Genomic DNA, 144,179 nt, shown 5'->3' with positions numbered 1-144,179 from the left:
ATTGGAATAGTAAATTGGTTGCTACCCATTTGGAGTTTTCTGGGAAGAAAACATTAGAATGGTTAACTGATGGCTACCCTTTTGGGGTTTTTTTGGCAAAGATACTTGAATTGTTAATTGTTTGCTACCCTTTTGTTGGAAAAGGCACTGGAATGGTTAACTGTTTGCTACCGCTTTGGGTTTTGTTTTTTTTTTTTTTTTCAAAAGGCACTGGAATGGTTAACTGCTACCTATGTGAGGTTTTCTTGGAAAGGGAACTGGAATGGTTAATGTTTGCTACCCATTTGGGGTTTTCTTGGCAAAGACACTGGAATACTTAACTGATGGCTACCCTTTTGGGGTTTTATTAGAAAAGGCACTGGAATGGTTAACTGTTTGCTATGGCTTTGTTTTTTTTTTGTTTTTTTTTTTTTTGAAAAGGCACTAGAATGGTTAACTGTTTGCTACCCATTTGGGGTTTTCTTGGAAAAGACACTGGAATAGTTACCTTTTTGGGGTTTTCTTGGGAAAGACACTGCAATGGTTAACTGTTTGCTACCCTTTTGGGGTTTTCTTGGCAAAGACACTGAGATGGTTAACTGTTTGCTACCCATTTGGGGTATTCTTGGAAAAGTGAATGGAATGGTTAACTGCTACCTCAGGGAATTGGAATGGTTAGTGTTTACTACCCTTTTGGGGTTTTCTTGGCAAAGACACTATAATGCTTAATTGATGGCTACCCTTTTGGGGTTTTATTGGAAAAGGCACTGGAATGGTTGGTTAACTGTTTACTACCCTTTTTGCTTTTTGTTGGAAAAGGCACTAGAATGGTTTACTGCTACCTATTTGGTATTTTCTTGGAAAGGGTACAGAATGGTTTATGTTTGCTACCCTTCTTGGGAAAGACACTGGAATGGTTAACTCTTTTCTAAAATTTTGGGGTTTTCTTGGCAAAAATACTGGAAGAGTTAACTGTTTGCTACCCTTTTGGGGTTTTCTTGGCAAAGACATTGGAATAGTTACCCTTTTGGGGTTTTCTTGGGAAAGACACTGCAATGGTTAACTGTTTGCTACCCTTTTGGGCTTTTCTTGGAAAAGACACTGAAATAGCTACTCTTTTGGGATTTTCCTGGAAAATGCACTAGAATGGTTATCTGTTTTCTGTCCATTTGGGGTTTTCTTGGAAAAGACACTGGAATGGTTAGCTACTACCCATTTGGGTTTTTTTTTTTTTTTTTTTTTTTTTTTGGAAAAGTCACTGGCATGGTTAACTTTTTGCTCTCCTATTGGGGTTTTCTTGTGAAAGACACTGGAATGGTTAAATCTTTTCTAACCTTTTGGTGTTTTCTGGGAAAAGACACTGGAATGGTTAACTGTTTGCTACCCATTTGGGGTTTTCTTGGCAAAGACACTGGAATGGTTAACTCTTTGCTACCCTTTTGGGGTCTTCTTGGAAAAGAGATTGGAATGGTTAACTGTTTGCTATCCATTTAGGGCTTTCTTGGAAAAAAAAAAACATTGAAATAGTTCACTCTTTGCTACCCTTTTAGGCTTTTCTTGGCAAAGACACCAGAATGGTTAATTTTCTTGGAAAAAAGACTGGAATGGTTAACTCTTTGCTACCCTTTTGGGGTTTTCTTAGAAAAGACACTGGAAAGATTAATTGTTTGCTACCCATTTGGGGTTTTCTTGGAAAAAAAGACTAGAATGGTTAACTATTTCCTACACTTTTGGTGTTTTCTTGGCAAAGATACTGGAATAGTTAATTGTGTTTATTACTCATCTGGGGTTTTCTTGGCAAAAACACTGGAATGGTAAACTGCTACCTTTTTGTTGTTTTCTTGGAGGAGACACTGGAATGGTTAACTGTTTGCTACCCTTTTGGGTTTTCTTGGCAAAGACACTGGAATGATTAACTCGTTGTTATTCATTTGAGGTTTTCTTGGTAAAGACATTGGAACGATTAACTGTTTGCTACCCTTTTGGGGTTTTCTTGGGAAAGACACTGGAATGGTTAAATCTTTTCTAACCTTTTGGGGTTTTCTTGGAAAAGACACTGGAATGGTTAGCTGCTACCCATTTGGGTTTTTTTTTTTTTTTTTTTTTTTTTTTTGGAAAAGTCACTGGCATGGTTAACTTTTTGCTCCCCTTTTGGGGTTTTCTTGTCAAAGACACTGGAATGGTTAAATCTTTTCTAACCTTTTGGCATTTTCTGGGAAAAGACACTGGAATGGTTAACTGTTTGCTACCCATTTGGGGTCTTCTTGGAAAAGAGATTGGAATGGTTAACTGTTTGCTATCCATTTAGGGCTTTCTTGGGAAAAAAAAAAAAACATTGAAATAGTTCACTCTTTGCTACCCTTTTAGGCTTTTCTTGGCAAAGACACCAGAATGGTTAATTTTCTTGGAAAAAAGACTGGAATGGTTAACTCTTTGCTACCCTTTTGGGGTTTTCTTAGAAAAGACACTGGAAAGATTAATTGTTTGCTACCCATTTGGGGTTTTCTTGGAAAAAAAGACTAGAATGGTTAACTATTTCCTACACTTTTGGTGTTTTCTTGGCAAAGATACTGGAATAGTTAATTGTGTTTGTTACTCATCTGGGGTTTTCTTGGCAAAAACACTGGAATGGTTAACTGCTACCTTTTTGTTGTTTTCTTGGAGGAGACACTGGAATGGTTAACTGTTTGCTACCCTTTTGGGTTTTCTTGGCAAAGACACTGGAATGATTAACTCGTTGTTATCCATTTGAGGTTTTCTTGGTAAAGACATTGGAACAATTAACTGTTTGCTACCCTTTTGGGTTTTCTTGGAAAAGATATGGAATGTGTAAGTCTTTAGTACCCTTTTGGGGTTTTCTTGGAAAAGACACTGAAATAGCTACTCTTTTGGGATTTTCCTGGAAAATGCACTAGAATGGTTATCTGTTTTCTATCCATTTGGGGTTTTCTTGGAAAAGACACTGGAAGGTTAACTATTTGCTACCCTTTTGAGGTTTTCTTGGAAAAGGCACTGGAATGGTTAATTGCTACTCATTTTGGGTTTTCCTAGAAAAGACACTGGAGTGGTTAATTGTTTGATACCCTTTTGGGGTTTTCTTGAGAAAGACACTAGAATGGCTAATTGTTTTCTACCTATTTGTGGTTTTCTTGGAAAAGATACTGGAATAGTTAAATGTTTACTAGACATTTGGGGTTTTCTTGGAAAAGAAACTGGAATGGTTAACTTTTTGCTACCCATTTGGTGTTTTCTAGGAAAAGATACTGGAATGGTTAAATGTTTACTACACATTTGGGGTTTTCTTGGAAAAGAGACTGGAATGGTTAACTGTTTGCTACCCTTTTGGGGTTTTCTTGGAAAAGACACTCGAATGATTAAGTGGTTGCTACCCTTCTGTGGTTTTCTTGGAAAAGACATTGAAATGGTTAATTGTTTGCTCCACATTTGGGGTTTCCTTGGCAAAGACGCTGGCATGTTTAACTCTTTTCTAACCTTTTGGGGTGAAAATACACTGGAAGGGTTAACTTTTTGCTACCCATTTGGGGTTTTCTTGGAAAAGATACTGGAATGGTTAACTCTTTGCTATCTTTTGGGGGTTTTCTTCAAAAAGAGATTGGAATGGTTAACTGTTTGCTATCCATTTAGGGCTTTCTTGGGAAAAAACATTGGAATGGTTGACTCTTTGCTACCCTTTTAGGCTTTTCTTGGCAAAGACACCAGAATGGTTAATTGTTTGTTACCCTTTTGGGCTTTTCTTGACAAAGATACTAGAAAGGTTTATTGTTTGCTTACCCTTTTGTGGTTTTTTTGGAAAAGACAATAGAATAATTAACTGTTTGCTACCCTTTTGGTGTTTTCTTGGAAAAGATACTGGAATGGTTAACTCTCTGCTCCCCTTTTGGTGTTTTCTTGGAAAAAATACTGTAAAGATTTATTGTTTGCTACCCATTTGCGATTTTCTTGGAATAGACACTGGAATGGTTAACTGTTTGCTATCGTTTTGGGTTTTTTTTGGCAAAGACACTGTAATTGTTAATTGTTTGCTACCCTTTTGGTTTTTTCTTTGCAAATACATTGGAATGGTTAACTCTTTCCTCCCTTTTTGGTGTTTTCCTTCAAAAGATACTGGAAAGATTTATTGTTTGCTATCCATTTGCGATTTTCTTGGAATAGACACTGGAATTACTACAATTTTGGGGTTTTCTTGGCAAAGACACTGTAATCATTAATTGTTTGCTACTCTTTTGGGGTTTTCTTGGTAAAGAAACTAGAATGTTTAACTATCCATTTGGGTTTGCTCCCCATTTGGAGCTTTCTTGGAAAAGACACTGGAATGGCTACCCTTTCTTGGTAAAGACACCAGAATGGCTTGCCATTTTTTTTCTCCAGCTCATTTTATAGATGAGAATATTGAGCAAACATGATTAAGTGACTTACCTAGAGTCACCCAGCTAGAAAATGTCTGTGGTTGGATTTGAACTCCCAACTTCTCACTCTAAGCCTGATGCTTTACCCACTGTGCCATCTCATTGTCATATTGTACCCACACACATATTACAGTGGAATGCAGAAGAAAAAAATAAATGAATAATAAAATGTATACAATTGAAGCAAATAATTTAAGTTAACAAATGAACTGTTTAGTTGAAGAAAGGAAAAAACTACTGGATTTTGAATAAGAGAGTCTGAGTTGCATCCTGTGTAATATCAGGAAAATCACCGGGTTTCTCTTTCTTCATGTATAAAGAGAAGGGAAAACTGTGGTCTCTGAGGTTTTTTCTAGTCTAAAAAAACTATGAAATTAAGTATTTTCTTTCACATTGAAACTACATTTTTAATCAGACCAATCAAATGATAAAAATGCTGAGTAATTGCATTTATATAGCTTTTTAAGGTTCAGAAAGCACATTACTAATGCTATTTCACAATATATGCTGTTATCATCTCTATTTTATGATTAGGAAATTGAGATTGCTAGATTAGGTGAATTGTCCAGAGCTAAATAGCCAGCAAGTATCTAAGTCAGGATTCAAACTCCGGAGTTCCCAACCTCAATTTCAGATTTATATTCACTGAACCATCATGCTGCCTGGGTTAAATAGGATAAAGCAAGGCAAGAAAGCTCATTTAGCATTCATTTTCTAACCTATACTCTCCATGGTGGTGATAATCTCAAATTTTATAAAGTAGTACCATGATTACTTGTTTAGAATGAAAACTGGTTTTAAAAATCTCATGGAAGATGAACTGAAGCAAAGTGAAATGTACTGTATACAAAGTAATAGCAATGTTGTGGGATAACCAGCTGGAAATGACTTTGCTATTCCCAGCAGTATAATGATCCATGATGACTCTGAAGGACAGAAAGATGAAGGATGAAAAATCCTATCTATACCTAGAGAAGGAACTGATTGTGTACGAATATAGATGGAAGGACACTCTCTTTTTAAACTTCATTTTTCTTTTTTAAACAATAGCTTTTTATTTTCAAAATATATACAAAGATAGTTTTCAACATTCACCCTTGTAATACTTTTTGTTTCAAATTTTTCTCCCTTTCTTCATTCCCTTAGACAACAAAGTAATCCAATATTTGCTAAAAATGTACAATTCTTCTCCATGTATTTCCATATTTATCATACTGCAGAAGAAAAATAGATCAAAAAGAAAAAAAATGAGAAAGAAAAAAAAGCAAATAAACAATAAAAAAGTGAAAATGTTATGTTGTGATCCCCACTCAGTTCCCAGGGTTCTCTCTCTGAGTGTAGATGGCTCTCTCCATCTTAAGACCATTGGAACTGGCCTAGGTCATCTGATTGTTAAAAAGAGCCACGTCCATCAGAATTGATCATCAAATAATATTGATGTTGCCATGTACAATGATCTCCTGGTCCTGCTCAATTCACTCAGCACCAGTTCCTGTCAGTCTCTCCAGACCTTTCTGAAATCACCTTGCCGGTCATTTCTTACAGAACAATAATGTTCCATCACATTCATATACCACAACTTATTCATCCGTTCTCCAACTGATGGGCATCCACTCAGTTTCCAGTTTCTGGCCGCTACAAAGAGGGCTGCCACGAACATTTTTTCACATGTGGGTCCCTTTCCCTCCTTTAAGATCTCTTTGGAATACAGGCCCAGTAGTAACACTGCTGGATCAAAAGATATGCACATAAACTTCATTTTTCTTGAGGGTTTCTTTTCATTAGGGGGAGATTTATGTTTTCTTTTACAACAACTTTTATGGAAATATTTTGCATAACTTCACACATGGTTCCTTAATTGGGAATGGGAATAAAAGTGAAAACCTAGAACTCAAAAGTTTTTTTTTTTTTTTTAATTTTTTTTTTATTATATATATATATATATATTTTATAATATTATCCCTTGTATTCATTTTTCCAAATTACCCCCCCTCCCTTATTCCCTCCCCCCGACGACAGGCAATACCATACATTTTACATGTGTTACAATATAGTCTAAGTACAATACATGTGTGTGAATATCATTTTCTTGTTGCACAATAAACATTAGAATCCGAAGGTACATGCAACCTGGGCAGACAGATATTAGTGCTAACAATTTACATTCCCCTCCCAGTGTTTCTTCTCTGGGTGTATCTACCTCTGTCCATCATTGATCAACTGGAAGTGAGTTGGATCTTCTTTATGTTGAAGATTTCCACTTCCATCAGAATACATCCTCATACAGTATTGTTGTTGAAGTGTACAGTGATCTTCTGGTTCTGCTCATTTCACTCAGCATCAGTTGATTTAAGTCTCTCCAACCCTCTCTGTATTCCTCCTGCTGGTCATTTCTTACTGAGCAATAATATTCCATAACTTTCATATACCACAATTTACCCAACCATTCTCCAACTGATGGACATCCATTCATCTTCCAGTTTCTAGCTACAACAAAAAGGGCTGCCACAAACATTTTGGCACATATATGTCTCTTTCCGCTCTTTAGTATTTCTTTGGGATATAATCCCAGTAGTAGCGCTGCTGGGTCAAAGGGTATGCACAGTTTGATAACTTTTTGGGCATAATTCCAGATTGCTCTCCAGAATGGCTGGATTCTTTCACAACTCCACCAGCAATGTATTAGTGTCCCAGTTTTCCCACATCCCCTCCAACATTTGTCATTATTTGTTCCTGTCATCTTAGCCAATCTGACAGGTGTGTAGTGGTATCTCAGAGTGGTCTTAATTTGCATTTCTCTGATCAGTAGTGATTTGGAACACTCTTTCATGTGAGTGGATATAGTTTCAATTTCTTCCTCTGAGAATTGTCTGTTCATATCCTTTGACCATTTATCAATTGGAGAATGGTTTGGTTTCTTATAAATTATGGTCAGTTCTCTATATATTTTGGAAATGAGACCTTTGTCAGAACCTTTGTTTTTAAAAATATTTTCCCAATTTGTTACTTCCCTTCTAATCTTGTTTGCATTAGTATTATTTGTACAGAAACTTTTTAGTTTGATGTAATCAAAATCTTCTATTTTGTGATCAATAATGATCTCTAGTTCTCCTCTGGTCATAAATTCCTTCCTCCTCCACAAGTCTGGAACTCAAAAGTTTTAAAAAGAAACGGGAGAAAAACTGTTTGAAATGTCACTGGGAAAATATTTATTTAATCAACTGATTTTTTTTTTAAAGTCATGGAAGAGAATGAAGAAAGGTCATGAGTAGCACAGAAACCCCAAAGAGGGTAGAAGAATCTATAGAGACTTTGTCAACCTTTGTCAAGGAGTCCAAGCAGAATTTGAAGGCAGATCATTCCAAGATCAGTGCTTTGATAAATTAACATTTGAGATCACTTAAAAGACAAACCTGGAAGGAGGACAACCTAAAGATGACAAGTGGAACATGTCTGCCAAGCCCCCAAGGCAGAGGCCATTGATAGGGGTTTTTTTCTTCTTGATGGACATCAATTTCCCTTCCTTGGATGGGCTGGAGTTGACCAGAGCAGGACAGAGACACTCAGATCTCTTCAGATGCTGTTGTCATTCTCATTTCCCTTTGGATTCTGCAACTGACTTGGGTGCTTCTGACCTCCAGCTTCGAGAGAAGATCAAGCCAACTCAATCCAGCCAAGGAAAGGAGCCAGCAGCCTCCGTCACATCCCTGAGCTCAGCACTTTGGGGGAACTTTCCCCTTGAGTGAAATCTGGGATTCTCTCTCTTGGTTGAGATGAGTTACCTTGCTCTATGGGAGAGCTCCCCCAGTCTGTTTTGTCTGGTATATTCAGTTAAGTTCAATAACTGCCTGCTATGTGTAAGACACTGTGCTAAATACCTAAAAAAGGCAAAAGACAGTGGTCCTTACTCTCAAGGAATTTACAATTGTGTGTGTGCGTGTGTGTGTGTGATATACAAATTTATACAAAGCAACCTATGTACAACAACAACAACATAGCTAGTTATAGGATAACCAGGAAATAATGAACGAGTGGAAGGCTCTGTAATTGCGAGGAGCTGGGGAAGACTTCCTGAGGAGGTGGGATTTGCAAAAGAAGCCAAAGACATCAGTAGTTGGAGTAGAAGCCATGGAGGACATGTATTCTCTCCCATATTCATATTTTCTCTGGCTTCTGTTTTGTTATTGACTTGGAGAAATGGGTGTCTTTGCTATTTGCCATGTGTGTTCCTTGTGAAACTACTATTTGGTGCAAAGGAAGCTTTGGGTGTAAGGCTCTGGTCCTCCTTTTCCTATTATTGAATGGAAACCAGAAGCTTAGGTTAACCTGAAAACTGCATCTCTCTAGACTAATGATATTTAAGTGTCCCCAGTGCAGGTCAGTGCTGGGGAAGTCACAGTGGAGAGGGCATTGGGGGAATGATTCTCAAGAGAACTGGAAGTAATGGAGAAGCCAGAGATGTCATCACTGCTGAATCAATGATAACTATCAACCCGTGTGCCCCCAAATTTCTACAAGAATGGTAAGTGCCAACATAGTGAAACTGAAGTAAAAATGAAATCTGCTAAGCCATAACATTAGATCTCTGGGGCACTTGTTGACTTAGTTTTAAAATATAATGTTATATAACTTTTATTGTATTTTTATTTATTTTGCTAAATATTTCCCAATTCTTATACTGATACATTATTGGTGGAGTTGCGAATGGATCCAGCCATTCTGGAGAGCAGTTTGGAACTATGCTCAAAAAGTTATCAAACTGTGCACATCCTTTGACCCAGCAGCGTTACTACTGGGCTTATATCCCAAAGAGATATTAAAGAGGGAAAGGGACCTGTCTGTGCAGAAATGTTTGTGGCAGCCCTTTTTGTGGTGGCCAGAAACTGGAAACTGAGTGGATGCCCATCAGTTTGGGGAATGGCTGAATAAATTGTGGTATATGAATGTTATTATTATTGTTCCGTAACAAACAACCAGCAGGATGATTTCAGAAGGGTCTGGAGAGACTGACAGGAACTGACACTGAGTGAAATGAGCAGGACCAGGAGATCATTGTATACTTCAACAACAATACTGTATGAGGACGGATTCTGATGGAAGTGGATCTTCAAGAATTAGATTATTTAAATCAGTTCCAATTGTTCAGCGAGGAAGAGAGCCATTTACACCCAGAGAGAGAACTGTGGGAACTGAGTGTGGACCACAACATAGCATTCTCACTCTCTCTGTTGTTATTTGTTTTCTTTCTCAGGTTTTTTTTTTTTCTTCCTTCTTGATCTGATTTTTCTTGTGCAGCAAGATAACTGTATGGATATGTATACATATATTGGATTTAACATGTATTTCAACATATGTAACATGTAATGGACTACCTGCCAACTAGGGGAAGGGGTGGAGGGAGGGAGAGGAAAAGTTGGAACAGAATTTTTTGCAAGGGTCAATGTTGGAAAAATTACCTATGCAGATGTTCTGTCAATAAAAAGCTTTAATAATAATAAAAAAATATTTCCCAATTCTTAACTGGTTTAGACTCCTTCTGGAGTGCTGACTATGTGTTTGACACCTCTGGCCTACACATACATCTTTGATATCCTTGATGAAAATATGAGGAGAAAATGGGCAGATTTTTCAAATTATGTTTTGCAGAAGATGACTTTTTTTTTTTTTTTTAGATGACTAACCCTAAATGCGTGCTGTTGTTGTTCAGCCTTATAATTTCATTAGTGCAGGGAATTCCCAGTGAGGAAACTCCCTCTACTAATAATGCAGATAGCCAACTATTCACTAAGCAAATACAGCTTCGGGGTGGAGGTAGCAATGTTACACAAGGATGTGTCAGAAGTGGGTCTGGAACCCAAGTTTTCTTGACTACAAATTGGCTGGGTATCCACTACCCTGCAAGGTCATATATGTAGTAAGTAACAATGCTGGGATTTGAACCCAGAAACTCTGGCTTCAAGTATAATTGGGACAGCAGGTTATCTTCTTAGAAGGAGAATAGTGGACTTCCAGAAGTCCTCAGAAACATGTTTTGGACTTTGGATGTGGGACCCTGGACAAGTCCCTTAACTCAATTCCCTCAGTTTCCTCATCTGTAAAACGATCTAGAGAAGGAAATGACAAATCACTCTAGTCTATTTGCCAAGAAAATCCCAAATTGGGTTACAAAGAGTGGGACACAACTAAAAAAAATTGACTATATAACAATAACAACAAGGAAATTTCATCCTACCAATAGACCTTCTTAGTTCTCCAGATAGGTTTTATGGGCAATTTAAAAAAGGGAGGACCAAGAACTCCCAATCTAGTTCCTTAGTTTCCCTTCTTGCTCTTTCCTCCATATTCATTATTGTAATGATTCATTAAGGGCATCAATCCTTGATCAATCATCCTTAATAACTTAGAGCAGCTCCTTTTCCTTAATCCTGGTTCACTTACTCTCCAAACGGGATCATTGACTAAATGTGGCCATCTTTCCAGTGCAATACAGTCTGATGTAATTTAAATTTTATGAGCAGCGATGTATCCCAATGAAAGTCATGAGCTTGGGAGTGAATGGCCATTGGGAAGTGACTGCAGTGCTTAAAGAAAAAAGGCCATTTTTAAAAATGCATTTTATTTAATATTTAAATATTTAATATTTAAAATATATTTATATTTTTTAATTTATGGAATAAAATAAGCATTTCATAACATATGAAACTGCAAATCCACTATGCACAATTTGCTATTCAAAAAAAGCCATTCTTAACCACCTGCAGATCTATGGGGAGATGTGAGCAGAGAACCTAGCATGTTCTGGGGGGAAAAGTCTCTCTCTCCAGCACACCAGAGTCTCTCCTTATTGTTTGTCATTGCCCCATAGAGAACTCAAACCTGCCAGGGGCGGGTATCTGGGGTGTTGTTGAGAGACTTCATAATGTAAACCTGCCCATTGGGAAGCAGGGACACAGTCAAGTCGGCCTGCAGAACCACAGCTTCTTTTAATCTTGACTCTTGTATAACTTGTCTGGGTTTGAGCAAGTCTGTGTTAATAATAATGATTTTATTTGTTTTTTATTTTTTTATTATTTATTATTTTTTTGCTTTTTATTTTTAAATTATTTATTATTTAATATTTATTATATTATTTATACTAAACATTTTAGTAGCACTTCCTATGTGCCAGGTAGTGTGCTAAGTGCTTTACAATGATTGGTCCTCACAACAACTATAGGAGGTAGAGATTATCATCATTCCCATTGTACAGATGAGGAAACTGAGACAAGCCAGTGCATGGCCTGCCAAGGGTCACATGTCTCATAAGCATCTGAGGCTGGATTTAAACTTAGGTTCCCCTTACTATTGTTTAGTGAATCAGCTGTTGTTATTTTCAGGAAAATTCCAGGTCTGCTGAACCCATGTGATCTGTACCTTAATGCCAGTACCATGGCTCTGGGAGAACGTGAAATGATTTGTAAGATAGATTTTTGTTATTTTTCCATCAGCTGCATTTGCCCTTATAGTTCCATGCTCTCCCAGAGGGCCATCCCTTACACAACGATGAGAACATGATTGGGCTTGGAGTTTCTTAAAGCCAGGGACCTCTTTTGCTTCTTTTTGTATACTCGGTGGCTGGTGACAAAAAGTTCTTGGGGGAGAATGGAAGGGAAAGGACAGTTTTTATCTTAACAACTTCTAGCAGCAGCAACAGCAGTCCTGAAGATTGGGAACAAGGTTCTTCCTTGGAATCCATCAACCGATCAATCAACAAGCACTTATTAAGGATAAATTTTGTCCCAGACAGGGGCTAAAAATGGAATTCAGCATCTAGGGGATTGTGGGGCAATTGAAGATGGGCAGTTTGCCTGGGAATACATTGCAAAGCTCTCTTTTGCCTATCTTCAATTTGCCCTGTTTATATCCTATCACTACTTAGTTATTGGGGCAGCAGGTGATATAATGGATGGGCTGCTGGGCCTGGAGTTTAAATCCAGCCTCAGACACTTACTAGTTATGCACATCCCTTCACCATGCTTGCCTCAGTTTCCTCAACTGTAAAATGAGCTGGAGAAGGAAAAGGCAAAGCACTCCAGTATTTTTGCCAAGAAAAACCCAATGGGGTCAGAAAGAAACATGACTGAGATGATTGAGCAACAATTTAAAAAACCCCTAGTTATTTACATGTTATCTCCACAGTACCTGTGCTTAATAGTAGTGCTTAATAAATGCTTATTAACTAGTTGAGTGGACATCATCTTGTGGACAGGGCTCAGATTTTCTCAGATGCAGCTTCTACCAAGTCAGCAAACAGAGGGCTAGGGTCCAGGCCCTGCCAGCCTCTCTAAAACTGTGGCTCTGACAACATCTCTTGGCATTTACTAAGTCTTTCCCGTTGCAGTTGAGTGAAAGATGATAAAGTTAAATTTAGAGTCTTACTCTTGATGAATAGAATGTATAAACTTTCCCCATGAATCTTCGGTGATCTCCTCCCCACTAAAAAAGGTTTCTCCCTATTATAATATTTTGCATTTCTCCAGAAAGGTGTTTTGCAAATAGGGTTCCCGTCCCTTCTCTCTGCCTCTATAACTAATTAATGGAGGAAGGCTGTGTCTTCAAGCCACTACCCAAGCTCAGTGTGTGTATTTGTGGGGTTCAGTTACTGCCATAGGACATTATTATATTGTGGGCTTCAAGGAGGCCTGAACTATAATTCACCAACAGTGGGAATTGCTGATGGGAAGCCCCTTCCCCACCCAGTGTAAATCAGTGGTAATTCTGCAATTTATAGTTGGAGTCCCCTAGGATGCTGAGAGGTTGGTGATAGACTTTCCCAGCCTCAGAACTTCCTGTCACAGGCTCTCCCTCTGCCCACTGATGAACACCGTGGTCACCATTAAGGTACTGTCACAATTAACTTTGCTCTGAAGTAAGGACCTGGGAGGAGAGTTTCATCTACCAATACCTTCCCTCCTCCACCATGGTCTGAAGCTCAGTTTGTTGAGGTCCTGAGGAACGAGGTGGGGTAGAAGTACTGACAAGATTCCTCCCTGAGACAAGCAGGGAAGGGCACTGGTGGGCATCCCTTCAGCCCAGTTTCTCCCTCTGGGGAGGTCAAGGGCAGCTCCAGCCTGCTATATCTAGCCTGAAATCTGAGTTGTCAGTCTCCTCAGGTTAAATTTCCCCTACAAACTTGCCCACGGCCTGTGCCATCTTAGCCGAAGCCCTTTTGGCTCAGTCTGTCATCATGGCACTCTGCCTCATGCCTTCCCTGCATATGCTGTCTGTGCTCTCATTTCCCCACCATATCCCATGATGACTTTCTCCTCCTTCTAGCTAACTAACTTTTTTTTTTTTTTTAATTAAAGCTTTTTATTTTCAAAACATTCACATGGGTAATTTTTTAGCATTGATCCTTGCAAAACCTTGTGTTCCAAATTTACCCCCCTTGTCCCCACCCATTCCTCTAAATGGCAAGTAATCTATGCTAAACATGCTATGTTAAATCCAATACAATTATCTTGCTGCATAAGAAAAATCAGATCAAAAAGAAAAAAATGAGAAAGAAAATAAAACGCAAGCAAACAACAACAGAAAGAGTGAAAATGCCATGTTGTGGCCCAGTCGTTCCCCCAGTGCCCTCTCTGGGGGTAGATGGCTCTCTCCATCACAAGATCCCGTAGATTGCTAACGCTTTTAGGGTGCTAATCCCTTTCAGGGTTTGGCCTGCCAGTCAGCGGTATACTTTCCTTTCTCCTGCTTACTTGTGAGTTCCACTAGAGAGCTTGCCTTTTCCATCAGTAATCGTTAAAACCCCTTTCTTGCTAACTGTATGCTCTCCCAACTCTTATTTCATTTACCATTCCTGGTCTATTGCATCTCTTCCTCATGTCTGTAATCTCTTCTCCTTTTGCCAAAGAGAAAGGCCATTGTGAGTTCTTCACAGGGCCAAAGCCCAGTACTCGGAGTCTCCCCCAAACATGTCATTTGGGACTAGGAATTGCTCTCCCTGGTGCTCGGGGATGCCCCGGTGATTCTGATGGACAGAGTCTCAGTGTAACTAGTAGCTCTTCAGGGAGTGCCCTGGACTCTGGCCCTCATTCTTCATCCTCTTGGGGGTCTCATGTTAGGACTCCTGTCTTTCCTTGATGAAGTGAACAACCGCTCAGAGTAAGGCCTACCTAACATGACAGCCACTTCTTCCAGGGAAGCCCCCTGCAGCTGCCCCGGGCTGCCATGATGATTGAATTTACATCCATCTTCCCTGAGCACAAAGTGGAGAGGCAGTGTGGTGTGGTGGGTAGGGAGCCAGCCTGGGCTCAAGCCTCGCTCTGGCACAGTCAGGGATCCATTTTCATCACTAGGATTACAGAGCCAACCTGTGGGCTCAGTTCTTGCCTCTCCTACCTACTGGGTGGGTGGCTGGGGAAAATATGACCTCTCAGGGCTCCGGGCCATTCTCTGAGGCTGGGAAGCAGAAAAAGGGCCAACCTGTACCTTAGCAAGACTTTTCTCAGAGGGAGTTCTCCATGTCAATGAAATTACAGGTTGGGTCCCTCTCTCCACATAGCTGGACTTATTCTCTCCCCCTCCTCATGCTTTTGTTTTGGCCTGGCACAGGGTTGGTACTTAATGCCTTTAATGACTGATTGATGGATGGTGGATGTTGGCCAAATGGGGCTAAGTGTAAAGTTGGAGGCTTGGAACACAGAGATTTTACCTTTGAATGCCTTCTTGCTTTGGGGCACTAATGGTTCTCTAATGGATGAAGGGAGCCATTTTCTCTCCCCAAGAGCCCAATTAGGGAGCAATCAGGGCCAGCAACCCAAGGCCAGCTGGGAAGAAGCCAAATTGCTCTTTGGCACCTTCTCCCTCCCTTTTTAGTGGCTCGGTCCCGGCCTGGTCCATCAGAGCTTAATTCAGATTTCTCCAAAAAGCTGCTCAGGGCTGAATTTGTGTCTGACTCTCCACTTTAAATTGTTGTTCCTCCTTCATCCTCAGAGAGGACCAGGGCATCGGGAAGGTCAGTCATGACTTGCAAGAGAATTGGAGGGAGTGGGGGGGGGGACAAGGTCACACTCTCTGTTCCTTCTCCAGAGACATCTGGGTCCAAGGGGCAAGATATAGATCAGGGGAGATGGCCCAGGATGAGCTGAGACTTTTTATTCCAAGGTCTCCCAGCTCTCAGTTTGTATGAGGCAAAGTTCATTCAGTGATTGAGGCTAATTAAGCCTTTGACCCAGAAGTGTCTCTACTGGGCTTATATCTCAAAGAGATCCTAAAGGAGGGAAAGGGATCCACATGTGCAAAATATTTGTGGCAGCCCTTTGTAGTGGTGAGGAACTGGAAACTGAGTGGATGCCCATCAGTTGGAGAATGGCTGAATGAGTTACAGAATATTATTGTTCTGTAAGAAATGACCAGCAGGATGATTTCAGAGAGGCCTGGAGAGACTGACAGGAACTGATGCTGAGGGAAGTGAGCAGAACCAGGAGATCATTGTACACGGCAACAAGATTATTTGATGATCAACTCTGATGGATCCATATCCATCTTTTCACAATGAGGTGATTCAGGCCAGTTCCAATGTTCTTGTGACAAAGAGAACCATCTACACCCAGAGAGAAAAGTATGGGGACTGAGTGTGGATCACAGCAGAACATTCTCACTCTAGTTGTTGTTTGTTTTTCATTTCCTTACTCTTTTTTTTTTCTTTTTGATCTGATTTTTCTTATCCAGCATTATAACTGTACAAATATATGTGCCTAAAAAAAAGTTAAGTGAAGATGGCGGCGAGGAGGCAGACAGCTGCTTGAGCTCCGTGTTTTCTCTTAGGACTCATGACAAAACTCTGAATTAATGCTTGACCGGAAAAGAAACCCACAAATAATCACCAACAGAAGACATCCCTGAAATTCGCCAGAGAAGGTCTGTGTTTGCTTGGGGGAGGGGACGAACAGACTGGGCAGTAAGGTAGAAATAATAAATGCATCTTTTTCACACCACAATGCAATTAAAATTACATTTAATAAAAAGCCAGGGCAAAATAGAACAAAAAATAATTGGAAACTAAATAATCTTATACTAAAGAATGATTGGGTAAAACAGCAAATCATAGACATAATTAATAACTTCATCCAAGAAAATGACAATAATGAGACATCATATCAAAATGTGTGGGATACAGCCAAAGCAGTTATAAGGGGAAGTTTTATATCTCTACAGGCCTACTTGCATAAAATAGAGAAAGAGAGGGCCAACAAATTGGTCTTCCAGCTAAAAGTGCTAGAAAAGGAACAAATTAAAAACCCCCAGACAAACATGAAACTTGAAATTCTAAAAATAAAAGGTGAGATTAATAAAATTGAAAGTTTAAAAAAAAACTATTGAATTAATAAAACTAAGAGTTGGTTCTATGAAAAAACCAACAAAATAGACAACTCCTTAGTAACTCTGATTAAAAAAAGGAAAGAGGAAAAGCAAATTGATAGTCTTGAAAATGAAAAGGGAGAACTCACCCCTAATGAAGAGGAAATTAGAACAATAGTTAGGAGCTACTTTGCTCAACTCTATGCCAATAAATTCGATAACTTAAATGAAATGGAAGAATATCTTCAAAAATATAGCTTGCCCAGATTAACAGAGGAAGAAGTAAGTAGTCTAAATAGTCCCATCTCAGAAAAAGAAATAGACCAAGCTATTAACCAACTTCCTAAGAAAAAGTCCCCAGGACCAGATGGATTTACATGTGAATTCTACCAAACATTTAAAGAACAACTAACTCCAATGCTATGTAAACTATTTGAAAAAATAGGGATTGAAGGAGTCCTACCAAATTCCTTCTATGACACAGACATGGTACTGATACCTAAACCAGGTAGATCGAAAACTGAGAAAGAAAACTATAGACCAATTTCCTTAATGAATATTAATGCTAAAATCTTAAATATTAGCACAAAGACTTCAGAAAATCATCCCCAGGATATTGACAAGGTCTGGGCTAGCTCCTCTTTAGGGCTCAGAATCAGTCCTTGTCAGGATAAGCAAAAGTCCTTGCCCCACGTTGTGGGCCCTAATATGTAATGTTCTGTTGTCTCCAGAAACTGCTGATTGCTCTCTGGGAGGAGATCTGCTGTTTCAACAGCGGCCACCTCTGACCTAGGGTAGAGACTCTTTCCTCTCCAGAGTGTGCCCTCTTTTATCCTCCCAGAGAATGGGCGTGGGATAACGCAAGGGCTTGTGGGAAGATTACTTCTACCAATGAACTTGCTCCTTTTAAACATTAAGCTCCTCCCCAGAAGTTCAAAGGGGTAAAACTTCCCTTAAGGGCGGAACTAGAGAATTGTTAAGTACCGACTTAGCACTTAGTAAGAACCTAACATCTCCCTCTTGTAATCATTTTTCCAAATTTTCCCCTCCCTCCTCTACTCCCTCCCCTAGATGACAGGCAATCCCATACACATTAAATGTGTTACAGTATAACCTAGATATATAACCTAGATACAATATATGTGTGTAAATCCAATTTTCTTGTTGTACTTTATTATTAGATTCCAAAGGTATAAGTAACCTGAGTAGAAAGACGGTAGTGCTAACATTTTACATTCAATTCCCAGTGTTCCTTCTCTGTAGCTGTTTGCACTGGACACAGCCCTGTTGGTTTAAAAGGCCTGTATTCTCCCCAAGTGTAATCCATTTCTGCTAATATCTCATTATCTCATTAGCACTTAGTAAGAACCTAACAAACTATGACCAAGTGGGATTTATACCAGGAATGCAGGGCTGGTTCAATATCAGGAAAACTATTAACATAATCGACTATATCAATAACCAAATTAACAAAAACCATATGATCATCTCAATAGATGCAGAAAAAACATTTGATAAAATCCAACATCCATTCCTACTAAAAACATTTGAGAGTATAGGAATAAATGGACTATTCCTTAAAATAATAAGGAGCATATATTTAAAACCATCAGTAAACATCATATGTAATTGCAATAAACTGGAACCTTTCCCAGTAAGATCAGGAGTGAAACAAAGTTGCCCCCTATCACCATTACTATTCAATATTGTACTAAAAACGCTAGCCTCGGCAATAAGAGCCGAGAAAGAGATTCAAGGAATTAGAGTAGGAAATGAGGAAATCAAACTATCACTCTTTGCAGATGACATGATGGTATACTTAGAGAACCCCAAAGACTCTGCTAAAAAGCTATTAGAAATAATTCAGAACTTTAGTAAAGTTGCAGGATACAAAATAAATCCACATAAATCACCAGCATTTTTATACATTACCAACACAATCCAACAGCAACAGATACAAAGAGAAATTCCATTCAAAATAACGGTCAATAGTATAAAATATTTGGGAATATATCTACCAAAGAATAGTCAGGAATTATATGAGAAAAATTACAAAACACTTGACACAAAAATAAAGTCAGATTTAAACAATTGGAAAGACATTCAGTGCTTTTGGATAGGCCAAGCAAATATAATAAAGATGACAAAATCCCTAAACTAATCGATTTATTTAGTGCTATACCAATCAGAATCCCAAGAAACTATTTTAATGACCTAGAAAAAATAACAACAAAATTCATATGGAAGAACAAAAGAATTTCAAGGGAAGTAATGAAAAAAAAATTAAGTGAAGGTGGTCTAGCTGTATCTGATCTAGAACTGTATTATAAAGCAACAGTCACCAAAACCATTTGGTATTGGCTAAGAAATAGACTAGTTGATCAGTGGAATAGGTTAGGTTCACAAGGCAATATAGTGAATAAAAATAGCAATCTAGTGTTTGACAAACCCAAAGATCCCAACTTTGGGGATAAGAATTCATTATTTGACAAAAACTGCTGGGAAAACTGGAAATTAGTATGGCAGAAACTAGGCATGGACCCACATTTAACACCACATACTAAGATAAGATCAAAATGGGTCCAAGATTTAGGCATAAAGAACGAGATCATAAATTAATTAGAGGAACATAGGATAGTTTACCTCTCAGACCTGTGGAGGAGGAAAGAATTTGTGTCCAAAGGAGAACTAGAGACCATTATTGATCACAAAATAGAAAATTTTGATTACATCAAATTAAAAAGCTTTTGCACAAACAAAACTAATGCAAACAAGATTAGAAGGGAAGTAACAAAGTGGGAAAACATTTTTACAGTTAAAGGTTCTGATAAAGGCCTCATCTCCAAAATATACAGAGAATTGACACAGAATACAAATAATGATGAATGTTGGAGGGGATGTGGAAAAACTGGGACACTGATGCATTGTTGGTGGAGTTGTGAAAGAATCTGGCCATTCTGGAGAGCAATCTGGAACTATGCCCCAAAAGTTATCAAACTGTGCATACCCTTTGATCCAGCAGTGCTACTACTGGGCTTATATCCCAAGGAAATACTAAAGAAGGGAAAGGGACCTGTATGTGCCAGAATGTTTGTGGCAGCCCTCTTTGTAGTGGCTAGAAACTGGAAAATGAATGGATGTCCATCAATGGGAAAATGTTTGGGTAAATTGTGGTATATGAATGTTATGGAATATTATTGTTCTGTAAGAAATGACCAGCAGGAGGAATACAGAGAGGTTTGGAGAGACACACCAACTGATGCTGAGTGAAATGAGATCATTTCACTAGGAGATCATTATATACTTCAACAATGATACAGTATGAGGATGTATTCTGATGGAAGTGGATATCTTCAACATAGAGAAGAGCTAATCCAATTCCAATTGATCAATGATGGACAGAATCAGCTACACCCAGAAAAGGAACACTGGGAAATGAGTGTAAACTGTTAGCATTTTTTGTTTTTCTTCCCAGGTTATTTTTACCTTCCGAATCCAATTCTTCCTTTGCAACAACAACAACAACAACAAAATTCGGTTCTGCACATATATATTGTACCTAGGATATATCATAACATATTTATTATGTATGGGAATGCCTTCTATCTAGGGGAGGGGGTGGAGGGAAGTAGGGGAAAATTCAGAACAGAAGGGAGTACAAGGGATAATGTTGTAAAAATTGTTATAATTATAAAATTATAAAAAAAAGTTAATTAAGAAATGAAACAGAGAATGACCTCTTTTACCTAGTCAAAAAAAAAAAAAAAAAAAAGGTGGGAAAGATGCTCAGGGTTTCTGGCCAAAACAGAAACCATCCATATTTATACTCTGAGCTACCCAAACCCAAACAATGACTAATTTAGGCTTGGCCTGGGACATTTTGTTGGCCAATCTGTGAGAGCCAGAGTAATGTGGGTTCAAGGCATGGTCCTTAAAAAAGAAATGTAGTCCCTGAATCCCAAGATATCTCTGAAGTTTTGAAGTGGCAAAATTGGTTATCAGGAATGATAATAAGAAATAGATTTGGGAGAACATAAATGTAAAAGATTATATAAAAATGGTAACCCAGAGATTTGGTTACGGTTCAGTCGACCTGAAGAAATCAGAGCAGACATCCATTATAGGTCACAAAAGTTTGCTATTTTATTAAGTATAGAGTACACGGGCTCAAACATATAAGAGGAGGCAAATAGTTGGGATCCTGAGTCACTAGGTGGGGCTGGCAGAGAAACCCCAAGGACTGATAAGATGACTCCCCGAAGCAAACAGGGAAGGGAACTTGCTGATGGGAATCAGTTCAGCCTCATGGTCTCACCTTCTGGGGGGGGATCTTGGGTAGCCCCACCTCACTATGTCCAGTTAGAAACCCCTGAAGTCAAATTTCCCCTAGAAATTATGCCTTCTTTGCTGAATTCCACTGTGTTCTCTCTCACAGGGCCTTTCTCTTCCTTCCTTCCCCTAGCCTCATGGTGTCCCCCTCACCCTACATTCTCCTTAACTCTCTTAGGGGGCCGGTGGGTCCCCACTGGGGCTGCCACTATGCTCCTGGCCCTTGCTCTCTTCCTTCTCTTTTGTCCACTTCGAATTTCACTTTTCCTGGGGGAGCACTGAGTCACAGACCAGAGATCTGGAGATATCTGCAGCAGAGGATGCTCTGTGCTTGTGCCTGGGAGAGAATTGAAATCCTAAATAGGGGGCAGAGAGGCCCCTGTAAAGGGCCCCACAGTGCACAGAATTAGGAAACCTCTTCTTCCTGAGTTCAAATTCAACCTCACACCCTTACTAGTTGTGTGATCCTGGGTCAATAAGTTTACCCTGTGTGCCTCAGTTTCCTCATCTGTAAAATGAGCTGGAGAAGGAAATGGCAAAACACTGTAGGATCTCCACCAAGGAAACCCCAAATGGGGTCCCAAACACGACTGAATAACAACATCCCAAATAAGATCTAAAACTCCCCTAGACTTTATTCCTCTCCTGACTTCTCATCCCAAATCCAGGACTAGGGTTCATAGCTTCCTACTGCGAATGGTATAATATGGAATGGGCTTGTTCCCAGCCAATAAACAATTCAAACCCAGCTCTTTCCCTTTCTAGGATCTCTCTGTCTCTGTCTCTTTCTCTGTCTCTCTCTGTCTCTTTCTCTGTCTCTCTCTCTGTCTCTTCCCAATCAAGGGCTTGGGAAAGCAAACAGGTTTATTCACCTTCCAGGAGGCCCTGTTCTGTCAACCTGAGCTCCACCTTCCTGGAGGTGTAATCTTTCCCTATTAGAAGGTGAAGGGGAAGTAGGCTCTAATTAGCCTACTAGTATCCTCCTAATAAGTGCTTTTTATTATTATTTTTAAAATTAAACTTATCATTAAATAAATGATTTAAAAAGCAAATTATTAAATTTGTCATTAAGTAAATGATTAAAAAAGCAAATCATTCAACTTGTCATTAAATAAATGATTTAAAAAGCAAATTATTCAATTTGTCATTAAATAAATGATTTAAAAAGCAAATTATTCAATTTGTCATTAAATAAATGATTTAAAAAACAAATTATTAAATTGTCATTAAATAAATGATTTAAAAAACAAATTATTAAATTTGTCATTAAATAAATGATTTAAAAAGCAAATTATTAAATTTGTCATTAAGTAAATGATTAAAAAAGCAAATTATTGAACTTGTCATTAAATGATTTCAAAAACAAATTATTAAATTTGTCATTAAATAAATGATTAAAAAAGCAATAAATGCTTTTTCATTCATTTATTCATACCCTTTCTTTACATATATAAAACCACACAGAAATAGGTAGAATTTAAGAGAAGGAGCAGTAGGCCTTAGCTCACCTTTCCCATTGTACTTTACCTGCATTTAAGCCTCCTTTTACTTCCCTGTCTTGGGATGGAAGTTACTGTTAGCTGTACAGGGCTGGGAAGGGGCCCCACAAACCCTCCGGGCTTCGAGGTTGGGTTGGTGATTGCCAGCTCCAAGATGAGCTGGCCTGCATTCAGAGAGGCCCATTGCCAAAGAGCCACGGGATGATTCATTTTCCAGACAGGAATTCTGAAATATCCTGTGCTCACTTACAAAGAGGTGCGCAATTCTTGGGCTTGCCCCACCTCCCCATCTTCCCCCCTCTCCCTACAAGGCCGATGGTTTATGGCTTCCAAACAAACTTTTGTAGGCCACTGCAAGCCTCTCCTCTGGCCATCTGGTGCCAGTTAAGCTTTTCTAGGTGATTATTCCTCTTGCCCCCTCCCTCAGACACTCTAGGAAAGCCCCCAGCTCCATTTCCTATCTCTGACTCTGGTGGCCTCCATGCTTGTTTCCCCTCCCTCCAGGCTTCAGAGCTCAGCTCAAGTGCCACTTCCTAAAGGGAGGGAGACATTCCTGAGCCCCCAGTTGGGGTTCCTCCAGGTCCAAGTACGGGGCATTGTTTCCTTTTGTACCTTCCGGGTACACGTTGGTTTTCCCAAGTTCAAAGTGAGCTTCCTGAGGCAGAGACTGTTTCATTCCTAACTTTAGATCCTTGGCTCTTGGCACAGTGCTGGGCACAAACTGGGTCCTTCAAAAATGCTTATTCATTGAATGATTATTCTCTAGAATATATGGTTGGAAGGAGCCATAGGAATCATGAGTTAAAACTGCGATTTTTACTGAGAAAGAAGCTGGGGCCTAGAGATAGTAAAAAGTAGGCTTAGATCCTTATAAACCTCATACATCCTTATAGAGCTAATTTTTTAAAATAAAGCTTTTTATTTTCAAAACATATGCCTGGATAATTTGACAACATTGAGCCTTGCAGAGCCTTGTGGGCTCAGATTTTCCCCTCCTTCTCCCCACCCCTGCCCTCGTTGGCAAGCAATTCAATATATGTTCAACATGGTAAAATATATGTTAAATCTAATATGTGTAAACAGATTTAGATAATTCTCTTGCTGCACAAGAAAAATCAGATCAAAAAAAAGAAAGGAAATGAGTAAGAAAATAAAATGGAAGCGAAGAATAAAAACGTGTGAAAATTCTGCGCTGTGATTCACCCTCAATTCCCAGGGTCTTCTCTCTGGGTGCAGATGGCTTTATTCACCACACGATCATTGGAACTGGCCTGAGTCACTTCACTGTTGAGAAGAGCCACGTGCATCAGAATAAGTCCTCAGTCAGTATTGTTGTTGTCCCGTACAACGGTCTCCTGGTCCTGCTCATTTCACTCAGCATCAGTTCATGTGAGTCTCCCCAGATCTCTCTGAAAATACCAGTTAATTGTTTCTTACAGAACAATAATATTCCATAATCTTCATATTTATTCAGCCATTCTCCAATGTATGGGCATCCGCTCCAGTTTCTGGCCACCACAGAGGGCTGCCACAAACATTCTTGTACATACGGGTCCCCTGCCCTCCTTTAAGATCTCTCTGGGATACAGGTCCAGTAGAAATACTGCTGGGTCAAAGGGTATGCACAGTTTGATAACTTTATGGGCATAATTCCAGATTGCTCTCCAGAATGGCTGGATTCTTTCACAACTCCACCAACAATGCATCAGTGTCCCAGTTTCCCCACATCCCCTCCAACATTCATCATTATTTGTTGCTGTCATCTTAGCCAATCTGACAGGTGTGTAATGATACCTCAGAGTTGTCTTAATTCGAATTTCTCTGATCAGTAGTGATTTGGAACTCTTTCATATGACTAGAAAGTTTTAATTTCTTCATCTGAGAATTGTCCTTTGAATATTACATCTAAATCTTATAAGATTCTTTTAGACAAATAAATCTTCGATCATTTAAAGGGAGGAAATAAAAGGATGACTAAGGGGGAATGGGGGACCAGAAGGAAGAGAAAGGAGGCTCCGAAAACTACAGCACATGCTCCCCCTTCCCAATAGCTCCCTCCGGCCTCAGGGGGACGGAGAAAGGACATGACGTCCAGCCCTCCTGGTGATCAGTCAAAGGACCAGGACATCCAGCGTTTCCAATACTTCCACCCGCCGTCCGTGCGCTCCTTCCAGGGGCCGGAGCTCCCGGGGGCCTTTAGAATAAAAGCCTCAGGCCCTTTCCTGAACCTCTTTTCCCGGCCAGACTGGGAGAAGGAAAGTCCACTTTGGCCATTCCCAGCTTCCAGCAGCGGGGAAGGCTGAGGTGGCTGGAGGCCCCGGCTCCCGCCCGGCTCCGGTCTGGCAGGCCCCGAGCTGGGGCCCGGAATGTCCGGCCCGGAGACCCAGGCAATGCTGGGGGAAAAAGGTTTATGTTCCCAAGCCGAGCCTCACCCAGGGGAGAATGGCCCCTCTCCCCCGCCTAGACTCGGATTTCCCGGCAGGAGGGAGGGAACGCGCCCTCCCTCGCAAATGGAAAACCTCCCCAACTTAAGGGTTTGGGAGAATTGCCTCCAGGCGCCACCCACCGCGCCTCCCCGCCTCTCCGGGGGGCCTAGCCTTACATGCGGTCCCACACGCGGCTCCGTCTCTGAGGAAGCTGAGGCTGGGGGAGAAGGAGAGCCACGAAGGGCGGCCCCGGGCCGGCCACCCACATCCTAACCCTGGAAAGGGGCGGGCTCAGCGGGGCCCGGGCCCGGAGCCCGGCCACCCGAGGGAGGGAAATGGGAGGGAGCCGGCCCCCGGGGGAGCCGCGGCGCAGACTTCGGCACGTGGTCAGTGACCCGAGGAGACGGATCTTCCCGTGGGGCTGCGGCTCCCGCCCCAGGTGTGCCACCCCGCCCCCCCTGCGGGCATCAGTCATTAGTGAATGACCCGCCCGGGCTTGGGGGAGAGAAGCCGATCCGGGCGGCCCTGCCCTCGGGCAGCTTACGGCGGAGCAAAGAAAATGCGGCGATAGGAGAGGAAAAAATCCGTGTACTTGTATCCATTTCCGTGGGTCTCTCCATCTCCTTCCCTCTCTCCTTCTCTCTTTCCCTCCCTCTCTCTCTCTCTCTCCATATCCTTCCCTCTCTCCTTCTCTCTTTCCCTCCCTCTCTCTTTCTCTTTCATTCTCGGTCTCTCCCCTCCCTGTCGGTGTCTCTTTCTGTCTCAGTCTCTCTCCATCTCTCTCTTCCTGTCTCTCTGTTTCTCTTTGTCTCACTGTCTCTGTCTGTCTCTCGGTCTCTCTTTGTCTCTCTGTCTCTCTCTCTCTCTGTCTCTCTTTCTCTGTGTCTCTGTCTCTGTCTCTGTCTCTCTCTCTCTCTGTCTCTGTCTCTCTCTCTGTCTCTGTCTCTCTCTCTCTCTCTGTCTCTGTCTCTCTCTCTCTCTGTCTCTCTCTCTCTGTCTCTGTCTCTGTCTCTCTGTCTGTCTCTCTGTCTCTCTCTCTCTCTCTGTCTGTCTCTGTCTCTCTCTCTCTCTCTGTCTCTGTCTCTGTCTCTCTCTCTCTCTGTCTCTGTCTCTCTGTCTTTGTCTCACTGTCTCTGTCTTTGTCTCTCTGTCTTTGTCTCACTGTCTCTCTGTCTCTCTCTGTCTCTGTCTCTCTCTGTCTGTCTCTGTCTCTCTGTCTGTCTCTGTCTCTGTCTCTGTCTCTCTGTCTCTCTCTCTCTCTCTCTCTCTGTCTCTCTCTTTCTGTCTCTGTCTCTCTGTCTCTCTGTCTCTCTCCGTCTCTCTTCCGGTCTCTCTGTCTCTGGTTTTGAGTGGGAGTCCCAGTCACCTTGGGGATTCCGAGCGGGGGATGGGAGGGAGAGCATCCAGGGGCAGCCTGGGGTACACCGGGACTCGGGCACGTGCCGGGGTCGGTGGGGCTGGGCCGGAATGTGCCGCAGGCTGCCCCCCCTCTTCCCCCTCCCCCAGCTTTCCCTTTTCTCAGATCTCAGTTATTTGTCTCTCTCCCAGCTCACTTGGTACTTGTTGGTTCCGGGTTTCTACTCTCGGAATGTAAACTGCTTGAGGGCAGGGACTGTCCGATCGTAGTTAGTAGGTGCTTAATAAATGTTCACTGGTTGACTGAAAGGCGGGTGGGGCCTCGGAGGGGTCGCCGTGGGGAGGACAGGCAGCCTCATGGACTAGGCTTATTTCGGGGAGACTTCTGGCCAGTGTTTCTGGCGGACCTTTGGGAGCCACAGCCCCTGGAGAACAAAGTCTGGCACGGCAAGAATCGGGAGCGTTTTATGGGAAGGGAAGTAGAGTTTGGGGCCGCGCCGTCGGAGGCGGGATTCGAACCGACGACTCCACATGGCCTTCTCTCAGAAAGGGAGGGGGCTTCCTCCTCCCTCTGGCCTCCGTTACCACGGTAACCGCTGAGTGCAGGCCCGGAGCCTCGGCCTGTCCCCGCCTTCCCCGTCACTTTCCTGGAGGGCGGGGCGGCCAGTGACGGCGCAGGTGCCGACCTGGCTACGCCACTCCTCCTCGCCCTCCTCCCCCTCTCCCTGCGCTTGGACCCCGAGAGCCTCCGTAGAGGCCCATCCACGTTGGCCGCGCAGACGCGCTGGGCGCGACGCTCTCCTGCCGGCCTCCGTCGTCGCCGTCGCTGTCGCCGCCGCCGCGGCTGGATGGATGGGGGCGCGGGGGGCGGGCCGAGGCGAGGCGGGGAGGGCGGGGAGCGGAGCCGGAGCCGGTGCCGGAGCCGGGAGCAGCAGCAGCAGCGGCGGCAGCGACCGCGGGGAGCGAGGCCGCGTCCGTGAGGCCTCCGTGGGGCCCGGCCCGAGGCCCGAGGCGGCCGCACCATGTTCAAGAAGCTGAAGCAGAAGATCAGCGAGGAGCAGCAGCAGGCGGCGGCCCAGGTAACCGGGGAAACTGAGGCAAGGGGGGCGGGGCGATCACCCACCGCTCCCGACACCCACGCGTGACCTGGGAGCAAACGGCGGCGACAGAGTCTGGAGTCCGACTGCGTGCCTCAGTCTGCTCCTCCTAGGAATGGGGGCACGGCGGATCCCCCCTCAGCTGACCTGCCGGGAGCCGGGGCCCTCATCCCGACCTTTGGCCCCTGTCCCCCTCCCCCGCCTCCCTTTCTGGAGATCGGGGAAGGGTCTGCCGGCGCCTCTGCCCCGGGATGTCAGGTGATGCTGACCTGGAGGCGCGCCGTCCTCCCCGCCCTCCTCCTCCAGCCTGGCGGCGCAGGTGCAAAGTTTGCTTTTTCTTTGGAAGTTTCTGCCCCTTGTTGAAGCGCGGGCTGGGAAGATAGGCTTCCGCCGCCGCGGGCGGACAGAGTTCGTTCGGTCTCCTCCGGCGCTGCTGGGCCGGCGGCCGTCCCCCGTTGGAAAGTGTGGGAGGCCGGAGGGCCCTGGGCTTCCGGACCCAGCCCCGCGGTCAGTTTCAGTGCGCCCAACTCCTCTGGCTCCCTTTTGGGGTCTTCTTGGCAGGGTCCCGGAGGGGCCGGCGGTTCCTTCTCCAGCCCATTTTAAGATGAGTAAGCTGAGGCAGGCGGGCAAGGGGCGGGCTCAAGGTCAGTGCTGAGGGTGGGTTTGGACTTCGGCCGGCCTGACTCCGGCCCCGCTGCTCGCTGACTTCTCTCTGTGCTTCGTGGCGGCCGGCGCCCTCCCCCCCCTGGGGTGACCGCTCCCCCCATTCTACAGGTGTCCCCACGGAGGCTCAGGGCGGGTCCTGACAGCTGAGGCAGTCCCCGCCTTGTCCGCCGCTCTGGGAGGCTTGCTCTGCGCAGCGGGGGCGCTGAGTTCCGGGGTGCCGGAGGGGTTCCCGCCCTTTGGGGCTCTCAGTCCGGAGAGGGGACCTCCCGCACTGGGAGCTGGGAGCCCTCCGAGGGCAGAGGGAGGGGATTCAGGCCGGCCGCCCCAGGGCCGCTTTCTCAGACGGTTCCTCACCCCGGAGACTTTTAGCATGGGAGTGAGTGGCGGGCAGCGCTGTCAGCCTCCTCCTCTCCAGAGCCCTCAGGGTCCAGCGGGGAGCCGGTCCGGGTGCCCCGGCCGTGTTAAATGGAGACTTTTCCCAGGACTGAGGCCGCCACGGGGTGTAACCGAGTTACTTTTTGGGTATTTGGAGCTGAAGAGTGAGAGATCCCAGGCCTCCCAGCCGAGGGGGAGACAAAACTTGCAGCCCCCCCCCCCCCAAGTGCTTCAGTGTCGCGTGGAGGTGGCTCTGGTCACAGACCGGACCCGGGCGCCGGACCTGGGCTGGCAGATCTGCTGCCTCAGAAAGACTCGGGCCTGTGGATGGAGCGGTCCTCCGAGGAAGGAGAGCTGGCTGAAGGGCCAGCGGGGTCATCAGGTCATCAGGTCATCAAGGGCATTTAATCTTCTGGAGCGGAAGCCGTGCTGGGTGTGGGGGATAGAAAAGGGGCAAAGACAGTGGTCCCTGCCCTCAAGAAGAACCAGCAGAGAGGCAGGACTGGGGGAGCTGGCACGAGAGATGCCCAACGGGCCGGGGGATCATCTGGGTTGGGAAAGATCGGTCTGCGATGGCCCTTGAGAAAACCAGACCATTTCCCGGGGCGTGTTCCTGGGAGCAGGAGCACCGGGTCACGAGTTCTGGCTTCAGGCCAGCACCCATTACTCTTACCCACACCTCCGGTACAGGGTCCCCCCCCCACTGCACAGTGATCGCTCATCCCTGCTTTGGGAGGCGTTCTTACCCGTGCTTGTTTACGCTGACTCTCACATCCCGACTTCCCTCTGCCTGGAGGGTGTCAGGGCAGCGCCGGCAGACGCCCAGGAGAGCGCTGCTGTTTCTCTTTGGTGCTGGGTGTTCAGACCTGGGGATGGAGAACGCCACGTTTGCAGACTCCTAGCAAGGCGCCTCTGCCGGCCGGGGTCATTTGCCCGGGGGGCGGGCAGTTGGCAAGCGTCTGAGGCTGGATTTGAACTCAGGCCCTTCTGCCGTCAGCCTGACGTTCTGCCCACTGTGCCACCTGGCTGTCCCGAGGGGGGACACAGCTCAGAGGCCTTAACTGAGTCCCCTGTGCTTTATTGCCCGGTGTGACTCTACTTAATAATGATGTCTCAGTGGGAGAGTGAGTCAGTCAGCGGGCATTTATTAAGTGTTTACACTGTGCCAGGCACTGTGCTGAGAGCACAAGGAGCCTGCGGTCCGCGGGGGGAGGCAGTGTGAAAAGACCAACGTATGTTAAAATGCTGGCTCCTGGCACAGGGCACCAACCCTTGGGAGACCCGGGGGAGGGGGGGAGCACAGGATCGGAGCAGGGGAGCACCCTCCGGTAGCAGTGCACGGGATGACTGGAAAGGCAGGAAGGGGCGAGGTTCTGAAGAGCTGCAGGAAGGCCGGAGGCTGGATGGTGGGGTGGTGGGCAGGGAGGGTCACGCCTGTGCTTTAGGAACATCGGAGAGGGGATTGGAGTCGGGGGAAACTTGAGAGCCAGAAAGCATTGGCAGTTGTCCAGGTGGGAGGCGATGAGGACCTGAAATAGGGCTGAGGCTGTCAGAGAGAGACAGGGATGGATGGCGAGAAGTCCTGAAGGGAACGATGGGATTGGGCACCAGAATGGGCGCCTGTGTGACCGGCTGCCAGCCAGCAGACAGGAGAAGGGGACGGTCCGGAGGGAAGGAGGACGTGTGGGATGTTATCGAGGCCTGGGGTGGTGGTGAGAGAGTAAGAGCAGAGAATGTTCTAGATTGTGAGCCCGGGAGGGAGTGGGACCCTTCAGAGTAAGGGGGAAGCTTTGGGGGGGGGGTTTGAGACAGGAGGGTCAGCAGAGGAAGTGGGGCCACATAAGTAGATTTGAGAATCCTTAGCGTGGAGATGACCCGATGAGATCACCAGGAGCAGAGGTCCCAGGCCGGAGCCTGCGGACACACTTGGCTAATAGGGACCTGTTAGAGCAATTAGAGGTGATGACTGCAGAGGAGCAGCCAGACAGGTTGGGGGAGAGTCGGGAGACACTTGTGCTAGGGAATCCTAGGGAGGATACCAGAGAGGAGACCGGAGAGTGCTGGGGGTGCAGAGGGCACAGGACTGAGGGCCTGGGTCACTTGGGGAGGTCCGAGCCTCCTTGTAGGAGCGAGAGGGCAGAGCTGGGTGGATGGATCCGAAGGCCGGACAGCTGGATCGGCGCGAGGGGCGAGTGATGGAGAGAGCAGTCTGCCGGAGGAGACGGAAGGGGGTGATCGAGCCACCATTAGCAAGGCCCTCCCCTGGTGCCTGGGGTTGCTGAGTGTCCCCGGGAGTCTTCGTGACCCTGTTGGGATTTTCTTGGCAAAGCTTCTGGGCTGGTTGGCCGGCTCCTTCTCCAGCTCATTTTACAGTTGAGGAACCTGAGGCAGACAGGATAATAGGACTTGCTCGGGAGCACAGCTAGTGTCTGAGGCTGGATTTGAACTCGGGCTCGCTGACCTGAGCCCAGCATGTTACCCATTGGGCCTCCTAAAATGGCAGACAGGTGAAGTGGCTTCCCCAGGGTCACAGACGCAGTGTCTGAGATCCAGGTCCAGGCCCTACCCCGTGGGCCACCCAGCTGCCTCCCTAAATAGGTAGCAACCATTCAGTCTCGGGGACCTTGAGGGCCCATGGGAGGTTTCTTGGCAAGGCCGCTTCCTGGAGTGGTTGGCCAGCTAGTAAGTGTCTGAGGCCGGATTTGAATTTGGCTCTTCCTGACTCCAGGCTCAGGCCTCCGGCCACAGGGCCGCCTCGCTGCCTCCGAGATGTTCCCCATGCGCCCAGCTGGCTCCATGCCCACTGCTGGTGATGCAGAAAGGGGCCCAAGACAGCCTCCGGTCCTCAATGAGTTACAGTCTAGTGGGGGGAGGCGACAGGTAAGCCAGTGCCTAGAGATGCATAAATTAGGTGCACAGAAGTGGGAACTAGTCACCGGAAGGAAGGCCCTGAATGAAGGGGGGGATGGGGTGGTAGTTGGGACTTAGGGGAAGATTCCTCATTGTCATAGGCTTATAGGAGAAGGGCCTCCTTGCTATGGGAGGACACTGTGACTGCAGGACGCTGGAGGGTGCAAATTGAGGAGAGGGGGGAAGGGAGCTCTTTTAGCAAATAACTTCTTTTTTTTTTTCTTCAGGAAAACAGGAAGCACATTTCTTAGCTGAGATGATGGGAGAAAGGGGAACCAGGAGAGGATTGTGTATTGGGCTGAGGGCGGCACCTAGCTTGGGAGCTTGGGAGGCCCATTCATGGGGAAGATGGCAGGGCCCTTTTAGGGTAGTTCAGAAGAGAGGTGGGTTTGGGGGGATGATGAATTATTTTGGACTTGGTGAATTTGAAGTGTCTGTGGAACACTGAGAGCAGCTCAAGGCAGGAGCTGGGGCTGTGTGTAGAGATCTGTAGAGGTGATGACTGAACCTCTGGGAACTGCGGAGAACGCTGAGTGAGCGACCTGAGAGGAAGGGGAGACAGAGAGCTATGGGCGCTGCTTCTGGGTGGTGAAAGATCCAGCAGCCCCGAGGAGACCAGCAGAGAGGGCCGTCTGGAGGAGAAGGGGGTCAGAGGTCAGGAGGGGTGGGCCTGGAGAAGGGGCCTTGGGCCTGGAGAAGGGGCCTTGGGCCTAGAGAAGAGACTTGGGAACTGGAGAGCAGGGTTGGGTATGCGCCAGATTCCCAGGGTCTGCAGAGAGTGAGAGAAGAGCCCGGCCGGGGACTTGTGCTGCCTTGTGGCTCCCAGGCCTCTTGGTGGTATCCGGGACAGGGCGAGCATGGCCCTGGGTGTCTCCGCACTCCTGATGGTTACCGTTGTCCTCCCTAGGTCCCTTCCAGTTCTCCTGCCCCAGCAGGGACCAGGAGCCGGACGTCTTCTCTTACAGAGCAGCCTGAGGATGGGACGCCCAACAGAGAGGTCAGTGTGGAATTGCTTGTCTTGTTATTTCTCAAAGGAGGTGACTCACTTAAGCAGCAAGGGCTGTGACCCAAGGGCCAAGTTGTTGGATGGGAAGGCTAGCATTAGATGATGGGATTTCTTTGATGGGGGTCATCTGGAAATATTAACACAGACACCCTGCTGTGTCCTCCCCCAGGGCGGAAGGCTGCACAGGGTTTCCCTGGTCCAGGGTGTGTGTGTGATGAGAAGATGCCCTTCTGTGCAGCTGCCAGTTAGGTGCTCATTGCTTAGAATATGGAGGGGAGCAGTAGTTTTACTTTTTATTACTATTTTTTCTATACATATTTCCACAATTATGACGCTGCACAAGAAAAATCAGATCAAAAAGGAAAAAAAAAAGAGGAAAAAAAAAGGCAAGCAAACTACAACAAAAAAGGTGAAAATACCGTGTTGTGGTCCATACTCGGGTCAGATGGCTCTCTCCAGCACAAGACCATTGGAACTGGGCTGAATCGCCTTGTTGCTGAAAAGAGCCACGTCCATCACAATTGGTATCACACAGTCTTCTTGTTGTGAAGTTGTGTACAGTGAGTGACCTCTTGCTCACTTCCCTTAGCATCACGTAGGCCTCTCCAGCCCCCTGTGAAGCCATCGGAGCAGCAGCTTTACAGAGAAGCCCAGTGAATCCTTGTGCTTAGAAGTCACTTGGATCTGTTGGGCCAGAGAGGGGAAGTCCATGCCCACGGCCATCTGCAAACTCAGTGGCAGGAGCCCTGGCTCTCTGACTGCAGACACGATGCCTTGAATCACCTCCAGAGTTGTGGGGGAGGGAGGAAAGCTCATTGTAGCAATGAGGAAGTTAGATCAGACGGGCCGATTCTCCACAACCATAGTGCAAGTGGTTAAACTTGAAGCTCTTTAAGCATAGACATTACAGGAGTCTTGAAGGTTTATTGGGAGCTTCCCATGGTTCTCCTGGCACCAACAGTCCTGGCAGATCTGCCACTGGGCATAGAGAAGTTCAGTACCCCCGGTCCCATGGCTAGTCAGTAGTCAATCCAGGTCATATTCCATCTCTTCTTTTTCAGACTCAGGGTCTCTCAGTTTTTCTAGTGCTGGCTTTACACCCACACCTACACACCCCACACATACTTTTAAAAATAATATATAGTATAGCATACCACTCATAAAAATCTAAGAGCATTTGTTTTTATGTATTAATTGTGTATTTTTATCTATCGTAATATATCTTTAAAGGTTGTCAGTTGTAATTTTAAAAGTGACACTGATATTTTCATTGAATTCTTAACTCATATAATAAAATAAATTCCTATATTTTTAAGCTTTGTTTTCAGGGTTATTATTATTTCAGGTTATTATTTTCATGTTTGTTCATGGATCTAACTAATTTAAAGGGAGTGCAATGAATACTACTTGAAATTCTATAATAGGTAAAAATTTTGCTCCATTGATTGCTTTTTAAATGAATTTTAAGTGTTTGTAAATATATACAACTTATTTTTTTCCTATGTAGGTGGGAAGGCAAGCCTTCTTGAGGCAATTCTTTGTAAAGACCTGAGACTTGATATCAGACTGACCCAGGGAAGCCAGAAGCTCTTTGATTCTTTGCCCTTTCCCCCATGATAGGTTTCCTTTCATTATTGCTCCGTGACCTTGTACTTGGGCCAGTTCCAAAGCCTCACACAGGGTAATTCATTGTTCTGCATGATAGAGCTCTAGCATCAAACCACCATAGCTGTCTGTTTAGCATTTTCTATTAGGGAACTTTTGATAACAAACTAGTTCTTCAACTTGAATGAAATTCTCAATCCTGGGCCTGGTATTTTAATTGCTAAGTCAGTTTCTAGTATAATAAATATATATTTAACTAAAAGTACATTTTCTTAGGGAGAATCTATGTAGCCATTTCTTTTTGGCTTTTTCCTTTTGATCTATTGAGTTCAGATATAGTGATTTTGAGTCTTCCTCCTTTAAAGCAGAAATTGATATAAATTTGATGTATAAAATTGGTTGTCTTTCAGTTATAATACCTAGATATAATACAGTTCAATTCTGCAAACATTTTCAAGAATTGAACTCTTAAGTGCCTGGTGATCCACAGAATTTAGGAAAAAATGTGTTTCTTGTCCATTTGGAGATTACAGTCTTTTGGGGAACATGGCGTATACTCATAATGATAATACACAATAATCTAATTGCACACCGAAGGTATGAGCAAAGTGCTAAGTGAGGGATAAAGAGAGATCTTTGTCCATGTTGGGAGGTTTTTGACTTTAAAGGTTAGATAAGGAATTGCCTAGCTGGAGAAGGTCAGGTTTAAGTAAAGATGCTTACTAGGATAGTATGGAATAGAGTGACAGAAGTCTAATTAGCTGTACACTAGAATTTGTGGAGGACACTAGAATCAGAAAATGCTCTTTGGTGTGCAGACTTACTAGCAAGGTTTTTATAGCGGTTTAAGCTTAGTTCCAGATTACTTTCTAGAATGGTTGGACCATTTCACTACTCCACCAGCAGTTCATTAATATACTTATTTTCCCTCATCCCTTATAACATTTGTCATTTCTCGTAGGTGTGAGGTGGTGGCTCTTATTTTATTTTGCTTCTCTCCAATCAATTATTTTGCTTCTCTCTAATCAATAAGGATTTAGATCATTTTTTCATATGATCATAGATAGCTTTTTTTCTTCTGTTCATTTCACCTGGCCATTTATCAATTGGGGAATGACTTTTGTTTTTATAAATTTAACTCAATTCCCTAAGTTTTTGAGAAATGAGGCCTTTATCAGAGAAATTTAGTGTAAAGTTTTTTGGTATTACTTTGATACTTTTTGATTACGACCTTTGCCCCCCCCCCTTTTTTTTTTTTAAACTTCAGATAAAGCATGTTAGATTCTGCTTTAGGTCTTTATTCTATTACTAGGCATGTCTGTGTTTTTCAAGCATGTCTTTTGTATATAGCATATTGTTAGAGTCTGGTTTTTAATCCATTCTGCTTTTCACTTGTTTTGCAAATTCATCTTATTCACAGTTATGATGACTGTGTATTTCCCTCTATGATATGTCCTTCTCTTTATCTGTCCTTTTTATACTTTTAAAAAGTATGTATGTATGTGTACATATACATATATATGTGACATGGATTCAGGCTATCCAACATCCTTTTTGCTTTTCTCTGGAATTAACAAACTTGATGCTAAGTTTGAGAAGTGTGGGAGAAGGAAAAATAAGAGTAATGCTAGTAAGTCCCATGTTAACTGAGATCTTTGGGGAACTGGAGAAGAAGTTAGTCTGTTTAATTGAAGATTAATCTGAAAACTTTGTTCCAGTGGCTGAGAATCTTGGTAAAATGGAGAAGCTTATTTTTCTGCCTCAGTTAATATACTGTGATGAAGAGAGCTGGATCTTTTCAATGATTTCTGGCCTCAAAGTTATTAGAAGCAGGAATGTGAAGTACAGAGAGTTGTACATTAGGAAGGTCTGTGAGAAGGGAGGGAAACCAGGCCTAGGGAGCTCCTTTGGAGGAAGATTCTGTCTTCAGGGGAGCCTGTGGCTCAGCCCCATTCCTCGGGCTAATCAGCCTTGAAAGATGATCTCGTGTGCCTCTTCTCTTCCCCTTCTTCAACCCTCTGCCCAGCTGAAATAAAGATAGGAGCCTTTGAAGGGGAAAACGAGTTATCCAAGGAGAAGGACATTGGTTTTGGGACTGACAGAGGGCTCATGTCAGTGCCTCATGTCCACCTTCACTGACTGCATTTGTGCTTCACATTTCTCATTTCTGGACTCTCCCTAGGTTTTGTTTCTCTTAAATTCCCATTATTAATGGGATTTCTGTCATTTACTTTATTTCTAAAAACAAATGGCAGCAAAAAAAAAAAAATCTTAGTTGCTTAGTTAGTTAACTTAGTTAGTTGCTAGGTTTTATCATAATTAAATAAATGCTACATTTTGTACATTGACTTTCTCTCTCTCTCTTTTTTTTTTTTTTTTTTTTTTTTTGAGGCTGGGGTTAAGTGACTTGCCCAGGGTCACACAGCCAGGAAGTGTTAAGTGTCTGAGACCAGTTTTGAACTCCGGACCTCCTGAATTCAAGGCTGGTGCTCCATCCACTGCGCCACCTAGCTGCCCCTGATTAACTTTCTCTTAAAAAATTATTGCCATCTTTTTAAAAAAAGAAGTTTTTGTTGATATCTTTTGTTTTTTTATATCATCGTAGTTTTTCTCATTATCTTTCCCATCCCACCCAAAGTGGAAAAAATCAGCACAACCTTCTAAAACACTGAACAAATCTGAAAATATGTAAAATGAGTAATTTCTATGCTGTTTCCACCTCCATGAGAGGGTGTCTTGGGAGCTGTATGTCACATTGCTTCCAGATCTTATCTCTGCTTGAGCTTTATACTTTTGCAACATTCACTTTTGATTTTTGTGTGACGATGTTCTTTTAATTCACATTATTGTAGCTGCTGTGTTGTGTTTCCTTGGCTCTGCTCATTCCTCTCTACAACAGTTCCTAGAGATCTTTCCAGACTTCTCCTGACTCAATACACACATTATTTCTTACAGCAGATAATACTGTATCCCGTTCATGTCCCATAGTGTGTTTAACCATTCCCCTATTGATGAGCATTTAGGTTGTTTCCAGTTCTTTGCTATCACAAAAAGTGCTGCTATATTGGGATATATTGGGATTTTCTTCTTATCAATGGCTTCCCTTGGAAGTATAATATAAGATATATAGTATAAGTAGGGAAATCTCTGGATCAAAAAGGATATGGGCATTTGAGTCACTTACTTTGCTTATTTCCAAAATGGAGCCAGAATGCTACTTGGCTCCTATCTTTGTGCTTGCTGGCCCACATGCCCTCCTATAACCCTGTTTTGATTTACATTTCCCTTAATACTAGTGATCTGATTTCTTCTTTCATGTAGTTTTTTTTTGAGGCTGGGGTTAAGTGACTTGCCCAGGGTCACACAGCTAGGAAGTGTTAAGTGTCTGAGACCAGATTTGAACTCAGGTCCTCCTGAATTCAAGGCTGGTGCTCTATCCACTGTGCCACCTAGCTGCCCCCTTCTTTCATGTAGTTTTAATATTTTGCAGTTCTTCTTCTGTGAACTATTTCCTTCATTATCTTTTGACTACTTACCTTTTGGGAAAGATAACTTTTTTTTACACATTTTCATTTTCCAATTTATCCCTCCTCCTCTTTCACCAGAAAGCCATTCCTTATAACAAGAATAAGAAAGCTAGGGGGAAAAGCATTTCTGTAAAACTTACCAACCCATCAACCTTGCTCAGAAAGCCCTTCACATCTGCATCCCCCTATTTCTGGCTCCAGGTATGAAGAATGATTCCTTTCTTATGATACATACTATGTATATGTATCAAGATAAATTGCCTTTCTCTTGCTTCTTTTTTTATACTGAGAAGGACTTTTTGTAAGGGGGAATATTTTTTATTGGTTGACTGGAAGCCTGTTTCCTGGCCAAAATTCTAAATGTTTCCTTCAGAGGGAAAGTGTGATGCATTTGCTTTAGGAAAAGGGGGTGTGGAATCAAAAGAGAGATTAATCAGTGACCTCTAAGGGGTTTAATTCATGGTGGCTTAAGAATATACTTGCCAGCTCTAGGACACTGGTCATGTTGCTTCGTCTGTGATCTTTTAAAAGTGGAATGGAGGACATATAGGGATTTTTCTTGTCTCTATTGCTTCCAAGCAGATTAATTTTTATCGAGATTGAAGGAGTCTGAGATAGAAATTCTTGGCAGCCTTAAATCTTGATAAATACACTGGGTTGTTTGAAGCCATCAGGTGGTGTAGAGATTAGAACTGTTCTGAAAATGTTTGATGTTTGGAAAGAGCTTTTTCAATTGCTTGCCCCTTGCTGGGTTGGCATTAAGTGTTTTTAGCTCTGACTTTATAATTTTGAAGGAATGCTAGCTTCACAGCTGACACGTTGACCTTTAGTGGGGCATAGTGCCAAGGGCTGAGGATATAAGGAAAGGAGAAAGACAGTCCTTCCTGTGCTTATGGAGCTCAGGTCAATGGAGGAGATGACTTTGGGGACTCTAGTATCTGGCCACTAGAACACTAACTCTGCACGGTCCTCCCAATCTGGAAAGGCCATAAGTCTAAGCTTAGTGATTAGCTAAGTATAGCCAGGTCTGATGAAAGAAGGCTGGCAGCTGGCACTCCCCCCTCCCAAACCTCACCCCCATTTTCTTAGGACTGCCTCAGTCCACATGAAGGGCACATCCCCACAGCAGGCTGGGTTTCTTCTTACTCTTCACTACTGCCTGGAATTCAGAAGTGTGGAAAGAACACAGGCCTTTGAGTCAGAAGTCCTGGCCGAGGGCCCAGCTCCAAAGCGTCCTATGTGACCTTGGCCAGTAGGGGACTCAGCTACAAAATTAAAGGGAATGACCTAGATGACTTCTGACGGCCCTTTAGCTTAAACTTGGGTATCTCTAAGATGATTTTTGGACTCTGCCAGAATTATTGATTTACCAAAAGTGCTTTATCCTCATATTATGGTCACAGAGGCCTAAATCATAGAGCTTTCAGTCTTCAATGGGATGAATTTTTTTTTAGTAAGTTTATTATTAATACATATTACTTTATGAATCATATTGGGAGAGAAAAATTAGAGCAAAAGTGAAAAACCATGGGAGAGATAAAAAAAAAATAGAAAAAAGAAGTGAAGCTAGCATGTGTTGATTTTTATTCAGTCTTCTTAGTTCTTTTTCTGGATGCAGATCGCATTTTCTGTTCAAAGTCTATTGGGATTGCTTTAGATCACTGAACCACTGAGAAGAATCAAGTCTTTCATGATTGATTGAAGCACATTCTTGCTGTTACTGTTTACACTGTATTCCTAGTTTTGCTTGTTTCCCTCAGCATCAATTCATGTAAATCTTTCCAGGCCTTTCTAAAATCAGTTTCTTCGTCATTTTTTATAGAACAATAATATTCCATTACTTTCATATACCATAACTTTTCAGCCATTCCCCAATCGATGGCATCCGCTCCTTTACCAATTCTTTGCTATCACAGACATTTTTGCACATGTGGGTCCTTTTCCCTCCAGTAAGATCTCTTTGGGATACAGGCCCAGTGGAGACACTGCTAGATCAAAGGATGTGCACACTTTGATAGCCCTTTGAGCAGAGTTCCAAATTGCTCCCCAGAATGGTTGAATCATTTCACAGCTCCACCAGCAACCCATTAGTATCCCAGTTTTCCCACATCCCCTCCAACATTCATCATTATCTTTTCCTGTCATCTTAGCCAATCTGAGAGGTATAAGATGGTATGTTAGAGTTGTTTTTATTTGCATTTCTCTAATCAAAAGTGATTTAGAGGATTTTTTCATACAACTGTTGGCTTTAATTTCATCATTTGAAAATTGTCTGTTCAGATCCTTTGACCTAATGATTTGTATTCTTATAAATTTGACACGGGTCTTTATATATTTTAGAAAAGAGATCTTATTAGAAATATTGGCTGTAAAGATTTTTTTCCCAACTTTGTACTTCACAATAGGATGAATTTATGAATGAGTTCTTGTGTGTTTGTGTGTGTGCATGTATGCATGCATGCTTTCTGTCACACAATGAATTGTTATTTGTTATTTTTTTTAAAAGGGAAACTTTCTAGACTTCTTAACTTGAAGAGAACTTGACAACCTGAATTGTGAGAGGGAACTTCCTTATTTGGGAGCCCCTCTCCTCTGTTAAAAAACAAACAATCCCCCCCAAACTTCTTGTCTGATATCTTAGAAGATTCATGCTGCTCTTTGTAAATAAATTTATTTTTGAATATATAATATTTCAGTATTTTATAGACCATTCTTCAGGACAATTAGAATAGAAAAAGAGCAATTAAAAATACCGAGAATGTGAAGCAATAGCAAGAAGGATCCCAAATAGAATATGGGCTTAACCCTTATAACTTGTAATTATTCAAAAGCAGTTTTAAAATTTTTTAAAAATTTTTTTATTAATTTTTATGATTATAACATTTTCTTTGACAGTACATATACATTTTACAACATTATCCCTTGTACTCCCTTCTGTTCCGAGTTTTTCCCCTCCTTCCCTCCACCCCCTCCCCTAGATGGCAGGCATTCCCATACATATTAAATATCTTATAATATATCCTAGGTACAATATATATGTGCAGAACTGAATTTTGTTGTTGTGTTGTTGTTGCAAAGGAAGGATTGTATTCGGAAGATAAAAATAATCTGGGAAGAGAAACAAAACAAAACAAAACAAAACAGTGCTCACAGTTTATACTCATTTCCCAGTGTTCCTTTTCTGGGTGTAGCTGATTCTGTCCATCATTGGTCAATTGGAATTGCATTAGCTCTTCTCTATGTTGAAGATATCCACTTCCATCAGAATACCTCCTCATACAGTATCATCGTTGAAGTGTATAATGATCCCCTAGTTCTGCTCATTTCACTCAGCATCAGTTGATGTAAGTCTCTCCAGGCCTCTCTCTATTCCTTCTGTTGGTCATTTCTTATAGAATAATAATATTCCATAACATTCATATACCATAATTTACCCAACCATTCTCCAATTGATGGACATCCATTCATTTTCCAGTTTCTAGCCATTATGAAAAGGGCTGCCACAAACATTTTGGCACATACAGGTCCCTTTCCCTTCTTTAGTATTTCCTTGGGATATAAGCCCAGTAGTAGTATGGCTGGATCAAAGGGTATGCACAGTTTGATAACTTTTTGGGCATAATTCCATATTGCTCTCCAGAATGGTTGGATTCTTTCACAACTCCACCAACAATGTATTAGTGTCCCAGTTTCCCACATCCCCTCCAACATTCATCATTATTTGTTCCTGTCATCTTAGCCAATCTGATAGGTGTGTAATGATATCTCAGAGTTGTCTTAATTTGTATTTCTCTGATCAATAGTGATTTGGAACACTCTTTCATATGAGTGGAAATAGTTTTAATTTCATCATCTGAAAATTGTCGGGAGTCGGGTTCATATCCTTTGACCACTTATCAATTGGAGAATGGAAAAGCAGTTTTTTTTTAAATGCTTGAAGTCTGGGTGGGGAAATTGCTCCCTAGCGTCAGAGCTTCCTTTCCCAGTTCAGATGTCACTTTGCCTTGGTAGCTAAGTTCCTGAGGAGCTGCCTAAGGCTTCTGGAAGTTGTGACTTGCCCAGTATCCTACAGTGACTTACCAAAGGATGCCTCGGTATGGCTTCCCCATTACGAACCCAGCGCATGGTCGACAGTGTCTGCTCCAGGAATCATTGATTTATGGTGTGCAGAACCCCAAGGATTGGGATGCAAACCTAAGCCGGAGGAAGGCGCTTGCCTCTGAGAGCTGGTGTGCATCCGAGGGACTGAGGACCCAGGCTGAGGGGAAGGCCCCGGCTGCAGGGGAGGCCTTAGAGCGATTCCTGGAGAGTTGGACATGGGCCTGGCCTTGGGAGGGAGATCTGACCCATGGGGGTCGTTGAAGATGCAGTGCTGCTTGGGGGGTGCTCCCAAATGGTCAGGAATGCTGCCTCCTTCTTAGAGGAGGGGCAGTCATGTCTAGGCGAAATTCCTGTGAGAGTGTGTGAACACAAATCGGTGAGCGGGCAGGGATAGATATGGGTATGTGTGTATGAATGACTTGCCCTTTTTTTTAAAATAACTTTTTATTGACAGATCATATGCCTGGGTAATTATCCCTTGCATTCACTACTATTTCGACTTTTCCCTTCTGTCCCTCCACTGCGCCGCCTAGATGGCAAGCGATGACTTGCCCTTCTCAGTGTTCTTGCGGCATATTTACCTTTGTGGGCATAGGCTCTCACATTAAGCTACTTAATAGGCTATTTGTGTTTACTTTTGTGATGCTTTTCTAGATTTTTATGAAAATACAATTTAAAATTGAACTATAGAAACTATAGAGATTTCAAATTCATCCCTTTCTTTATTGCTTTTTATATCAGCATTGTTATGTCTTCTGAAATCTAACAAAGAGAGGAGATCATCAATTCTTAATCACTTATAAACTCCCTTTTTACTCTCCTGCTAGACTAATACTCCTTCTTTCTTGGGGGAACTCATGGATTCCTTATTGCTAAGTCCAGTGTCGGTCCCTTTTGTTGGTTTTTCTTCTGCTTTTTCCTTGCCTTTTGTCACATGTGCTTCTTCCCCCTTTTAGGCCTTTTCTTCTGCGCTTCTTTTCTGACCCTTCCTTCTTCTCCTACCTTGTAGCTGTGAATGTTTCCCCAAGCTTCTTTCTGGCTTCTCTTTCTCTCCATACTTTCTTCCTTTATAATCTTATCTCTTCCTGGGGTTTTATTATCTCCTCTTTGCTGACCGCTCTCAGGATCTATGTTTCACTTCCATTGTCTCTTCCAGGCTCATCCATTCATTTAACAAACTTTCAGTAAACACTTGTATTCCAAGAACTCTGCCAAAGAGTGGAGAATAGCCACAATATAGCCAGACACAGTGCTTGTCCTCCTGGGGCTTCCAGTCTCATACACACAAATACCGTTAGCCAGAATCCAAATACATCAGTGAATTAGATAAGTATCATGGCGGACGGAGAGGCCCAGTTTGCCTGGAGAGGATTAGGGATGGAGATGGCCCCTGAAAGGAGAGGAGCATCTTTGGAGGCAGCTGGAAGCCTGCCAAGGTTGGAGATTGCTGGGGCATGAAGTGTTTGGGAGCTGGGCCCAGAGTCTTGGAGGGCGGTGTGAAAATAAGTCTGGAAGGGAACATGGTGTCAGGTGTGGAGGGCTTTGAATGCCAGACAGGGGTACTTGGACTTTACCTAAGAGGCAGTAGGGGTCAGTTGTAGGTTTTCGAGCTTTGTTCCCAAGAATGATTATTCCTTCAGAGTGATAGGTTGGAGGGAAGGTGGGGAGACCTGTTGGATAGAGGAGCAGGTTTTTAGGGGTTCCTTGAGGGTGCCCAGTACCTCCCATGGTGGCTGCCTCAGGGGGCTTCCTGTCCCCTCCCGTTCTCTATGTCTCTTCCTGTCACAGATCTGGAGTCCTTCTTGCTCCCATCTTCTTCTTCCGTGTGCATGGTCCATTTCCAAGACTTGTCTCTGTCCTGACCATTTGTCCCTTGTTCTCTTCCCTCTTCCTGCAGCCATCTTTTCTTTTTTATTTTTTTATTTTTTTTATTTTTTTTTTTATTATATATATATATATATATATATATATATATTATAATATTATCCCTTGTATTCATTTTTCCAAATTACCCCCCCTCCCTCTATTCCCTCCCCCCGATGACAGGCAATACCATACATTTTACATGTGTTACAATATAGTCTAGGTACAATACATGTGTGTGAATATCATTTTCTTGTTGCACAATAAACATTAGAATCCGAAGGTACATGCAACCTGGGCAGACAGATATTAGTGCTAACAATTTTCATTCCCCTCCCAGTGTTTCTTCTCTGGGTGTAGCTACCTCTGTCCATCATTGATCAACTGGAAGTGAGTTGGATCTTCTTTATGTTGAAGATTTCCACTTCCATCAGAATACATCCTCATACAGTATTGTTGTTGAAGTGTACAGTGATCTTCTGGTTCTGCTCATTTCACTCAGCATCAGTTGATTTAAGTCTCTCCAGGCCTCTCTATATTCCTCCTGCTGGTCATTTCTTACTGAGCAATAATATTCCATAACCTTCATATACCACAATTTACCCAACCATTCTCCAACTGATGGACATCCATTCATCTTCCAGTTTCTAGCTACAACAAAAAGAGCTGCCACAAACATTTTGGCACATATATGTCTCTTTCCGCTCTTTAGTATTTCTTTGGGATATAATCCCAGTAGTAGTGTGCAGCCATCTTTTCAAATGTCCATCTCTTTTCTGCTCACATCCTGCTGCCGCAGCCTCTGTAGCTGGCCATCTCACTTCCACCTCTTTCTTTTCCCATTCTTTTCTTCAGCTTTTGAAGAGTATTTTTCCTGGTGATTCTGTAACTTCTCTGTCCACAAACCTTCCCCAGGTGTGTGTTGCTTCCTGAAGCTTCCAGGGCTGCCAGTCAGGGATTTCCCAGGGTGACTCTCTCAAATCTTTCTGCTGAAGGGCTGGTCTTCGGGCCACTTGTGTCTTTCCTTCTCTCCCCTTCCTGAGCTGCCTTAAGGAACCTCTTCCTTTTCCTTCCCAGTCTCTGTGGCCTGGCCTCCCCCTCCCTTTAGATTCTTCATGAAGCCTTCCCAGACCGATGGTTACCTCTTTCTCAAATTTCCCACTTTCCCCAGGGCCTCTCTTGTACTTCTCTCAGTCTCTTATTTTGTGTGTACTTGCCTTCCCCGACTAGATTTCCATTTTCTTGAGCGCAGAATCTGGGTGGTGTCATAGAACAGAGTCCCACACACAGTAGGTGCACACTAATGTTTGTAGAATTGATTAAGAACATTGTGCTTGACAAAAATTGGAGAAAGCTGTGCATCGTGCTTTTATGATTTGTTTTTTCATTATGTGTTTTGTTTTCATATCCTTATTTATTGCACTGAATGAAGCAGCTTCTAGCTGGGATTTTAGCAGAGCCTGCTTTTCTCTCTGAGTACACTATCTTTGCTTTGGATTCCTCCAAACCACCCAAACCACAGATTGCCTGTGTGGTGAGTCCTGCCACCCCCGTCAACACCTCCTGTGGGGAGAAGCAAAGTGTGGTAATAACAGAAGGCCGACCTAACGAATGCTGCTTCACTTAGCGCCTCTCCGAGGTGTCCTCAATTACTGGTCGCTAATCATGCACTAAAGATCAGAGAGTAATAAACAGCTGAAGCTTATGGCTCCCGGGCTGCTGGTATCTTAACATTAAAAAATAACATCGCTTCTGTTTTGTAGACTAGAATTCTTTTGTCCTGACCTCTAAATCCTCCTCCCTGTACGATGTTAGTTTGTTACCTAAAATTAATATGCACGGCTTGAAATCTGTGTGTTTTTAATGTAGATGTTGACGAATGCTTTCTGAAGTGACCTTCGATTTAGGGAAAATGTGAAGCATTAGGCACAGATTGACACTGTATCATAGAATCTGAGAGTTTGAAAGTTGGGAAGGAGCAGTCATCCCGTGCAACCCTTCTGGGACACCTGGTCTTTCAGGTTCTTGGAGACTTCCAGCGAGGAGAAGCTTAGCACCTCTCCACATGTAGATGATAGCCGACTGGTAGATTAGACAACATCGGAATAATTCAAGGCACCTCTTTGGAAGAGTTGTCTCTTTCTGGATTGAAAATGTCATTAAAAGGGGCAGCTAGATGGTGCAGTGAATAGAGCACTAGCCCTGAAGTTGGGAGGACCTGAGTTCAAATCTAGTCTCAGACCCTTAACACTTCCTAGCTATGTGACCTGGGCAAATCACTTAATCCTAATTGCCTCAGCCAAAAAAAAATAATTAAAATTCTATTTTTCTTTTTATTCCCATTGTTCCTACTTTAGCTTTTTTAAAGTTCATGTTGTATTTTTCTCTAGGGAAAAAGGGAATTTCTTTTAAACATTTTCTAATTATCTGGCATGTTCTTAAATTTACAGGAAAAGCAAAATTTAGGAAAAATGGGTTATGTTTCTGTGTTTAATTAGACAATGATTAAAAACAATCTATTTGTTTTCTTGTTTGCTCTTAAAGGGAGAATAGAGAACTGAGCTTTTCTCTTTTTTTTAAGCTATCAACATTGATAGCTTAAAATTATGGAATCTTGTTCTAAAGTTGGAGATGATATTCATTGCTAGTATTTCTGATACTATGACATTCCTTTTTTTTTTTTTTTTCATGAGTTAAGTTAAGTGACTTGCCCAGGGTCACACAGTCAGGAAGTGTTAAGTATCTGAGGTTAGATTTGAACTCGGGGCCTCCTGACTTCAGGGCTGGTGCTCTAACTACTGTACCAACTAGCTGCTCCTACTATGACATTCCTATACTGATTTCAGTTTATTCAGTCAGGAGTTGGTCTGGCACATATGGGACCATCATCCTGATTATTTCCTGATTTGCTTTCAGTTGATGAAGACTAGAGTGAGATTTCTCACAAATTTAACACTCATCATTTATGGAAACAAAGACCAGAGAAGTTTTACAAATATTTTAAAGAAGTGGACACATTTATGCTCTCTCCCTCTCCACCTCCTCTCCTTCCCCCAGCTTTTTTAGGCTCTTTGAGAGACAATAAGCCCTAATTGCTAAATAGAAGAGCCAAATGTGAAGTAAAATGGTTTTGGCCCAACTCTTCTTTCTCATCCATTCAACTCCTGTGAATGTTTGGATAATTGTATTTACTCTGTGTTCATTGTCTAGTCTCCTTTTTTTGATTTACTGAATTAATGGGAAAGCCTCCACATTTCTTCCCATAAAGTCTAAAAAATTTAAACACAAAATATATATAGAACTTTCTCTTTATTTGCCAGCAGAACTTGCAAAATGTTTATAATGGAAAAGAACTTTTCTACAAACATGAGTTTTAAGATTGTCTGTGTACAAAGATCACTGTATTCCTTTTTAGATGCTAATCATCAGAACAATTTAACCAACCAGATTGAATTTCAAATGAGAAGACCAGTAGCAGGCTAGTATACAGTCATCCCTTTTCATTTAACATATAGTTTAAAAGAAAAAAAAATGAAAGAGAAAACTAAATTTGTACCTTTTCTTTCACATCTATAGTGATGAAAAAAAGAATCAAATGAATCCTTCCATTTTAGCTAGAAACAAATTCAAATGTAAGATGTTATAATCGAAAGAGACCTTGTCTACTTTGCTCCAGGCCCCTCATCTTACAGGTGAAATGACTCACAGAAGGTCAGCTGGTAGCGATCGTGGGCGCAGTCAAACGTGGGTTTTCATGACTCTGAATCCAGCTTTTCCTTCCAGAACAAGCTGTCCTTGGTTTCCCATTCTGATGTCATGTGGCTTACAAAGCAGTTCTTTGGAAAGCCTTTGGTATTTATTGACCAGCTGAGCACATGACTGCATCTTTAGAGATCAAGTAGTCCAATTTTTTCTAAAGAAATTGAGTCTCAGAAAAGATCAATGGTCTAAAAACAAGGCTATATACCTACCTGAGGGAAGGAGATCCCTGACTCCTAATCTTACTGTTACTGTACTGCCTGGTTTTTCTTTTTATTATGGTTTATGTTACACTTAAGATTTCTTTATTTTTTCATATGAAACATCTCCCCCCTCCAAATTTGGTCACATCATCTAATCGTGTTAAAGTAACCTTTTTTTAAAAGCATGACAGATAATTTTCTTTTTATTAAGTTAAATTGCCCAGTGAGTGTCCAGTAAGTGGGAGATTAACTATTTTATGAGCCATTTTGAATTTGTTGGGATACATAGTACAGCATATTAACACATGGAAAATGCCATGGCATTTTACAGGAATAGGTGCTCCCCATAGAAGATAGTCTATTTTGTTTGTCTTTTCTTTCTGGATAATGTGGTAGGTAGACCAAAGGAAGATAAGTTTATTCACATGACACTCTGCCTTCCAGATTCTTTACTAGCTATTTTCTGAGAAGGTCTCTTAAGAAGTTCATTATGATGTTTTGTGTGGTGTTGACCCCCTTTCATTGCCCATACTCCCCCCACTCTCAATCAACCTTACACAAGCGAGCTCATAGAAAGTTGGTTGTAGTCCGTGTTCTTTGCCCACACCCAATGCTGGGTACCACTGTGTGCTCCATGACACTTGGTAGAACTTAGGCAAAATTATGTTTGGTTTAAATATACACGCTTGGGCATCATCTGGAATTGGGATATAACAGGCAAAATCGAAATACAGCTTAGTGATAATGGTTTTTATCTTCATATAGAACAAGGTTACATTGTACAAGAAATACAACTTTCATTTAGTAACTGTACCATTTGATTGCCCATTATTTGGGATGGTTACATTTCTTTAAAAAAAAATATAACCTCCTTGGACATTTGTCCATATACAATTAATACATAATTACATAATACAATTGCTGAAGTGTATTTGGACTCGAGGAAGCTCATTGAGGAGTTAAATTTCAGTCATTAATAACTATAACATCTTCTAGACATTGACAAGGTTTTCTTTTATGAGTTAGTAGAAATGGTTGGCACACATATAGAGCTTTTTCCCAATAGTAATTTCTGTTTCTTAAACACTGTCAGTTTCAAGCTTATTTCAAAAATATATGTATAAATATTTTTCCTTTTTATTATCTTTTTTTTTCTGTGAACTTAACCTCTCAAGGAAAGGCAATTTGGATTATGTTTTATGATAGGTAAATGTTCACATTACCAGTATTCTCTGTTCTGTGTGTTTATCCTTTATAATATTCTTTCAAAATGATTTTCTTGCAACTTGAAGTCCTTATTTTGGGGGAACGTCTTAACAAAGGGATGAGGATGTCTATTGTGTAATAAGGTGAATGTGAAGGTTGCTATACTAATCCCTTTAGTTTCATATAATCTTTATTAAAAGCTGAGTTTTCTAGTACTTACCAAACTAGCTTTGGCTTGCATGAAAGCATTGTAATTAATAATAATTAAAACAATTTTAAAACTAAATATATGTATTATACTGTAGAATTTGGATATTGCTGTTTTTAATGGGATGAAGAATTTTTAAAAATACTTTTCCTGTTTTCTTTAGCTTTCCATTTTCCTTTCTTTTTCTAGACTGCATCTAGCTACACGCCTCCAAAACCAGCTGACTGCATTAATGGAAATGAACCAGCTCCTCAGGTCTGTCCTTTCACTTATACTGCCTTTTAAACAGTAGCATGCAGATGCAGAGCCCTGTTGGTTTTCCAAGATTGACTTGGTGGAGAAGAGAGGTGGTCAGATAATCAGCTCCACATTAGGCTGAATCCTTGATGTCCATTAAAGTAAAAGCTCTAATCATCTATGATTGTGTGTATCTGCATTTGTTGCCAGGGAAACTAGGAGAGCCACAGCTCACATGGAATTGAGTGTGACGTTGGAAGAGGAGGTGGCGTCAACATGTTTTCTTGGAGACAGCTATAAGAAGAATGGGCTTTTTTTTTTTTTTTTCAGAGATATTTTAATGAGGATTTATTTTAAAACCAAAAGAAAATATTATTTCTTTGATTTCGTAAAAAAAAAAAAAAGTTTGAACACATTGACTTTTCTGCTCTTTCCTCCCCTCTCTTTGCCAGTAGCTGCTCCTCTCCTCTCCAGTATCCTCATTCTTGATGTTTCTATTTTTCCAAAAAGGCATAAGGTTTTCAGCAGTTGTTTTCTTTAGGTGATATCCTCTCTGATTATTTCTCCCCTAATGAGGAGAACCAGTATGTTCACCCTAGAATGGATTTGGGATGTTAATTATGAGCTGGTTTTTAAGGGAAAGTATCACTAATTTGGAAGAACCTTTCTGAAGTATCCGTTTACCTGAATTTATGTAGCTAAAGAAGACTGGGCTACCTTAGAGTATGTTTGGCACATAGTAGGTACTTAATGTTTAATGATTGATTGTCCTTTGGATCAAATGACGTGTTAGAAAAGCACTCTAACAGTAAGATTCAAAAAATCTAGAATGATAGCCCCAAATGAATACAAGGTAGTTCAAACCAGAAACAGTGTGGTTGTTTAGGAGAATTTAGTTGAAGTGAACAATGATGATTTCTAGTGTACTAAAGCCACACTTTTCCAGAACTCTGCTTGCTGGCAACCGGCTATTCCTAAACAGCCCAAATCGCTGCCACAAAGTCTACAATGAATTCTTGTATTTTATTAATGGGCAAACCGTTTCGGACCTTACCAGTGCCTCCAGGCTCTTATTAACACACAGGCCGTGCCCACATTGGCAACAGTATAAGAAATGGAATGAATACAGCAGATGAAAAAGTTACAGATGAGAGCTGAGTCTCTTACAAACAGGCAGAAATAATAGTGAAATGTGGTTGTTGGCAGATGTCGAGAGATGAAACTGCTGAACCACTAACTAGACATCACTTTAGAAGTCCAGAAGTGGTTCATGTCAAGAGCAGTCACCAGGCCCTGCCCACCTGTCCTGAGGACTTCCCTGTTGGATTCCCCAGGGCAGGGTTGATGGCTCTGTAGGATGCTGATCTGAAGGTGGCAGGCAGAAAAAGGCCAAATTTATGTTCATTAGGGGAAGACAGACTTTAAAAAAAATCTATCTTTTTGTTTTTATATCACCTACATTTCCCAGTGCATTTTTTCTACCTCTCCCTTCCCCCTTTTGTACAGTTAATAGTCAATAAACATTTATTAAGTATCTACTGCAGGGGTTCTCAAACCCACATGCGGCCTGCTGAGGACATTTATGCAGCCCACTGAGGACGTTTATGGGGCCCGCCGGGTTATGGCAAATGGGCTGAGGGACGGAGACAGAGTGTGAGCTTTTGTTTTTACTATAGTCCAGCCCTCCAACAGTCTGGGGGACAGTGAACTGGCCCCCTAGTTAAAAAGTTTGAGGACCACTGATCTACTGTGTTCATAGTCCTATATCTGTGGGTGAAAGGAGAGATAGGGGAAAGATAGACCATAGTTGCTGGAATTAAAAACAAACATTTACCGAGAGTAAACAAAGTAATTACAGAAAACTACATTTTAGCAAGAAAAAGTAACATTGAAATACCTGAGAGTAATCATTCGGGAGGATGAAAGTGGCTGGGTGGGGGAGAGATTTAATCAGAGAAGATTGTGTGCTACAATTACTGGTCAGTACAAGAAAATGCTAACTTTGACCAGACTTGGTTGGCTACAGCTAATTTCTGAGAGCCATCCCTTTTAAACAAAGAATAAACTGGGGAAAAAAAAAAAGCCTGACATTGTATGAGTGGTTTTCCCATACCCTGAAAGGAAGGGGGATTGAGGTAATGGGGGGGAAGGGGGGAGAACTTTCTCCTCTCTGTTTTAAGCCAGTCTTGGTCATTCTGTTTGTGTGGTTTTAGCTGTTATGTGTATTATTTTCCTGATTCTGCTTACTTCAGTTTGTATAAGTTCATATACTTTTTCCCCATCTTTCTATTTTTTCATGTTAACTGTTTCTTAAAACACAGTAATATTGAATTGCCCGCCTCTTGTACAACTTGTTAACCTTTTCCCAGTTGATAGAAATCTACTTTGTTTGCATTTCTTGCTACTATAGAAGTGCTGTGTTCAGCAGCTTTTAAAGATGCAGGGAAATGTGGGTGAAAAAGTTTCCATAAAAATGGTTAAAATCAAAACAAATTAAGGCAAAAAAATTGAGACTTTAGGGCAGGGGTTCTCTAACTATGGCCCGTGGGCCAGATGAGGCCAGCCAGGTTATGGCAAATGAGCCGAGGGACGGAGATAGAGTGTGTGTTTTTGTTTTTACTATAGTCCGGCCCTCCAACAGCTTGAGGGACAGTGAACTGGCCCCTACTTACAAAGTTTGAGGACCACTGCTTTAGGGAATAAGCCCTTTAGGGGAAAAAAAAAATGGACTTTTCAGTGTGTTTGATTCTTTACAAGGTTTTCATAGCCAAAGTTAATATTACACACAGAACTTGAAAGAACTCAGATATTTGAAAATAACTTGCTTATGCTGCCTGGTGAACTTCAATATATTGATCTTCAGACTTTGAAAAGTAGTAGAAAGGTCCCTGATGAAAAACCAAGGGCATTATAACAAAATCTTGAAGGCTTTTCAGGATCGTTTTAAAGAAAGTGTTCTCAATCCTTTAGTGCTGGGTTTAGTTTTAATTATTAACTAGTTGATCTCCAGAACTCCAGGAACTTTTCTCTTTGAGTGTAGCAAATTAGCAAACTGGGCTTTTCATATTAAGTTTAAAACACCAAATTTAAGTCAGAAAATGATTAAAAGTTTTTTCTGTTAGTTTCAAGGGAATGGTTCCATTTTTTTCATCCAGATAAATAATTTGGTGTGGATACACAATGCTTCTTTTCCTGCCAAGAGTAACCTTCTCATTTTTCTTCTGGTCTCATGGGAAGACCTATGCTAGTGCTGCCATGTGATCTCTAGTGAGCCTGGCTGGCCACTTAGTGGGGATGTTATAGGGAGTGATCTCTGTCTGGAAGGAGTTGGATGGGATAGCCTCTGGTGTCCTGTATCCTCTCCATTCTCCGGGCAGCTGCTGCTGAGGCTGAGGCCAGAACACCATTTAGTGATTCTTTCCCATTATGCTCTCAGAGCAGCTTTGTAGCATTGATTCCATAATGATCCTTTTTTTTTTTTTTTTTTGAGGCAATTGGGGTTAAGTGACTTGCCCAGAGTCACACAGATAGGAAATGTTAAGTGTCTGAGGTCACATTTGAACTCCTAACTTCAGCGCTGTTTTTCTATCCACTGCGCCACCTGGCTACCCCCATAATAATTCTTAAAAGAGGCTATTTGTCTCGTGAAGTTTTGTGTCACATTTTTATTAAGTATAAAATGGGCATTTGCTTAATTCTGACTTTTTTTAATGTTCCTTCTTCCCCCCCCCCCTGGTAAAAACAGCTTAACCCCCAAACTTAGTATTTAGGATAGTTTGGCCTCTGCCAGTAGAGACTATTCAGAAACGACTACTAGGTTTGAGTGAACCTTTTTCAAGTAGGTTGTTCACAATAATAATTATTATTGAGAGAGTCCCTACTCAGAGGAGGCCAGAAAGTTGGCCAGGAACCCTTATAACGCTTGGGAGGCGGCCACTTTGACCATTGTTATCTGTTCTTGGAGAGGATCGAGGATTCGAAGTTGGGTTGAACCCCTGTTCTTATGCCTTGGTCTGTTCTCCCTTTCCTTGGCCACGAGATTTTTTAATACCCTTGATACTGGATTGTCCAGAAGTGGGAGAGAGACTGTGGCTTTTGTCAGTCCCTCAGACCCTTCTGTGCATTCTGGATGGCAATGCCATGTGTATCACTTTTCATGGTTAGGTTTGGAAATTTGATACTTAGACTAGTGGTTAATTCATTTTTAGGAAGTTTCTTATTCTTCTTCCCTGGCTTGTTCTGTGCCATTATTTGGTCTCTAGAATCCATTCACAAAAGCTGTTATTTCAAAAATTTCATCTTCAGAGAATTTTGTTTTCCTGTTGTGCTTCAGCCTCTGCTGAGCTTTTCCCTCAAGATTTCTGAAAGACTGCACAAGTGATACTGTTGTAGCACTGAGAATGAATTTCTTGGTAACCATTGTTAATGAAACACAGCTGGGTGGCTCAGTGGCTGGGGCTCTGGGCCTGGCGTCAAGAAGATTCCTCTTTCTGAATTCAAACTTGGCTTCAGATAGTTACTAGCTGTGTGACCTTGGGGAAGTCACTTAACCCTGTTTGCCTCAGTTTCCTCATCTGTAAAATGAACTGGAGAAGGGAATGACAAACCCCTTCAGTATCTGTGCCAAGAAAACCCCAAATGGGGTCATGACAAAATGATCCCAAACCTTTACAGGGTTCTGTGACCTTTTGGGAGACAAATATTGAAAACTTGTTAAAGAAGTTGGAAGGATAATCTTTTTATTACTTCTTCATTGTTAGGTTCGTTCCTATTAATTTTCAAACGTCTCTAGTTATTTCCTGTGCTTTAAAGCATTATAGGCTTAAGTTTATCGCCCCATAGACAGTATGATAAAGAGAGGATGGATCAGCCAGCTCAATGTTCCGGTGTAGGTGGTTATTGCTTTATCAAGCTCTGCCGTGGGCATCTCTCTGCTGCAATGCCTGTGGGGGGGCAGGCTGGGGTCCCCCACCCCTTTTTTCTGTTTGAGAGATGAGGAAGCTGAAGGTCCTGCAGCGTTAGTGTTTCCTTCAGGCCCCAAAGCTGGGTGAGTGGCAGAGGCAAGACTCACCTCTGGGCCTTTGGACTCGAATTCCGTGTTCTCTCTGCCAGTGTGATGTGACTGCCTTGCATTGTTTGGTCACAGTGGGTTTTGTGAAGCCCCCTAGGGGATTCTGGAGTTCCCCGGCATTGTTGGGAGGGTTCCCGCTGAGGACAAACGGATATGTGCATGTAAAAATCTTCTCATTTGGCCCTGCAGCCGAGTGAGGCGCAGTCTTTTGCGCAGAAGCTCCAGCTCCGTGTTCCCTCAATGGAGTCTCTATTTCGAAGTCCAATCAAGGAGTCCTTGTTCCGTTCTTCTTCAAAAGAGTCTCTGGTACGAAGCTCCTCGAGAGAGTCCCTGAATCGCCTTGATCTGGACTCGTCCTCCATGTTGGATCCGCCCTCTGACATTGAGAGTGAGGCCGAGGAGGCCACAGGCGGGATGGACGGTCTCAGCAAAGAGCAGCTCTGTCAGCGGCTGCGGAGGATGGAACGAAGCTTAAACAGCTATAGAGGCAAATATTCGGAGGTAGGAGCCCCCTTGCCTTTTTCTTAATCTCTTGAGTTCTGTGGATTTTCCTTGTGGAACTTTGCGGTGGTTTCCAGGAGAACACACGTTTCTTGAGGATGTGACTTTTGTCTCAATATTTCCAGCTCTGAGCAAAATGCTGTGTCTGCATAAGTAAGCTTAGGTTGTTGTTTGGTCCCATTTCACTTTCCTCCGCTGGTCTGGGTATCAAATTTTGTCGCAATATTCCAGGGCCCAGGTAAACCTGGAAAGTTGGACAAGGGTCTTTTCGGCCTCCCTGCCTCCCTTTCTGCAGCCTCCATCCCTGATTGCCAGGCACTCTGCCTGTATCTTGGTTCCCAGTGGGACATCTCAGGCAGAACTGTTCTCCCCCAGATCCCTCACACTCCAGAAGTCCATCCCCCCCCTCCCCCCCCCCGCTCCCTTGCCTCAATCAAAACTTCAGTTTCTAGAATTCTCAATTAAGGTTGTGTTTAAAAAAAAACCACAAAACAACAATCCATTAGTGCAAATTCTATCAGGTAAACATAATAGTGCCATATCGTAGCTAGTCTGTAAGAGGGGGAAAAGTCTTAGATAACTTGCCTCTCTCTCCCAGTGAGTCCCTCAGCCCTTTATCTTCAGCTCATCCCACCCACCTAAACTTGAGCCCAATTCTGGGGACCTTTCATGGAGAAGCTTACAGATATAAGTTCCAAAGGGCAAAGGGTCATGTCCTAAAATCCAGGAGCTCACAAGCTCCTCTCCCTCTCTTCTCTTGCAACAGAATATTGAGAGCATAAAGAGGTAGGAAGAGCATCTCCCTCATGGCAACTAATTTTCCAAAGAAGTTCTTGGTTTTGGAGGCAGTGAAGGGAAGGTATTAACTGTAGGTACATTTATGAGGTACCTGGAAGTTCATCTCTATTTACTTCCTACATCTCTATTCCTTTCCTATCTCTTGGCCTATTCCTCTGACTCTTCTGCCATCTAGTGGAGATTTCTTTTCCATTTTTCATAGCTTTTATTTTACCAAATACATGCAAAGGTAGTTTTCAGCATTCAGCTTTGCATAACCTTGTGTTCTAAATTTTTCTCCCTCTCTTCACCCTCTCATAGGCAGCACACAATCCAATATAGGTTAAACACATGCAGTTCTTCTAGACATATTTCCATATTTGTCATGTACTGCAAGAAAAATCACATCAAAAGGCAAAGGAAAGAAAAAAAATGAGAAAAAAGCAAACCAACAACAAAATAAAGTGAAAATACTATGTTGTGATCTACATTTAGTCCCCATAGTTTTCTCTAGATGCAGATGGCTCTCTCCATTACAAGCTTATTGGATTTAGCCTGAATCACCTCATTGTTAAAAAAAGCTACGTCCATCAGAACTGATCATCACATAATCTTCTTGCTGTGTACATCAGTTCCTGTAAGTCTCTTCAGGTTTTTCTGAAATCCATCATGCCCATCGTTTCTTACAGAACAATAATATTCCATAACATTCATATATCATAACTTGTTCATTCCCCAACTGATGGGCATCCACTCAATTCCCAGCTCCTTGCTGGTGGAGATTTTTTAAGGAAAGATTGGAAGTTGAAACCCTTCCAAGATGAATTGGATTCAACTTAAAGCCTCAGTTTGCCTCTTTGGAGACTTCTCATAAACATGGATGAAAGCTGGATGGTCATCTATCTGATAAATACTTTGCCTCCTGTCAGATGCACTCTCCCATTTGTTTTCAATGTCTCCTAATCTGCTGGCTCATTTCCTACTGCCCGCATACCCTTGCTGACAAAGCTTCCACTTCGTCCTTCTGTTTCTGCTATCATTTTAGAGTAGTTCTTCTGCTCATTGTGGCCAAACTCCTAGAACAGGACTTCTCCACTGGCTGCCTCCACTTTCTCTCCTAATCTCCATGTAGCCAATCTCTGCTAAACCGGCTTCTAAACCTGGATGTTCCACTGGAACTCCTTGGTCCAAAATTCAATACCCTTTCTTAATCTTCGTTGGACTGGACACTCTTCTCTCTTGGTTTTCTCCACCCCTCTCTTCCTCTGATCCTTTTCTGTCCCTTTGTCTCCTTTACTGAAGCCACCTCCAGATCCCTCACACCTTCTCACCTTAGGAGTCCCTCAGGGTTCTGCCCTTTTCCCTTCTTCCTCTGGATAGTTGCCAATCGTGAGCTCTCTACATGGTAAAGTAGAAGAGTCTCAAATCCACCTTTCCTGTCCCAGCCTCTCTGCTGACGTCCAATCTCACATCTCTAACTTGCCTTTCCGAAGTCTTGACCTGGCTATCCAGTAGAAATCCTAAACACTGTGGCCCAAATGGAACACATATCTTCCCTATTACTACCAGTCCCTCAGGCTCCTAGCGGTCATCCTTCCTCTCTCTCAGCCTCCCCAGATCCAATCTGTGCTCAAGATCCCTCCATTTCACCTTGGTAGCATGTGTCCCCCTCTCTCCTCGGACCTTGCAGGTCCCTTCTGCCCTCTCCCCACCAGAAGCTCGCATCATTTCACATCTGGCTTATTGCAGCAATTGCTGGCTGGCCTGCTCACCTTGGATCTCTCCCCCTTCTGGTCCATTTTTTGATTGCCCACTAAAGTGATTTTTCCTAAATCTCAGATCTAAAAATGTCACAACCCCTAAAAGCACTGCCCAGCTTCCGCCTTAATAAATGCCAGTGGTTCACTGTTGCTTCTAGGATCATATATAAAATCCTTTTGTTTAATTTTGAAAACCCTTCAAAACAAAGTCTTCTTACTCCTCCTTCTTTGCCACAAATCTTCATTTCAATGACTTTAGCCTCCTGGCTTGTTCATGAAAAAGACCCTCTGACTCTGGGCTCTGGACATTTTCTGTGGGGGTGCCTCATGCCTGAAGTGCCCTCCCTCCTCATTTCTGCCTCTGGGCTTCTCAGAAGTCCCAGTGAAAGTTCTTCCTCAACTCCTCTTAATTGGATTGCCTTCCCTCTGTTAATGATTTCCTAGTTATCTTGTATCAGTTCGTGGTTGTTTATTTGCTTTCTCCTCTGTTAGATGAAAAGCTCCTTGAGGGTTGGAATCTTTTTTTGCCTCTTTATTTTTGCTGCTTTGCCCAGTGCCCAGTGTACAGTAACTGCTTAGTACATGCTTAATGTTTGGTTCATTAAAATGAAATGGTTCTTAAATCTTTGTTACAAGTTTAATACTTAGATTTGTCATAGAGTTTAGGTCATTCATCATAGAACTCAAAAGGACGTCAGGAGAAGTCCTGGTATGGACAGATCAGATCTTAGCTCCACTTGATAAATAAGGCTTTTAGAGATTAAAGAACTTGGTCTTTATTCTGTGATTTCCCTTTCACAGTTTTAGCTTTTCCACTGTTCAACTTAATTAATTTTTGACAACCTGCTTGGGCCCATTAGAAACAAATTTTTGTTAATATGTAGATCATTTTTAGTTAACCTAGAAGATTTTAAATATGTCTTTTAAATAATATCTTTCTTAAAATAATTTTTTATAATTTTATAATTTAATAATTTTTAAAAATAATTTTTTAGTAATAGCTTTTTATTTTTCAGAATATGTGCAAAGATAGTTTTCCACATTCACCCTTGCAAACTTTTGTGTTTCATATTTTTCTCCCTCCCTTCCCACTTTTCCCCTCTCCTAGACTGCAAGCAATTCAGAATAGGTTAGCCATGTGCAATTCTTCTCAACAGTTTTCCACATTTATCATGCTACACAAGAAAAATCAGATCAAACAGGCTAAAAACAGTTCAAAAAAGAAAAAAAATTGAGGAAAAAACAAAGCAAGCAAAAAACAACAAAAAAGGTGAAAATACCACGTTGTGATCTACATTCAGTCCCCAGTCTCACTCTGGATGCAGATGGCTCTCTCCAGCACAAGTCTATTAGAATTGGCTTGAATAGATAATTGTTTCTTTATTTATTTCAGCTTGTTACATCCTATCAAGCTGTCCAAAGAGAAAAGAAGAAGTTACAGGTAAGTTCTTTCTTAGCTGTGATAATAATCATAGAATTTGATATTTAGTGTCTAGAGATAAACTAAGGGATTATCTCATTTTTATATACATATTATGCAGATACATATTAATACACATATTACATACATTATATATATATATATATATATATATGCATACATATACACATATATGTATATATAAACTCTCAACAAAACTGAGATTTATTTCAAGACCGTTTTTGTCAGTTGAAAAAGCAAAACCAGAGGCTACTGTTCACATATCTAAATTTAGGAATTGGAGCATGTGGGTTTGGGGAATTCTGTAATTCATTTACCTGAATGATATTTGGGATGTAGGGACTGTTACCTTGCAGATAGCTCATGGAAATGGAGGAAAATCATCTGTGGCATATGTTTTATGCCACATAGCAGCTTTGATAGCAATCCTTGATACATATAAAAAGCTTATGGAATGAAGTGGACACTCCAATCCTACATTATGGCCCTCTTTCCATTTATATTTTCTCCTCATTGTATGACTATTTCTTTGAAGAAAAGCCATTCGTGCTCTCTCTATGTAACAGTTCTTAAGACTAAGATAGAAATGGGGTGTCGATGGCAATATAACATGGCAGGTGTCCTGTGTGGTTGCACATGTATTCCAGTTTTCCTGCCAACCTGGGGGGAAATATTCAGTGCACCTTAATTCTAGGGACTTAGTCTATAAATAATAAAGAAGAATAAGCTGCTAATTTTTGATGCTATTAGGAACTTTTTACGGATTTGTTCTTTAAATAAGAAAAATTTAGCTTTTGGTTTAGCTAAAAAGTTTGATTTGAACTAGTTATAGTTCTTTGACTGGTTATGCAGTGATAGGTAGGGGTGACTAGTAGCTGCATTGATGTCCACGAGATTGTAGAGGAGAACCTTCGTCCAGCACAACCGTCATGGGCTGCACTTCCGGTCCCTAGGTGGGGAGGAGAATTTCTAGGAGGACACAAAGAATAGCATAGGGTCATGGAGGAGACCTCAGAGACTGTCTAGTCCAGTTCTATCATTTTATAGCTTAGGAAACAGGTTCATGTATTTTCTCTAAAGTCACATGTTATGGGCGGCAGGAGGTTTAGTCCTTCTCACTCCAGCTTCAAGGTTCTTTTTCTCCTCTACTGTGGTCCATGAAGAGGCATGGGATCGGTTACAATCTATACTGATGGAGGGAATAGCTACATTTAGGACATCACAGATCCATAGAATCTGCACTGTGTCAGATATTTTCCTAAGAAGTTGTTTGTTAAATACGTTTTGGAAAAATAAATCATTTTCTCATTTATGTGAATTACCATTTGATATTTCTAGGCCTTGTGTTACCTGACCAAAGTATCCCTTTTTCTTCTAGTTAGAACTAAACTCCCTTGAGATGACTCCTGGGCTTGGTAGCTCTCTCTCAGTGGCACATTTTTTTCCCATAGTAGTTATTTTCCTGATGTCATCTGGCCCTAAAATGTTTTAATCTAAGCCCCAACTTCTTATTCTTAAACTGTGGTTCATGATCCCATATGCCATCTCATAACTGAATGTGGGGGTCATGAAATTATGGTTTATCATCAGTAAATGTTTGATTTGTATACCTATTTTATATAACTATATTCCTAGGGCCACATAAAAATGTCTTGGATGAAAAGGAGTCACGAGTGGAAAAAGTTTAAGAATCCCTTATCTAAGCAACTCAGGATATGTTTTTTTTAACAGGAAACACAATTTTTTTGTTTGCAATATTTTCCCTATTAACATATTTTAAGTTGTTTTGAATATTAATGGGGAAATAGGATTTAGTTTTATAAAAAAATTTGTATTCTAACCACAGCAAAAATGTTGTTTCATTAATTGTGAGAAAATTAACGAAAGTCTTATTTCAGAAAAATTCTTGAGTAATAATCTGTTTTTGTCACATTGCTTCTTGCTTTGTTCCTGCAAACAAAAGTCAAAAAGTTTCTGCATTTATAAATTTGTGCTCTTATAAATCTACCTCAGTGTATTTAACTGATAAATATAAGGCATAAGGCATCAGAGGTAGCTCTACTGTGTCATGGTAGAAGAAGAGATTTAATTTGGAGTTTGGTTTAGCATGAAACTGATTTTCAAAATAAGTACATCTTGACCATTTTTTGGTTCTTGTCTCCACAACTCCACAAAGAAGTAGTTAAAAATACCTACTATGTATGAATAATGCTTTTGAGTTGAATTGCTTTGCATGGACATATTCATTTTGAACCACCTCTTTTTTTTAAAGGGTCTTTTGAGCCAGAGTCAAGATAAAGCCCTCAGGAGAATTGGAGAATTACGGGAGGTGAGTTTGGTTGTGAAAAGAATAATTAAAATACCCACATATCAGAGCAGAGTGAATAGCAGTGCTCAGGGGGCTTATGTTCCTCAGCTTTCCTGACAGATAGTTACCCATGGCTTTTATAATTTGCTGGGATCCACTTTTTTCTCTTTAACACAAAACAAAAAAAACAACCTAGCCCCAGCATCTCCAGGAAAATTCAGTTTTATAAAAATGACTAGATAATAGTAATAACTCACTCTGATATAGTTCTTTTCTTTTTTTAAAAGTTCAATAGTATTTTATTTTTCCAATTACATGTAAGATAATTTTCAACATTGTTTTTGTAAGATGAGTTCCAATTTTTTTTTCCTTTCTTCTTTCCTTCTCCTTTGCAAGATAGCAAGCAATCTGATTGCACATATACAGTCCTTTAAAACATATTTCCATATGAGATATATTGTGAAAGAAAAATCAAAACAAAATGGAAAAACCATGAGAAAAAAAAGCAGACCCCTCAAAAGGTGAAAATAGTATGCTTGGATCCACATTTGGTCTCCATAGTTCCTGCAGAGAGGCATTTTCCATCCCAAGTCTCTTGACATTGTGTTGGATCAATTTATTGTTGAGAAGAGCTAAGTCTGTCATGGTTGCTCTGATATAGTACGTTATGGTTTATAATGTACCTGGTCTCACAACAACTCTGAAGGTGGATAGTATTAATATTACTCTTTTATAAATGAGAAACTAGGGGTCAGAGAGATTAGGTGACTTATTTAGACTCACTCTACTATTTAAGTGTTTATTATTAATTAAAAAAAACCCTTTTATTTCATTAAATATTTTTTAATTACATATACAAAATTTTTCATTCATTTAAAAAAAAATTTTGAGCTCCAAATTCTCCTCTTCTTGCCCCTCCTCCTCCTTGAGAAGGTTAAAAAAATTGATATTGATTATAAATATAAAATTATGCAAAACATATTTTCATATAACCCATATTTATAAAAGACAAAACAAGCAAGATAAAGGAAAACAAGTTTGCTTTGATCTTCACCCAGAATTCATCAGTTCTCTTTTTGGAGGTGGAGAGCATTTTTCATCATGGCTCCTTTGGAATTGTCCTGATTATTGACTTGGTTAGAGCAACCATGTCTTTAATAGTTGATCATCCTCACAATCTTGCTGTTATTGTGTACCCTGTAGCCCTAGTTTTGCTCACTTCACTTTGCATCAGCTCAGATAGTAAGTCTTCTGAGGTTTTTCTGAAACCATCAATCTCATCATTTCTTATACAGCACAGTAGTATTTCATCTCACTCATATACCACAACTTGTTCAGCTGTTGGTATCCTCTCAATTTTCATTTCTTTGCCATCACAAAAAGAGCTGCTATAAGTATTTTCCTATATGGAACTCCTTTCTCTTTTTCTTTGATGTCTTTGGGATATAGATTTGGTGTTAATTTAACAACTATTCCTCAAGTTCTTGTTTTGTACTTTAGTGCTAGAAACTGGGGGAGATACATTAAGGAGTATAACAATATAAGTGATGGAGCAATGACTTGAACCCAGTCTTCTCACTCCAAGCTCATGCTCCTCCCTAAATATTGTTTTTTCCCTGGATCTAAATGATCCTCCTCATTCATTCTGTCCCTGGGTCTCTGCAGACCAGGATGAATGACACTTGCAAAGCTGAACTCTGCCTGTGATTGGCTGGGTTAGATTTGTTCTGAATGAGCTTCTGCTGAACTGTCCCCATAGCCCAGTTCTTCTCCTGAGATTGGAGATGTCTCTAAGGGGCTGTTGAGACTAGTGATGGCCCAGAGTTGGTTTGTGCCTGCCTTGTTTCTTGGAGTGGATCTTTTAGGTCTGTTCTGGTCTGTCTTGCAACTCCAGGGCAGGGCCTTTAGGCAAGAGGAGAGAGACATCAGTTCATTTGTGGCTGGTTTTCTGTCTGCTCCTTTGAGGAATAAAACCAATATGCCAGGCTTTGTTAAGAGGGCTTCAGAGAACCCATCATCAGTTTGATTGGTGCTTTGGGCTGTTTTCTAGTTGCGGATTTTAAGTGAATTAGTCACATATCTTGCCTAATGCTCTTTTTGACAAAACATAATGAATTTATAAGATTCCTGGCTAGGATTAAGAGTGTAGTTTGTGTTCATGGCATCATGTAAAACTAATTGACCCATCTAGAGACTGAAGATCATCAGTATCACACAGCAGTTGTTATCGAGTGGAAGCCTCTTTACTGTTGAAGTGTGTATTTCCTGATTATTACTTTTTTCTTTTTGGTATTACATGTATTATTTTGGTACATTTAGGAATTCAGGTTTTGTTGTATTTTGAAATAGACATTTGTAGCAAGGTTGAAGCAGCTAAAAGTTATTATAGTAATGTAGATCATTAAAAGAATTCTGAGATCTTTATGATTAGTTTTTCAGTTATAAGGAGTAATGGGAATAAACATAATTATGTATGATTTTAAAGAAGATTTCAAAATGAGAATATCATATCTGTATGTAGTTCTGTGAATAACTTCAGAGATTTTCAATAATTGGATAAATTTCTGACTTGCAGTTTTGCTTGCAAGGAAAACTGTTTCCATTGTTTTGAGTTGAGCTTATAAAAGATGCCGCCATTAAATTGTTCTGCTTGCTATTAAAAAAGCTTAGATTGCATAGAATAGTAGAGGTTATGTCACTTTATTACTCTCAGAATTCCTCTTTCCCAAGGAACCCAAATTTTTTTGAAACTGATCTAAAAGTGACATGTGCCAGTCCTCACAAGAAGGTAGTTCTAGGAGAACCAAACTGGCCAGACCCCAGCACTACAGGTGTACATACTTACAAAGGTCCCTCCCCCATACTTGTTCACAGATCTTTTTCCTTTTCAATTTTATTCAGGTATTAAATTTACTTCCTGTTTATACCTTATCTCCCCACCATTTCCATTTGGCCAAATTTTTACTCTTTTCTCTTGTACCATTCTACACATGTGTAAAGAAAGCAAAAAAAAAGAGTTAGATACAACACTGTTTTGGTATGGACGATTTTTTTTGGACATGGTAGGGAAAGTTCCCAGTTTGCACTGTATAAAAGATAGCCAGATTGCAACTATTACAGGAAGAAAGGTGTTGGAACCTGGATCTCTTAGAATCAGCCGGAGTCAGGTTAATTAAAAGTCTTTATTCTTGGTCTTTTGCGGTCGAGGTCAGGGGGTTAGATCTAGCAATCTCCACACCCTCTTCCTCTCCCTCCACAGCCAGGAGAGTGAATCAGTTTCCTCCTCCTACTCTACCCACTCATGTCACTTCCTCTTCTTTGTCTACACCCCCCCCCCCCATCCAGCCAGCACAGAATAGTTGGGGGGGTCATCCTTCAAACATGTTAATAGAGAATTGTCCAATTGGCAATTAGCCTCACGTGCTCCATTATCCAAGTGCATTTGCTCAGTTCTAGCGCTCTACATAAAAGAAACTTTAACAAACTTTTCTTCAAGATATTTCGGCCATATGCAGAGGCTTCATTAGCTTCCTGATCAGACATCCAGAAGCAGTTCTCTTGAGGGATTGATGACCACTCTTTCCAGTCCAAAAAAAGTTTGCTTATGTTTTTTACTTACTGTTTTCTATAGAAGTGGATTCTTAGGGAATCTTGTTCTGTGTTTTGTATTTTGAACTTTTTGTATCTTGACTTTCTTCATAGACTTTGGATTTTTCCATTTTGCTTTGTTTTTTTGTTCGCTTTTTCTCCTTTTTTGCTGCAGTATCACTCTTCACTTTTCTCATCTTCAAAGTTATCTCATCATCTTAACTCTTACTCTTCAGTTTTAACTTTTTCTGTATGACCTTCCTACAAATTTCAGGAATAGATATTCCCCCCCTTTCTTATCATTATTTTATTTACATTCTTTTAAAAATTTTAATAGTATTTTATTTTTCAAGTTACATAAAAAACATAGTTTTCAACATTCATTTTTTTGCAAAACCTTGTATTCCAAATTTTTCTCCCTGTCCACATCTCCTCCCCAAGACACAAGCAGTCTGATATAGATTAAACCTGTGCGGTTGCTCCAAACATATTTCCATATTCATCATGCTGCACGAGAAAAATCAAAACAGAAAAAAATGAGAAAGTTAAAAAAAAAACCCAATCAAACAAAAACAACAACAAAAAGGTAAAAAGGATCAAAGGAAGTGCTAGAATGGGGGTGGCAGTAGGGACAGTGTTTTTGGGAGATGGGATAGAAAGGGATACTTGAGTAGGAAGAAGAGTTAGCCTTGGTAAGGAGGAAGGCCACCTCATTATGTGAGATGGGGGAAGTAAGTAGTGATAGGGGCATGTAATGTGCTGTCGTCTCCAGAAACTGCCAATCGCCCTCTGGTCTAGAGAGACTTCTTCCTCCAGAGAGCCACCTCAAGTCTGGCCCAGACAAGAGACTCTCCATCTCTTGAGTGCCTCCCTCTTTTATCCTCCCAGAGAATGGGCGTGGGATAATGCAAGGGCTTCTGGGAAAAATTACTTCAACCAATGAACTTGCACCTCCTAAGCATGCAAGCTCCTCCCCAGGAGTTCAAAGGGGTTAAACTCCTAGTAAAGACCAGAACTAGAGAATTGTTAAGTACTGACTTAGCACTTAGTAAGAACCAAATATCTCATTATCTCATTAGCACTTAGTAAGAACCTAACAGGGGCATCATAGGTATATCGGAGGAAGAGGGGAAAAGAGGGAGCTCCCAGTGAATGGCCTCAGTCCAAAATATGAGCCAAGGTTCTCAGGTGAAAGGAGGGGAGGGTTTGAGGAGGAAGAGCTATTGTTGAGCAAATTGATAAGGGAGAAATACGTCATTACAAGTAGTTGCTTGTAAAACATAAATTTGGACCCTCCACCTTTGTTCAGTAGCAATTGTGAAGACATTGGATGGTGAGAATGAGCCAAATCTCAAACTGGGCAGGCACAGTTGGCCAAATGATAAGGGGACCAGAAACTCACCAGAAGAGGAAAGTTTAAAGTTGAATTGGTTCACCAGATGGTCAGGAGAGGGGGAGAGTGGCTAATGCAGAAATGATGACCTGGGAGAAAACTGAGGGATGGAGGGTATGGAAATCGTAGTATGGCTAAAGCATAAGATTTGAATAAAGGAAGGCAGAAGAGAGTTGCATAAGGCCAGATAAGGAAATATCTGAGTTCTCAAACAGGGAGATGATAAGATTTGAGGTATGACCATCTTTGTGGCTAAGATGAGGTAGAGTCATGGGAAGTGAATAGAAAAAGGAACTGAGCAGTTACCGATGTTTGAGGGAGTGTCAATATCTTGATGTATGATGATGATATTGTGAGACAAGAGTTGGGGAGGAGAGAAAGATTGTGAGCCATGTAGCACACTTGTTGAGGATGGAAGGGAGAGTGTCCAGAAAGTCTGCAGACAATGACTATCAGGATTTGGATTGGATCAGAGATGTTGATCTTATGGATCCAAAGGGGGAAAGATTACTGGATGAGAACCAGGGAGAGAACCTAGAATTAACAGTTGAGAGCAAAAATTATTTTTCTAATGGCCCCTCCTTGATCAGAGGAAAAGATTTGAGATGAAAGCAAGTTATTGCCCATGGAACAGGCATTGCAGAGGGCCCAATGTAAAGTAATTTTTTGTTAGGATTTGATGGTCAAAGGATTGAGAATGATGGGAATAAGGAATTGGGTAATAGGGGACAGGACACAGTTTTTGGAAGACCTTCAGGGTTGCAGTCACTGGGGTATGTAAAGTATGACCAAGTGAGAGACTCAATTAGTGTGAAGTCTGCTGTTTAAAAATTTTGTATTTGTTAATTATTACTCTGAGTAATGTTAAATGTGCTTTCTTCATAATTTAATTCAAGTTTGCTGTGATTTCATCCACATGGCTATCCCCTCTCTGCAGCAGATTGCAGTTTCTTTACACCTTAGTAAACAATCTCCATGCATTTTGCTTTGCTACTTCTTTGGTGACTGTTCCAGACTCTGGTCATTGGGTCCCACTGGTGGTTTTCTAAGGTTATTTTCTGTGGTTATAGCCTCTGGAACCCAAGGCCTTTGGAGAAACAGGAAATTCATTTAAAAGCCGAGTGGCAGAAACATGCTGATCTAATGTCTGACCTTTGGGTATGTGTTATGATTTGTTTGGAACTGTTGTGATTTTGTCCCAAATGCCCCTACAAAGTCCTCTCTCTTTTAGGAGCTTCAGATGGACCAGCAGGCGAAGAAACATCTTCAGGAAGAGTTTGATGCGTCCTTAGAGGAGAAGGACCAGTACATCAGTGTGCTGCAGACTCAGGTAAGGCCCTGACATTTGGGAGGGAGCAGTGAACGAAGAAAGGGAGCAGATTTGGAGTTGGGAATATCTTTCCAATTGTCGGATCCCTTGTCGTCCTTCTCATGTTATATACTGAAGGCTCCTGGGCTAACTGTCTAGAGACGGGAAAACCTGAGATTTGCTTCTTGAGAGAAGTTTTTTCTTCTCAACAGGGAGGTATTAGTTTTATCCTAACTCTCAGAATAAACCCTCACCACCTACTTAGTTTTTCTAATGAAAATATTTTATTTAGGTTTCACTCCTGAAGCATCGCTTGCAAAGTGGCCAGATGACTGTGGATTTACCTAAACCCGAAAGCCTCCCCAAAGAAATTAAGGAAGAGAATGCGCAGAATGATCTGGATCATGGAGGTCTGTTGTCCCTAAGCCAAGTCTGTTTTTAATTCAGTTTTGCCGAATGATCAGTCAGAGTGAGAGAGATTCAGAGAAAGGGAAATATGGGGTCCAGCCGAAGAGGTCGGCCCCATGATCGAGCCCTGAGTCTTCAGAGTGTTCTGCTTTAGTGAGATCTTTTTTGGGGTGTTAGAAATGACTTTTCTGGGAGATGACTTTACAGATGTAGTGGGGTCAAATGATGTCATGCATCTGAGTAAATATGATTTCTGTGCATTTTTCCTACTTGGGCTTTTGTATTTCCTGCTCACAAATTTTGTGGACTTTGGGAGACGAGCTTCTGAAACCTGTCTCTGGTTCTTCTTTCTCAGCTGTGGCATTTTTTTATTGCTTTCTTGAGACCCTTCCTACTTTTATGCTGCTTAGGTTTTGTAAAGATCTAAATTTGGCCTCAAATGGAAAGTGCTGTGCAGAGTTACTAAATACATCAAGTCCATGTTTCCCATATTTCTTTTGCTTTTGGGAGTTTTCAACCTGAGTCTTTGCATAATGCCTTGACCTCTTCACAAAGTATATGCCATAAATGGGGTATAAATAGTGCTTTCTTTGCAGTCTTACTTTAGGTGTTTGGGACAAATCCATAGTGCTCTTTCATTCTCCCAGTCTTTATTTCCTTAGGTTTGTGATAAACTTTTGAGAAATGTGTCGTACATTTTGTATCTATATTTTATATTTCATTTTACATTTTAATACCTAATAACGAATGCTTTTTTAGCTGCTAGAGTTCCTACCTGCCTGACTCCTCTGTGGTTATTCCATTTCAGTGTCAGCAGAGGGAGATGGAGACACTGCCAAAACATTGGAAACTCTTCAGCAGAGAGTGAAGCGACAAGAGAATCTCCTTCAGCGGTGCAAAGAGACCATTAAGTCGCACAAGGAACGCGCTACCCTCCTGACCAATGAGAAAGAAGCTCTTCAGGAGCAGCTGGATGAAAGACTTCAGGAGCTGGAGAAGATGAAGGTAAGAAGCACGGCGGCCTCCATTCTGATTTTCAGCAATTTGGAGCCAAGCATTCCCTTGGCAAGAGACAAGCGGCGTCTGTGCTCCAGAGCCTGGAAACACAAGACCTTGTGTTGCTGTCCTGGCTTTCATGATACAGCTGCCATTCCCATGGCCGTCATCGAATGGGACCCTCGCATGAGATTGTTTCGGTGTCTAGGGATTTACCCTAACTTCACAAACATGAAAACTGGGCAGGGGATGGGGAAGGGATTTGTCTAAGGTCTTCTTGGAAGTGGGTACACAAGTGGAGGCTTACATTTTCTTTTAAATAGCTTTCTTAAATTTATTTCTGTCTAAAACATACTATGAGGAAGGTATTAAAATAGGGTATAACTGCTTATTCAAGTATTCAGTGAAGATTTTTTATTTTCAGTAGCAAATTCTCTTCCTCTGCCCCTCCCTACCTCATTGATAAGACAGGAAAAATACCTTCGATGCACATGAAGTGATCAAGACATTTCTTTTTTTTCTCTAAATATATTTCCACAAATATCATGCTGCACTAGAAAAATCAGATCAAGAAGGAAAAAAAAGAAAAACTGAGAAAGAAAACAAAATGCAAGCAAACACTAACAGAAAGAGTGAGAATGCTATGTTTTGGTCCATACTCATTTCCCATAGTTCTCTCTCTGGGTGTAGATGCCTCTCTTTATCAATGAACAATTGGAACTGGTTTATATCATCTCACTGTTGAAGAGAGTCAACATCCATCAGAACTGATCATCATGTAGTATTGTTGTTGCCATGTATAATGATCTCCTGGTTCTGCTCATTTCACTTCATGTAGGCCTCTGTCTGAAATCATCCTGCTGGTCATTTCTTGCAGAACTATAGTGGAATGAAAAACATTTTAAAAAAGAAATGTTAAAATTGTTTTTATATGTAATTTTAAAAATAGTAAAGGAAGAAATTCTTTTCTCTAATAGGAAATGCTAATAGTGCAGATACTATCATGGACAGTCTGAGAAAAAAGGTCGTTAAACTGCACAAGACTGGGAACCACTGAATCAGAGCTTTAGGACTTTTTCAATTCTCTTCGGTTCTGTCATTCTAAATAAATGATCATATGTGAGAATTAGAAGTTCTTAATTTATATGAAATTCCTAAATTCTAAAAATGAGTAAATAGAATTGAACTTTTTTTTTTAAATCTCCTAGGAACTTCACATGGCTGAGAAAACAAAATTGATTACTCAGTTGCGGGATGCAAAGAACCTGATTGAACAACTTGAACAAGATAAGGTAAATAAGCACAGAAATAATGCTGTCTTTCTCATAGATCTGTGTTTTGAATAGTTTAAAAGCATCAGAATAAATGTTTATTTCACTTTCCAGAGTCAGATAAGCTTTTGCTCTGGTGGTGTTTATGGAAATCTGATAATCACTGATTTCTTGATCAGTCACATTTTTGTGATAAGACATTTGTAATAATGGCACGTGATTTATTATTTCTTTGAAATATATACTTTAGATCTTTGAAGGTATAGTTACTTTACTTGATACTTGAATGGGTAACGAGTGTTAAGGAAATGAAGCCAGTGAGTTGGAGTCATTTTTGAAGGTGTCTGGCATGGAAGGTGGGGAGGAAAGAGATGGTGTGATGGGCTGTCTTTGTGCTTAGGGAAAAAGCAAAGGAAACCATTTCCCCTTGACCCTGGCAGTGCTCTCAATGGTGAAAAGTGGCTCCTGGGAACTGATGGAGAGATGGAAGATGGATGCCATCGTTCATATCACAAATGCTAAAATGCTTCTCCCCAGGGAATGGTAATAGCAGAGACCAAACGTCAGATGCACGAAACACTGGAAATGAAGGAAGAGGAGATCGCTCAACTTCGAAGTCGAATCAAGCAGATGACTACCCAGGGAGAGGAGCTGCGGGAACAGAAAGAGAAATGTGAAAAAGCTGGTAAGCCGTCTCGGGGGCTGTCAGTGTGCTGGGGGAGCCCCAGCTCTTTTAATATGGTCTGGTATGAAATGCCTTCCATGCCTCTTGACAGAAATCTCCATTTTAGAGCCCAAACTAGCTCCTGCATTTCTGCAGTCCCTCAGAAAGTGTCCATCAGGTTTGAGAAGTGCCTGGTTGCCAAGGTATGGGGGTGGGGAGGACTTAGGAGCTTCCAAAGCCCCAAAGGGTGGAGAGACAAGGGGGCTGCTTGCGCACAGTGTGGGGCTGCAGGGATGTGCCAGGCCTGGTGAGACGGGGAAGCCCCTCATGTGGCTTTGGTTGTGCAGAAGGAGCATTTGGAGGTGAGCGCCACCTTGATCTGTCCTGAGGCTACAGACGCTTTCCAGGAAAGGCAGGACGTCTCCCCGGAGGCCCCATCACTCTCCCATTCCTTGCTGAACTTCCTTTAGAAGGAGTCTGACTGATTTCTCCCTTTCTCTCTGCCCACTCTCTTTTTTTCCTTTGCCACCAGTGTTCCACAGTCACAGCTTCCTTACAAGTCCTTAGTGTTCTTTGCCCTTTAAAGCCCAAATTTCCCCAGATAGCGCTTTCCCTCTGCATTTTCACAACTTTTGAGCCTGTGGTGGCCTGGTCTGTTGCCTTTCATGGAGGGCTTGGCCACTGTCCTTGCTCTCTGTGCCCCTTCCTCTCCTTTCGGCCGCCAGCCAGGTTGCTCTCTGCCCCCTCTTCCTGGCATCGGCCTTCCCAGGTTGTCTCTTCTGCTTGCCCTGTCCAGCCTCCTGGCCTCCCTAGGCCTCTTCTTGGTCCTGGGTACCTTGATACCTCTTGGGTCACCCTTCCTTGGAGGCTTTCCTGCTCTCCTCATCCCCCCAGCTCTGATTAGGCTGTTTCTTGCCTCAGACTCGCCTGATGTTTGGCCTTTGAGAGCCCATGGATGTCCATCCCCATTCTAGGCCAAAGCTTTCTCCACATTCAGGGAATCCTGAGGCCCCAGACACCGGGCAGACTCTTTCTCATGCCCAGAGTGCCTTCTTTCCCACAGGCTTGGGTTTCCAGGTCCCTTCCTTTTTCTCAGTTTTTGAGCATTGCTGCTCCCCTCTTCCTGTCCCCCCTTTGAGCCTCATTGGGCTCAATACTCTTTTGTGGTAAAGCTCAGCACGGAGGCCATCTCTTTTATCAAGTCGCTCTTGGCCCCTTGACTTACTCAAAGATCCATTTAAAGAGTGATTAAAAAAAAGTGGCGTTTTGTCTCTTGGCTGGCTTGTGCACTCCAGGAAGGTGTCTCCCTTGCAGGTGATCACTGTTTATTAGGTGGGTGAATGGCCTGGTTTTTGGGTGACAAATGGCAGGGGGGGCAGGGGGTGATAGTTGTGGTGCTGTAGTTTGAGACTGAGGTACTGAGGGCCAGTGTGAGGGTGCCCATGGAGAAATATGGAGAGAGATGGGAAGAGAGCCTGGGAGCTCCGGAGAAGGAAGAAGAGGCGGGGTATTCTGGGCTGGGTTGGACTCGAATTAATGGACTCCTCAGTAGATAGAGGGTAACTAACTCGATGTCCATCAAGACCAGGATGTGGACAAAAGAACAGGCCTCTGTGAATTTAAGGAACCCGTTCAAAGAGAGATCCTTGTTGGGAATGAGGGGTAGAGTAAGGCCTATGGTTTCTGGCCAGACTGGACTTGGTCCTCCTGCCCCTCTACCCCCTCCCCCCGCCCTCCTTGCCCTCTGCCCCTCTGACCCCCTACTCCCCCTGATCCCCCCTACCTTCCAACTCCCCCTCTGCACCCCTGGCTCCCTGTTCCCCTGCCTTCCTGCCCTTCTGCCTCCCGGTCCTCCTCCCTTCTGCCCTCTTACCCCACTGCCCCCCTGCCCTCCTACTCCCCTGTCCTCCCATAGGTGTATTGGCTTCTGCTGATCTGGTTTTCCCTCTCGTCTCTGGGGTAACTCTGAGCCAGATGTGGGTTTTGGCAGGTCTGTCCGGATGGCTTAAGAGACCATTTAAAAGCAGCCCAAGGAAGCAAAGTGTCTCATCCAGCCCCTGCTTCCCCTCTCGCCAGGCCTTTTGCACAGACGTCTGTTGCTGCTGATAGGGATTGTAGTTAGGCACGGGAAAACTAGTGCTGGAGATTGCTTTCTTCCAGGGTAGGAAACGTGATGACTTAAGAAAGCCTTAAGTATAGAATGGGATGGATTTTAAAAGGGGCAGGAGAAAAGCAGGCAGAGCCCAAAAAGCACTGGGGGTGAAGAGGCTGCTGACCAGGACGTGGATCCCTGTCCCCCTGTCCCCAGTGACTTCAGGCAGTCAGCCCAGTCCATAAGCTTATTCTGCCTGTGCAAAATACAGAGAACAGCTTAGTTGTATGTTTCTTTTAGGGATGGTTTGTATAAAATGTATTCCTATAAATATTTACTTTGTCAGATGATTTCTTCTTCTAGTAATCGAAACTGTATAAATATGCCTTTGAAAGAAATTGGGTAATGAAGCAAATGTACTCTAAGACAGAATTTGTATGCATATTTTAAAACAGATTTGCTAACTTTTGGAAAACCTTTGTATAGCACAGCTGTAAGTGTCTTTGCATACACTTAAAAAGCTATCTTTAGAATCCATAATTTTTGAGGACTGTTGCCTAAAAGCGGTTACTGTTGGACTGGCTGTGTAGTATTTAATTTGCTCATTGCCGATGTTGCATTTTAAATATGCGTTGAAGTGGCGTTGTTTACTAATTGCATTTTTTCTAATCCTAGAAGTTCAGTTTGGATAGAATGTTCCAAACCTAAACATGTTCTTTTGTGGTTACCCTTGTGTGTATGTGTGTGTATACATATATATGTATATATATTTATTACATTATATTATATAGTGATGGAAAGAGTTTATTGAAGTACTGAGAATATTAAAAGTCAGCCAAAATAAATGGGATTTTATAAATCTTCTCTCGTGAACATTTGGAGAACTGGTGAAAAAAGGCAACATCTGGTTTTTTAAAAAGTTGTCTACTTTATAAAATATTTTTTAGCCTCTGATTTAACTAGACATTAGACACATAAAAATTATATGTTTTTCCCTCCCCAAGGCACTTGGAGTTAAGTGACTTGCCCAGGGTCATCCAGTTAGTGTCTGCAATCCAGATTTGAACTTAGGTCCTCCCAATTCCAGGTCTAGTGCTTTATCCCCTGTGCCATCTAGTTTCCCCTAAAGTATACTTTTAAAGCAAACATTAAACATTTTTTAAATCTTACAGTTCTTAAGCCTTTTAAGAGTAAACTTGGCATTAGAAAATCAGCTTCCAATGGATTTTCAAGTGTTAAGTAATTAATTTTTACATCTGAAAAGAAACATGAAAGCAGTTAATGATCATGGCTTTTGATGGTGGATGTTCACAAATAATGTCTTTTGTCTCTAAGTCAGAACTTTTGCTCATTGCTTTTGCTTCTCATCACTATCTCCCTCTGTCTGTCCTCCCTTCTATCAGATTCCCCATTTTCTTTCTTCCTTTCCCTCTTCTTTCTTGGCTACGATAAATTTCTGTACCCAACTCTTCATGTTATTCCCTTTTTAGGCCAAATAGGAGAGCAAGGCTCAAACAATGCTTACTCCCTCTCTGCTTGTTCTCTACTGTAATAGGACTTTCCTCTTCAAGTGATGTAATATTCTCTGCCTCCCCTTTACCTCTTCTTCTGGTATAATTTTTTTTCCCTCTTAAATTTTTTTAATATCACATCGGAATCGACTTGTATTCCTATCTTCTATCTATGTATACTCCTTTTAACTAATCTCTAATAGAAATTCAATTAATAACTGTTAGAATCATCTTCTCCTATAGGTATATAAACAACTTAATCTCATTGAATAACATGTTTTTTCTTTCCTGTTTACCTTTTTATAATAACTTTGAGTCTTATATTTGAAAATTGAAATTTCTGATCAGCTCTGGTCTTTTCATCAGGAAAATTTTAAAGTCCCCCGTTTCCTTTAATGTCCATATTTTCTCCTGAAAGATTATGCTCAGGTTTGCTGGATAATTGATTTTTGGTTGTAATCCAAGCTCCTTTGTCTTCTGGAATATCATATTCCAAGCCCTCTAGTTCTTTTATTTAGAAACTGCTAAATCCTGTGTAATCCTGACTGTGACTTCATAATTGAAGTGTTTTCTCCTTAACTCCGGAATTTAGCTATAATATATTAGTTGGGAGTTTTTATTTTGGGGTCTCTTTTAGGTGGTGATTGGTGAATTCTTCCAATGGTTATTTTACCCTCTGATTCTAGGATATTGTGGCAATTTTCCTGAAAAATGCTGTCCACTCTCCTTTTTTTTTTTTTGGCAATGGCTTTTAGGTAGTCCAATACTTCTTAAATTAACTCTCCTGGATCTATTTTCCAAGTGAATTCTTTTTTCCAGTAAAATATTTTGCATTCCTCCCCCCTTATTTTTTTTATGCTTTTGATTTTGTTAGTCTTTAGTTTCCACTTGTCTGATTCTGAGTTTTAGTTCACTTTTGTCATATCTCCATTTCCATTTTGGCCAGTTGTATTTTCTAAGGAATTGTTTTCTTCAGTCAATTTTTGTGCTTTCTTTTCCAAGCTCAACATGGACGCCTTTTCTCCACAATTTTCTTGCATCACTCTCATTTCTCTTCCCAATTTTTCTTTTACCTCTCTAACTTGGTTTTTAAAATCCTTTTTGAGCTCTTCCAAGAAGATTTTGAGCTTCTGCTTTGAGGCTTCACCTCTAGGCATTTCTAAGTTTGCATTTTGATCTTTCCTGTTGCCATAATAGCTTTCTGTGGTCTAGAGTCTTTGGCTTTTTGCTCCTAGGACACAGGGAGCGCTGTCCCAAGCTTGTGCTTATGACTGGAGGCCTGGTCACTTGATTTGACTGCGGAGGCCTCAGGTGCTTGCAGTTTGCTCACTGTGCTGGGGTGGCTCGACCTAGCAGCTTGCTCACTGTGCTGGGGTGGCTCGGCCTAGGCATGCTGCTTGTGCTGGGATTCTGGGGTTGGCAGTTTGCCTTTTGTGCCAGGGCTGGGGGGCCTCCCAGTTGTTGTGTTGTGCACTGACCGGCTGAACCAGGACCGAGGGGGCTTGGTTGTTGAGCTTTGCTGTGGCCTGGACACAATCTGTGCTTTACTCAAATGAGACCTGAAGTCCTCAGTTACCTTAAGCTGAAAAATTGTTTCACTGTCTTTTTGTGGGATCTTTCACGCCAGAATTCTTTAGCAGTTTGATTTAATGTTTGCGAGGGAAATTGGGGAGAGCTCAGGCAACTTGCCAACTTCTCTCTGCCATCTTAGCTCCATTCTCCCCCATCTTATTTTTCAGAGAAAGTAACGAAGTCTGCTAGGCTTTGTATTTCTAAATGAATTGGTATAAATGTCATATATATATATATATATATATATATATATATTATTCCCCCCTCCCTCCTGAGGCTGGGGTTAAGTGACTTGTCCAGGGTCACACAGCTAGGAAGTGTTAAGTGTCTGAGACCAGATTTGAACTCCGGTCCTTCTGAATTCAAGACTGGTACTCTATCCACTGCGCCACCTAGCTGCCCCTAAATGTCCAATATTTGAGGAGGGTTGGATCTTTCAGTTTGCTCTCTTTGGAGTAACATGTTCTCATCACATTTACCATGAAATTGGGAATATGGTGGCTACATTAGCCCTGGCAGGACAGTCTTGTATTGTTGCCTCAGACTTATTTTTCTGAATCAGAGCATTTTTCTCTGTCCTGGAAAAAAGGTTGCTAATTCATTTAAGTAGAGCCCTACTCTCATTGTTATCCTTTTCCTTTGGGTTAAGAAAACATAGAATTGTGTAAATGGACACGTTAATAGAACTTGAAAACTGAAAAACTGTGGCGTTCTTTTTTTTTTTTTTTAAATTTCATCTTTTTGATGCGGTCTGTTCAAAAGTGAATGGCCCTGCCAAAAAGTAGTAAATATATAGGAAGGAAGCATTACATTTGTTTTATAGGAGAAGCAGAGTAACAGTAGTTGTAGCATCTGCTAATTAGGAGGCTTTTTTGTGCCCCTAAACTCCCACCAGCAAATCATGTACCATAAGTCAGAATTCTTTCAAAACCACAATTATTCCCACTGCATATTTTAAAAATTAAATATTCTTATTGTTGCTACTCTTAATACTGATTCACTCATAATATAATTTTGCCCATGTAATTACTTTCTACAAGTTGGAAAGAATATGCAAAATTTCCTTTTCTTAATACAACTTAAATTTTGTAACTATTCCTAACATATAACTTCTCTTCCTATATATTCTTTCCACGCTAAGAGTTATCTGGGCTGAATTTTACACTTTGATATTAGCTCATTCTGTATAGGTGCTGTGTATATTTATTTGATGTACTTATAGAGCAAAACCAGAAATCCTGTAGTAGAATTCTTATGGTATTTAACATCAGTATATCCATGTTTTGGCTCACTATAAGATTTAAAGCTGGAGAGGTATGAACAATGGCATTTTAAATAAAAGTGGAGTTTTTATACTCATTGATGTTAAAAGTAATGTATAGTTTTTGTGCATGTGTAAATATTTGTATTTACATTTTGTTAATTATGTAATTAGCAGCCAATTTGTATTTTTGTAGCCTTAAATCTCTCCAATCATCTTATTTTTGTGCATCCAAACATGCCATTAAGTGAATCATGGTGCCTTTCCCAAGCCTTGTATGAACAGGACTGGGGTAAGGGCTAATTTTTCTTATGCTGGGTGCTTGGAATAGGCTTTGTAAAGAAAATTCTGTGCTTCTCAGGCAATACAAAATATAAATTGAAGCGGTATTAAAACGAACTTGCTAAACTAAGAAATATTTACTTGTATTAAATCTTAATGAATTTTGCTTAAAATTTCCATTACTATATAATTGATTACTCCTAGTGACCACACTCAGAATAGCTAACTCCTCCCCACCGGAGTGTTTTGATAAAATGTTAGAAGTATAGCAAAATGCAGCCCTTTTTCTCGATGAATTTGATTTTATTCCCTCTCAATTGACTATATATATTTTTTAGTTTTAAGTTAGATGAGTCGTCTTTAACTTTTAAGATTTCAAAACATTAGCCTGCTACAAATATGCTTTGTAAATCTGGGAATCCCTCCTCTCAAATAATACGACCGAAAAGCCATATAGGGAGGCAGCATTATTTGGGGGGAAGTTCCAAGGCCAGTTCGGAGGTCCTAGTTTTATTCATGTTGCATTACCCAGTCTTTGCCCCTGGATGGTAGCATCGCCTCATTTCTGTTAGCTGAATTCCCTTTTTTACTCAAGAAGTGAGAGCCGAACAATGTTGAATAGTTATCTGAGGATCCTTCCTTTTGGCCCTCAGGGTTGTTTTAAAGAGCAACTTAAATAATGTATGGAAACATTTTATTAGACTGCCAAGTCCTCTATGAGTACCTAAGGTAGTCTGTACGTTCATTTTTCCCCTCTTTACTCTGATTTTGGTTAGGGCTGCTTCTCTGGCACAGCTAAAGTTCCCCCTTTGGTGGGGTCAGAGATACATGGACATTATCTAGGGAGCACCCATTGAGTCTGGCACTAGTATCCTTTTCAAGATGGCGTGTGACATTGTATTCCCTCCTGTCCTCACCAGCCTAGTGACAGATCCAGGCTGCGACTTTGGAGGAGTCTCTTCTTGAGTTTCCAGGAGCCTGGTGGGCTTAGGAGTGAAATGGTAGGAGCAGATAAGAGAGGGGGCCCCAGCCCTGCAACCCTCTCCAAGGGACTTCCCACCTTCGGCAAACCTTTAATTAATCATCAAACACTTCAATAGACTTAGGGACTCTAAAAGAGAGTGCTTGAAGGCTAGTGGAGGCAGACTTGCAGATGGCTTCCTCTTTCCAGCTCCCGCCACACTAGAAGTGGTTTCTTATGGGCCGCCCTGGAGCTTCCCATTTACCTCTTCTCATGGGTCCTACTTAAATAAACCTCCTTAGGCTCCTGGAGTAATCACAGTCGACATGGTATTTAATTATGGGGTGACCAAATTTTTACAGGATTTATTTATTACTTAGAGATTAGTTTTCTTAAAAATAATGATTGCCTGAGATACATAGAATTTTACTTTGAAAGGAAAAAAGTGCATTCTTGTGTCAGTCTGCTAGTGATATTTAGCTTTCCTGCTGGTGGTGTGCTGGGATTGTGGTGAGTCAGCCGTCCCTTCTGCATGTCCGTGGGCCTGTGGCAATGGGGGCTGGTGCACTTTTCTCCTCTCCCTGCTCTACGATCCTCTTTTAATACCTACTAGTGTAATTATGTTAATATTCAGGAAATACTACATTATAGTCAATGCTTATATAACCACAATGGAAATATTATGATATTTAGATATAGAAGTGCTAGCAGTCTATATTACAAATTATATGAAATACATGCAGTTATTCAGAAGACTATTATAAAATATGGACTGGTTATAAGAAAAATCCCATTTATTCTACTAATCTGAAGCTTTTATGAAGTAAAATATTACTTGTTAATGAAGAACTACTACTACCATATATAGTCAGTCAGTATTTATTAAGCACCAACAGTTTATCCAGTACTATGAAAAGCATTTAAATGAAAATTGGATCTTTAGCTTTATGTAGATATTTTCTTAGGGAAGTAATCTAATTTGAGGCAGAACGCAGAGTCCAAAATAAATTTTAAACGATAGGTTTTATATACACGTATACACTCAGCTCATTTTTAAATGTGTCTCTTATGTAGTTAAACTGTGTTTAAAGCAGGAAAGAGACAGAACAAAATTAAGATTTGATGTGCTGGGCTCAGATGGTATGTGTTGTATTTATAAAGTAATAAATTTATGCTGGACTTTTATCCCTTTTAGCTTTAAAGCTAAGATTCTGTTTCTGAGACAGATAGGTTAGATCTGATTGAAATCATAATATGGAAAGGAAGAGTCAGATTTCAGGGAAACATTTTGATTCACCAGTCTAGATACCTGAGGGTTACAAAGGCAAAAATAAAATTGGCCTTTTCTTTAAGAACCTTTTCTTTAAGAAATGTATATCCTTTTGAGTTTAAGTTGATAGTTTTATGCTTTAAAAAGGACTAGCCAATAATAACAGAGTAGTGCTGCCATAATAAAATATTCAGAGTACCCAGAGTATTTTATTGTGGCAGCATTTTCTTTACAAGAACCTAGGGAGCTAGAGAGAGTTATTACTCCTTCCATTTTATTATACATGTGAAACATGAAACTCAAAAGAGGTTCAGTGACTTGCCCTGGTTATAGCGCTAGAGGGGAGCTGAGTTGGGACGGGAATTCCATTTCCCTGAGATGCAGTCTGGGCTTTTCCCTCTAAAACCATGTTGCCCCCCATCTGTGAGACAGATTACTTCCTGTCTGGAGAGGATTGAGAATGCAGGAAAGGAGCAGTTTTAAAATTTTAAATTGTTCTAGTTTCTGAGATTGTCAAAGTGTATGCAGGGCAAAAATCCACTTAGTATTGGGGATACTTAGTTTTCCCCCCAGACAAAAGCAAGTCATCCCAAACTCCATAATCTTGTTGGGTAGATTTCACTGTCCCTCTTAGTCTATTTCCCATGTGCGACTAAGGTCCCGCTGCAAAAGGGACCTCCTCATCTGTGTTGCACATAATCCATGTTAAACAGTTAAGGAGAGAAAGGGCCAGTGGCTTCCAGATAATGCCACAATGCAGTGGTAGCGTTCCTGGCCCACTCGCATTGCCCATACTTTCTGCCATGGATACAGGATTATTCACAGCCATGCTTCTATAGTACAGGGATAGTACCCATTTTTGCCTCTGTCCTCCAGCAATGAGCACAGTGCTCATAAAGAACAAGTACCTGAAAAGTAACGAAGATGAGGAAACTGATTCCTTGTCAGCAGCTAGAAGTCAGAGCTGAAATAATCCGAGCTTCTTTGGTTCTCTCAGCACTGTTACTGATAACCAAATGAGAGAATAATGTCTCAGCACAAATATTTGTAGGTAAATGTTTGTAGAAGTTACTGAGGTTTATTCATGGAGAACAGGAGTGCGAGCAGCAGTCAGGCAGAGACATCCTCATTTATGGGCCACTTTTTTGACCTTGTTGGTCCAGTTCTAGGAAGAGTTGCCGAAAACCTCAGTGAGGCCCTTGACTTTTGGTTGTGTCCCTGTCTTGTCACTGCCTCTCTAAGCTTCGGTGGCGTATTTCCTGAGCTGTCTTCTTTTTTTTTTCATTCTAGCTTTTGAGGAACTTGAAAAAGCTTTGAGCACAGCACAAAAAACTGAAGAAGCCCGGAAAAAAATGAAGGCTGAGATGGATGAACAGATAAAAGCAATTGAAAAGACAAATGAGGAAGAACGGATAAATCTGCAGCAGGAGCTGAGCCGGGTAAAACAGGAAGTTGTAGACATCATGAAGGTAAGAATGAGAAGACTCCCTAAGACGGAAATCAAAGCTGATACTTAAAAATTTTTATTTTGTATTTAATCAACAAAACAATTGAGAAAAATTAACAGCAACCTATCACTAGTTAGTACTATGACATATTCTAGGTTTGTGATTATACTCATTTTTTATATCGTTTTGAAATTGAGTTTGTTGATATGTTTTGTTCTTATACATATGTTCTAGATTTCCCTCTTTATCCTTTAATCTTTCTCTTCCCAGAAATCCATCCTTTATAATATTGAAAGAAAAAAGGGAAGTAAGAGGGAAAAATATTAGCAAAAGTAATCAACTCATTGGAAAAAAAATGAGATGGTATCTGTAATATTGTTTACCCTGACTTCTACAGAACAGTTGGGGGAAGTATTTTCTTACATTTATTTTTTGGAGCCAAGTTTGTTTTTTATAATTTTACAATATTCATTTTCAGTTGTATTTTTTTTCTCATTTATATTGTTGTAGTCATTATGATCGATCATTTGATAAAGATTTATTAAGGACCTGTTATGTGCCAGGCTCTGTGCTAGGCTCTGAAAAAGCCCTGCCCTCAAGAAGCTTGCAATATAAAGGGAAAATGACATATGAACAAATAGATGGCAAACAAACTATATCCTATAGCCATCATTAACAGAGGGAAGGACTTCAAGGATGTAATGGATGGGGTTTTAGTTGGGACTTCTAAGGAAGCCAGGAGATAGGAATGAGAAGTTAGAGCATCCCAGGGATGGGGGGACAGCCAGAGCCAGAGATTCGTGTTGGTGGAAGCAGCAGACCACCAGTGGGGGAAAGGCTCTCAGGCTTTATCATGCTCATCGTGCTTCCCACTGCAGTACTCATGTCCCATGGTTGAGTCCTCCCCAATCGAAGTACAGCCACAGAGAGTCTTGCTTTTGATCTTCTGGTGTAACGAAGTCGTCTTTATGTCAGAGCTTCTGTGCTGGGTGGGCCTGGGCTGTCTGTCAGGGGTGGACTTGAGCTGCATCGTCACAAGTCTACATCGTTCTCCAGAGCAGCTGAAGGCCTGTGGCTTTGTCATGTAGTCTTAGAGAAAGACCCATTGGAAGCTTGCAGGTGCCCTGTACAAAAATCAGTCGTTTCTTTGGACCTCAGAGTGTTGGAGAGAACTGGAAGGAGAAATTCCAGGCTCTTTCTGACCTCACAGGGGAGAAGTGAGGGCTCAGAGAGGTGACAGTAAACGGCGGGCTGCACAGGCGACCTTCACTTCTCTGACTTCAGACCGACCACCTCGTCATGTGTCTTGCAGGGTCTGACTCACTGTGACCCTCTTCGGGGTCATCTTGGCCAAGAGACTGAGTGATGTTGTGTGGTGATGGTCCTTGCTACCCAGTTCTTATGGGCCCATCTGATTCTTCAGGCCCCCTCCTCCAGGGGAGGCTGGAGCAGTTGGCCATGAGGCAGATAGGGTGACTAGCTGGGCAAGGTCAGAGGCCGGATTTGAACTCCTGATTCCAAGCCTAGCACTCCCTGGCTGCCCTATGGAACCCCCACCTGATTTTATGTTGTATGATTGATGCTCTCTGAGGGGTATTGCATAGCATTGGTGAATCATTGCTCTTATTTGGCAGCAAGCACATGCCTACTATGTGAGAGGCTTCACTCTAGCAAAAGCTGGGCCCCTGGAGGGAGTCAGAGCCAAGATGGCAGAGCATCAGGAAGGAACTTGGATGTTCTAGTGACAAATAGATGCACTAGCCCAAAATCTGATCCGGAAATCTAAGGGAGGCCTGGGTAGGCGATTGGTGGACACTCAGCACAGGGCCTGGCCAGGAAGAGCTATACAGAGCCTTTTAGGGCCTCAGCGAAGGCTGGACTACATCCTAGGGCAGGAGAAAGTCTCAGAATGAAGCCTGGGTAGCTCAGTGGTCAGGGGGCTGGCTGATTACATGGGCTAAAGGCCAGAGGGCTAGGGACCTAGGCTGCAGACAAGGATAGAAGATACCAAACCTTGCCTGAAAACCAAACTCTGATTAGTCCTAAGCAAAACGAGTCCAAGAGTGCAAAAAAACATAGCTCTTGCTGAGGTTGGAATGGAAATCTGAGGGGATGCCCAGATGTGGGCTTTGGGGACTGGCTGACAAATTAAGTACATAAATGGCTATAAAAATGATGACGCACCTGGTGTGGGGAAAAAGCGAAGAACTCTGGTGTGAACTTCATGTGGGGTGAAAGGAGCAGAACCTGGCTAATAGTTGATGTTCGGTGGCAGTAACAACCTGGAAGAATCGAGAACTCTGATCAAAGTAGCGACCACCCATGACTACCCAGGACTCATAGTGAAGCGTCCTCCGCACCTTCTGATAGAGAGGTCAAGGACTCGGTGCAGAATGAGACAGGCAGGCAGCCTCACACACAGACACTAGCATAGATGTCTTTTTTGAACAAGGTCCGTGTTGAAATTTATTTTGCTTGATGATACGTGTTCAAAAGAGGGATTCTATTTTTCTTTTGTTTTCATTGGCAATGTAGGGAGAAGTGGAAGGGAGAGAAGGTAGATTTTTGTTTATTAAAAATATAATTAAATATTATTAAAGAAAAAAATACAAAAGCATCTGGTCTGAAGAACAATAAGGACACCAGTGAACCTGATTAAAGCATGCATGGGGATATGAGGAATATGGAAACGAAAGGTGGGGAGGTCTTTAGAAGACAAAGGATTTTCTATTTGACCCACAGGGTTGGTAGAATATGGGGCGTGTGTCGGGACAGTGACATGGCCAGACTGCAGGCGAATTTGGCTTCTGGGCAGAGGACGGCCAGGAACGGGGAGGATGTCTTTGTCTGGCCTGTGTTCCCCTATTAGAATGTAAGTCCCCTAGAACAGGAATTTTCTTTGGCTCCTGTTTGTGTTCTGCACACTGAGCACCTGGCACGTGGCAAATGTGTGACCAGTGCTTGCGAACTTGATGGGTCCCTGAGCTGCTTCCCACCTTCTCGGTGTCCTTTCTAAAATGGAGTGCTCACAGCTGAAAATAGGTTTTTTAGATACTGGTTTTGCAAAAGGGGACAGTACAACTTTTATATCATAAACTTCTTTTTAAATCCGGACTTCCCTGACTTGTACTTGAGAAGATTGGATTTCTTTATATAGTAGCATCTTCTGCTGTTGCTTGGGTTAGAGGTGTACCACCTTTGTGACAGTAAAGATTGCAAAAATGCCTTGGAAACAAGACTCAGGTGTTTTCTAAGACACTCCTGGAGAGAGTTTACTTACGAGAACTGTCAAAGAATTGGAAAATTGAGAATGTTTCTCTCTCTGTCGTTAATATTATTAAATGGATAATAACTTCTATTTTTAAAAAAATTATTAACACTATTTGCTGAGTTAATGATAAAAATTTGGTTTAGTTTTTATGAGCATGTGTTAAATACTGTATGGCAGATCATAGCACTAAAGATGTAGAAAGTGACTTGGGTGGAACTGGATTTTTCCGATTTCTCATCACCTAATTCGACCCAATGACTTGATTTCCAGGAACTTTAACTGTGCCCATTTGATTTTTCAGAAAACATCTGAAGAGAAAATCGCTCATCTCCAGAAGATGTATGCTGGGGAGCTTGCTAACAAGGAGAAGGAGCTCAATGAAAAATTTCAGGCTCGGGAAGAAGAATTCCAGAGGCAACTGAAAGAAGCTCTGGTTAAGTATTGGCTGTATTGGTTTTTGTAATTTAGTGTAGTAGCATCATGTTTTTTGTTTGGGTTATTTTGACAAAGGTCTTTGAAATCACACGTGGCCAAAAATCAGAGTTCTTTCATCCTCAACTGGAAGTGAAAGAGAATGAACGAGTCTGTGAGTGCAGGAGAGCTCTGGCCCTAGCTCTGGGGCTGTTCATTTTAAATGGTCTAGAAGTTAGTCCATTTATTTGATGTTCCTTGCCGTTTTATAATTTTTAACTTATAACGGAGAGCAGATTACCAGCAGGGTATTAGTAGAAAGAAAAATTGCACAGCATTTGTTAATGGGACTCTACATCTTATATAAATGTAAAATAGTTACTTTTATTGAAAATAGCAGCTTTCTCCCAAATAGATGTGTTTTACGTGGTAATCATGCATTATTCTTTTTGTTGAATATCTTTCAAAGAGATTTTAGGGGTATCTTTTGTTTGGCCAGCAATGTGCATTTCAGTCACTGACTCATAGAATTGGAGAGTTGGAAGGGACCTCCGACACTCTTTGTCATCCCCTATCTGAAGAGAACCTCTATTTTGACATCCTTGACTGGGGGTTTCTGAAGACCTTCAGAGGCACGTCACTTCTTGAGGCAGTTCATTTTGTTTCTTATAGATCTTCTTGTCAAGATTTGATCTTTTTGTAATTCTGTAGTCCTGCCTTCTTGGGCTAAGTAGAAAAGGACCAGTTCCTCCTCCATGTGATAGATTCAAACGCCTGGATTCAGCTCTCATGATCCTTTCCAGGCCTCTTCTTTCCCAATGATGCTTTTATGACATGATCTAGGTCTTTTGCCATTCCCTAAGTGTTCTCCCTAAGACCCTCTCTAGCTTTTGTACATGAACACTTGACCTCAGATGTGGTCAGATTAAGGCCAAGTACACCAAGAATGGATATATTTATAAGAATTCCTTTTTTAGCCAGTCCTCTGCTAAGGTAGCTTTTGCTTTTGGGGAGCCACTTCATACTTCTGGCTTATTGAATTTGCAATCTGCTTAAATCTTTTCCAGAACTATTGCTATGTAAACACGCCTCTCTCAGGCTGGACTTGGGATGTGTTGTTTAAAGCTTTCCATTTCTTCCTGTTTGCATCTCTGTTGCAAATGCATATGTTTTCTCTTTCACTGAAAACAGGGTTATAGATCGTAGATTCAGAGCTCACTGGAAACTTGGATATTGTCTAGTTCGACCTCTTTATTATACAGATGATGAAGCTGAGGTCCATGGAGTCTCAGTTACCTGCTAAAAGTCACACAGCTAGTAAATGATGTCAGGTGCAGTCTTCAAAACCAGATTTCACTTCCCTCTGCCACTTAATTCTAAAACAAACACTATGTGGCCTTTCAGAGGTAGTGAATTTTGGGACCATTTAGTAATGTTCTCCCTGTTGCAGCCATCTATTTTTTAAATATAAATGTTTTCCCAACAACCTTCTATAGTATTACATCTTGGAAAAATACAGTCCCTAAGGAATTAAAGTTGCAAATGGCTCTGAAAAAACTGGGAAGATGATGATGGGAGGGAAATCTGGTGCCCCCTAGGATGACCAATGCATAAGAAATGGCATTGGATGTATTCTTCAGGAAGGAGGTGTGACAGTTTAGTAAAAGAGGCTGGCCCATCCTATTCATAAAGGATAATAGAGGGGGAACCTCATATTTCTTTGATACCTTGCTATTTAAGAAGGCTAGAGAGAGCTTCTACCAACCAAGTTTGGTGGATTTTCTGTAATCTCCAGAATAAAGGAGACGAGTCCCTCAGTGTGTTGTGATTTCTTTTGCACGGGATATCCGTGTACCTGAGTTAACATTTCACTGACACTGAAATTTACACTTTTTGGAAATTTTTGAAAACTGTTTGGTGCAGTTGTGCTAGTGGAAAGAATTAATGAACAAGCCATGTCTTAGGACTGTGATGGTGATCTTTGTGTTAATAGTGAGTCTGCCAGATAAAGATTAGTCTGGGAAGGCTCTGTTTCCTTGTTTCAGCAAAATAGGACATGGAAGGAAAAGTAAGTTAATTTTTCTGTTTATTGCTTATCAGGATTACCAGAGGTTATCATTCTTTTTTTTCATTGTCAGCAGTTATTAGGGTCTTAAAAAGTACTTGATGTATAGCCATTATCTCTCCTCTGTTAATTGGTAGTTATTTTGTTATGCTTTAAAACCCTCATTAATTTGGATTTCACTAATTTGGAATCTGTGATAATTGGGACAGTGTCTGACTTAAGTTTCTGATTCTTAATGAAAAAAGGGCCTTACTAAGCAAATGAAAGGTACTTACCATTCCAGTTAACAATTTGAACAGGATCACAAAGGAAGTGTCAGCCTATTTAAGAAAATTGTTTTCAAGCACGGTAGAGGTGACTATTGACATAGAAGCAGAATAAGTATAAATGGAAAAGATAGCATTTATTACCCTGGGTCCTTGTAAATGATTCATTTTATTGAAGTTTTTACCCCTTGGTCAGACCAATTCTAGCTACGTTAAAATAAAAGTATTTGTTGCAAAATATTCTATGCTTCATGATTTCTACAAACTCAGCCAAGTTCTTGTCTTCTACATTAATGAAGTGTCATGTTTTTTATTCTAACTTGTGATTGCCATGAGCACAACAAAGTATAGCTTAATCTTTTTTTTTTTTTTTTTTAATCACAGGAAAATAATCAAACAGAGTATTTAAAGACCACTCAAGAAAAGGAGCAGCTGGAATTTCTTAATCATGAAAAACTTGAATTGGATAAAAAAACTTTACTCTTAAAAATAAGTGAGGATAAGCTTCGGGACCTACAGCAAGAAGCAGAGGCGTATAGAAATGTAAGTTTAAAGAAATTACTAGGGATGTGCCTTTGGACAAGTCACATTAGTGTTTGGGCCTTAGTTTCCTTCTCTCTAAAATAAGGATGTCAGGCTAAATAAAGGCTGTGATAGGTGGTGGCTCACTACAGCCACATCAGGCCCAAGGTCTGTTTTTGATTTAAGAAATGTAAAAATCATTCTTAAACTTTTCAATTTAAGAGGTTGCTTGGCTTGTGTTCCATAGTTTACTAAAGCATGGTCTTCACTTCCTCCTGGCTCTGAAATGTTATGTTTTTAGTACCATGTGTTCATTCATGGCATTAGAATAAATAGAAACAATTATTTTTTCACTAACTTATTAGTAAATGTTTATCATTTGATGTGAATTTCATATCACTATTTGTTTTCAAAAGATGATGCCATTTCATTATTTAAGATCATTGTGACTGAAAAGACCAGTCTTCTCTGTCCTAGATAATGTGTTGATGATTGCCTGTGGACACCATCTGACATAAGTCTCTGTTTAAACAAAGTTGTTATAGATTTATTACTTCTGGGGCAGTTAGGTGGCGCAGTGGATAGAGCACCAGCCCTGAAGTCAGGAGGACCCGAGTTCAAATCTGGTCTCAGACACTTAACAATTCCTAGCTGTGTGACCCTGGGCAAGTCACTTAACCCCAGCCTCAGGGGAAAAAAAAAAGATTTATTACTTCTAACCACTATGACATTTCTTTTATGTCTTTGCTGTCATAGAAATAGCCCTAAATACTTTTGTTGGCAAAAGTCAGACCCATTCCTTTAAAGTATATTTGTCTGAAAAGTTACAGTAATAACTTTCTCCTATCTATGATAAATAGTTTGAAATATTATGAATTAAATTTAGGGTAGAAATTTTTTGCCTTTTTGTTTTATGTTTTTTTTTTTTTTTTTTTGGTAAAATTAGCAGTGAAAGAAATACAGTATATTCTTTCTTTTATCTATTTTGATATCTAGAATGGCTCTATTTTCATTAGCTTAATTTTGTCTAACCAGTTTGTAAATATCGTGTCAATATTAGTCATGCTGGTCCACGTGTGCCTCAGTTAAATGTATCCTCTCTTATTTCTAGCGAATCCTAGAGTTGGAAAGCTCCCTGGCAAAGTGCTCTCAAGATAGCAAGAATCGGGTAGAAGAGATGCCCTTACAAATGGAATCCGAGCGAAACAAGCACAATGCAGAAATCACAGTCATGGTTGAAAACCATAAAGCAGAATTAGAAAGCGTGCAGAAAGAGCAGGAACAACTTTGGACAGAGAAACTTCAAGTTCTAAAGGCGCATCACCAGACTGAAATCGAGCAGCTCAGGGAGAAATACAAACAAGAACAAGAGGCATTATTGAAAGAGAAGGAGACTGTGTTCCGTGGACACATAGAAGAGATGAACGAGAAGACATTAGAAAAGCTTGATGTGAAGCAAACAGAGTTAGAAGCATTATCTTCGGAGTTGTCCGAAGTATTAAAAGTTCGCCAGAATCTGGAAAAAGAGCTCTCTGCCTTAAAGAATGAAACAGATCAAGTAAAGCGGGAGCTTGAGGCAAAGCTGGATGAACAGAGAATTCAGCACCAGCAGCAAGTTGACGTGCTGATTGAAGAACAAAAACTCTCCATCCAGAATATTGAGAAAGTATTGAAAGATGAAATCAATCAACTTGGGCATCTGCTAAAGGAAAAGGAACGACATTTGGAAGAGCAGCAAGCACAGCAGCAGAAATTAGAGGAATCTATCAAAAGAGCTGAAACAGAGCTTAAACAAGCGTCAGATAAGATAGATATTTTTCAGTCACACCAAAATAACTCCAACGAACAGGTTAAGGCCTATGAGAGGCAGCTTTTAGAATTGCAGCAGAAATGGACTGATGTGGAAGCAGAGAAAGATCGCCTTGAAAAACAGATGGCAGAAGCTGATAGTCAAAAGAATCATCTCAATGTGGAACTGGACTCTTATAAAACTCAGGTACAAGATTTAATGCTGCAGCTGGAGAAAGACCATCATGAAATGGATCAAAAACTCCTTTCTCTAACCAATCAACATGAGTCTCAATTCAAAGATCTCAGTAAGGAATTAGAACAGACCAGGCAAAGTTTGACCGAAAAGGAAAATGAAATTTTACACATGAAAGAAGCGCAGGGCCAGGAAATCAACAATTTTAAGCAAAAACTGTCAGCCATAGAAGAAAGCATGAAGACTTTGGAAGAAGAACATGAGAACAAATTGAAGAATCAAGAAATCAAAATGGAAAAAATGAAACAGAACACAAAGGAAGTGCAAGAAATCTTCAAGAAGAAACTGTCAGATCAGGAAGCTAAGTTGAAAAAAGAACTTGAAAACTCACAGCTAGAGTTTAGCGAGAAAGAAAAACAGTTTAATGCAAAAATCTTGGAGATGGCCCAGGCTAGTTCTGCTGGAATGAATGACACTATTTCAGAACTGAAGAAGAACCAAAAGGAGCAGGTGGAAAGTCTTACAGCGGCGCATCAGCGAGAGCTGAATGAGATCGTGTTAAGTTGGGAAAAGAAGGTGGGTCAGCAAGCCGAGGAGCTCCAGGAGAAGCATGAGCGAGAGCTCCAGGAGAAGGAGCGTGAAGTGACCTTGCTGAAAGAGGAGGGTGTGAAGCAGGGAGTACTGCTGGATGAGCTCCAGGAGCAGCTGAGGCAGAAGTCTGCTCACGTAGAAGTGCTGACCCAGAGCGCGGCGGACATGAAGATGCGGCTCGAGGCTCTGGAGGCTGACTTGGATCATTCTGTCAGAGAAAGGGCTTCTCTTCATGAGCAGATAAGGGAGCTGAAGGCACAGGAAGCAAAAGAGGAGCAGAAGCTTTTGGAGGTAACTGAGAAGTTGAAAGCTACTGAAGAGCAACTTAGGGCTTTGAAATCTTCATGTGAAGCACATGAGAAGAAAGTAGCAGCTGACCACTCACACTTTCAGAAACTCTCTGAAAAACTAGCAGCCCAGCTGCATGCATACTGCCAGGAAGCCGAAGCCCTCCTGCAAGCTAAAACCAGTGAGCTGATTGAGAAAAGTCACAGTAAAATCGAGATTGCGCTCTCTAGGGTTTCTTATTGCCAGCGCCAGACAGCTAAAGTGAAGGAAGTGATGTTAATTCAAACTCGTAAAATCCCTGAACTAGAAGCAAAACTCCGACAGGCAACAGAACAACAAAACGTATTAAGTAATTCTTTGCAATGTTCAGTTCATCAATTAGAAGAAAAAGAAAATCAGATTAAGAGCATGAGCGCTGACATTGAAGGCCTTGTCACAGAGAAAGAGGCGTTGCAGAAAGAAGGAGGGCATCAGCAGCAAGCTGCCTCCGAGAAGGAATCTTGCATCACTCAACTCAAGAAGGAGCTGGCGGAAAACATCAATGCCGTCACCCTGATGAGAGAGGAGCTCCAAGAAAAGAAATCTGAAATCGGCAGCCTCCAAGACCGTGTACGGGAGCTGAACGCCCAACTTCAGAACAGCATTAGCTTAACAGAAAAAGAGGAGGCCTTGTCGCTGATGAATAAGCAGCACCAAGAGGCCCAACGGGAACTGCTCAACCAGGTCCAAGATTTATCCCTGACAGTCGACACCTTGAACAAGGAGAAAGTGTCGGCTCTTGAGCAGGTGGATCACTGGATGAATAAATTCTCTGAGTGGAAGAAGAAAGCCCAGTCAAAGATTACACAGAATCAGAATGCTATTAAAGACTTACAGGTGCAATTAGAGCTAAAAACAAAGGAGTCTAGTGAAAAAGATGAACAGATCAATTCATTAAAAGAGAACCTTGATCAGGAAAAAGAAAGTTTTCAAAGTTGGAAGGGTGAACTCGAAGAAAGGGAGAGTAAGAAGGAGAAACATGAGTGTGACTTACTAGCCAAGTTAAATGTCCACTTGGCAAGAATTGCGGAGTTAGAGGAGCATGTTAACCAGAAAACAGCAGAAAACACGTGCTTAGCGGAAGAAGTGAGAAGACATTGTGAAAAGGAAGAACAGCTTCAGCGTGCTCAGGAGCGAGGGGAGGCGCAGCTGTTGCAGCTTCAGACGCAGGTGGATGCTCTGAAGTCAGAGCTGGAGGCTCGACGGAAGGAGACGGAGCACGCCATCGCGTGCAGCGACAGAAGCAGAGCAGAGCAGTTGAAGGCCCTGCAGGAGCGCCTGGATGCAGAAAATGCTGCCAAGTTGGCAGAGCTGAAGAAGAAGGCCGAACAAAAAATTGCCACCATCAAGAAGCAGTTGCTGTCCCAAATGGAAGACAAGGAAGAGCAGCACAAGAGAGAAGCCGAAAGCCAGGTGACAGCATTGACCCAGCAGCTGCAGGAAAGGGAACATGAGGTTCAGCATCTTCTCCAGCAGCTGAAGTCTGCAGGCAGGCAGGTGCAGGGGCCTGCAGGAGAGGCCATGGCTGATGCGCCTGTGGCACAGGTTGCAGAGGGGGAGACTGGCTGGGAGGAAAGGGCTCGGGCTGAGACGCAGGAGCTTCTGGCAGAGCAGGAGCAGCAGGACTCGGAAAGGCAGAAAACCCCCCAAGAGGAGGGCCAGATGGCAGAAGAAGAGAGAAAGGGGCTAGATGCCCCTGGTGCAAGAGAGCGGGAAGAAACCAGTGTGGGAGTGGGGTTGCTGATGGCTGGCCCCGGACAGTTGCAGGCTTTCCCGCAGCAGCTGGAGGAGAGAGAACAGCCAGTGGAAGTCATAGGGAACAGTGGTGAAAGCGGCCCAGAGGCCCAGACAGCTCTGGCCACCCAAGGCCTGCAGGAGGACCTGCGCTCTGAGCTGGAGGAGGCTGAGCGGGACCGGCAGCGGCTACGCAAGGAGGTAAATCGCTTGCAGAAGGATTTACGGACTCTGAGGAAGGAGCACCAGCAGGAGTTGGAAATAACCAAGAAAGAATGGGAAGAAGAAATGGAGAAAAAACTGAAGTAAGTTTTGTCCATGCCCCAAAAGTCAGCAAGTGTGACGTGGTTCCTGGTTACAAAGTTCTTTGAGGTGGGATGGGGCATGGGGGCAGGGAGGTCCTGGGGAAGGACTGGCAAAGGGCAGTGGCCAGGCTGCTAAAAGGCAAGGGTTGGCACACTGTGCCACCCAGCGGTCCTTTTATTCCAGGTGCAGGAGGAAGCTGTTGGATGGACAAGGGATGGGGCAGGCTTGTGTTTTAGAAACAGGTGATCATTTGGCTGCTCTGTGGGTATTGGAGCAGAATAGAGACCCTGGATAGAAGACCGGTGGCAGTGATAGTGGTAGTGGTAGTGGTAGTAGTAGTGTAGCCATAGTGGTAGTGAGCAAAGGGGAGTAGGGTCTTGAACACAGGAAGCTATAGTGGAACTGCAGAGAAGGGGATGGGGATGGGGAATTGGGGACTTTGGAAGCCACCAGAAAGGCCCCTCACCAAATTTGGCTCTCATTTTAGCTTGTTTAATCTGTAGTTTTAAAAATGTTGTATTAATAGCTGTAAAGTAGAAATTTAAAGAGTGTTCCATGTTTAATGGGAAAAGGATGTTTCTCTTTCATATAAGATAATTAAGTGATTTTGTTCTCTTTATATGAAGATGTTTGATTTTAAAATTTTGTTGGACAGGATGGAACAGGAAGATAATGAGCTGAAGCATAACTCCAAGTTAAAACAATTAATGAGGGAGTTTAATACCCAGCTGGCTCAGAAGGAACAAGAACTAGAAGCAACAATCAAAGAAACCATCAGTAAGTAAAGCACAAATTTATTACCAGAGAAACCCCAAATCCACTAATGATATTTAAGCTCCATCCTTGTCACCGTGTGAAGTACTTTGAATAATCAAACCGACCCCCTCCCAGATCACAGCTCCAAACGTTATTTCCCTAAGGTTTATAGTGGGGTAGGAGCAGTGTTGGCTGGGCACTGGGCCCTACTTCACTGTTAGGAGAGAAAAGCAAAGGGAAAGAAATAGAGTGCCCAGGAAGAGACATTGGTCAGCTGACATTGGTCGGGGTGAAAATCTCTGGTGATTAAAAGTGTGTGAGCAGAGTAAGTGTGTGTGTGTGTGTGTGTGTGTGTGTGTGTGTGTGTGTGTGTGTGTGAGAGAGAGAGAGAGAGAGAGAGAGAGAGAGAGAGAGATTTAACTTAAAATTCCCATAAGCCTTTGTAGGAGTTGGAGGTAAGGGAAAAATAAAACAACGTGGAGTCAGAAGTTGAGATTTACATGCTTTTGTGAGGCATGCACCGTGTTCTATTATTTTTCCTTATAATGTTTAACAAATGAGTTGGGTTGTCAGTCCTGGGGTTTGGGGGAAGGACATATTGTGTGTATGTGTGCTGTGTGTGCACTTGCACGTTTATATAATTTTATGCAGAAATGATGTATATGTACAAAAACTTTCTTTGTGGAAAAATTCATTCCTAATTAGTCTCATTAAAGTCAGTTGAGAAGAAGGCTAATTTTTGGAAGTGGACTAGTGTCTCTCTGTGACTCATGCCTTTTCCTCTCTTGTTGCTTGTCAGGTAAAGCCCAAGAAGTGGAGGCAGAGCTCTTAGAAAGCCACCAAGCAGAGACAAATCATTTGCATAAAAGAATTGCGGATAAAGAAGAAGACTTACAAAGAACAGCCAAGAGATATGAAGAAATCCTTGATGTAACCCTGCTTTTGTTTGCTTCTTTTAGCTTCAGTTAAGTTTATTTCCTCCCAGTCAAAGATAAGCTAGTGGCTCACTCTCTTTCCAGTCTGCTTTTGCGCCATTGACTGTTCACATGACTTTTGTACCAGACAGATCCATTTGATTGCGTTCTTCCATGGCTTCAGCCTCCTAAGGAGCTCTGGCCAAATCCTGAGGCAGGGACAGGAATGTAGGGATCAGGGCACGTCCCTGAGTCTGGGTTTCCTCATTAAGTAGGAAGGAACCTGAACTCAGCAGAACAATTCTGAGCAAAAAGCTTTTTTGAGGCAGGCTTCTTAGCTGTCGCTGCAGTTAGCAGACGGTGGTTTCGTCTCCACTGTGTGTTCATTTAGGAATCCCACATGCTATTTGCTACATCTTGTTAATTAACTTTTTTTATCTCAAAGGCACGAGAAGAAGAAATGACTGCTAAAGTTACTGAACTCCAAGCACAGTTGGACCAGCTGCAAAAGGAATACCAGCAGAGACTCCATGAAGAAGAGGAGAATCCGAGTAGTGAGAAAGTGAGCCAGCCCCTATTTCCCCAGTGTCTGCTCTATAAAAAAGCACCGGGTGGGGTGGGGTGGGGTGGGCAGAGAACAAGGTGGCCCTTGTGTCAGGGCTGGAGGTAGAATGTGTCCCCAAGTCTGCGTGTCAGAGAATGTAATCTGCAGAGCAGAGGAAGGATGGCCAGCCAGTGGAGCAGGGAGCTGGGAAGGAAGGAAGAGGTCTTGGCTGGGGGAATCCTGGGAGAGCCCGGCCTGTGGGGATGCGGAAAGGGAGCCTTGTTCTCCACAGCCGGTCTCAGTAGGGCTGGCATGGGGTAGGGGGGGCACTCCCACCTCTTTTTTTAGACACCAGGTCTCTTGGCGGGAATCCATAATCACAGTAGCCATACTTTTGACTTGGTGTGCAGGGGCATAGACTGTGAAATGAGCCATTTTTCAATATCTGCTTTGTGCTGAGCATCAGGCTAAGTGCTTATGATGGGATCTTATTACAGCCTCATAGCAATCCTGAGAAGTAGGTGCTGTTAATATCTCCACTTTATAGATGAGGAAACTGAGGGAGACAGCATCTTAGCTACTGTACCACCAAGTGGCTGCTATTTATATTGAGCTTTTAGCCTCCTCCAGATTTTGTGTTTTTGTTTAAACTATGGTCTAGGCCTTTCTGATCCTGTACGGTGCAATTGATTTTTTTTTTTTTTTTTTTTTTTTTTAAATCAAAGTGTAAGACTTTACACTTGTTCCTTTAAAACTGAATTTGATTTGATTCGGCCCATTGTTCTAGCAGGGATTTTCCCCTGCCTTTTTTTTTTTTTTTAATCAGAAGGTTATTTTTTATTGAATTTTATTTGATTTTCAAGTTTATATTCTCTCCCTGTTATAAACATATATAGTAAAGCAAAAGATAATGTATTTGTTTTTGCTTTACTATATATGTTTATAACAAGTTTTATTTTTCTTGCTTTCTCAAAGATGGCTTGAAGAAAGAAGGGAGAGAATATAAACCTGAAAATCAAATAAAATTCAATAAGTAACCTTCTGATTTAAAAAAAAAATGTCTGTGTCTTTGTGATCCCACTTGGGATTTTCTAGGCAAAGATATTGGAGTCATTTGCCATTTCCTTCTCCAGCTCATTTTACGGATGAGAAAACTAAGGCAGACAGGGTGAAGTGACTTGCCTGAGGTCACACAGATAGGCATCTGAGGATTTGAACTTCAGTCTTCCTGAATCCACACCTAGCTCTCTATCCACTGTGTTACCTGGCTGCCTTTTTGATTAATCTGTGACATTTGTTATCATTTAATTTCTTTACTTTTTAGATTTATTCACCTCGAGATTTCATCCCTGTAGTGTCCTATTGTCTCTTAATTGTAATCCTTCTCTGGGAGGAGGTTTCTTTTCTGTAAATCCTTTTCTCTGTGAGCAGGTTTCTTGGGAGGCTTCTGGAGCCTCCACATCTCCACTGCACCAGTTGATATTTATTCTTGACCTAGTTGTACCATGATTATAATGCAGTACATTAAAAATGTGTTTTTTTTTTAAATTCACTCATTGAAAACTTGAGGGGCATTTAGTCAGAAATATTACCATAAAATTCGTAAAGGTCCTGAGTGTATGTACAAAAGTAAACATTTTGAAGAAAATTTAAGAAAGTTTTTTAAACATCAGTTTTACATTGGCTTTGTCACGAATTGAGAACTGATTGAATGAACTAGAATTTTGACCTGTTACTTACTTTACTTCCTGGCATTCATTTCTGTATTTGCCAACTTTGATGTTTGTTTCAAGCAGGAACGTTACCTTTTTTCTTTTTTTCTCTTTTCAGGTCACAATAATGGATCTCCAGGTAGGTCCTGAATTTCTCAGGAGCATTTTTTGTTATAATGAATCCAAGAAGAGGTTTCTCTGCAAAATGTGGCCTTGTGTTAACAAAGAGTAGTTTGTTTGAAAAATCCCTTTTTTGTTTTTTTCAGACCCAGCTGGCCCAGAAAACCACTCTTGTCAATGATTCCAAGTTGAAAGAGCAGGAGTTCAGAGAACAGGTGAGGGAAGTTTGGGTTTGTGTAAGAGATGGTGCCGGCAAACTTTGCTCCTGGAATCTGTGCTCCTGGGAAGATATGGGCAGGCGGCTCACTTGATGGATCCGCATTAAGCCCATCCTGGCATCATGGGAGCATGGGGCTGATGGGAACATCCTTTGGCTGTGTAAGGAAGGTCAAAAGGGCCTCGGCTAGAAGTAGAAGCAGCTGGGTCAGCGGTAGGATCAGAGCCAGGTGTGATTGCTGTTCTGTTAGAGGAAAGTATAGAGACCCAGTCTTTAAAAAGGCATTGAATATTGAACATTTAAACTTGGCTTTCATTTAGCTAGAATTTAATTTTGCTGAGTATTAATAGGCCTTGAAATTTTTTGAACTATTTCTGAATTAGAAAGATTATGTTTTTAATTTTAAAAATTGTTATATGATTAATGTAAATTTAATGATTAAGACATTCTTTAAATCTTCCATTTGGTCTTTTAATTATCCCAAACTGATGAGAGCATGTTTTTAGTGCTTGAAGGCATTTATCTTTGGATAAAATATTGAGTTTTTATTACTTGCTACAAGGTTTAATTAGAAGAATATTTTTATTTTTGACTCATAAAGTAAAAAATTGAATCATTGAAGTTAATATTTCTGTTGCTGAATTTGTATACATGTGTACCAAGTATTAAGCCTTATTGGTAGCCAAAGAAAGCTACAAGGTGAGTAGTAGGTCCAACCTTCATTCTGTCCACTCTTCTTTTGGCTTTTGGAAGCATCGTCTTGAGTGGATTGACTTGAGCTTTCAGGATGTGTTTGCAGAGATCTGTCCATTTCCTCCCATCCTTTAGTTTCTCTTTGACATTTACTCCCACGCTCTCTCTATGCTGCTTCCTACAATGTCTTTGGTCATCTCTCGTGATTCTGCTCTTGGAATTCTGTTCTGAGGAGTGCTTTTTGAACACCCCAATCCTCATGTCCCTGCCTGTTGTGGGTTATGGTAACATTAACTTTCATGGATTGCTACCTTGGTGATATTTTCATAATTCTTTATGTAGCCATTCTGATTCTTAGACACATTTCTCATTTTTCTTCATATTTTAATAAAAACGATTTTATTGGTAACTTTTAGATTCATACTCTGGAAGACCGGTTAAAGAAGTATGAGAAGAACATGTATGTTACAACAGTGGGGATGCCTTACCAAGGTGAGGAGATTTACTCATTTTTTTACTAGACATTAACTAAAAGTAATTCTTTTTTACTAGTATTAAACAAAAAGTAATTTCTTAAAGGAACCTTAAAATCAGACTGATGTGATTTGGAAATAGGCTCTCCCTTTGGAGTGAAAGAGCTGTAATACCGGGCAAAGGGTGGCTGGATGTTGAATATTAGGAAGCAACTATCTCGAGGCCCGGTAGAAGCTTTGGTTACTTTTTACATTCTTGGACTTGATGGAAAAGTAACTGAGAAGTTAAAAACAAAACAAAACAATCCTTTTTGTTTTCTCAGATAATTTTTTGGGTATCAGTCACAGACATTTAACATTCTTCTGTGGTTTTGGAAGCTCTGTGATCCCTTCTCATTTGAGAACAAGAGAAAAACGAAATGAATCATTTCATTGAAAATCTGTACTCCCAGTTCATGGAGCTGTCACTTTAGTTGTGGCCTTCTCTTGCTCAGAAAATCCACCCTAGCCTGCTGCTGGGCTGCTGGCCTCCAGGCCTTCTGCACTCTGGCCTGGTTTTTGGCCCAGATTGTTCTCCCCCTCACCCCCATCCCCTAATTCAGTGAACTTCATTGATTGTAAGCCCAGGATCAGATATCAGCTCTTCTCTTTGGCATTTGGAGACCCACAAAACCTTTCCCCTCCTTTCCCTCAGATGTTCCTATCCCGGCCCACATTTGTGTTCAAACCACTTTAGCTGACTTGCTGGGAGACTCCTTTCAGACCCAACCTCTGGGAGGATCTTGTTTGTTTTATTGGTCATTGTTTAAAAAACCTTGGGATGATCGGCATGTGCCAAAAGCCATTAAAATACTTTACGATATTGGACTTGTTTGTAGTTAAAGTTTTGACAGGTCCTTCTTATACTGTCCAATTTTTATTCGTTAAGGTGAAAATTTAAGTCCTGAATTAGCTTTATCCAGCAGGGATTAACATAGGTAGCGGGGGCTTGTGCCTAGGTGAACCCTTTGGTAGAACCACAGCCACAGCCATTATCTCCCAACCCAATCATCATGGCTGGCTCTTGGCCCGAGCTGGCGATCTCTCCCTCCTCAAGTCTGTCTCCTGGCTTTCCTGCCTCCTTTCAGGTCTCACCTAAAATTCCACCTTTTACAAAGAACTTTTCCATCCCTTCAATACCAAAAGTTTCCTTCTGATTATCTCTATTCTACTTTTTTTTTTTTTTTTAATGTAGTCATGTCATTTGTTTATTTTCTAACTCAGGCCTGCTCTGTATTAGATACTTAAATGCATATTTAATTGACTGCTGGCTAATAGGATCAGGTGAAGCTTCCTGCAGGAGCTGTTGCTGGAGGGAACCTAGAAGGAAACCTAAGCAATCTCAGAGCAAAAGGAAGGCAAGAGTGTGTTCTCGGCAGGTAGTCCAACTTGTGCAAAGGGATCAGAATATCAAGTTTAGATAGCAGCAAGCGGACCAGTTTGGCTAATAAGAGCAGTAATAACAGCAGTAGCCAACAGTTGTGCGGTGCTTTACAATTACTAGCTGATTTTTATTCTCAGCAACATCCTCACTTTGCAGAGGAGGGGACTGAGGCAGAGAATCCCTACTCTCAAAGAGCTTTCACTTCAATGGCGGAGACAGGATCGAGGAAAGGTTTCAACTACAAGTTAATTGGCACAGCAGTACAGAGGAAATTCCCCCTCTTTAGTGCCATTATTTAGCTGCTGTTTCCAGGCCTCCTGGGTTCAGGGAGCTGAGTTGTCTCCATTGGGGTCTGAAGTGGGGATGGTTGTTTGCTTTGACAGGCTCTTGCTGTCTCCTGCCTCCCTCAGGGTTCCCTGGCTTCAGTGAGCTTGCTTACTTGTCTTGTGTGTGGCAGTCAGTGGGATGGCCGACCCCTTTTCAGGAGAATTACTTGTTGTAAGGGCTGAGCTGGATGTGAGAATCACATCCTTTATAGAATTTCCTCTTTTTTTCTCCCTTCAAAGATGGAGTCAGGGGTAAGGGAAGTCCAGAAATTATTGACTGCTGTGCTTTGGCAGAAATGGGGCTCAATGAGTTTGTCCATCAAAGAAATTATTTGAAAGGATGCAGCATAGTCTGCCCTCCTAGTTGCCACAGGCAGTGGAAATGTGGCCAGCATTTGATAGGAAGAACACTTCATCACCTGACACTGAGCTACCTTGTTAGAAGGGCCATACCTCGACTAACCTGCCCGTGTGAAATGTTTCCTTGGCTAAACTGACTTGATGAAGTGGAGTTGGTAGTTTGTACACTGAGATGTCTCTCAGGATACGCAGATACTTTGTGGCTTTGCTGTGATAGGATCTTTGAGTATTTTTTTTTTTTAATCTGGCTAATCTTTATGCCAGTGCTATTTCAGAGATTGTTACTTGTATTGTTCAAATTTCGCTATTGTTCCTCTGGAATCATGGAGAATGGATTCATTATGACTTTCAGAGTTGCTTGGTTTAACGATGTTGTTTTGTAAATAGTTTTTCTGGTTCTACTCAGTTTAGTTCGTAAAACTCCCAAGTTTCTCTGAAATTGCTGTCTTGATCGTTTTTGTGGCATGGTTGTATTCCATCACAGTCATTTATCACAATTTGTTCAGCCATTCCCTGGCTGATGGCATCCCTGCGATTTCCATCACAAAAGGAGCAGCTATAAATGTTTTCATACATCTAGTCCTTTTTCCTTTTTTTTTTTTTTTTTTTTTTTTTTTTAGGTTTAGAACTGGAGGCAAAAATCTGTTCAACATTTTTTCATAGTACCTCGTATGTAGACATAGAATGAGGTGTGCTTGTCAAGATAAGTTGAAGCTAGATCAGATCGTTATCATGTTATTTGACAGAAACAGGCTCCAGAAAGGCCTTCCATGTAGAAAATGGGTCATCATCTTTGTTCTAGGCCTAACTGATTTTGCATTCTCTTTACCAGCTTCTCACAACTTTTGGGGTCACTGAATACTTAAAAAGAATGATACAGCCCGGAAGTGTCAGAGCTGGTATACAGTGCCCGCTTGGGAGTGGGAGAGACAGAGCTCACTGAGGAGCGGTGGAAGGGATGATACTTGGGTTCAACAGTAAACTTTTTAAGTCTTAAGGTACAAATGAGTGGTGCTAGATATATCAGGGGCAGGAGCTGCCATGCTCAGTATAAGTGGTCCCAAAATGCCCACTATGGCTTATGGTAAAGACTCAGTATTCTGAACACAGGAAGTGATAGTTCTGCTTTTCTTTAAGTCACATCTGGATTATTGGGTTCAGGTCTAGTCTGTCTTTTAGGGAAGACATCAGCATGCCTTCATATAAGAGCAGCAAGAACTGGAGAATCGGTTGTAAAAGATCAGTGGAAGACTAGGGGTATTTAGCCCTTTGAAGGGCATTAGATAGTTGTTCTGTTTAAAAAGTTGCCCTATGGAAGAAGCATTAGACTGATTTGCTCGTCCCCCAGGTAGACCCAAGGACTGTGGGTAGAATTTATAGAAAGATGAGGGTAGATGAAAGGAATCAACATTGTCCAAAGTAAAATGCAAGATAGCAATTTCCTTCTTATCCATTGTTATAAAGTGAAAAGTGCCTCCATCTGCTTGTCCCCTTTACTCCTGCTCTCGCCCCTAATTTCGCTTCTTCCAACCTTCAGCCTCTCCCCATCGATTCACTCGTTCCCTGCTCACTGGATCTTAGCATCCCTGTAGCCAGGATTCTATTGTTTTCTTCTTCTTCTCCATTAGATTCTTTCAGAAAGGTATCTGACCTTGGTATTTCTCCAAACTGCCTATGATCTGGCCCCCAAGCCTGTTGTTCGCCTAAAACTGCTCTCCTGAGTTACCAAGGACCTGCCTTTTAAAAAACATCATCTTCAAATGATCAATGACCTCTTCAGTGCCAAACCCGACAAGCTTTTCTCCATCCTCGTTCCTTCTTGACCTCTGTGCATATTGCCTCTTTCCTCACCTTTTCTCTTAGATATTCTTTCTCCTCCACACCTTCTTCTCTCTCCCTCCCTTCCCCCCCCCCCCCCCAATCCTCCTCCTTTCTCTCTTCCCCACGGGGCTTTGCTATTGGGGCTGTGCTGATGCTTCCAGGCCTCGAATCTCTCCTGAGCATCCCAAACATGGCCCATGGCCTATTTTTCCCGGAGTCCCTTCCTGCTGAAGCTCCTGTCTCCTATTGTTCAGCCCGAGTCCTGATGCCGGGGTCGTCCCCAGCCTGCAGACCTGCAGTCACTGAGTCTTAGTGGGCCCATCGCTGTTCTCACAGGTCCCCTTCTCCCCCCCTCTTCCCACTGCCAACCAGTGCCGTGGTCCCCTTTTAGGTCTCTTGCCTTTCATGGATCCTTCTTAGGAAACCGATGGTTCCAGTTGTCTCCAGGATCAAATCCTGAGCTGTTCAGCACCCAGGCCCCTCTGGGTCTGCCCTCCATGGCCAGCCGCTCTTCCTCATGCCCTGTGCCTTTGGGGTGTTGTCCTCCCCACTTCCAGATCACAGGATCCCTAGAGCTTGTCAAGAGTCAGCTTGGAGGCTATTCTCAGCTTCTCCAGCTTCTGATGCAGGGAACCAGTGAGTCGATGGGAGAGGCTGAAAGTTGAGAGAGGAAATTGCTGGGGAGACCAAGGGAGCACTCTCCACTTTGAAATGATGAATAAGGAGGAAATCTTGCACTTTATTTGTGCAATGTTAATTCCTTTCACCTAGCCTAGTCTTATTTTTCTGCAAGTTCCACCCATTGGGCCTGTGTCTCCCTGCTGTGGTCTAATGCTTCTCCCATAAGGCGACTTTTCAGATTCTTTTCAGATTCAGAAGGGCTACATACTCCTGATGTTTCCTGGCTTTCTCTCTTCCAAAGACACTCCAGCAGCTAATGTCTTCCTTAAAATACGGGAATTAGACCTGATGATTTCCGTTTTATTTCTGAGATAATAAAATTCTGTTATTTGAAACGTTGGGCGAGGTTTTTTTGCAAATAATCATTTGAAAACAAGGAAAGGCTTTGTGATTTCATTAGTTAGGAAGCACCATAGATCAAAGCTTCTTTATGGATTTAGTGGATCTGGGGAGTGTGAGCCTGAGAGTCGTTATGTGACAGCTTGTGATTGTTAGTGGCGAGATTTCAGCCAAGGTTGTTCTTATTTCAGATTCCTGCACCCTGCCTGTCATATCATGCTACCCCTTGATAAAACATGTTTATTTGGATGATTGTAATTTGCACCATGGTTACTTAAAGCTAAGGCCCAGAAACAAGATTGATATTGCAAGCATCCATGTTCCATAGTAAGTAAGCACTTAGTGCTTGCCGACTTGGAACTTTAGCTTTCATGTGCCATTGTAAAAGGAAGTTTTAAAATAGAATATAGGATGGTCTGTTTGGGGAACATATGCAAAAGAACAGGTAAAAGTGCTTCTTTGGAAAACATTTCTTAGAAACAAAATTATATCGGATACATTTAGCTAAGGGCCAGCTTGGTTTTTACAAATGAGTAGACATTTGCGTTTGCAGATTAAAGTTGATTTCTTATGTAATGTTTGTTGTTTGTACATTTCAAATACAAAATGGAGTTTTGTTGAGAGATAATCTATAAACAGTTTTTATATCAGCAGTCATTCAGTCTAGCAAGCAGTATTTCCTGTTTGGATGAAAATGTTTAAAACCCGAATAAAAAAGAAAAGCTCATTTGCTCTTTGTACTAAACTTATTCCATCTAGCCCACATTTGAAATGAAGTGATTGTGAACTGAAAACTATTAACTTTCACATTGCCAAAAAAAAAAAAAAATCATTCTAGAATATTACACAGACAAAAAAAGAATCTTGGTAGAGTAATAAAAGGAAATCATTCTGTAACTATCATGGGTAGATAAACTATCCTAAGTAAATGAATTAAATAATATAAAACAATAATTGTAAGAATTGATTTCAGTCCTCATATGCATTCTTTTCCTAAAATGACAGTCACAGTGCTCAAATTTTCTCCTTCAAAGTGAGAATCCGTGTCAGAAAACCTGAAGTTTAGGAAATGTATTGATTGACGTAAAGCAGAGGTACTCTTCACTCTCTTTGGCTAGATTCTATTCACATAATTACAAATCAGGCAAAAATTATTCTTTCTTTGATTGCTTTTAGTTTACTAATCTTTTAAGTAATAAACATTTTATTCACATGTTAACATTTGTGCTTGATCTGTTTCTTGACAGGGGGGAATCTCTGCCATGCTGATGTCTCTCTATTTGGAGAGCCAACTGAGTTTGAGTACTTGAGAAAAGTGCTCTTCGAATACATGATGGGTCGTGAAACCAAGGTATGGACAAAGCTCTGTTTCTAGTGACGTGTAGCGTGCTGCAGGTTAGAAGAGAGAGTGTTGCCCATGTGCCCTCACCACGGTGTTTCCTTTGCTACAATCCCGTACTGTGCTCTTTGTAGGCCATAGAAGATTATGTGATTCAGGATTTCACTCTTGGTGCAAAAAAGGAATCGGCAGATCTTGCTTAGGTTCATGACACCTGTAAATGTTAATTTTATGATTGTTCCTGGTAATGGTGATTACTAGAAGTTATACTTATGGTGAATTATGCCAGGAATAATTTGTTTTGTCACTTCAGGTCTAAAAATGTGAAAATGATTTTTTTCCATTTCTGAAACACGTTGGTTATTATCGTAGTATTTCTGTTTTTCCAGAATAAAGAATACATGTTTAGGAAGAACTTTACTCTTTTACTTTGGCTAGGGAGAAAAGGTGCCTGGGAAATCACCTTAGATTTAAAGTGCTCTAAGTGTCTACTGCACCTGGCCCAGCCATTTTGTAGGAAGTATGCCCATGTCCAGAGCTTCTGTTGACTGGGAGGCTTGGTCCTGAGAGCAATCTCTTTTACATGATAGGAGTTTCATATTCATAAGAATAGAAGAATATAACACGTGACTCTGGCATGTGGAAAAGTAATCAAATGTTCTAAAGTTTGGGTTATTGTGCCCCCCCCCCCCCCCCAGCCTGACTTTCAAACAGGAAGCCTGAGGAAGAGAGAATAGGGTATTTGGGTAAACTATGGCTCTGGTTTCTAAAGAGACCCTAAAATAAAAGTCCTACAGGAAGACAGACTTGGGATGAAGCACTTATTGTTCTCTCTGTTGGATCTCAGAATTATAGGAACCCTTCTTTGGGCAGCTCAGGGATGCGGGACGCAGGATCTGCCATCCCTCTGTGGCATCGCAGTTAACTAGTCAGTGCAGGATCAGGAAGGGGTGGCCTTCCTGACCCTCTGTGTTTCTGGGTCAAGGGCAGGTCCATCTCCAGCTCAGTAGGAGCAAGCCACTCTTCTGGTCCCTCATCAGGCCCTTCCCTTCTCTGGGTTCTTATTTGTATCTGCCAAGGGCAGGCTGTGGCTCTCCTCTGGACTGACACATGGGTTAGCCTTTCTTGCTCAGTTTGTCAGTGAGCAAAATGGATCAAGCCTCTGCCTCCTGAGGGGGGCGGATCATGGGGATGGAGAGAAGGTCAAAGCTTCTGCCCCGAGGTGAGAATTGCTTTAGCAGAGCCTGTTTGGAAAGCTTAGTGATTCACAGTCTGCCCAGAGTTGAGGAGGAAGAAGCCTGTTGCTTTCCATGGGTAAATCCTATAGCTTATTGATTATGTTCTTTTGGCTACTGCAAGTGGAAGGTGGCCTGTTGTAATTCTATAATGTCCTCAAGTTGGTATAGACAGCAGCAGCCACGGCATTCCTCTGCTGGGCGTGGCTGGGCACCTTGTCCGTGCCAACAGACGCCAGCTGAGACTTACACATGGTGGCGCCCAGGAGTGTTGTCCCTTTACGATATCATCATCATCCGCAGCTCTGCCCCATTTTGCAGGATGCACGTTTTCCTTGACCTGTGTTGCCTCATCTGCTATTGCTATTGCTCGTGATGGCCCTCATTTTGATGGTAGGTGATTTTAAAAGAGCCAAGTGTTTTCCACAAAGAGCAACAGCACCCAAAGTGCCTTCCTTCCCTTTTTCTGTGCCTTAGATTCTGAATATGTAAGCCAGGTCTGTAGAAGTAGTCAGCTCTTTGCCCCTTTTGGGTTAAACAAAAGCATTTCTTCTTTCAGCTATTGTGTAATGACTTCTTATGGGAAAGGAGATCAGAAACGTTTCCACTGTTTTAGCTTCCCATTTCTCCCCCACTGTACTTGGAATGTGTTGTCAGAACAGTTAATTCAATCTCCTTTCCCAATATTCTAAGGCATGGGGCTTGGACATCTCCATGAAGATGGCATCTTCTGTCATGCTCAGCAAGAGTTCTGGCTCCCTAACTGGGCAGTCAGCAAATTGTGTAATCAGAAGAGGGGACGTCGCAGTCAATTAATCAAGTGTGCCCTAAAAAAAAAAAGCCTGATGAAATGAATGCTGTCTTTTTTCCCCATATTCACATGGTGTCTACTAAATTGTTTAGTAAATTGACAAATGGTAGAATAGTTAATTGCATTTCGTTTATTCAAACAGATTTTTGGATACACAGGTGTCCAGTATGTACCTTCCAACAGGTTAGCTAGCACTTTAATGTTGCATGTTTTTAAGATCTTTGTAATATTTAAGTAGCACAAGTAGATTTTTGTGACCTTGAACAGTGCACCAAAACCAATTCTCTTTTTAAGGATCTTTCTTAAAATGGATCTTTAAAGGTCTCTTAAGAAGTTTGACCTTGTGTGACTGTGTTAGGAAAATAAACTCTGCAATGATTAGGTTGAAATATTTAAATTGACATGTTTAAGCACCACCGTGTGAATTTTAGCCTTAGTACAGGGTGATGCTCTCTTTATTAGTAGGGTGAAAGAGTTGAAATAAGACCTTCTCTAGACGGTTTCTAAGAATCTTTTGAGAATTGAATTATATTTTTTTGAGTCTAGTCATGAGGGATGTGAGAATTGGAAAAGCCAAAATCTGCAGTTTATAATCTAAGTTCCTGGTTTATGGGACATTCTTAGTGTACTTGGGCCTTATGTTGACTTTGGAGTAAAAACAGGCACGAGAGACTTAAGTCAAAAAAGAATTATGGCATTATTTTTGTCACATGTGATTATAAAAGTAATTAGCTCATGACAGCGGATCTTCTCAAACACAAATATATACATGGACGCACAAAGCAAAACACATTCCCACAGAGAAGTCCTCTGTATTTGCACAAATATGCAGTGGTAAAGGGAAAATGCTTACAAGGTTATCTTTTCCCAACTTCCCACACCCTAGAAGGAAGTCTCCCTGACAGCTGGGCATGATTTTATATTTAAGCACTGAATTTGTTATTTTATTTTCATAAGTGGTGTCTTCTTTCCTCTCTGTTTCCCTCAAAACTCCTCACCTTGAGAACCAAATAGGGAAAGTTTCATCCTTTGAGGAGAATTTTCCAGGAGCTTATGGGTAACAGTCTGACTTACGGTATATTTATTCAGATCTGCACAACTTAGGATCTTGTTTTGCAAGCTGCCATGTATGATGTTTTGATTCATCTGTCTTCCGCAAAGCAATACATCCTGTGTTTATTTGAAATCTAAGTTGTATTTCCAGTAGGCTGATGTGCTGCATGTCTTGGGAAACCCCCCCCAACCCTTCTGAGCATGCTCATGTTCATGCGGTAGCAAGTGTTTGTGAGATCTATGATGTGATAGAGTCTCAGTTGGGCTTGGGGTGACCATCCGTTTCTGATTACTTTGAACATATATTTTGTCATTGCATCAGTTCTCAGATAGATTGTTCCAAAGGAAAAGGCCTTATTAATTGATGAGCTATTTATTGCAGTTTTCCAAAGTTCATCTTCACCAGATGAAAAGGGCTAAGAGTATTTGACCTTGATAGTGCCAGGGAGCTTTTGCTCTTTGGTAAGCACCTTTTATCCCAAGATATCAACCAAAAGACTTTCAGGATTGCCATCTAATTGGAATAATAGATTACTCAGTTTTGTCTCACATTTTCTTGATTGATAATCTTCACATCATACTTCATTTGTCATGGCTTTGAGATTTCGAAAGAATACTCTTAGCTTGGATAACAGATTTTTAGCTAGTGCACATCAAGTTATTGTTGTTGGCCTTTGTATTCTATGATAACTATCGTTAATCTTCTTCGATTTTTCTTTTAGACGATGGCAAAAGTCATAACTACAGTCCTGAAGTTTCCTGCGGATCAGACTCAGAAAATCTTAGAACGAGAAGATGCCCGGCCATTGGTAGGCTTTGCAAACAGATTTCATTAAGTTACAGATAAGTTAATGTCACTTAGTCCTTCTTGCTCAAAGGCCTAAAAAGCGAGAAGGATTTCACCATCAGGAGGCTGAGTGAAGACTCTATGTCAGTGGGTATTGTAGAAGAGAAAATCTGTTTCCTTATAAGGGATAGATGTTTGCTTTTCTTATGTGCAAGCACAAATAGTATAGTTAGAGGTGGTGGGCATTTTTTCTCGCATTATTTGTAATGTTTTGGGCCCAATCCAAGTGATGTCTTTTTACTTCCTAATTTGAAGCAAAATATTTGAAGGTTCACTAATTGTTGATCATAAAATTCAAATATTAGTAAGCCTTTTACTCCTTACAAGTCAGAAAGATCATCAAATAAAGCTTCTTTATGTAAAACCAGCTGTTTGGAAAAACTTCATGTTAAGTTGTGCCGAGCAGAACTCTATCTCCTTGTAGCTACTAGACAAGTCAGTGTGGATGCTCTCTCTGTGCCCGATTAGCGAAGGCAGCAGGGCAGCCCCTGGACACAGAGGGAGGCTGGCCATTCTGCCTTTCTAGCACCTTTCAGACAGCATCTCCCTGAGTAGCGATTCCCTCTGGAGCATCCCTGACAAACGGGCCTTGCCTTTCCTTAGCCTTAAAGGCTGCCTTGTTCTTGAGCTCAGTTCTCAATGAATCTGCCATTCCTCCTTTCTGAAAAGTCAGTAAACATTGATCACGTGCCTACTGTGGGTCGGGCTCTGGGAAGGTCAGAGGAAAAGGAGTGACCTTTGTTCCTCTCAGCAGTCTTGTAGTCTAAAAAGGAAGCCAGACATGTCCTGGAGCCGGCCCTTCTCGCCATTGCCAATTGATGGCTGGCTTGGGCAGTGTGCAGACAATAAAGTTTTAATGGGGCTTGCATTATTTACTTGGCAGCAATAGATTGTAGGACTTTGCCTTTGTGACCTTGGTAATTGCCTGTTTACTCTTGTGCTGTCACATTGGATGAACAGTTTTCCGTTTGTGCTTGTGAGGTATTTCTCCGCTGTTCCTTTCTCGCCATCCCCTGTGAATGCAGACTTGTGCTCTGGAGAAATTTAATCACAATATGAAAATCATTGGTTTTTATTAAGTATTTCTGTAGCTTCACTCATTTCTGCTAACGTATTCCCGAGCTGAAAGAGCCATTATCCGCTAAAGGGAATTAAGTTAGAAAATGTTTAACACTCAGAGAGTCAGAATCCTTTTTAAGTAAAAAAAAAAAAGGCTTGAGGAGGGTTCTTGAGTCCTGCCGCTCGCCCCCTTGGGGGAGCTCTTTCCCTGCCTTTGCCTGTTTGTCTCCCCGCTTTCTTTTGAGTTCTTGCCCCTGTCCTGGCTTCTCCAAGAAGCTTTGCTCTGGCCTTGTTGCCTCCCGGTCTGGAACTAGACGTCATCGGCTACTCTGGTGTCTGCCCTCTTCTGGTGGGATTGGTCATCTGGGTTCTCCTTGAGGCTTCCAAGGGAGGCTAGCCTCTTCCTCTTGTAGAAGGGAGTTCACAAGCCAGAGGAGTGGACTGAGCTCTCAGAGATTATGGGGGTGTGTCCTGGGGCCTTGGGAAGGATTGGGCCGCCTCCCTCCTGATTGTTCCCCCTAGGGGAATGGACATTTCGAGGGGCAGAGGTTATTCTTGGTTGTCTCTGACTCCCCGATGCCTAGCACCTAACTTGGCACCGAGTGGACATTTAGCAAATGCTCCTTGGTTGGTTCCCAGTGGAGATTAGAACTGTCCTTTTCATACCTGACAGCATTCCTCCAAGCTCCTTGCACATAGTAAGCCCTTCCTAAACATGTGACATGGAAACATTACTAGGCATAAAGTGCCCACCCTCAGGGAACGTGGAATCATGGCCTTAATCAGTGTGAGAGCAATCAGGCAGATGAGGGAGGGTTTTGTGGCTAGGTCTTCTACAGAAGAACAGCAGAGTGGCAAGGGGATGGAGTTTGGCAGGCGATGGGTCATCAAGCCAAAGAGCAGAAAGGACAGAGCCACGGAATGGGGAGGGAGCGCCAGCCATCAGGGACCAAGTGCAGCTTACTGCCCTGTTAGCTCTGTTGTTGGCCAGCTGTCAGGGTGATCATTCACACACTTGACCCTCAGGTTTCTCACAGGTATGAAGGCAGGAAAAGTGGGATTGTCACTACCATCATTAGAGTAGGTTCTGCTGAGAAACTTAGTTTAGATTTATTTCAAGGGAAAATTGGAATATGGTGTACAGAAACACTCTTGCCTCCCTTGTGCCTCTGTTTTCCTTTCTTACTTAGACTGGGTCTTTTTAGATGCTGATTCATTTTGGTGATGATTGAGTCCAGCAGGGAAGGCAAGGGTGTGTGGGTATTAAAAACTGGCCCTCTGGACACCTTTAAAGTTTAATTGGAAGCGTTAGGATTTTTTCTGCTTCTTTATGAAGTCTATACAATCAAAGTTATACAGCCTGCCCTAATTTGTAATATTTTCTGATTGCCAAGGCGTAAATGCTCATACGGAAAATGTAAGAGTCAGCTGGGCTTGGAGGCAGCCGGCCCCTCGCTGTTGGGCCGAGGGCTCCTGTGCTCTCAGCTCCATCCTGCAGGAGAAACGAGACTCTTGGGATGGGATCGCCATGGGGGTCACCGCAACTCGGGCACCAAAGGAGGGGTTGGAGCCCCCGCCTCACGTGCGCTCTCCTCTCCCCCAAGCCTCTGTAGGTGACCTGGTGCCTGGCCCATGGAGAGCCCACTCAGTCCCTGTGAGGTGGCTGGTACCAGCATAACAGAGCAGAAAATGGAGGCTCAGAGGGGAGGCCGTCAGGCAGCTGGGGAGGGGAAGAGCAGGGCCAAGAGCCCTTTTATGTCCTTCCCAGAGTTGGTGCAGGGATGTCTCCTCCCTTCCTTCTTCCCCATATCCCCCGCCATTTTTATTGACTGCTTCCTGACTCTCCTGCTTGGCTGCTGGATCATCCTCAGCCTTGGGGGTTGGAGTCGATGTTTTCCCTTGCCATTGGTCAGCCCAGGTCAGCACAGTTGGGGGTGCACTCTTCCCCCAAGGAAGAAGCTCAGGAACGATCCCACCTGGCTTTTCCCCAAAATGCATCTCATTTCCATCTATTCTGACAACTCCTGCTGGATGCTTCCTTTGGCTAAATGGGTCTCATCTTCTGCACCCCCACCCTCCAGATTTCCCGGTGCCCATCCTGCATTCGGGGGCACCTGGTACGCTGCTCGCCAGGACCTCGCCCTTCAGGTGCCATGGGGCAGTGAAGTGGGTTGTAGAAAGCGTCAGAATTGTTTGTCAGGACACACTATAGAAATGGCAGTTTTCAGTGATAGCCCTTCAAGCTTTCCTGAGCTTTTATATACTTTCAAGCATGTAGACTTTATGAGCTCTGTGCAGAATACCCTGGCCCTGGAGGGAAGAGAGGCTGCAGCCGCCTGCTTGTGAGAGTATGTGTCTGTCTGTATCTGTGCAAGCGAGCGCATGTGCACGTACACGTACCTTGGTGCACATTCCTTAGCTTTCCTGTCCCTCATCAACTGCAAAATGGGTGTAATCATACTCCTGGCACCTGTTTTACTGAGCTTTGAGGATGAAATGAGATAATCCTCAGAAAGTGCTTTTGTAAGCCCTAAATGCTTTGGAAATGTCTGTCTGTGATCAGTACTCTGACATCAGTTCTCACCAGACCCCAGATCATCTTGCCCCCTCTGGTTATGGGGTCTCATTTCACAACCTGTAATCTTCAGATCCCGACTCCAGGCATTGAGCTGTTCAGATTGGATTATTCTCTGTGGGCCCTTCCAGCTTTTGAGATTCTGTGAGTTTCTGGAAATTCTTCACAGAGTAGCTTTCTTGGATTAAGAGACAGTTTGCTCTCAGGCCACTGCTCCTAGGATGACCCCTCTCTGGTGTCCCCTGCACGTTTCAGACCAGAATTTGGTTTCCCAGAATTTATTCCCAAAGGAAGGCCGGTACATGTTGAGATCCTGGATATCTTAGAATCAGCCAGAGTCAGGATAAGCAAAAAGTCTTTATTCCTGGTCTTTTGGGGGTCATCCTCCAAACATGTTAATAGAGAATTGTCCAATTGGTAATTAGCCCTATGTGCTAGGTTACCTTGCATCTGCTCAGTTGTAGCCCTTTACAGATACAGACTTTTGCAAGGGCCTGTTAGATGTGATCTGGGTGGGTCCTAGAGGTCCACTTCAGACGCTGGCCTCCCTTCTGGCCCCACATGAGAATGGCTCTTGGTTCTTGGCAGGAGACTGACATCAGCTGAGTTTTAGGATCCCAGGCCCCCCTCCTCTGGCTCCTGACTAGCCTTGTTGGATGCTTCCCTCATCAGATGAGGGATTAGAAATCAATTTCTAGTTCATTGATCACAGGCCCTTTCTCCTAATCAAGGTAAAGCAAAAAGAATATTAAACAGGTGTAAAATTTTCCCCATTACTTCAGAACATCCAGAGATATAATTATTACCAGCTGTCAGGATTAGAACTGTTCCTTACAGTCACCTTTTTCAGGTAGGTCCCCATTTTAAAGATGAGGACATCATAGCTCAGATCTGTGAAATAATTTTTCCAATCACGCTCAGAGTCCAGGATTGCTGGGCTAGTATTTTGCCCCCATGCCACATTCCCTCTGTGGATACAAAATCCTTTGTTGAAATAGTAGCCGATAATTGTAACGGCAGCGGTTCTACAGAACTTTGAGATAGGATCTCATTTGATCTCACAACCATCGGGGAGGTAGCTGCCATTGGTATCCTCAGCTAACACAGGAGGAAACAGTTAGAAGTGAAGCTGCTTCCCTGCATACACCCAGCTAGAATTCAGACTCACATCTTCCAGCCTCCAGGGCCAGTCTTCCAGCTGCCATAAAACAGCATTGATTGAAATTCAGTTTTAGCTGGATGGCCAGAATTTAACTTTATGTATTGATTAGGAAAGTTTAAATGAACGTCATAGAGATTTAGCCTGGTTTATAATGGACCTTGTTGGGTATTTTGTGGATAATGTACGATTTCTTGTTGTATGTAGATAATCCTCTACTTTTATTTCTAATTTTCAAACTCCTATCCTTAAAAAAGTTAGAGCCGGTCTTCATCTTTTTCCCCTTTTGTCGTCTTCTACAAAATCATTTTCACTTTATTTTAGTTGAATCTTCTGAATGGTGTTTATAAGATGGTTGAATATGCCCCTTTTTGCATAGAAGGATTTCGAATGGACCAGATCAGCCAGCTACCTAAGCCCATGGACTATAGATTAGGAATATAAGTTATTCTCAGTGGCTGAAGGCGCAGTAACTTTGCTACTGACATGTCACTAAATCTGAGGGTTTGGGAGCATCCCGATTTCTCCCACAGAATCTGAATGTAAATAGAATGAAGCTTCTGGAATTGAACTAACTTTATTTCAGCTCTCAGGTTCACCTATTTACTAACAGTTTATGGATAGACTTTTAAAACGCATTTGAAAGTTTTAAATTATACAGCACTTATGATTCTTCCTTGTACTTAATGGCACATACGTTGCATTTAGACAACTTTGGTTTCGTACAGCACTGAATTGTGATCTTGGGCCTGTTTCTTTGGTTCTAAGGGTTTAAATCAAGAGACTGAAACTGAAATTTCAGTTTTGGTAACCATTTCAGACAGAACTTCATTTTATGAATTTATCTTGTTTCTAAATACAAGACATTTATCCAGTAGTAATTTAAATGTGATTTGTGTGGAATTGAGATTTCAAAAAATTTACAAAATTGTGACCTTCCTAAAGAAAAGTTTTAAGTAGATTGAATTTTTGCAATTTTATAGTTTGTAAATCAAATGCTATTTTAAATACACCGCTGGAGCATCTATTAAAAAACTCCTTAAGGGAGTAAATTTCCCCCCCCCCCCAGAGGGTTCTCTTATATTATCTAAAAGTTCCCTTTGTCATTTTGTTCATTCTATTAAAGTCATTGACTGATTCTCCCAGGAAAAGTTCATTTAATTTTTGTTTTATAATTTTGGATTTTCATATATTGGGTTTGCTTAAAATGTTTGCTTAAAATGAGTTACACCTCTGTTATCTTAGCTGCCTTCCCTTGGGTAAACATTCACCATTATCATTTTGAACTTTTTGTACAATTTGTAAAGAGAATCTCAGAAAGAAAGTGATGCATGTGCCAAGCATGGGAAAGTCATAGGGAATTTTAAGTTCTTCCTAATTGTGGAAGAAAAAGTTAAAATAGAATTTTATTTCAGCCTGCTAACCTTGTATATACACGTCAGCTGTATTTTATTGTTCATTCTTAAAAAAGTCGTTCAATGAGCTTTTTTCTTCCCGACTTTGTAGTTTGCTTCAGCTCGCAGTGGTATCTTCTGAATAAGCCGTCAGTCTGTGCTTAGTTAGCATGTGGGTGAGTGAAGAATACTTTATCCTGTGTCTTTTATACAAAATCGAATGGCCTGCATGAAATCAATTCTTCCCTGGAATTCTGCTTCTCTCGAATAAAAACCTTTCACCATGAGCTGATCCTAAGAAAACCTCTTAATTTTAGGCCTATGTTTGCACTATTAAATTGACTTTATTTTATGAAACATTAACCTTTGAAGTGCTCTTCAGATGTTTTAAGTTGTTCTTGGAAACCTTTAAGACAGGAGTTAAAAAATGTCCAGCCAGCCTCTTTATTTCCTATTTTTCCTCCAGAGAAGATAACAATAAAATTAATTAAAATAATAAAATTTTTGAAATGATAAAAAGAGAAAAACATGCAAAGCAAATGACAAATTGGTATTAAAGTTATAAATATCACAGATCTGAATTTTAACACGATCAAATGTGCCCAACGTGGTAGAAGGCAATTCTAAATTTAGAAGAAATGTGAAGAATATTTGTTGAGGATTATTTTCGTTTTACTTTTATAGCACAAAATGTGCTTCAAGTTTTACCCAGTCAGAGACCTCTCAGAATCTATTTTACTGTTCTAATAATTAGCCCAGAGAGTTCTCTTATATTATCTTCAAGATTCCCTTTGTAATTTTGTTCATTCTGTTAAAGTCATTGACAGGTATCTTCCTCCCCTTCCCACGAGGAACATTTCAGCCTGATTTGTGAATTTTCACAAAGTCTGAATTAATGAGGTAATTAGTGAATGCAGTTTAACTGTAGTTACACTATTACCTTGATAGCAACATTTTCATTTTCAAGCTTTTTAAATTTAAAGACATCTGTGATTATGTCTTTAATACCTAAACATTATATATTAAACTTTTTTTAATACATAAAATGGTTTGCCCTCATTCTGTATTTGATGTGTATCGTTTCTATTGAGCATTTCTTTAAGAACTGTTGATAGCCTGTGAATAGCCCACAAAATTGTAATTTTTTTTTAATTACAGCTATTAATTGTTGCCACTAACTTAGAGCAGTTCACATTTGTAATTTTCTATCATTTGAATATAGTCATTTGATAATTCAATTCCATAATTTTTTTTCTTAAGCATCTGTCATGGGCAGGTCCTTTGCTAAAGCTCGGGATTCAAAGGCCAACTCAAGGCAGCTCCTCCCTCCAGGAACTTCCATTCTCCTGGGGTGGGTGTTGTACACAATATATGCAAATCCTAAGTCCTGTGAAGAGCTTGAAGGGTATTCACATCAGGTAGTTTTAGTGGAGCACATTTATTCAAACTTGGTACTCCCAAGCTTTGTTACTACCTAATACCAATATGATCATTAAATTAACACTATAATGAATGTTCAATGAAAATATGGAAAAGACCAGTTTATATATGTATGGAATGTATATGTATATTATACATATGGATGGAATATAGTTTTCATTTTGCAAATCAGTTTGGGAAATCAGTTCCTTTCATTTGTGATTTCACAAATTCTTTCATCATTATCTCTTCTATTAAATTTTATATTATGTACAGTGTTGGTGGGAGAAGGGAATGGACAGCTGGGACCGGTGTCTTTGAAACTGCCCTTTGATTTCTTAATTTCATTTGGTTGATTATCTCATAGCTTTTTTAGCCTCGAAATTTATGTCTGATCTACTTCCTTGACTGTTTTAAGCTTATAGGGGAGTATTAGCTTCATTTTTAGTTTTTTCTTTTCACAAAGGCTTTAAAAATAGCCCAATAATTTCAAATAAAATGTAACTTTTCAAACTCTGAAGTGTTATGATGCCTAGCAGTCTTTAATGGGAAAGGCCATTGTAAAGATTTGGTGGCCTCCTTTTGCTAGGGTTGCTAAGGGCTTTTTCATTATAGCCTTTGGGGTTCTTGGGCCTCGAGGAAGCTAATATTTTTGATCCCTTTTTGTTTGGTTTCAGCTTGGGATCATTCTTTTTTTTTTTTTTTTTTTTTTCTCCAAAAAGAAAACATCGTTTTGGAGATTAGACTAAGAGAAATATTAAAAGATTTGTGGGATTTAATTCTGAAATCTTTCTAAACCTTTATGCCAATTACTAGACTTTATATTACAATTTGAATTTTACTGACAGAAACTACTTTGTTCTTTTTTTATAGCAAAAGTTAACAAGTAATTTTACTTCTTGTCTTTTATCCTTTTCTAGTCATGGCTCCGATTGCCATCTTGAAGAAATTGGGATGAAGTGTGTTCCTTGATTGTGCTGCTTAAAAAACTGTCCACGTCTCTGTTTTTCTTTGAGAAAAGGCGTGCTGGATGACAAGCTGCTTTTCAGATCCCTGGAGAGGCAGTGTGGAGGGGGTCCACGCAGACAGCTGAAGTTGTCCCCCAAGGCTGAGCCGTCATACTTGGCTGGGGGGGGGGGTTGGCCCTGGGAGGGATTGGACTACTGATTGGAATGAATGAGATGATCCCAGGAGTTGTTTTTGCCCCTTTTTTCTCCTTCGTTTTAGGATTTGAACTTGATGGTTTGCCTCTTGGGTTTATTTATTTTGGGGTGATTTATTTTCTGGGGTGAAATGGGGTTCTGTTTTAGTTTAAATGACTCGTGCAATACATTTTGAGGTGGAATTTGATAGATTTTTTTTTCCTGATGAATTAGAGAAATTTAACTATATTATTATCTAGATATGATTTGTTGATTTTTTTTTTTTTTTTTTGCTAAAGACTAGTTCTTTAAGCTTTTGCTTCTGATGAATCCAAATGGCAGTACCTCATTTGTTTACTTCGCTTTTGTACTTATATTTTCCAGGAAAAAAAAATATTGTAAATTGTAAATAGTTAATACATAACTGTATCATATGCTGATCTGTGACTGTTGGCAATGTCAATCTAGGATGAACAGAGAAAAAAATAAAGTTTTATTTACTGTATAAAACATATATTTGTGTTTCATTAAAATTTTTTTTAGTGATCGAGTATTTGTCCTTTTGCTCCCTTTCTCTGCCGCCATGGTGGCTCCTCTTGACAGGAAAACAAAATTCTTATAACATATGAAAAGTTAAGCAAAACAAATCCTCATGTTGACTATTTGCAAAAAGATTTGTCCCATTCTGAACATTTATATCCTTGCCTTTCTGGCAGGATGTGGAAAGCATTCTACATCATTGGTTTTCTGTGCTTTTAAGTTTAAATTCTCTTAAAAATCCTTAGTAATCTCTATAAGCAAAGCTATGTACTGAACATGTTCTTTGAGAAAATTATATTTGCTTTTTGTGTGTACATATATCTATATATCTATATATATAAATATATATATATATATCTATTTATATATATATATATATAGATATATATATATATATATATATATATATATATATATATATATATATATATATATATATATATATAATTTTTGAAGACTTCTTTTCCTTCTCCCCTGCCAAGGGGGGAACTTTACCTTTTGACAAAGAAAAACAGTTAAGCCAAGATGACTTATTTAATAAATCTTTCTGACACTTAAGCAACATTTAGCTTGGAGAGCCCTATCTCTGCTAAGCAGGGGGTGATAGGTTTTCTTCTTACTTCTTCAGGACTGTTCTTAGTTTTTGAATTGTCGAGGGAATTTTTTTAAGTATATTTTTCATCTACGCTGTGCATATGGTTTTTTCAGTTCTGCTTATTTCACTGTGTTCATTTATAAGCGTTTCCCCAGATTTCTTTGAATAATACAGATTTTTATCATAAAATGTCGGGAAGACCTGAGATCAAATGGTAGTAACAGGTGTTGGGCACGTTGTAAAAAAGAGCACATTGGACTTGGTGGGCTCAGATTCTTCCTAGCTCAGAATCTGGGAGCCAAGGAATGTCCCATTCCATTCCCTGTGAGTTCCTCCCACCATTCCCCAATTGCTGGGTTTCTACTTTTGCTTTCATTCTTTATTATATTCTTGAGTATATTGGACCTTTGCTTCTCACTTTTATCTCTTTTATCTTTTGCCTGTTTTGTCAGGTAGCAAGTGAGACCTCAGAAGAATTGCTTTAATTTGTTGATGAGGTTATAGATAAACAGGTGTACTCATTCATTGCTGGTGAAATTGCAGGTGTGTGCTGGCTTTTTCTTGGTGAGTAATCTAGTGTTAACATACAATAAAATATAAATTAATCCTACTTTTTGACCTAGTAATTTTTTTAAAATTAATTTTATAATTATAACTTTTTTTTGACAGTACATATGCATGGGTAATTTTTTACAGCATTATCCCCTGCACTCCCTTCTGTTCCGAATTTCCCCTCCTTCCCTCCATCCCCTCCCCTGGATGGCAGGCAGTCCCCATACAGGTTAAATATGTTATAGTATATCCTAGATACAGTATATGTGTGCAGAACTGAGTTTCTTATTGTGCAGGAAGAATTGGATTCAGAAGGTAAAAGTAACCTGGGAAGAAAACCAAAAATGCAAACAGTTTACACTCATTTCCCAGTGTTCCTTCTCTGGGTATATCTGATTCTGTCCATCATTGATCAATTGGATCTGAATTAGATCTTCTCTTTGTTGAAGATTTCCACGTCCATCAGAATTGATCATCATACAGTATTGTTGTTGAAGTGTATAATGATCTCCTGGTTCTGCTCATTTCACTCAGCATCAGTTCATGTAAGTCTCTCCAGGCCTCTCTGTATTCGTCCTGCTGTTGACCTAGTAATTGTATTATTAGGAATATAACCTGATTCTTTTCAAAAATCAATAAGCTGTTAGTAGAGTTTCATAACATTATTTTTAATTTTGAGAAAGTGGGAGTAGTGATAGGAAAATGATGAAATAAATCGTGCTACTTTCATTTAATAACTGTGATTAAATGACATATTTGAAGAATGTTATTTAAAAGCTATAACATCATTGGGAAATCACTTAAAGCAAAAACTAGAGGACAAAAAAGCTTTGACTGGAGGGAGAGGGAATAATGGAAGCATAGAGAACTCTTAAATTAGGAAACTTCCCCCATGAATGCAGGCCAGCACGCTCTGCAGCTTACAGTCCAAGAAGAGAGTGGCCCACAGACCTGCGAGCGGTTAAGTGCCTTGCCCAGGGTCATACAACCAGCACTTGAAAAAAACCTACACCAAGCTCAAATTAGGCTGAAAGGGACTGAGAATGAATAGCCAAGCAGAGGATCCTGTTGGGGATCTGGAGGAAGTAATGGAGGTGCTAATAACATTTCACATGGTGAGATTAGTTTCCCTAAAAATTGTTAAAATGCACATTTAATTTTGGATTTACCTTTTTTTTTTGCCCTTTAATAACTTTTTATTTTTCCAAATACATGCAGAGATAGTTTTCAACTTTACCATTGCAAAACCTGGTGTACCATATTTTTTTGCCTCCCTTCCCAACTCCTCCATAGAAAGCAAGTAATCCGGTATGGGTTAAATATGAATATGCACATTTAATTTTTTAATTTTTAAAAATTACCTTTTTTTTTTTTTTTTTTTTTTTTAAGCAATGATTCAAATTCACCAAATGTTAAAAGAAAAAATTGCATTTATTTTACTGGGGTCTTTGGTTATGTAGCCTGTACTCATCATAATACTTCCAACACCTTTGTCATTCTTGGTTTTTCTACACAAAACATACATTTCAAAAAAGCCTTTGGGTCTGCTAGTTAGTTTGGACCAGTGTTGAATTTTTCAGTGCCCTGGAGGGTCTGGGAAGGCACGTTACTGCCCCCTGGAGGCTTGGTGCCTTCATTGTAGCCATGTAATAACCTTAGAAAATAAGCACAATTTTTTTCCTTTAGCCCGATTGAGTTTGTTAGTGGAAGAAATGTCCTCCTGCCACACTGTACTTCCTGGACTGGATGGTCCTGACCTCACTGCCCTGGGCAGGAGCTCCCCGGGAGCCCCAGAACTTGGCCCAAGGGCCTGCAAAGAATAAAGTTGGGGAGAAGTGCAGGATCGAACAGCCATTTGTTGAAGCCGGCTCCTTGTCCTCCATATCAGGAAACAGGCCCGAGAAGCAACATAGTTGGGCCGGGATCATTTAGACATTGAAGGCTAAGGCTGTCCGCTGAGACTAATTGCTTTCTGCATTATCTCACACTCCCACTTGTACTATAATTCAGGTGATGTACGCAGTATGCCCTCTGTGTCTGCCAGTCACAGAAATAGCAGCTGCTTTCCGAGGTGGTTGTTAGGAGGATGAAATATTTTTAAAGAATGAAACGCTGATTGTTAGTATTTTGGTTGTGATTGGGCACTCCAGGACACAAGGTAAGCCTCAGGGAGTCTCTTTTTGGCTTTTCCCCTCGGTGCTTCGGACCTTATGCAGTCCATGTTTGATAAATGGTTGTTAATGGATAAATCCCACAAGAGGAGAGCCGAGTGAAGGCAGGGGCGTTCTCACACCGGAGAGAAGGCAGATCGGTTGGACTGTTAATAGAAGCGGAAGTGGGAGTGAGGCAGGAAGAGCCAGAGGACCACAAGGCATGTGGGAAGTGTTGTACGTGGTCACCAGCTGGTGAATGGCTGAGGCTGGGTTTGAGTTTGGGTCTCCTGGCTCTTCTCCACTGCTTCACCTGCCACAGCACCTCGCTGCTTCTCTTCCTTGTTCTTTTTATGTTTTCTTGATGCTAGTTTGGGCCATCACCCCTCAGCCCCGGCTCTGTGGCCAGTCTGCCTTCTTTTTTGAGCTATTTCCCTCGTGATAACCCCCCAAATTCTTGTAGATCCTCACTGAAAACACGTGGCAGCTCACTTGAGTCTTTCCACTGTTTACCACTGTCTCCTGAAATTGGGATTCTTCAGAGTTTAGGGTTCTTATGCTGCATTGCGTTCCCAGGACAATATTTACTTTTGATAAGATGGATCTTGGAGCTTTTAGGCCTCTTGGGATCCTATGGGAGGCTTAGATTATTTTCCAAATGTGATCTGGTTCCCTCTTGCTCATTTCAGTTCTGGGCTCCACCCATTGCCCATCTGCAGTGACCTCCCAGTTCTGTGCCCTGATATAGCGACCCAATGGGCCACCTGTCCGGCCCTCTGCCTGTCGTGTCATATTCACCCATTCTGGCTTTTCTCTCTGAGTCCCTTGGCCAGGGATTTCTGTAAAAATGCATCGTACTGTGAGGGGCCCTGTGAGGTTCTGGATCCTACTGCATTTGGTACAAAATCACCCATGAACAGGAGCATCCGAAGGAACCTCCCCGTCCACAGGGAATTCATCTACAGGAGAAATCAGGATCAAGCAAAAAATCGTCTTTGGCAGGGAGCAAGCCTAAAGCTCCAAGGCACCGAATCAGACAATTGGAGCTTGGTTTTCTTAAAATATAGTGTAGAAATGTGGAACAAGGGCGGCCTTGTGTGGGGACCGATTCAGCTCCTGCCCCGGACACTTTGTCCTCACATGGCTGGGGCAGTGACTGACCCTGGGCCCTTGTTCTCATTTGTAGAGCCATAGGTTGGGTTAGATGGCCTCCAGGATCCTTCCGGCCCCAGGTCGGGGATCCTCTGGGCCTCCAGATAACCCTTAGCATCAGGCCAGGAGCATAAATCCTGCCATGGACGCAATCGAGATGCCGACACTTGGAGGGACGGGAGTGAGGAATGGAGTCGAGATCTGAACCCGGGCCCAGGACTCTTGGCTGAACCGCCCAGGAATTGGCAATCTCGTCTTGTAGGCTCCCCTCCATCTGACCTTACACTGGGACAAAAATCCAGTCTCCCTCGTTTCACTTAAATCTTTGCATCCCCAGTGCCTGGCACATAGTAGGTGCTTATCTCGGGCTTGCTCTTGACTGATTCGCCAGTCTCCTTCCAGTTTCTTTTTCCCATTTAAAATTGGTGCCTTTTTTATATTATAGTAACATCCCAATATATTGACAGCCTTCCCCCCTAAGAAAGAAAAACAAGTAGACCTATTAATGGTACATGGTACATTCCAGGACTATTATTCTTTTACCTTTCAGCTGTGCTTTTATACACATACACACACACACATACATATATATATATATGTTTTCTTAAATCCACCAATCAGGCCTGAGATCATTGAGCATTTGTGAAACACCCTCTGGGTTCTAGCCAATGGGGATACTGAACTGGCATCCGAAGCAAGGCTTGAGTCTGGCCTCTTGACAGCCTGACCTGTGCTCCCGGGCAAGCCCTCTGGGGCTCTGGACGACTGAGATTGAGTTATGGAGGAGTTTCTTCTTCGAGGAAGTCCCCAGTCCCAGGGCTTTCCCCAGCTGTGTCTGAGCTCTGGGCTGAAGGAGGAGCAAGAACAAGGAGGGGAAGCAACCTGTGATGCCCAGAAAGTCTGTTTCACACTGAAGGAGGATCTACATCGGTGAGTCTTTGCAACATAAGTACAGACAGAATGCATGCAAATTTGGTACAGGTGGTTGGGGTGAAGGCTGCAGCACTAGGAAAGGCTGGAGCTGTGTCCTGAAGGAAGTGAGGGATTCTGGGACACCGAGGAGGAGGAGGAGGGATTCAGCCGGGCTAAAGGCCCGAGGACCGAAGGGGGGTTCTGTGGGTTCTGAGAAGAGCAGGAAGTTGGAAAACCTTTCAAAGGAAGTTCATGTTGTATTCTAGGGACCCATGGGAGTTTCCTGGGTAAAGGGAAGGCAGGTCAGACCACCTTCAGGAAGATCTCTTTGCCAGCTGAGAGGAAGATGGATGATAGATGGCCAGTTGGGAAAATGATCCAGGTAAGAGGGGATGAGGGCCTGAACTGAAGGTGGCGGCTGCAGAGAAAACATGGGGATAATTGTGGAGAAGGGGCCCCTGAATGAGGATGAACTCGGTGAGTCTGTGGGTCGGGGAGGACGGCCCTTGGGGGCTTTTCCAAGGACACCTGGACTTCCAGCAAGGTCAGAGTGTGCTGGTAGCTGGGAGGTGGGCACTGTTGGGAGCTGCTGAAAGTTGTTGAGTTAGAAGCGGCAAGGTTTGTCAGCTGGTTAAGTCTGTGAGTGCATGCCCATTAACTATGGGCATCCCCCAAGGGTCTGTCCCGGCCTTCTCTCTGGCCCCTTGCTCAGCCATCCCTTCAGATCTCGGGTTCGTGTCGTCTCCCTCCCGTTGACTTTTAGATTAGTTTTTCTAGCTCTGCCTTCTCTGCCAGCACTGATTGGATACTTAGCAGAGATCTTGAGCCGCATCTCCCACAACTTCATTATCTTTTCCCTCAAACCCTGCCCGCTTCTGCGCTTCCTCGTTATGGCAAGGACATAGCCGTCTTTCTGGTCACCAGGGAGCACTTCTTCCCTCCTCCATCCCTCAAACTCACTCCACATGACCCGGTGTCGGGCTTCTGCCTTCACCGTGGGTTTGTTTAGGTCTCTAGGCATATGGCTGTACTCGGGGCAGGCCCTCATCACCATGTGCCTGTGCCAGCCTGGCTCCCTACCTCAGTTTCTCCCCACTGCACCCCACCTTCCATTCCTCTGCCCAGGTCTCCTTCCTGAAGTACAGATCGGACCATGTCACCTTCCCACCAACTTCGGAAATCCCAGAGGCCCCTTTCTACCTTGGCTCTCTCCTTGTACTTTATCCCCTCTGCTGGAGGTCTTTCCTGCCTCCTCCCCCACTAGCACCTTCCCTTTGGGATTATCATCCGTCTGTGCTGTAGGTGTGTGTGTGTGTGTGTGTGTGTGTGTGTCCCTCCACTATCCCATTCCTTGGAGTAAGAATCGTTAGCTTTCTTCAAACCCCAGCCTGGGCTCTATCTGCCTCCTGGGGTCTTCCCTTAGTCTCTCTAACCATTAGTGCTTCCTTTTTCTAGATATTTTCTTTGTATTTACTTCTGTGTCCTTTTCTCTGATAGGCTGTAAGTGTCTCGACAATAGGGACCATCCTATCTCTGTAAAGCCAGCAGCCGGCATAGAGCCCTGCATAGAATAATCAATTCTCGCTGATTGATTGACAGTAATATTCCTTGACATTCATAGACTCAGATTGGTTCATCTGTTCCCCAACCAAGAGTTTCCCCCATGCAATTATTTATTATCATAAAATTGCGAGGATAAAGATTCGGATTCACACGGGGTCTTTCCTTTAGTCATGGAACTCCTCTGGGCATGTGTCCAATAGTAAGATCCCTGGGTCAGAGGGCATGAACTTCAGTGACTTTTCTCACATATTTGCAAATGGCTTCCCAGAACGATTTGATCAATACACAGCTCCACCAAGAACGTATGAACGTGCCTGCCTTCCCACAGCCCTCCAACATTGACTGTCTCCATTATTCCTCATCTTTGCCAATTGAATGGGTCTCTCTCCACTTTTCTTCTCAGATGACTCCACATCCTCTTAATCTCTGTCAGCGGCTCCAATCTTTAATCTTCAGTCAAGTTCTGATGACTGAGCTACTCTTTGGCTCATTTCATGCTCATGTTCCTCCTGTTGCCAGAGGTATTGGAAGATGACCAGTCAGATGGTATTGGAACCTGCTATTCCCTCTAAAGCATCAAAGTATTTCCATATCTGCATGCCTTCCGAGAGTGCCCCCAAACCCCAGAAAGTCCCGGCTTGTCTCTGAATAAATGATAGTGCATCTAAGGAAACACTGAGCGATTCCACTTCCCAGCATTCTCTTGTTTTCTTTGATGGTTTGTGTTGGCTCGTCCCCGCATCCTTTGATTGTTGCATGGAAGGTACCTTTGATGATTACTTTTTCAGTAACAGAATTGATGCCAAATGTTCTGCAGAGTGTGCATGAAATTGTTTTAAAATACCCATCTGTTGGGCGGGTTACAGTAGGGAGCCTGTGCCTAGAATCCCCAGCCTCATGAAAAAAGTAGGAAGGAAGGAGGAAGTAACCGTAGCTCAAACTATGTTATATGGCAATAATCATGAAAACTCTTTGGTAATGCTTAAAAAATAGCAAAGTTGGATCACATGAGGTAAACATGAGAAAAACAAATTTGAATATGGTGTCGCATAGTGTTCAATAAGCCAGGGGTGCCAAGTTACTAAAGACTTCGTGTTCTACAAAACCTGTATGGAAAAATGGAAAGTCTCTGGCAGAAATTTGGTTTAGTTCAAGATCTCATACCATATACTTAAGCTTCAAAGGGATCCAAGACTTAAGCATACAAGGTTATGTGATTTTTAAAAAGATGGAGAAATGGGGACGGGGTAGGGAGAAAGAACTTAATTAAACAAAGGACACAAGATTAAATGGATAATTTCAGTTACATTTATTTGAAAAACTTTTGGCACAAAAAATCAATTTTAGAAATTAGAAGGAAAATTAGAAATCAGAAAAGAAGGTAGAATTAGATTAGAAATTAGTAAGTTAGAAAGAAAACAATTAGGAAAAAATTGTTGCTATAAATTTCTCTAGGTTTTTTTGCCAGGTATTCAAGAAATATTAGGAATTCATGCAAACACATAAAAAATCAGAACCATTCCTCAGTAGACTAGTGGTCAGGCAGTTTCCAAATATAGATAATATGAATATGAATAATATGAAAAAATATTTTTATGGATAATATGAAAAAATGTTCAGTCACCGATAATAAGAAAAATGAAAATCAAAAGAATTCTGAGATTTCCATCATTTTGTCAAAGATGACAAAAGTTAAAAATGTCAGTCGTTAGAGGGATACAGGAAGGACCAGCAGTCAGATACATGGTGGCGCTGGGAATTGGTCTAACCATTCTGGAAAACAGTTCAGTATTTTACCAAAAAACTATTAAACTGTTCATATTTTTCATCCCAGCAGTATTATAATTATAATTATATAGTTATAATATAATTTGCAGACATTATGGTAGTCTACTTAGATAGTTCTAGTGAATCAACTAAAAACTAGTTGAAATGATTAACAACTTTGCTAAAGTTTACCGTTTACTAAGATGAGATCACAATGGGTGATATACATGATTTAGGGTGATAAAGGGACATGGGATACTTTACCTGTCAGATCTGCGGATAAAGGAAGAATTTGTGACCAAACGAGATAGAGAGAGTATTACAAGATGTAAAATGGATAATTTTTTAAAAGTTTTTGAGTGAGCAAAACCAATGCAGCCAACATTAGAAAAAAGCAGAAAGGTGGGAATTTTTTTTTTTTTTTTTACAGCAAATGTTGCTGCCTCATTTTTCAAAAATATAGAGAATGGAATCAAATATATATATGAGCCATTCTCAAATTTACATATATATACTTATATATATATGTGTATATATATATATATATATATTTGTATGTATAAAAAAAAGCCATTCTCCCATTGATATATAGTTAAAGGACATGAAAAGGCAGTTTTCAGGTAAAGTACCAACTTAAAAGCCAATCTAAAAGATTGGCTAATATGACAGAAAAGGAAACTGATAACTGTTGGAGGGATGGTGGGAAAATTGGGATACTAGTTCACTGTTGGTAGAATTGGGAACTGATCCAGCCATTCCGGAAAACAATTTGGAGGGGATATAAAACTGCATACTTTTTGATCCAGCAATCTAGCAGGAATCTCGCTGGATCAAAAAGTTCTTATAGAGAACAAAAAAGGGAAAAGGCCACATTTGTTCAAAAATATTTATTGTAGCTTTTTCTGTGGGAAAACTGAAAATTGAAAGGGATACCTGTCATCTGGGGCATGGCAGCACAAGTTGTGGTATGTGGTTATGATGGAATACTATAAGAAACGATGAGTGGGCAGATTTTGGAAAAACCTGGAAAGACATGACTGGATGCGAGATCAAGTTAGCTGAGTCAGGAGAATGCTGTCCACTTGATAGCAATATCATATACTTGGTTGTTCTCAACAATAATCTAGGACAGTTCCAAAAGATGCTGTCTGCCTCCAGAGAAACAATTCACGGAATCTGAAAACAAATGGGCTTTGAGGGACAACATAGAACAAATACAGGAGTATATGAGACCTTATGTGCTCGACTTAGTTTTGTCTCGATGAATTTCTCTCTCCCAGCTCCCATCCTTATAAATCTACCTCGGAGAGTGGAAGGAATTGGGAAGCTGGAAACCCCAAATCCCAGCTTTCTTGGAATTCTTTTTAAGAGAGTAGACTGTCCATGTATAATGATGGGGCCTAGTCTAGCTATTATAGACAAATAGGGAGGCGCTCTGCTAGAGTGTTCAAAAGAAAGTCTTGAGTTTGACGGTACTAGCTAAATAGCGAAGAATAGAGCCTTTGCATTCTAAATAATTTCAAGAGTTTACCAATGGAGATGAAAATTCTTCTAGCTAAGAGAGGCGGGAGAAAGGGGAGAAAAAATCTGAGATTATTTTTCCTACAGATGATTTTTGTTAGTCTTATGGTTGAGTGATTTAAGGTATGTTTCTTTTATGCAAGGATTCATGGAAAGCTTTGGGGCCTTACTTAATAAAAGAGCATAGTTAGGGGCAGCCAGGTGCGCAGTGGATAGAGCACCAGCCCTGAAGTCAGGACCTGAGTTCAGATCTGGTCTCAGATATTTAACATTTCCTAGGTGTGTAATCCTGGGCAAGTCACTTAATCCCAACTGCCTCAGGAAAAAAAAAAATAGCATGGCCAAGTCCACTCTTCTCACGAGGAAGAACCAGGATTGTAGCTGGGGACACTAGCTGAAGCTAAAAGCAGAGAGAGGGTCCCCAGTAATGTTCCCAAGGCAGTGTCCAAAAGAGACTGAGAACGTGGCCAGTGGAGCCGTCAACCAGAACAGAGACGTCCTGGTGAGAGATACAGGACGACATCGCCAGAAGCCATCAGCTGTTTGGCTTTTTGGAGGCGTGATTTGCCCCAGCCATCCTTGTTCCCTATATTTGTGCCCCTCCAGGATGTGCAGACTGGACATATATATATTGCTCTTATGTGCTGGTCACGTGTAGCTTCTCTGCCTCCTTTATTTGCATTCTCCATGTGTATTTCTTCTTCCCGCTTGCTGGTGTATGGATTTGTGGGAACCTGAGCCTTAGCTTTATGGGGAAAATGGCCATTTTTCTTACTATGTTATTTCATTAAATGCCTTGTTTAAGTTAATTATGTCACCCACCTAAATATTGAAAAGGAGGCACGGCACATGTGCAGACCCTGTGAATCTGCTCACATGCAGGATGGAAGCGCTTCTGGGAGATTCGTGGAAGGATCTTGGAGAAACTAGAGTACATGAACGTAACATTTCTTTACCGAAGGAATCTTTTTTCATTTGATTCCATCACTAGAACTTTAGAATGCTAGAATTTGGGTGTCTTTTCACCTCTTCGTCCTCTCCTCCGGGTATTTTTGGAACCTTGAAGGACAAAGTACTTGCCTGACCCTGGTTGACCCCGGATATCCATGTGACAGCTTTTTTTTGAACAGTCATTGATTCTGTCATCTTTATTTGATATTATATCATGTAAATCTTTCCAAATCTCCTCCTTATTTGTTGTTTTTATTGTATTAATATATGTTGTTCAGTTGTTTTCAATTGTATTTTTCTTGTGACCCCATTTGGGATTTTCTTAGCAAAGGCTTGATTTGCTATTTCCTTCTCCATTTCATTTTACAGATGAGGAAACTGAGTCAGACAGGGGGAAGTGACTTGGCCAGGGTCACACAGCTAGTAAGTGTCCTGACTTTCGGTATTCTTTCCCACTCTGAACATATGACTCAGTATAAATGTCTCTGTTGAACTGATTGATGCATTAGAGATGTCGCCATCTCGTTCAGAAGCAACTCACATAACTGATTATATCTAGACTTGCTATAATTATTAAGCTCATTCTCTTATATATAAGCCTATCCCTTGCCGCCATTACCCTCATATAGAAATATGGTTTGGGTGCATTTATCTTATAAGCTGCAGTCTTGCAGAGTTTGTTTGTTATTTCAATGTGGAAGGAATAATAGATTTTCTAGGTGAATGGTTATGATATGTACAAAGTAAAGCATTTTCTCTATTTCTTGAACTTCTTAGTTTTTCTAGTCTTTCAGCTATTCCTGACCTTTCCAAAACCTTAGCCACAGTAAAGAAAAGCTTCCTAACAATCAGTGCTTTCAGGGCTTAAAATGTTAACCCTATCTCAATGCTAAGACCCAAGAGCTGCTTATCAGACAACTACAGGCAAAAGGAAGGAGCGGGAGAAGAGAAACTTTATCTGGAGGATTTGGTTAGGAGGGGAGTTTGCTCCCTCTGTTTAACCCTGGAGGCCAAACCTAGAAGCAAGTAGAAATTGCTGGGGCGTAGATTTACGTTGATATGAGAAAAGGCTTCCCAAATTTGTTAGTCAAAAGGGCTGCCTTGGGTGCTAATAGCCTTCCTCTCCCCAGAGGTCTTCAAGAGAAATCATGACGACCAAATATAGGGTTGTCACTTAGCTAGTAAATATCTGAGGCTCTAGGAAATCAAGATGGGTTATCTTTGTTTTGAATGCATTAGTGGAAAGCATTTATTAAACACTTACTAGGACCAAGCACTGGGCTAAATCCTACGGGGAGAAATACGAAAGGGAGACACTCTTTGCCCTAAAGAGTTTCCATTCTAAAAGGAGATACCAAGGAGGGCTTGCCAAGGTGGGCTTTTTGGGTCTGTCCAGTTGCCTGGATGTGTAGTGGGAAGTGTACCCACGGAAAAATTGATTGCCGTGCTTTTTCCATTGTTCCCAGAGCAAGAACAGAGGGTGAGGTTTTGGGGGGGCAGGCACTCTAGCAGGCAGGATAGCAACAAGATGGCAGGATGGGATGTGGAGCCTGTTTGTGGTCAACTAGACATAGGATGCGAGTCCCAGCACTGAGGGGGAGTAGTGGATATGTTTATATTGTTTCTCCATTGTGGGCTCTGACTTTCAAGCATATGCTTTTTATTGTGTCGAGGGGGAAAAATCTCTATTACTATTCTTTTATAAACCATGAATGGCTATTATCCATCTGTTGAGGGTATGGTAAGGAAAGGCATACATTTGATGAATCCAGGTGTGCTACCTTGTCTGGTCCTGGCGAATATTCCTGTCTAGTCCCCATCAGTATCATTTGAAAGATCTTGGGAGATGGCCGAGGTCCCGCAATATTGGAGAAGGGCAAATATTCTCTTAATTGTCAAAAAGACAAACAAAACAAAACAAAACACAGAAACAGAAGAACTAGGCAATCAGAATTTGCAAACTAGATTCATATTTTAGAGAAAATTGGTTGCTGGACATCTAGAAAAGAACCCAGAGCTAGCCTAGGTTCATTAGAAATAGGTTACATGTGACTAACTTAATTTCTTTTTTTTTTTTTTTTTTTTTTGATAGAATCACTAAAAGTGGAATAGGGGAATGTTGTAGAGATCATTCACTTAAATCTTGGCAAAGCTTTTAATACATTAAATAATAATGTAATTGGATGGATTCAGAACTAGTTGAATGGATGGACTCAAAGAATAATTGTTTCTTTCTTTCTTTTTTTTTTTAAATGAGGCAATTGGGGTTAAATGACTTGCATAGGGTCACACAGCTAGTAAGTATAAAGTGTCTGAGAATTGATTTGACCGTGGCTCTCCTGACTTCAGGGCCGGCGCTCTATCCACTGCCATCTAGGTGCCCCTCAAAGAATAATTGTTCCCGATTCAACATCAGCGTGGCAGGAGGTCGTAGGTAAGACAATTGCTCCTGGTCCCGTTCTCCTTAATTTTTTTCGTGACTTCACTAAAAGTGTAGATGTAGAAATGCTGGTCCAGTTTTCAGAGGCTGCAAAGTTGGGGAGGATGACGGACACGAAGGATAGCAGAGTTGGGATACAGAATGATATTTATTTCCCCTCTTTTTCAGTCTTCCCTCTCTTGGTCCCTGTTCTGAGCCCTGATACAGCGTGCACTCGTTTGTCCTGTTCCCCTTCCCCACTTTATGTCCCCTCCCTGCCATAATATTGCCCCACAAAAGGAATCCTGATTCACTTGCAGGCAGGGGGCTGCCTGATTCTGCCCCCAGGCTGCAGGCCTCTGTCTCCGCAGTCACCTCCACCAGATTTCTGCCACTAGAACCCCAACTCTTTGTGCACATTTAGTGATGTCCCTGTGTTTTTCTGTCACTTCCCTTGTCCGCTGTGTTTATTTTTTCATTCTCTTGAATTTCTGCTCTTTGAGGTGTTCAGATCATTTTTCCAGTTCTGATTTTATATTGAAAAGTTGTCTTTATTATTGAATGTCCATCTTTTGTCCTCTACGGCTAAGCTCAGATTTGCATGGAATAAGATGTTCTGAAGAGCCCAGAAGCTCCGGGTCAGTCTGAGGGGACCTATTTGGCACATCTGCGCTGAGCCGGGAAGAAGCATCGGTCTCCCCGGGGGAGGAGGCATAGTGTCCCCTGGCCTCAGTCATCCTCTCTCTCTCTTTCAGGGTCTCCAGTGTCCAGCTAGGAGTCAGGGGGTATCCTAGGATGGAGCACTCCCCAGGCCTGCGTCAGGGCCTTTGGGACCATTGTTCCCATCCGCCTCTGCCATGGGATCCAGTCTTTACTGCTCAGGATAGTCAGACCCTGGCCCACCCATGGCATTAGCCCGTCTGTGAAGGCGGTTCTGCCGGCCAGCAGTATGCTACAGCTTCTGGGACTGCTAGCTTGACTGGTAAGTGCTTAATAAATACTTTTTCATTAATAAAACATTTGTCATTTTTAAAAACCTGAAAATCAGAAGAGAACCCCAAATCAAAAAGCAAAATATTGAATTGAGACAGACTATAATGCCAAACAATAAAGAAAAAAATCAGTCCATAAAATATACCAGTGGTTGGAATCCATCATTCCCTCCCAATGGATTATGTGAGAGGAAAGGCATAAATAGCCCCCAATTCCATGCCTCCTGCATGATTCCACCGGCCCCTGACTCCCATGGTTAGGGAGTCTGGGCCAGATGCTTGGCTCTAGTGTGGAAGCTTTTCTTGGCTGAGATTGTCTTCCTTCGGTTGTTGGGTCCCGGCTGTCTCTGCCTGGCCCTGTTTGGGCTTTTCTCGTCAGAGACACTGGAGGGCTCACCATTCTCCAGCTCAATTTGCAGCTGAGAGTGTTCTCAGATGGAGGCAAACAGGGTGAAGTGACTTGTCCAGGATCACACAATGAGTGAGTGTCTGAGGCTGGACTTGAACTTGAAGTCGACTTCCTGATTCAGAACCTGGGGCCCTACCCACTGGGCCACATTGCCTCACTGTGGACATGGCTGTCAGATGCAGAAGCTGCACCCTCGCTTCTCTTATTGCCCCCATAGCTCTTTTACTCTTTTAAATTACTTGTTTTTCAACGGATAAGAATTTAATTTCCTTCCCTCCCACTTCTTCCCCTCGTCCCCTTGAAAATAAAAACAGAAACAAAACCCTTGGAGCAATTTTTCACATTCAGGATGAATGTGAAGCAGATCACCTCATTGTCTGTGCCCAGAAATGTCTGTCTCTGTGTTCTGGATGTGTTCTGTCTGGGCCAGGACTCCTTGAAATAAAAACTCAGCACTCGAGATGGAGGCTTCAGCAAGAGAAACCTGGGCCCGGCATCCGGACAGTAATCACATTGCCCCGGCCCATTCTAGCTGCAGGTAATTGAGGGGACTTCCCATGGGCTTCCCGATGAGGCTACAAGTTAAGTCCCTTTTAGCACTTCAAACTTTAGCTATAGGGGCTTCTGGATGGTTGGGTCTCTTTTGATATCTATAAAAGGAGCTTTCCAGGAGTAGCTGAACCCTTCTCTGGGGGTCGGTGCAAGCATGCTAACAATATTCCTTTATGCAAAATAAGGCAATTTGTAGGGATAAGTTTTTTTTAAAAAAAAAATAATAGTAGCTTTTTATTTTTCCAAATCCATGTGAAGATAGTTTTCAACATCCATCAACATCCAAAAGCTTGTGTTCTAAATTTCTCTCCTCTCCCTGTAGGGACAAATTTTTGAGAGTGTGCCAGCGGGTTCCAGGGATACATGATTCTAAAGGTCAAGGTGTTTTTTTTAAGGTTTTATGAGTAAATCATGTTCTAGGATGAGTGCTGATCTCTGCTGGGAAGAGCTCAGTCTGCGAAGATTTCTTTCAGAAAGCACCGTGGGTGGACATCGAGGTCACAAGCTCAAGGCCTTCGCCCTCATTCTACAGCTTGGGTCCATCAGTTCTCTGTTAGGAAGTGTGTTTGGGTTCTCTTAGAGTTGGACCAGTGACCACATTTACAGCTCTGTTGTTAAACAGACCCTTTTCTCTGATGGAGGCCGCAGAAGGCTCGCCACCCAGGAGCCGCCTAATGTGGCACTCCTTGCCTTAATCTGCTTATTGAAGGCTCCCAGGCCCTGCTCTTAGTTGAGTGGGATGGCTGGCTTCCATTCACCCCTTTCTTACCCCTTTCACTTGGCCCAAAGAGTCAGAACCTCCAACTACTATGCCTCTCTGAGGCTGGAGAGATGGTACACTTCTTTTAATTTGCCTTTTCAAGTCCAGTCAGGGCCCTTTCTCACCATCACCTCCCCGTGCAAATCGCTTGAAGTAATGAGCCTTCAGTAAACGAGGGAAACTTTGGAAAGGATGGGGCAAAATGTTGGCTTCGGTGTGTATTGCTATCATCTTAACTAAGGCTTGTCCGTATTCCCTTGCACAAATAAACCTCCCTTTCTTTGAAGTTTTCAAATTTATTAGCATCTTAGTTCTCAGGTGTTTTGATTTTAGGACTCCTGTCTCCCCTAAAATTATTGAGAGCTTTCCTTTGTGTAGGTTATATCAATAGACATTTACCATGTTAGAAATTAAAATCTTGTATTATTAAGAAAATAGTTTTGTCCTTATTGACTGGATAAAAGTCTTTCAGTGACCCCTCTGGAGGTCACCAGGCCATACTTTGAGAATTACTACTTTTTCCTATAATAGTGGAATATGTTTCCTGGTGATGGTTTTTGATTTCCCATAATATATTACTTTTACAATTTCTAATTTTCATGATTTTTATTTTTATGATTACATTGGTTAATATTTTGTCAGTTTTTTTCAGTCTTTACAAAACTAAGTGGTTTTAATCGACAATTTAACTTTAAAAATTGATTTGCTTTTCTACTTATTTCTTCTCTCCTTTTATCTCCTTTTTTCATTTGACCTATTTTGTTGTTCTTCTCTTAATGTATTTGAGATCAGACATGATTCATTTGCTTTTTCTTTCTTCTCGGTATAGATTTGTCTCTGAGAACCATTCTGGCTGCATTCCATGGCCATTCTGTTATTTCTCCAGTTTTTTCTTGACCAATTTATTATTAATAGATAGACACAGAGGAGGACAATGAAATAGAAGTTGAAAAACATTCTGGAGGCAGGACTTGAATGTAGGTCTCATTGAACTATCATTTCCTTCGGGTGGAGACCCCATTTGGAATAAGTGAAATTTTATGTCAGTCAGAAAATTCCAGGGTTGAATAATTTCAGCTTTTAGGGTCCAAGAGATAGCACTATTTAGAAACTGAGTACAGGTTTAAAATATATACATATATAAACGATATCTTTTCTTTTTTCATAAGTTTGGAGCTGAAAAAAAGACAGCTTTGTAGTGAGGTGAAGATGATAAGTACATGTGTCTGCCTGAGCTTTGGGGAAAGGGGTAAGCGGAAATGAGGGAAGCTGCCTTTGAGGGGTTACTGCCAGGCGGTGGACTGGGGGGATCCTGATTGGAAGGGTGTGAATATAAGCTTCTTGAGAGCAGGGAGCGTTTCATTTTTATCTTGGTGTCCTCAGATCCTGGCCCAGTGCCTAGCGGAGTGGATGCTTAACAAATGCTGCCTTTTGATTACCCAGGCCGTGAAGTGGGGGAAGGAGATGTGTTCTTGCACATCTCCTGTGGATTCTACTTCGAGAGAATTCTCTCTCTCTTAAGGTCTGATCATGTCTTCTGGGGCTCCCTATTGCCTCCAGGATAAAGGTTAATTCCTCACTTCTGGTGTTTCCAGTTCTTCCCAGTCTGGCTCCAGCCTGTTTTCCCAGATGCATTTTGTACCAAATCCTAACTAATTGCTTGGTCCCCAACTTGCCCCTTGGTCTTCCTCCTCGTGCCTTTATTTGGGCTGTTTTCCATAAGAGCCAGCCCAGGACTTGGCAAATGGCAATAAATGTTTATTGAACTGAATTGCTTTAATGGTCTGGATGTTTGCCTTGCTACCAAGGGCTAATAACACGGATGAATTAAGTGGAACAAAATGGGAAACTGTAATTACAAACAAGTGTGCAAAATACTGTAAGGATATTGTAAATAGCTGTTGGAAAGTTCCTCTGGTCCCAGAGTTTAAAGAAACTCTTGAAATCCTTGAGTGAATAGGAGCTAGACAAGAAAAAGATAAGATTTCTCCTCCTTTCTTTTGAAAAATCTAAATGTTTTATTAAACTAATGCATTTTTAGTAGTATTTATTTTTCCAATTGCATGGAACGATAGTTTTCAACATTTTTTTTTTTTTTTTTTTTTTTTAACTAAGGCAATTGGGGTTAAGTGACATGCCCAGGGTCACACAGCTAGGAAGTATTAAGTGTCTGAGGCTGGATTTTGAACTTAGGTCCTTTTGACTTCAGGGCCACTGCTCCATTCACTACACCAACTAACTGCCCCACAATATTTATTTTTGTAAAATTTTGAGTTCAATTTTTTCCTCCCTTCTTCCCTTCCCTCTCCTGTTCTCAAAACAATGAACAATCTTATACATGTATAGTCATTTTAAATCAATTTCCATATAAGTCAAGTTGTGAAAGAAAAATCAGAATGAAAGGGAAAAAATTATGAGAAAGAAAAAGCAAACTAAACAAAACAAAAAAAGGTGAAAATACTATGCTTTGGTTTGCATTCAATGTCCATAGTTCTTTCTGGAGGCAGATGGCATTTTCCATCCCAGTTCTATTGGAATTGTCTTACATCATTGTGTTGCTGTGAAGCGCTAACTCCATCACAGTTGATCATCACATAGTATTGTTGTTGAAGTATATAATGAGCTCCTGGTCCTGCTCATTTCACTCAGCATCAGATCATGTGAGTCTCTCCAGGCCTCTCTGTATTCATCCTGCTGGCCATTTCTTACAGAACAATAATACTCCATAATATTCCTTCAGCCATTCTCCAGCTGATGGGCATTCACTTAGTTTCCAGTTCCTTGTCACAACAAAAAAGGCCTCCATTTTTGCCCGTGTGGGTCCTTTCCCCTTTTCTTTGTTCTCTTTGAGATACAGACCCGGTAGAGACTCTGCTAGATCAAAGGAGATGCACAGTTTGAGAGCCTTTGGGGTTAAATCTTTTTAATTTAATGTAATAAAAATGATCATTTTGCATTTTGTAATGTTCTCTATTTTTTGTTTGGTCATTCATAAATTCTTCCCTTCTCCAAAGATCTGACAGATAAACTAGCCTTTAGTCTCCTAATTTTCTTAGAGTATCATTTCTTATGTCTAAATCATCAACCCATTTTGACCTTATCTTGGTATATAGTGTGAGATGTTGGTCTGAGCCTAAGTTCTGTTTTCCAGTTTCCCCAGCAAAATTCCCAAAGACTCCATCTTCTGGGATAAGAACTCACAATTTGACAAAGTAAAAAAACACTGTTGATTCTATTAAAACTGATTGAATTTTCTCCATAATTCTCTACAGCAAAAATAAGTACTTTCAATACCAAATATCCCCATGACTTTTGAGTCACACCCTCCGAGTCGTCTCCAGAATTCTTTGTTCATTCCCATCTCTGCTCTATGTGTCTGTGATGGCGGTTGGGTCAGCATGGCACGCCATTGGTGGGCCGGCCCAGAGCCTAGAAGATCTTTGTTTTAAGTCCTGATCCTGACACCTGTGGGCCATCTGCCTCAGGGAAAGCGCTTGACAGTTAAACCCTCTAAGAATGTAAGGATCAGAGCCATAAGTTGTATATCGATTTGCATTAATAAAAGTAGCTCCCAGATCACAGGACGGTGCTGTCCCTCTCCCTCCCATCTGAAACTGGGCGTATGACTAGGAAAGCCTTTATTAAATGCTTTTTGCATGTGAGGATACCAGATAAGAAAATATGATAGCCCCCGATGTTACAAATCCTACAACCTGTTGGGATAAGACAATGTATGGAGGGGACGTGGGAAAGGAGAGAGGGAAATGGCAGCGACTTGTTGATGGTGTCCCTAAGGTGACGTGGAAGTCGGTTCCAAGCAAGTGAATCAGTCAGTCACCGGTATTTCTTTAGGTACTTAAATGCACCATTCTTCTGATTCTTATATTTCCTGCAAACAGAATTCTTGAGGGAGTTGGTGGTGCTGGAAGACCAGAATTCAAATCCAGCTAAACACAGCTAGCTGTGTGATCTTGGGCAAGTCACTTACTCTGTCTACCTGTTTCTCCATTAGTAAAATGAAGATCCTTATGGCACCCTCCTCCCAGGGTTGTAATGAGGATCAGAGGAATTAACAAATACAAGGAACATTGCAAACCTTAAATTGCTCTGTGGATCTCGGCTGTTATTGAAGGCGGTCCATTTTGGCTTTGTTTCCTTAGGGCTTAGCATGTAATTGGTGCCTAATAAATTGATTGAGTCTGCCTTTTTTTTTTTTTTTTTTTTTACTTGCATCATTTAATAAAATCCTTCCCAGCTTTTTCTGTATTTCTCATCCCTGTTTGTCTTAAATTCTTTCTGACATTGCATTGTGTTTGTACTTCCATTTAAGCTTTAAGTTTAAGTTGGTTTCTTGGAAACAGTGCTGCTATGAAACAGACTGAAAGAAGATGCTTTAAGAAGCACACTGCAAGACTAAAGTCCGAGCTGATTTAATAGCCATCTTTGAGAAGAGGGGTTCCCAAGCACCCTTGGATTAGAGGGAATCCCTGGTTGAGTCCAACCAATTAATCTGATTCTGTGGTTCTGGTCGTGAGCGGAGTTTGCCTCAGGAAAATCCTGGCTCGTGTGGAGAATGGGCCTGGTGGGCCGAGAAGGTACCAACCTGCTTTAGCAAGGAGTTAGCTCCTTGGGGAATTCTTTTTCTGAGGCAATTGGGGTTAAGTGACTTGCCCAAGGTCACACAGCTAGGAAGTGCTAAGTGTCTGAGACCAGATTTGAACTCAGTTCTTCCTAACTTCAGGGCTAGTGCTCTATCCACTGCCCCACCTAGCTGCCCCTGGGAATTCTTTATACCAGTGAAATTATTATGAGGTTTGGGGTTTACAAAGACTGAGGGGAAAAAAGAGAGAAACAAGCCCTTGTCCTCAAGGAACTAACGTTTTATACAAGATCTACATTTTCCAAGAGGAGTACATCAAACTCTGGGTGGTCTGGATGGGAATGAGGGAATAGCAGATTAGGGAATGAGAAGTACCCAGAAATGATCCCACTCTGTAGAGAAATGATGAGAAGCTCCGTATCTGGCTTCTTCTAAACGCAGTCGGGGACTCCAGATGACAGAAGGGAGGTCGTCTTGATCTGTCAGGTGGCTGGGGCTCCATATGAGCAGCCCAGGCTGCACCAGCGTGCTTCGCCCGTGACATCAGGCCAGGGAAATCAGGAGCCTCTTAGCCAGAAATGTTTTCCTCTTGTCAGCTCTTGCTTAAAACAGCCGGTCTAAAAGGGGAGCTCTCCGGGGCACTCACATGTGCCCCTGTCTAGCCAGGGGACAGATTACTCCCCTTGTCGAGTCAGCCACCATGGGGAGGGAGGAGAAAGATAGGGCCCGAAGCTGGAGACTGTGGGGACCTGGAACAGGAGGGGTCAATGTTCGGGGAATGGGATGGATTCTCTGCTTATAAATATGCTGTGACAGACTGACTGTGGTCCTCCTGCACTAGTTGGAAAGTTCAACCAGAAATCATTGGGGGAGAGCCTCAGCAAGACCTGCATTCAGAGTCCGCTTTGGACCCTTGGCCTCTGGGGCAGTTACTTCCTGGGGCAGTTACTGAGGGCTTGAAGCATGTGGCTTCAGAATTGTGAAGATGGCTCCTGGGCCGCCTCATGTTCCTTTGGGACATCTTCGCCCTCCTGCACAGTTCCCCAGGCCCATCCTCAGGGTGCACTCCAGGGTCCTCCCTAAAATGAGCTGCCCAGAAGTGGACATTGCACTCCAGCGGTGCACAGTGAGACTGTTACTGCCCTTATTCTAAGCGTTATATTCCTATTAATGTAATTTTTTTTGAGTGACTTCCCCAGAGTCACACTGCCAGGATGTGTTAAGTGTCTGAGGCCAGATTTGAACTTTAGGGCTGGGACGCTATCCACTACACTACCCAGCTGCCCCTAGTTATCCTATTCTTGCTACATGGCTTGCCCGTGTTTTCCCTCCATCACAGATTTCCTTTCTCCTGTATAATTCCTTATTTGTCATGTATACAGTTTATGTTAGGCTATTATCTTTATATTTCTTTGGAGACCATAGTATTCCGTGACTTGCATCCTTGAAATAGAATGTTTCCATTTTCAGAATGGGCTCCTGATTCAAAAAGAAACTTGGAATTCTTAAAAGTGCCCCCCGACCCCGGTTTCCCAAAAGCCTCTTTGCAATCCCTTCTTCTCTTTGACTCGGGGCCCAGGCCATCATCCATCGGCAGAGCCTTCTTCCCCAAGACGTCAATGCAGGTTTTCCAACCGCGTGCCATGGCGGCCTGTGAAGCCTGAGGCACCTCTCTTCTTTGTCCTCCTTTCTCCCCACCATAGCCCCTGTTCTGAAGCACCCAGAGCAGGGATGCCCTGGCCAGCCCCAGCCTGGGCACCAGCTGGCACTAAGTCAGTCGGCCGGCCTTTGATGTCAAATGAGTTTATCCCTGAGAGTGTCATATGGCAGATACCCCTCTCACCAAGAGATATTTCCAGTTCTATCTAGCTTTATCTTTTCCTGAAAAGCTGACAGTGATCCCCTGATGACAGAACCGTTTGTAACAAGGACCTTGTGAGCGGGCTATGAAACAAGAGCTATTCTTGTCCCTGCCTCATTGACTTCCTCTGCCCCCACCCCCTTAGACCCAGCAGTTCTAGGGGGGCCTCTCACCTCCAGGAAAATGCATGTGGATTCGCTGCTGGTTCCCAGCAAGCATCTGGTGCTTCTTTCTAGGGCCCCTACCCTGCAAAACATGGGTTCAAATCTTGCCTTAGATGCTCCCCAACAGCAAGATTTAACCTCAACTTTCCTCAGGCGCCGTTCCTCATCTGGGGTAGGATCTAAAACACCAGATGGTATGGGGATCAATGAGATAACAAACCGCAGAGCACTGCGCAGATTCTGGTTATTAGGATGACCGACGCTTGTACGTTGTCTCCCCAATAGACTCCGAGGGCTTTGAAAGACTGTCTTCTGCCTTTCCTTTTATCACCCACACTTAGTGGAGTGCCCAGCCTGCAGTAGGCACTCAAAAAATATTTATTGGCCAATTGACACAGGACATTCTTTCTCTTTCCCTTCCTCCTTCTCCTTCTTCCTCTTCCTCTGGCCAAGTCTCCCTATGTCTGCCAGGCTGGAAGTGCCTTTCTCACCCCACTGTTCCACAGCCCTGGGATCTTGGACTTTCTGCTCTTCTGGCTCTCTCAGGCCCCAGGGGCCATTATAGTGGTTCCAGACAGACCCGATTGCCTTTAGCCACACCTCAGCTCAGATCTCGCCAAAGTAAGCGATCCAGCAGCTGAGCACCCCAGTAGTAGGGACCCCAGGCTGGGGGCTCCCATACCTCCTGTGCCATCCATTTTCTTTCTGACAACATCAGCAGGTGTCAACAGTCGCATTGCACAGGAGCTTACATTCTATCTGGGGAGAGAACACACACACACACACACACACACACTACGCAAATATATCCCGCAAATAGGAGCAAAGTGCTTTGTGGAAGGAGACACCGCAATTGGAGAAAATCAGAAAAATATGTCCCATAGGAAGTGACATTAGAGTAATGGGAAGAAATTATAGAGACCAGTGGAGGCAGGGAATGGGATGCCCTTAAGACGATGGGGTCCTCCTCCTTGGGGGTCGTCAAGCAGAGGGCAGAGCACAGCTGACAGATATCTCACATTTGGGGAGGGTTTTTGTTGGGGGAGGATTAAGTAATGCTAAAGTTCCTTTCAGGTCCAGATTGGCTGATTCTGATTCTGGAAAGGAAACTCTGCATTCTAAGAAGTGGAAGAGAAGAGGAAGAGAATTCCAGATACGGGGACCTGGAGTGGAGTGTGACCCAGGTCTTTCTCTCTCAATGCTGGTTCATGTCCTTGCAGGAAGCTCCCTGGAGTATCTGCCCAACACATTGGAGACTGTTCTCTAGGTCTTTTATTACTGGATGATGGCCTGTACAAAACAGAGGCCTTGGCTCTTGTTCTTTACTTTCTCAAGTTTCTGCTCAGACCACCTTCCCTCCTCTTCCTCAAACCATGTTTAGGGCAAATTGCAACCTATCCATACCTGTCCCTGTCTGTGACCTCTCAAAAGTCCACCAAGAGGCTGGAGGCTTCCCTTGCTCCTCCCAACCCGCCAAGAGTACCTACCCATGAGTCCTTGCTCTCCTTCTTCTCTTTCTCTAGCCCATCTTCTCTTTCTGTCATTCAGTTAATAATACTAATAATAGTTAGCATTTATAGAGTACCTACTGTGTGCCCGGCACTATGCTAAACACTTTGCAGTATTTATCCGATGTGTAAAATATTTATCCACGTATTTTGATGATGTCCTTTACTCCTTTCTTTTAGAGTTCCTTGTTGGTTATATTTCACACCCACCATGTACCCTTCCATTGCCCTCACCGGGGTGGTCGTCTCTGGTTATTCAGTGGTGGTCTAAGTCTTACTCCCACAGAGCAACGATGGTAATATGTTTGTGTTGAGAAGATTGAACTTTGCTCTCGTGGAAAACTTGGGGTTTGTGATTTCCCAAAAGCAGTTCTTGTGAAAATCCTCTCCTGTTCAACTGAACCTAGCTCATTATCCATTTGCATGATTCGCTCAGCATAGATACGCTTTTGGACAGACTCTAAAGATTGGATCATTCAGATGAGTGTTGAAATCTGAACCACAGATATTATCTCTTTGGTCTTTTTTAGTATTTGTAGGAGGATCAACGAGCCATGTGTTGGGACTTGATGTAATCAGCACACTGTCACGTGCAAATGAAAGCATCTGGAGAACTCATCATCCAAAGGAAACTCCTCCTCAGGCTGGGCTTCACGTTGGATCTCCTCCGTCACAGTGGCGACTGTTTTGGGTGAGCATCCATCTCTTTTTATGCCTCGCCCGATGTTTGCTAGCACGGGGTCACTGAACGGGGTTATTTCTACTGTGATTTCCTCCAAGGAATCTTGAATGATCTTGATGTATGGGCGGGAAAGCCCTAGTTATAAAGGAGCCAGTAAGGAAGTTTTATGTTTTGCTGAGGCAAATTTATAATTAACCCACAAATATTGCAGTCAGACTTTGTGTGTTCTTTGTTTTTAAGTCAATTATGAGATGGTAAAAACGTGATCCATTAGGGAATGTCATTTGCAAAAAAGCTTATTTGTTTCCTGTTAATACCATCATTGGGCATGGCCTCTGTTTATGTATAGATCATTTTCCCAAAGACTTTGTGTAGACAGGAGAATAAGCGTATAGTTTATTAGTTGTTAATGTTTTCTTGGCCACTTTTTGAGGAAACCAATCAGCTTTGAGATTTTTTTCCCCATGCCTCCTTTAGACCTTGTAAATCGGTTTTTCAAAGGCTCTCACCATTAGAGTGAATGGATTTATACCTGATCCAATCCGACTTCTCTCCCTATTTTTGTTGCTTTTAGTGCTAAATCTCCTGCTTCTATAAGCATTTCATGGACTGAGGTTAGGGGTCAGAGTGTGGTGCTTCTGTTATCCTTAAAAGAGAAAACAGTTTGTGGTTGTAATTTTTGCCATTTTCCCTGTTTTTCTTCATTTGTACTTTCCTTTGTTTTCACTCTTGAGTGCTCTTGGGATGACTCCGTTTAGTTGGATGTCTTGCCAAGCTTTCTGGTTTTACCCTCCACCGCTTCTCTCTGCTTTAGGAGACAAGATTGCTCATAATCATTCATCATCCCGCTTCCTAAGATTTTATAAGTGGTTTATATCGTGACCTAGCATTGTCTTTGGCAGCCATCTCTCTCCATTTGGCAAGGAAGTCTAGTGTTTGCTGACTAAAAAGCTTTCTGGGCTCTTTTGTTATCTTGGTTGTAGCAATTAATTTAGTTGTTTTTCCATTGTGTCTGATTCTTCGTGACCGCATTCTGGGCTTTTCTTGGCAGATACTGGAGTGACTTGCCATTTCCTTCTTCAGTTTGTTTTATAAATGAGGAACCCAAGACACACATAGTTAAACGACTTGCCCAGAGTCACAGAGTTAGAAAGTGTCTAAGACTAGATTTGAACTCATGAAGACTCTATCCACTGTGGCGCCACCTAGCTGCTTCAGCAGCGAATTTATAATGGCTTTCATTCTGGGTGAAGTTCTTACAGTCGGTCCTTTCTGCCGTCCATTTCCCATTTTTGATTTCCAATGGTTTGTTTAAATAATTCAGGGTTAGAGCTCCTTTCTTGTACGCCATATCTTTTTTCCATGACTAAGCTTTCTTTTTGTTTACAAGAAGTTTTGATCTTAGCTCTGACAAATTGCTGGTCTGATGGTGCATAAACAGCAGACTCAGGGCTGACTCCCACGTCAATAAGTCTTTTCCTGTCTATTAAGACACAGTCATTCGTATTCTTTTGTGTTGTTCGGGGATCACCACAGCCGGTGCCCATGAGTTAATTTTTTGAAGGAAATGTATGTTGAGATAGAAGCATAAATCTGTATAATCTACAAGTTTTTATAGTTTCATTTCTC

At 41.8% G+C, this 144,179-nt stretch overlaps 1 protein-coding gene across 4 annotated transcripts; it reads left to right on the top strand.

Moving 5' to 3' along the window:
- The first annotated feature begins 27,141 nt into the window (after positions 1–27,141).
- GOLGA4 (golgin A4) lies at positions 27,142–117,410 on the top strand. 4 transcript variants are annotated; one of them, XM_074284361.1, is made up of 26 exons: positions 27,142–27,443; positions 32,320–32,409; positions 44,950–45,048; positions 49,080–49,145; positions 54,388–54,699; positions 58,630–58,677; positions 60,950–61,006; positions 67,198–67,296; positions 67,568–67,685; positions 68,492–68,688; positions 69,888–69,971; positions 70,488–70,635; positions 80,854–81,032; positions 84,584–84,715; positions 87,409–87,567; positions 88,658–92,487; positions 93,144–93,265; positions 94,044–94,174; positions 94,604–94,720; positions 96,533–96,553; positions 96,681–96,749; positions 97,861–97,936; positions 104,115–104,218; positions 108,028–108,114; positions 114,452–114,515; positions 116,679–117,410. In XM_074284361.1, exons 1-25 carry the CDS (start codon positions 27,387–27,389, stop codon positions 114,479–114,481), a joined length of 6,432 nt encoding a protein of 2,143 aa, XP_074140462.1. In that variant the 5' UTR covers positions 27,142–27,386; the 3' UTR covers positions 114,482–114,515; positions 116,679–117,410. The 4 variants fall into 4 exon arrangements, with proteins under 4 accessions (XP_074140462.1, XP_074140464.1, XP_074140463.1 ...); XM_074284363.1 differs by lacking the exon at positions 44,950–45,048; XM_074284362.1 differs by lacking the exon at positions 114,452–114,515.
- The last annotated feature ends 26,769 nt before the right edge of the window (positions 117,411–144,179 follow it).

The sequence above is a fragment of the Sminthopsis crassicaudata genome, chromosome 1 (assembly GCF_048593235.1).
Source record: "Sminthopsis crassicaudata isolate SCR6 chromosome 1, ASM4859323v1, whole genome shotgun sequence".
NCBI classification, from domain to species: Eukaryota; Metazoa; Chordata; class Mammalia; order Dasyuromorphia; family Dasyuridae; genus Sminthopsis; species Sminthopsis crassicaudata.
This window is presented reverse-complemented; position numbering and strand designations above follow the sequence as displayed.

Coding starts and splice junctions, on each gene's coding strand:
- GOLGA4 (XM_074284361.1), top strand. CDS start 27,387: ATGTTCAAGAAGCTGAAGCAGAAGATCAGCGAGGAGCAGCAGCAGGCG. Junction 49,146..54,387: donor GAAATGAACCAGCTCCTCAG/GTCTGTCCTTTC, acceptor TTGGCCCTGCAG/CCGAGTGAGGCGCAGTCTTT. Junction 81,033..84,583: donor AAGTTGTAGACATCATGAAG/GTAAGAATGAGA, acceptor TTGATTTTTCAG/AAAACATCTGAAGAGAAAAT.